The sequence below is a fragment of the Arvicanthis niloticus genome, chromosome 3, assembly GCF_011762505.2.
Source record: "Arvicanthis niloticus isolate mArvNil1 chromosome 3, mArvNil1.pat.X, whole genome shotgun sequence".
Lineage (NCBI taxonomy): Eukaryota > Metazoa > Chordata > Mammalia > Rodentia > Muridae > Arvicanthis > Arvicanthis niloticus.
The window spans coordinates 71,121,486-71,265,664 of NC_047660.1; the positions used below are offsets into that span (position 1 = coordinate 71,121,486).

General features: G+C 43.0%; 1 protein-coding gene and 2 long non-coding RNA genes across 12 annotated transcripts; 2 read left to right on the forward strand and 1 right to left on the reverse strand.

Annotated features, from left to right (window-relative positions):
* Window positions 1-13,810: 13,810 nt before the first annotated feature.
* Window positions 13,811-75,297, forward strand: LOC143441742 (uncharacterized). Of its 9 annotated transcripts, XR_013109396.1 has the most exons (8): window positions 26,525-27,845; window positions 29,809-30,006; window positions 33,155-33,286; window positions 34,869-36,751; window positions 50,262-50,461; window positions 51,503-51,595; window positions 73,754-73,877; window positions 74,001-75,291. It is a non-coding gene; the product is annotated as an uncharacterized LOC143441742 (long non-coding RNA). The 9 variants fall into 9 exon arrangements; XR_013109394.1 differs by lacking the exon at window positions 26,525-27,845 and adding exons at window positions 13,811-13,878; window positions 14,391-14,503 and having other exon boundaries at window positions 29,809-36,751; window positions 74,001-75,283; XR_013109395.1 differs by having other exon boundaries at window positions 26,460-27,845; window positions 33,155-36,751; window positions 74,001-75,297.
* On the reverse strand, window positions 28,065-32,125 carry LOC143441741 (uncharacterized). The gene is made up of 2 exons (XR_013109392.1): window positions 31,987-32,125; window positions 28,065-28,142 (listed from the first exon to the last, which is right to left on the reverse strand). It is a non-coding gene; the product is annotated as an uncharacterized LOC143441741 (long non-coding RNA).
* Window positions 75,298-91,613: 16,316 nt separating the features above from the next.
* Window positions 91,614-98,499, forward strand: Bmp4 (bone morphogenetic protein 4). 2 transcript variants are annotated; one of them, XM_034499302.2, is made up of 4 exons: window positions 91,614-91,906; window positions 94,866-94,990; window positions 96,054-96,433; window positions 97,463-98,499. In XM_034499302.2, the coding sequence occupies exons 3-4, from the start codon at window positions 96,061-96,063 to the stop codon at window positions 98,314-98,316; spliced, it is 1,227 nt and encodes a 408-aa protein (XP_034355193.1). In that variant the 5' UTR covers window positions 91,614-91,906; window positions 94,866-94,990; window positions 96,054-96,060; the 3' UTR covers window positions 98,317-98,499. The 2 variants fall into 2 exon arrangements, with proteins under 2 accessions (XP_034355193.1, XP_034355195.1); XM_034499304.2 differs by lacking the exon at window positions 91,614-91,906 and adding an exon at window positions 93,805-94,076.
* The last annotated feature ends 45,680 nt before the right edge of the window (window positions 98,500-144,179 follow it).

Genomic DNA, 144,179 nt, shown 5'->3' on the forward strand with positions numbered 1-144,179 from the left:
TTAATGGCAAGTGTTTTGCTGGCAAAACCATCTCGCCAGCCTAACTGGGTGATGTTTTACATGTGCTTTTTATCATTTCTATCTTGGCCCTAGATGGAACTGTGAGACCCATGAGCACCTCTGTGAGTTCACTTAGTGTTTTGTACATGTTTTATCTGCTATGTGGTCTCAAATGCTAAGTACATAGTAGCTGATCAATAAGGATCTGTCTTAGATAGGGCTTCATTGCTGTGAAGAGACACCATGACCAAAGCAACTCTTCTAGAACCAAACATTTAATTGGGGTTGGCTTACAGTTTCAGAGGTTCGGTCCATTATTGTCTTGGTAGGAAGCATGGCACTGTATAGGCAGACTTGGTGTTGAAAGAGCCAAGAGTTCTCCATCATGATCCAAAGGTAGCCAGGAAGAGACTATTTTCCACATTGGGCATAGGAGACCTCAAAGCCCACCTACAGAGTGACACACTTCCTCTAACAAGGCCACACCTACTCTAATAAGGCCACACCACCTAATAGTGTCACTCCCTATGGCCAAGTATTGAAACACAAGAGTCTATGGGGGCTAAACCTGTTCAAACCATCCTAGCATCATTAATATAAATATAGAACTAGGGACAGAAGGTGCACTGTAGAGCTGGATCAGAGGTTAAGAGAACTTGCTCCTCTTCCAGAAGACCTGGGTTCAGTTGTCAGCACTACATAGTAGCTTACAACCATTTCTAGCTCTAGGTGTAGGGTATTTAACACTGTGGTTTCAGTGGGCACCAGGAACATACATATGTATAGACAAATGCTCACAAATATAAAAATGTCTTCAAAACCCAACAAAAATTAATATAGACACGAATCAACCATAAATACAAAGACTTCTTAGGTTTAAAGCTATACGTTGTAGCCCAGATAGGCCTGATAAGACCTTACTATGTTAACCAACTGAAAAGATATTTTTCCCAATAAAACCTGGCACCCTCAGGACTCTGCAAAGCACTGTCCCCCCACTATTATTTGTCATCTGTCTAGGAATGCATTCAAGTGCATAGTTCTCTGATTATCCAAAAGTTACTGATGTGACGTCTCTGGGAACAGCTTATACAATATAGAGCAGTGGTTCTCAACCTTCCTGATGCTGTGACCCTTTAATACAGTTGCTCATGTTATGGTGACCCCAACCATAAAATTATTTTTATTGCTACTTAATAACTGCAATTTTGCTACTGCTATGAATCACAATGTAAATATCTGATATACAGGATATCTGATATGTTGCCCTTGCTAGGGTTGTGACCCACAGGTTGAGAACCACTGTTATACAGGCATGATTCCTTTGTAGTTAAAGGGAGGTCATCTCATCAGATATTTCTTGAGTAATTGTTATTCAGTCAGTGCCAAGTGGTGTGCTCTAGGGGATTGGAAATACTTGTTATAGGGACAGTGCTATATTTTGAGGTCTCTGAGATTGTTGCTTTGTACTAAAGAGATTTCAAGAAAGCAGACACAAAGTTTATTGAGATCAAGATTCAGTTAGGCATACAGGAGAGTTAGTACAAGGCCTGATACACCATGCTGCACCTGACACACCATCTCAGGATGGTATGCATCTGGCACACCATCCTGAGCCTGACACACAATCCTGAACCTGATATACCATATTGAACCTACACACCATCCTGACCCTGGCACACCATCCTGAGCCTGACACACCATCCTGTGCCTGACACACAATCCTGAACCTCACACACCATGACTGTTTGGGTTTGTGTTTCTTACTAATGAGAATAAAACCACTTTGTGTTAGCACTCCACCTACATTTCTATTGAGAATGGGAGAAAGAAAAAAAGATCCTTTTCTTACGCTACTATGTTCTCAGCTGGAGCTACTATAATGAAAAAAAATGTAACAATAGAAAATCATAAAATGTATTAATATGAAATTTGTACCACACAAGAGCCTTTCACAAGAAAATGAAGACCTAAGTAGTTAGGCCTTAGGCTTTTACACTAGGCTGGATGCCAAGTAGGAAGTCATGAGGACATGTTGGGTGGAGGAGGCATGAGCTGTAAGCAACAGACTGGGGAAGTCTTTGCAGCCCTGTTCACTCAGATTCATCTGAGAATCCCCCACCTTCAGAGATTAGGATGCTCCTTTCTCATGGGTATAAGGAGTATGTATATTCCTTGTAGAAGAGTCTCATGTGCTTCCTCAGGGGAAGGTCAGATTCATATACTTACAGTTTCTTCAATTCCTTCAGCCTAAAATCTTCAGTTTTCTATGATACTGCTTTTGAGATAGTATATACAGCCTCTGCAGCTCTCGGGGGGTGGTGATGGTCTGTTCAATGCTGGCTCCAGATGTTACCCTTGACTAGTAGGAGCTTCTGATGAGCTGAACTGTGCCTCATGTCTCTCTCCCCAAATTCATGATAAGAACCATAACCCTTAGTACCTCAAAAATGAATACAGAATTTAGCCACAGATCCTTTAAAGATGTAATTAAGTTTAAATGAGGTTGGTAGACCTTGCCTCAACATAGCCAGTGCCCTTATAGGAGGGATAGTTTGGGATACATAAAGACATGGGGGTATATCTGTAGAAGAACCCCTTTGTAAAGAGGCTACATTTTGGTGGCCATATGCAAGCCAAGAAGAAAGGCCCAACTGATTTCTTGATCTTTGACTTCTACACCTCAGAGCTCTGAGAAAATAAGTTGATGTTGTTTGGACCACTGAAATTGTAGTGTCTTGGGATGGCTGTCCTAGAAAATGATTACAGAGCTATGTCCTGAGGGCCAACCACTGTCTGGTGACTGGTCCAATGGAGATTCCAAGTCCTTAAACACCAACCTTTCTTCAGAACATCTCCAGTTTTAAAGAATCTTTGTCAACCTTGTCAAAGGCCTTAAGGTTCAACCTTTTTCTCTGCACAACACCTTATTCTCCTGAGTCACCAGAAGTGTTCTACATAATGTAGCCTAGTCAGGGAAGTGCTGGATTTGTAAAAGAAGGAAACAGCTGCGCAACTGAGCAACACAAATTGGCTGGATGCAGAACGATCAAGGGAAAAAAAGAGTGGAAATTTATAGTGTGGATCTCTCTGTGATGTGTGGTATAACACCTTAGTGGGGACTGCAAACATTGAAAGATAAAGGAAAATTTGGTCTCTGTCTCATGTTGTGTATGCAAATTAAGTTGAAATGAAATCATAGATCTAAACATAAAAGCTACAACTATAAAGATTGGAGAAGTGGCTAAGCAATTAAAGTACTTGTTGCTCTTCCAGAGGACCCAGGCTCAGTTCCTAGTACTCACATAGCAGCTCATAACCATACTTAAACTCTAGCTCTAGGAGTTCCAATCCCTCTTCTGACCTCAGTAGGCACCAGGCTCGAACGTGGAACACAGCCATGCACACATGCATGCAGAACATGTGTACAGATTTAATAAATAGATCTTAAAAAGTATGACATGAAACTATAAAACTGCTACAAACACACACATGCACACACACACACACACACACACACACACACAGCACAAAAGATTCCTTTTGACCTTGATTTGGGCAAAGATTTTTTTTTTCAGGTAGAATATAAAAAGTATCAATTTTAGTAGAAAAAATGATTATAAATTAGATGTTATCAAATTCAAAGTTCTTTTTTCTCAAAACAAAAATCTAGCAATACTGTATGGAAAGACGAAGAAAAACCAGACTGGGAGGAATCAGCTGTACAGCAGCTATCTGGTAAAGGATTTGTAGCCAATGGGGTCTGTAGAACACTGGGTCACAAGAGGACAAGCACTCGGTAAAAAGTGGACAGGAGGCTGGAACAGATTCTCCAGCAAAGACGATATTGGTATGGCAATGCCCACTTTTTGCCGTGATACTTTCCTTTACTATATGTCCAGAAACAACAGAACAAATGGACCACAGATTGAAACGTCAAAAATAGTGATCCAGAATAACCTCTTTCTTTTCCTGGTTGGTTTTCTTGAGTGTTTTGTCGTAACAACAGAAAACTGAAGACTATAAGAAGGAACTGACAGCTAAGGGTACAAAAAAACTTTTGGGGATGATAGAAGCAGTCTAAATCTTAGTGGTGTTTTCATGGTTGGACTTAGAAAAACATACTGTACATTAAGAAGTAAGTAAAGATCATTGTCTACGTTATATCACAATGTCAATTAAACTCTAAAATCCATAAAAATCTAAAATTTATGAAGCCAGTATACTGCTGAACTAAAATTCATAGCCAGAAGCCACAGCCAGGGCCTCAGGATGGAGAAGCATGTCCTTTACACACGCAACAAAGATGATTTTCTTCATAAGCTATTTCTTTATGGATGAAGAAGAAAAGCTCGTGAACATGGCAGGACTGTTAGACACCATATGTAGTAAATTGATAGCTAGCTGAGACCTGTGAAACCAGAGGCAGAACGTGAAGACCAGGTGATCCTAGAGCTGTGACCTCTGCTGCCTTCCTGACCTCACTGGGCTCAGTAGCCACTTGTCCAGTCCTAGAGTGGACACCTGGAGTAGAGTACATGGTATTTGGCTGAGCCCCATATTAAGTTCCAGGACCTCTCTGGTAAGAAGAATTGAACTGGCAACGACTCAGTAGAGACCTCTGAAACCCCTGCTCCTGACCAAGGCACCAAGGGAAACCAGAATTTTGGGTCAGGGAGAATGGTGGAGATTGGTATCTCTATCGTGGTAGGGCTCCAGGTCATGGTCTCCCATGATCCTCGTGTACTTTACATGCCCAATTCCTTCAAAGCAAGAATGTGTGGGTAAAACTATCAGCTTATCTGGTTTCTGCCAGACCTACCAAGTCTTAAGTCGGGACATGCTAACATTGAGGAAGGTCAGAGGGTACAAGTAAGCTGTAAACAACTCCCATGTCATCTATCATGACCCTAGTTTCCTTTCCTCACCTTGCACCTGTGGTCTCATACATAGTCTACTAGGACTAGTTACAACCAGTTGACACAACAAAAGCCAAGCTTGCTTGTGGATGACTTAGAATACAGGTCTGTGGGGGAGAGATCTTTCTGGTGAGCATGTTTTTGGATAGTGTCATGTAGCTTTCCCTTTGGGTGGTAAGTGAATTGTCAAAAGGAAGACTATATACTGACCCATGGCAGTTGCATGTGGGTTAAACAGTCAGGGGTCTGGAGAGGAAGGATTGGAATCATGGGACCAGCAGATACAGGGAAGGGGAACAGGAGTGAATGGTTGCAATGAGCAAGTGTGAAAGTGTTTGTACTGCATTCTAGTATTCCTGAACATTAACCATAAAAAAAATAAGGAAAAAAAACCTGAAATAACCAAATAAGTGGACTCTTTTGCCAGTGATGATTCCCCAGCTTCTGTTCCCCCATGGAAGGCACAGCGCATTCCTGAGCAGCAGTCCTCGGCATGGACTCTAGGACATGGTTTTCTACTCCTCAGGACTGGTTTAGCATTTACTGCTCCCTCTAGGTGCCAACAGATAAAGTACCTCAGGCTTGCCTCAAGGAAACCAGTCACATGATGCAAATTGGCTAGTCTCTTTTGAGATGGCTTTATCTTGATTCAAATGCCCAACAAACTCCATCTAAGTTTTAGTGGCTTACTGTTTGGCCTACAAATATGGGATCATTTCTAACACACTAGGAGTTAGGCTAAAGAACAAATTCACACTAAGGAAAGTGAGGGGCACTAAGGAAAGTGTGAGGGGCACTGGCCCCATCATATCTTGCAGCATCCAGTAGCCTCTATCTGGGCAGCTGGATAAAAGAACTTTTAGAAAGTATAATTCAGATGTCAACCCCGGGGTCATTTAACAAGGATGAGATGCTATCTTCCAGGATGTGGGACATACTTGTGTGCAGTGACCTACCACGTGGTGCTATGCTCCCAAGGTGAATAATACACAGGGCTCAGAAATAATGGGATGGCCCTAAACAGCATGATGCCTCTGGGAGAATCAATATCTCCAATCTCCACAATTCTAGATGTTGTAATCTAGAGGTTCTGATACTCAGAGAACAATGCTTCTACAAAAGGACACAGAAAAATATGTCACTATATTTAAGTTATTATTTCTGTCTGGTCACTATGGATTCTCACTACCAAGAAACAAGAAGACAAAGAATAGAATCACCAAGAGTAGGATTTATTGACCCTAGGAATCAGGTGGATTAGCTATAAAGAAAAGTACTTTGGATCTCCGGAGTCATCGGTTGGTACCCTCCTGTCCAGTATGGTTCATTGCAATGAAAGAAATGAAACAACCATGGACTAGAAAGTCATGACTGGAGCTGTTTGTCTTATCAATTTTTGCACTGTAAGTTTCCATATAAAAATAAAGGAGCTATTCCCATGTGGAGTGTATTGGTAGAGAAAGTGAGTTAGGATGCATTCTACAAGTTAAACCGTGCACTAACTACCTTCACCCTCTTGAAGAATACACATTCATTTCCTGGGCTGCTCTAACACCTCTTGCAAATAGGCCACAGGTGAGTTCTTCTCCTCCGCAGAATAGAGGTACATTTTAGGGTATACTCCCCCCCCCCCCAGGGTACCTCACATTCAGTGACTTGTCATTATAGGGGTACAAAGGCACAATTTCTACCTTAACTCAGAGAAGCACCCAAAGACTGTCCCAGGTCCAGAGTTCTTCATAAGAACTGTATTGATGTCCTGTCTGCTTGACTGTGCTCCACTCCAGCTGCCTAGAGGTGTTGTTTCTGAGAACAGTTCTTTATGAAAGTTGTTATGAGAGAATAAAAATGTCCAGGTGAGCCGGGTGGTGGCACACATCTTTAATCCCAGCACTTGGGAGGCAGAGGCAGGCGGATTTCTGGTCTATAGAGTGAGTTCCAGGACAGTCAAGGCTACACAGAGAAACCCTGTCTCGAAAAACAAAAACAAAAAAAAAAGGTGAGAAACAACCATAAGAAAAAGAAGAAATAGATAAATAACAACAAAAAAGTCTGTAATTTGTCATGGAGCTATTAATAACTTAGTATTTCCTTTCAATCTCCTTTTATGGATGTATGTGTACATACTATATAATTTTTGTTGTGTGCATCATTTTTATACCTTACTTTTAAATTTCATATATTGTAAATATTTTGCTCATTCCTCTTTACATTGCTGTACAATCCATAATATGCTAAACCAGTGTTCCATTGTGTGGTTTCCAACCTTTTTGGAACTGTAGGCAATGCCGTAATTGTTATTATATCATATTCACATGGCTATAACAAAATACTTGATGCAATTTACTTAGTAGTAGAAAAGATTTCTTTTGGTTTATGGTCTTGGGGTCTTGGAGATTCCAGTCCAATGACTGTGGGCCTCTGGTATGAATGGCACAGTAAATTGCCCATACCACAGGACGGGGCAAAAGACAAGAATGCACAGGACGGAGCCCCATAATCCCTTTTATCAAGCTCTTGAAGATCTGCCCTGGGTCCCTTTGAAAGGCCAACAACAATACTGTCATACTTGTGACCAAGACTTTTATGTATGGGTTTTTATAAATGTTTAATATCCAAAATACAGCAATTTGTTCATGCAGTTATTTCTTACCCTTTTGTGGTTTTTGCTTTGTTTTAGTGTGTGTGTCTCTCTGTGTGTGTTTTTGATTAAAACAACAGTACAAGTAGATAGTATGATTATATCTTTAAACTCTGCTCTAACTAGATTTCCCAGTGTGCATTACTGGCATCTAGTGAATTGACAAAGATGACTTCAACACATTTATCCATTTTAATCCTTCACAGGTTGTAGAGATTCCATTTACAAAGTTTATTTAATTGAGGAGATTCTATTACCAGTATTTCACTTAAGATGTCAATATACTATGGCTTTTAGATTTCTTCCAATTTTTACATTATTTCAATCAGGAAGAGACTTAAGACTCTTTCTATTTGAGATATGTATGTGTAATACATACACACACATATATACATATACAAACACACACATATATACACAAAACACACACACACACACACACACATATATATATATATATATATATATATATATATATATATATATATGTATAACTTCAAGTCCCCATTGATATCCTGTACCTCTGTATTTAAATAATTTAAAATCATTGCCTGGAACACTACTACTGTTCCCCAAAAAGGAGAACTGTGGGACATGAAAGAAGAAAGAAGACATACTGAGCCAGAGGCAGAGCCCTCATTCCAATTAACGGACATCTTGGAGGAGAGCATAGTAATTGGTTTTGAGGTTGCTCCCACTGCCTCTGAAGGACAGCTGAAGTGCTCATCAAGATGTGCCAAATGTTTATAGACTGCCTCTTTGGATGAATATCTGTTTCAAATAAGGGAATTTAAAGGGGCCTGTAACTCACTTAAATTACACCAAGATGGGAGGCTGGAGACAGGATATGGCTTCCAGTTGAAATTCCTTGATCTCTGGCTTAGTCTTAATTTTATAGATAACAAAAGCCATTGCTGGAAGAACTTTAACCACTTGTGCCCAAATGGTATTCAGATGGGATGCAGGCTTCAGGCTCCCCTTAAGCTTATTGGTTCAGATCCATTTTCATTTGAAGGCAAAGACTTGATGTTCACTTGCCCAATGAGTATTCACAAACTATGGCTTGCCAGGAGAAAAGAAGAATGTCCTACAGAACATTAGTCCTTGTCACCAAGCCCCTAAGCCCATCCTGCTGCTGGCCACTGAGTCCTGAGAGATCGTACTTCCCTGACTGGGTCCCTCTTTCTTCCTGCAGGATGAGTCCAGCTCACACTTCCTGTCTGGGTCTGGACCTGTCCTACTGCACCAACTGTAAGGCTTCACTGAACTTTATGCTTGGCTGAAGCACTGGGGAGATGCTGGCACTCACAGAGATAACAGAGATCTCGGTTACAGAAAGCAAGTAATGAAACTGGCTCTGAGTGAGGAGACTCAAAAGTAAGTACACTGAAGGAGGGAGAAACAACAGCCAAGAAGTGAGAAAAGAAACATCAAGGAAAGATGAAGTCTAGACATGGCTGCCACTGAGTAGGTGTGTAAATTTGGACAAATTATTTACTTTTCACCAGGGCCTTGATTTTCAGTGTTGATAAATGTTGGGCTAAGATAAGAGTCCAGAGAATCATTCCTACTTCAAGGTCCAAAGTTCCCTGATTTTATTTGAAAATAAATTTCAAACATAATTTTTAACATAAAGTTAAAATTATATCCTCTATGTGTGTGTGTGTGTGTGTGTGTGTGTGTGTGTGTGTGTGTGTGTGTGTGTGAGAGAGAGAGTGTTTCTTGCTCAAACTGTGAGCTGTATCTTCTGAGTTTTATTTTATTTTATTTTATTTTGGTTTTTCAAGACAGGGTTTCTCTGTGCAGTCCTGGCTGTCCTGGAACTCACTCTGTAGACCAGGCTGGCCTCGAACTCAGAAATCCGCCTGCCTCTGCCTCCCAAGTGCTGGGATTAAAGGCGTGCACCACCACTGCCCGGCCATAAACAACTTTTAAGCAGCATCTCCTTCTCCAAGGTGTTGTTCAGAGTCCACAGTTGGATGGCGGTCAATCGACTCTTCCATGGCCTTCCGATGGCCCAGGGGTTACACGGTACCTATTCACTTCCTCTTTGACCCATACCTTCACCCATGACTCCCTTCCTTCTTCTCATTTTTAAGAAGCCAAAGACCTTATCCCTTTAGTTGCCTTTCTACTACTTCCTCACTAAAACTTTCAAGGTCAGAAGGGTGCTAAGCCCTGATGTCATGGCCCATAATCCTACTGAAAGTCAAGTTCCTCTCTGGTTCTTCGGGAAGGTGGCATCTGTGCCCCTTCTCTGCTGGGGTATGAAGGACAGCCCTCAGAAGTGTGTCCCCAACTCACTGCTGTGTTGTGCTTGCTGAATCCACGCCAAAGATTTCCAGAAGCAGAACTGGAGAGTTGTGAACCCTGATTGCAGTGGGTCTGCCACTTAGTATGATGTTAGTAACTGTCCTGTGAAATGCTAATCACCTTTGTTCCCTCCATCTTTGCACTGTCACCCTACTGCGTTAACAGATCCTTCTCCTTCTCTAGTTTCTCCTTATCCCCCCTCTCAGAGTCTGGACCCCAAACTGTATTGGGGCACTGTCCTTGGACCACTAAAGCTACTTCCTCGATGACAGCATCCAGCTTCACAAACTTTATCTCATCTATACTCCAGTGATATCCAAGTCTATGTCTCCAACCAAGATGGTCCCCCTACCTCCAGACTCACTAAAGCAGCCACAGGTATCTTATCACCTCAACCTCTGTGCTCTATGCCTGAATTCCTCATTCCCACACCGGCCCCTCTCTTGGAGACATTTGTAGGAACTTTAAATTACATCTTCTGCTGTTGATGTCTTCACCTCAAGAATATATCCAGCATACACCACTTCTTTCCACCTCTGCTGCTGTGGTCATGACTTTCCTGGTGTCTTTGCTTCTCACCTTACCACGAGTGATACTGTCAACACAGCAGACAGCATGGTCTTTAAAAACGTAAGCCAAATTATAGGCCTCCTTTTCAACTACCCTCTAGAGCTTTCGAATTCTGGCTCAGAATAAAGTTCCAAGTTTTGGTGATGATGTGCACAAGTATTCTAAATATTCTCCAGCAAGTTTTGCTTTTAGTATTTCTTTCAATTCACCACACTGTTCCCCTTCCCTCATAGCAGCTAGGCTGGCCTTGGTGCTATTCTGGCATGTGAACCTTTGCGTATACTGCTCTCCTGGCTGGGCATGTTCTTCCTGCCTGGCTCACCACCTCACCGTGCCTGGTGTGCCTGTCTTTTACATTCTACTCAATCTTTCCCTATAGTATTTACTCTTACCTGTTGCATGCCTACTTTCATTTTTTCCACCATTTCTTTTTTTCCCACCAATGCCTTCCCAGTGGAGAAGCTTCCCAGAGGCAGAGATGAATGCAGGGAGCAAATGAAGGTCCTGAGTTAATATATGTTGTTGGCATGGGCACAGCCATGTCACAGACCCCAAAGCCTCAGATCATGGGAACAGCAAAACCTTCCCTTGGTCCAAGACAGATGTTGATAAACCATTGACCGTTAGCTAAAACTAGTACATGAAGAAAGCATCAAGCTCGGCTTCCTTGTCTAGGATGGCCGTAGCCTGAGACTGTTCCCCCACTGAGATTAGCTCAGCGGCTTCCTCCTTCACTCTGTATATAATAAATCCACTGAGCTTTCAGGTTGCTGCTGGGGTGTTTCTATCAGCCTGCTTGCCCTACCGGATCCTAGCTTCTTTATTTGTGTGTTTGTAGTTTCTTCATTTCCTGTTGCCCCAAGCCAATCCCAAAGTCATGCAGATCACAGAGACCTCCTCCTCCCCCAGGCCTGTTTCTGTGTTCTTCATTGCTACATTCCCAGTGTCTGCTCCTGGGTTTAATGTATAGTCTAGTGCCTACATGTATTTGTGAGACAAACAAGTGACAAATGAGGATGTTTAGGCCTGTGGGAATTGAATGATGCTGGTTTGGGTAAAACGGAAGAAAGAATCAAAGGTTTGGCCTAGCTAGGAGCCGTGTTCCCTGTGTTGTGAACATACTGAATCCCAGGGACAGCCCAGCTGTGATGGGAGACCAGACAGTGCTGTAACTCAGGGAAGCAAATTCTCACGTTGCTGTGGGGATGCACAGAGTCAGATGAAAGACTCTCCTACTCCAGTCAAACACTTTGCACACCCTTGTGAATAATTTACCTAGTGTGCACTTGCCTAAAGATGACTTCTGAGATGTACACATTCCCAATATCAGATGAGAGAAATCCAGAAACCACCATCCCGTTTGAAATCAGTGCTCTGATGATTATAATATTCTCTTAGCAATGGCAGCCCAGGGACAGGAGGACAATATAGATCTGGGCATTTGGTGGCACATTATCCTTTATAAGACTATAAGTCTGGTCAAACTAGCCTAAGAAAATAAGAAAAAAAAATCTGGGCTCTAAGAAATTGGGAGGCAAATGGACAGGGACAGCTGGGGGAACTCAGGTGAAATGACTTGGTATGTGTCACTCACATTTGTCTTTCCTGGGCTGGCTTTACTCTAAAACATAGTCTCTGCCAAAAACAGCAAAGATAGCTTCAGGTGGTTCTGAACTAAAGTGGGTTGTATCCCTATCAAAATTGCCTTAAGGTAGCAAGGGAAAAGTTACCAAAGGGAGCCAAGCCAAGAAATGCAAAATTAACATTGCTGCTCTTCTCCTGATGGCCATTTGGGAGGTTGACTTATTCAAAATTTTGAAATGTGTTTTTATTCCCTTGAAGCCAATGACATAGACTCGTCTTTGTAAACCCAGCTGGCTCCTATTACCACGTTTCTTAGAAGCCCATAATGTTTTATTTCCTCTGCGACGCTTTCATACTGTTATTGTTCCTAATAGCATTGATGAGGCTTTGGAAACTTTAGACCAAACACAATTGAAATGCTGGTTAGCCCCTTTGGTGGTTCTGTCATGAGCTGCTGAAAACTGCAGATGAGGGTCTGATGCAAGCAAGCAGTGTGGTCTTCCCTCCAAACAGGCCTCACACCATCCTTTGGCCAAAGGCAAAAATTAGTAAGATTCTACTCCAGAGTGTGACACAGCTTGAGAACAAACTCATAACTTGAGGTATCAAAAGGCTCCCCCTGCATTTCAGTAATGAGGTTTGAGTCCAGTTGGCATGAGTCCTTGGCATGAGCCCTGTACGTGGGTCTGAGGCATTGTCCCCTCAGTCTGTTGGATCCAGGGAGCAGGAAAGGAATCTTAACCTTATTCTTCGAGGAAAAAAATGAATCATTGTCAGTAGACACTCACTTTTCTGCTCTTCCCAGTGAGCTCTGGATGGAAACGCTAAAGAACTTAAGCAAGTAGAGACAATTCACAAGGGGTTACAGCCACCAGCAGAAAAATGAATTCTGCTGACTTAGGTAGTAAAAGGTTTGTGAGCAAAATAGTAGGTTGCTTATGAGACTGCTGAGGTGGGTGGCATTGCCTGGACACTCTCGGGGACATAGTATGTTATGGTTTGAACATGGAATGTTCCCAATTTGTGATGTTTCTCTGAAGGCTGTGAGCTCTTTGGTAGATAGATGTTGGGAGCCGACTTTTAGCAGAATGCGGCTAGATCATCTTTGCAGCCATCTGGAATCATATACCCTGATGAGAGACTTGTTTTTCAAAAGCCTACAACAGCTGAAGCACACTCTGATAAACATCTTGTTTATCCCACATAGCTTGTTTTGCTGTTTAGTGACCCCAGCTGCATGGTGCACGTGGTAAAATGTTTTCACCTGTGTTCCCCTGCTTGTGCTTATAACTACCCCAGATTTCCTTTCAATAAACGAGACGGGACAAGACTTAAGACTTGACTATACACCCTGTCTTGTCTCCATTCTTTGCGTCTCTTGCCCTTCCGGCCCCACTCTCTCTCTTGACCAGAGCACTTAGCCCCAAAGTGTTGAGGCAGAGTGTGGTCCTCAACAGATAGAGCCTGGCTGGAAGAAGTAAGTTACTACACAGGGTTTACTCTGTGTAGCCCCGGCTGTCCTGGACTCCCTTTGTAGTCCAGGCTGGCCTCAAACTCACAGAGCTCTGCCTGCCTCTGCCTCTGCGCTGGAATTAAAGGCCTGTGCCACCACACCTGCTTCCTGGAGCAGGCTTTTAAAGATGCTTACTCACTTCAGGTTCTAGTCAGTGGTGTTTGCTTCTCTATTGGCCAGCATGTGAGGAGTAGCAGCCTCATGGTCTGGCCACCACTAACCACTGACAGAGCCACTGGCCACTGATAGAACCCTTTCTGCCTTTCTTTTCCACAGGGGGCTAAAATCCTCTGAAACCACGGAACTAGACAAATCCTCCTTTATGCATCTTCTGCCAGGTATGTTTTATAGCTGAGAGGAGTGCAATGAACACATATAGGTTGGATTATCCCCTCCTCACCGACACTGAGTCTTCAGCCTGAACCTGTGAAGGTGGGGAGCCTGGGAAAAGTGAGCATTTGACTGTGTGCCCTAGTTAAAACGTGGCCACATGCTTCCTAACATAGTGGCTGGGTGTCCGTAAGGAAAAGCAATGGAGTCTTACAGTCATGAGCAGACAGAGGCAGAGATTGGCATTACCATGCACATACTGCTAGAAACCAGAAAGAGCAAAAGAGGCCTACAGCATAGAGCCTTCAGAGAGGACGTGGGCCTGCCAACTTAATTTCAGATGTTATTCTGGTGTCTAGAAGCAAGTCAACTTTTGTTCTTTGGCAATACAGTTTGTGGCACTCTGCTGAGGTAGCTCAAAGTACCACCTAGTCACCATGACTGCTCCCCTGTCCCCAGTACTGTCCTCGGGATGGCACCCCACCCCCGGCCCCATACTCACCTTACTTCTTGTTTTTAGACAGTAGTGTCTGCCTGACTGAAGTTGAGGTCACATGTCTAATCTAGACAAGAGGAGACCAAGCAGCCGTTTGGTCTTTGAAATGTATGTGACACAAAGGGCCTTTCTCAAAGGTAGGTAAGCAGCATCAGATCCTAGGCGATGAAAACAAATGCACAAACAAACATGAACAGGCAAACCTCGTCACAGCGTCATACGTATTAGTTGTGCTTCTTGTTGCTGCAACGAAACACGTGACAAAAGCAGCTTACACTATTAAGGTCTTGTTAGGGCTCACAGTTCTAGGGTCTGCAACTCCATCATGGTAGAAAAGTAGTGGCAGCAGGATGGGGGTTATTTGGTCACATTCCATCCCATCAGGAAGCCAAGAATGATGCCCATTTGCTCAGTGTGATTGCTCTGTTTTACTCCACTCTGGACGCCCAGCACATGGAATCTTCCTACCTCAGCCTAATCTACATCTCTCACAGCTGTGCCCAGAGACTTGCCTTTATGGTGATTCTAAATCCCAGCCAGTTGACGACAATCAGAATTAATCATCATGATATAAACATGCAAGAGGGGAGCAGTTTAAACATGGGATAGACTACAGATAGTAAAAGAGAGATTGAAGTTTGAAGATAATTTCCTTTTTGACACGCACTAGAGAGATCACAAGCTTTCTTTAAAAACAAAACAAAACACAACAAAAATCCTATTAGGTTCCTGCTAGAAGCCAGGGACTGTATAGGATTCCATTAGAGACCCAAGAAAGTCCTTGATTGCCAGACATCTCTGCAAAAGCTCGGCTGGTATGAGTTAATGCAGAGGTCATGCCTCCACAAGCCTGGGCGGACTCTGGAGAAGGCCCTGGGTGTAGAACTGCAGAAGGAGAAAGCCAGCTCTATAGAAGGCCCTGGGGCTGAGCCTCTGCTCCACCGTTACTAACTGGGGCTTGGCTACAGCTTTATCTTTTGAAGTCTCAGTTTCCCCTTTAGCAAAACGAGGCTAATAATACTGATATTACAGGGTTTCTGCAAGATTTAAATGACTTAAGCCACACGAAGCACTTAATCCAAGCCAGGCTTGCAGGAAGCATTCAGGTAGTATCACCGACATCCCTTTCTGAGTTCTGAGCTTTGGAGAGATTATCTTTATCTCTTTTGGAATATTAGTTCAAAGCACAAAACTCATTAAAACCCAAAAAAACCATAATGAGAGAACAGAGATTTTTAACATTTTTCTTTTACCCTGTGCTGGGATTGAATGTAGCTTTAAATATGTGTTCTCCCAAGAGTTTTTGTGTTGGAAACTTGGTTATTAGTACTGAACTGTTAATAGGTAGTAGGATTTAGTCTGAGGCCTTAGATCACAGAGGGCATACCCTCAAAAAGGATGCACAAAGTTTTTGTGGGGTCTTCACTAACCTCCTGATTGTGATCCCCTGGCTTCTCATCCGGTCACGAAATCTCTTCCTTTTGCACACGTCCTGACCCTGATGGTACCCATCACATTGTGGGTCCCCACAAGGACCAGTGCCATGATGCTTGAACTGTTAGCCTCCAAAGATGTAAGCTAAACACAAACCTCCTTTCTTTACAAGTTATCAAACCTTAACCATTTTGCTGTAGTTACAGAAAACAGACATACATGAGCTATACAAAGAAGAGAGCGCGTTGCATGCTTTGCTTTTCAGATATAGTACCAGGAAACACAGGTGGTCCTGAGCCTGCAGGGATGGGACTGCAGTAAAAGCTTCACATGTATAAGACATTCAGTAAATGTCTGCTACACGTACTGGGTAAATCAAATGAGCTGCCCTCTCTTAGGAGTGTCCTGTGCTCTTGTCTCTTTCTGGAAGTTGCTGATGCATGTATGATTTATACTATATTGCTAACCCAGTATGAATCAAATTCCAATCAAAGGAAACCAATTCATAAATTTACTCTGCTCTAGGGTAAACAGGTGGCTTTGTGTAAATATATAGTCTTACTGGGCATAGCCTATAGTGTACGATGACTTATTGAATTAATCAAATTCTCTTCTCGTATGTGTGGTGAGGGGCATGCATGCACATTCAGAGGCCAGAGGAGGATTGCTGGGAGTCCGGCTCCTTTCCTGTCTCTCTGATTCTTTTGAGACAGAGTCTCCTACTGAATCTGGTTAGGCTGGCAGCTAACAAGCCTTGGCAATCCTCCTGTCTCCACTCCTTACTGCCCTGGGGTCATAGGTATACATGAGAGCACAAATGGTTTTTCAGTTGAGCATTTGAACTCAGGCCAGTGTGCTTATGTAGCAGAGTTCTTACCCACTGAGCCATCTCACCAGCTCCAGTCAAATTCTGAAACTGCCATATCGCTGAATCCATACATAGGCAGATGCTTGAGGTAGAGGGAGGGTTAACAAGGTAATTCTATGCAGCCTGCAGGATAGAATAGACAAGCATTTACAACTGCCAGCTGCACGTCTTTACTAATAATGACTCAGAGAAATAAGTGGCAGCATCACACTCACTTGCTGCCCCTGAGGCCACCACTGACTAGCTGAAGGTCGGTATGTTAGACACTGCTGAACTGGGGTTCCCTTCCACTCTAACAACCATGTCGGAGCTGTCCTGGCTGAGGTCTTCTGTGACTTCACTGTCACTGACTGTGTATTATGGTAAAGGTGCCTCATTAAGAAAGGAAACCTTAATGACTCTTGTTCCCCCAGAGCCTCATTATTCATAGTGGGGTCCAGGAATAGCCAGTGCGGCGTATCCCTGGGACTCATCAGAGATGTGATATTCTGGGCACCCTATACAACCTCTTGAATGAGCATAGGATTGTCACGTAGCTGATGAGGGTTGGAATTTGAGGTCTACCCCTAGGGTTGCATGTGAATGCCAGTGGAGAAATTTTATGTGCGGCAGCTTGTGAATGTCTATGAAGCTTCCCTATGAGCTGTGGGTTCTAAAAAGCTCTGTGCTAACCAGAATAACAAGGCATTTCAAGGTTCCTAAATACAATGATAGCTAGCTTGTGTTTCTCTTAAAAGAAATAATTTTAAGATGTTTTGTATTTACAGAGAATGTTGAAGGTTTTATGTCAGTTATTCATAGTCAGGTTTCATCACGACCTTTACGTATGTGTGCACAGTGTATATCAGTCATATTCAGCCACCTGCTGTCTCTCTTGCCCCCTCCACTCCTACTGCTTCCCTTCCAGCTACCACTACTTCCATGTCTACCTCTGTGTTTATGTGCATTGTGTGTGTGTATGTGTATGAATGTTTGTGTGTATGTATGTATGAATATTTGTGTGTGAGAGTCTCTCTGTGTGTCTCTCTGTGTGTGCATCTCTCTATTTCTGTGTGTCTGTGTGTATTTCTCCCTGTGTGTATGTGTGTGGTGTGTGGGGGGTGAGGGGGGTGTCCCTGTGAGTTTCAGTAGGCCTACTAACAGGAATATGGGAGAGGATTTACTTTCTGAAGTACCAGCAGCTTACCAGTGGCTATGCTTCAGAAGAAAATGTTACTCTTCCTTTATTAGCCATTAGCTGCCTATACATACCCAGGAAGGGTGGGGTTCTTTGAGTCTTGAGTGACAGAATTTTGACAGGCCCAATCTTGTATAGATCTAGTGCTGGAAATCAAAGCTGTTGCAGGTTTAATAGTTCAACAGCCATGTCATAGCTGGAAGATAGAGTTCCTTTTTCACACCACTCAGGTCCCCACCCACCTCTGGCTCTTCCAGTCTTTCTGTCCCTTCTACCAAGGTATTTCATGAGCCTTGAGAGGGTGGGGGTGGTAGAGATTGTTGTCTGACCATTCAATAGTCACTTAATTCTCAGCTCTTTGAATAAGAGAAGTACGCAATATAGTAGGCAAGGCCATAATGCTTTAGAATGCAAAATACCGTCATGGGCCCATCAACCATCGTCGTTCCCATAAACACGTGCAGCTAATGAGAGTCTTCTGACACTGAGAGTCAGAAGAGGCCTGAGCTAATGCTGTAGTATGCAACATCTCATTTGCTACTTTGCAAACTTAACAGTATGAATGGGAAGGATGGGGCAACACTGTAACCCCAAGGTGCGATACTGTTAGCACTGGCATTGGAGACGACAAGGGAAAGTCAGGGATCAGAATTTGCAGCCCCACTCAGAAGCCCGCATGCCAAAAGAAGCCAAAGACATGGTGATCACCCAGAATTTGCACTGCTCTAGAGTCTGGCAGCTGCCTCCAGAGCTTTCAAATGGGGCTTGGAAGCCTAATGGGTGGGAAACCCAACTGTGTCCCTTGATCGGGGTTAACTGATCAAGCTCTACAGCCAATGCTTTTCTTTCCTTGCTAATGATTTATCCCAGGTACCTGTTTGCCTTGAAACTTGCAAACGTCACAGAAGCAAACATTTAACTTTCTCAAGCATTTGCTCCCCAGTCACTTTCTCTCAAGACAGTCCTTGTGATCATCAGTCTCCTGTGTCATGATCTATACGTATAGAAGTGTAGTCACATATGCAGCAAACATGGGGCACTAATTAATATCTTTTCACATAGGAAGGGCTTTGGGCACAGTTTGATCAGATATGGCTGAACTACACAAAGCTGCATTTACCTGACATTTTGCATAAATAAGAACATTACAATCATGCTACTGAAGACTAGCCCAAACAAAACTTATCAGCCCACACTGCCTCTACAGGAAGTTCTTGATGAGAATGAGGGTATCTGTGTCATCTTAAGGTATCTTCATCTTCCCATTGGACTGCTTTTGTGTTCCAAAAGTAAAAGGGGTACATGAAAACTATGTCATTGAGAATGTGGAACACCCCTCATCAAGTCATCCAAACAAACTACCAGTGCAGTCCAGGCACAACAGCCAGAGAAGCAGACAGTACTAATGGTCTATGCAGTTCTGGGACACAAGAAGCAGAACTTAGCTACAAGGACTGTCAGACATACCAAAACAAAACACTCAAAACCAAACAAACAACCCCCTCAACAAAAGCAAAACAGTATTTCACTACAATCAGTGGTGGGTGAGGAGTACGCGCCTCAATAATGTCAATGTCATAAACGAAGAGACTGTAGAATGTTCCAGATCAAAGGAGGCAAGAAAGGGAAAGGTTGACAATAACTAGAATGTGTAAATAAAATCAGACCCCAGACTTGACACTGTCATAGAGGAGAAAAAATATGCAAAGAATCAGGTCAACTAACAGATTAAATACAGTCAATTTGATAAACCCCAATTGCTGGGTGCCCTCAGCTGTGTTTGCCACACATCCGCCTGCAGCCCTGAATTGCCATACTCCTCAGAAGCAACCGAGATTCAGCCAGGAAGCTCCTCCTCTGCCTCGAGAATCAGGAGGTAGGAGCACTTTGATGTGAGGCAGCTCCTTTCTGAGACTAGAAGGAGCTACTTCCAGTATTGCTGCAGAGCCTGGAATTTCAGACAGTATCCATGACCAAGGACCCACTGACCAGCTTGGGCCAATCTCAGCAAAACCTTCAAAGTCTCCCTCACCAAGTTCTTTTTAGTTCATTTTCTTGGTTTGTTTGTTTGTTTGTTTGTTTTAAGACAGGATCTTGCTATATTGCTTAGGCCGGCCTAGATCTCAGAATAATGATCCTCCTGTCTCTGCCTCTCCCTAAAGTGATGGGATTACAGATGTGTGTGCCAACAAGCCAGCTCCCCTAAATTCATCATTTAATGCCCGTTAACTCCATTAGAGAAAAGAGTAGCACATGGCAAATAAAGGTATCCACGAAAAGAATAACTGGGTGAACACTGAATAATACTGATGATAGAGTCCTAGATAATTTTGAAAGGAGCTGCACAAATAGAACGTTCTTTTTCTCAGCTCTGTCTGAGCCACGCTTACACATACAGCTGTACCCTCTGTTTGCATTCAAACGTAAACAGCTTTCTATTTCAGTCAGTCTTACGTCTAGTTAATAATGCAAAACAGAATGAAAAGGAAGAATTTTTTTTAAGTAGCAGGTGACAATTCTATGTCTGGCTTCTCAGATAAAAATGGAAAATCAACTTAGTATGCAAGGAAAGCATCTCACTGACATACAGAACATGGAGAGAATTGCACATGTAAGGAGGAGCAGGTGGAAACCTGGTAATGTTTGGAAAAACAAAACAGGGGAAACAGAGTATCTAATTTAGCTCACCAGGGTAAAAGTGAAGTGACCCACAAATCAGCTGCATTTGGGGATCCCCCACCCCCACTACCTGGAAAGCCTGGGAAAGCCAGGGTGTGAACAGGCAGATGTGGGTGGAGTGGAACAGTGGACATTTACATTGGAGGATTTAATGCTCTGTCATCTTTGGATCTTGAGCACTTAGGGAAAAGCAAGAGGAAGCCCAATGGGAGGATGCTTTAAAAAAAAAAAAAGAAAGAAAGAAAGAAAAGTCTGTGCATTTAAGAGAAGTGCACCACAACCACCAATGCCATGATTCTAACAGATGTGGATTTTATGCTTAAAGAAGGGATTCTTTTGCCGTTGTGTGTTGTGCTGGAGTTATGTGCCAAACTCTGTGTTCAGGTGGTTTGACATGTACTGCTAGAGACCAAGTGAAAATCGAACAAAGAATGCATGGATGTGTCAGCCCATCTCTGTCAAAGACAGTGAGACAATGTTCTTCAGTCAGGGTTTCTGTTTGTTTCTGCTGCGTATAAATGTTGTGCCACAACAAACACGTGTCTCCTGGCTTGTTCCTACGGAGTCTGACAGCTTTTGTCCTCAGATAAAGCCCCAGTAACAAGATGACTAATGCAAACTTATGGATATAAGGACACCCAAAGGCAAGATCTTACTTAAGAAGTCAAAATAAGGGACTGGAGAGATGGCTCAGTGGTTAAGTGCACTGGCCACTCTCCCAGAAGTCCTAGATTCAATTCCCAGGAACCACTTGTTGGCTCACAACCATCTGTAGTGAGATCTGATGTCCTCTTCTGTGGTGCAGACATATATGCAAATGGGGCACTCATATAAATACATAAGTAAATCTTTACAATGAAGAAGTCAAAATAAATATCAGTTGTATGCATGCCTCTACAAAAACCCATTGCTATCTTATCTAAATTGCTTTGTTGTTCATAGATACCACTTATAAGTGCTCGTGCAGAGACCACTTGTTTTTAGGTTAATCTCATAGAAAGCAGAGCGTGAATGTCCAGTCTGCCAGTGGCCAAGGCCCCACCCCTGACACATCTCTCCTGATTTGCATGGCCAGTCATGAGTAGATTGAAATGGAGGTGGGGCTTTCACTTCTCCAGTGGCCACCAGCTTTGTGAAGAACATTCTAAACAAGTCCTAGCACCATCTCTTTTCAAAAATAGACCTGAAACACAAGGGTGTTTTTAGAAAACACCTTGGTTTTAGAGAAAGCCGTAAGACATGACTGCTGGAATATTGCCTTCAGCTGGAAATTTTTCAAACATTTCACATACATCGCAAGGCAGGCAAGATAGCTCATGCCTATGATCTCAGCTCTTGGAAGACTGAGGCAGGAAGACAGCCAGGAGTTCAAGGTCAGACAGGTCTAATCATTTTGGGTCATCCTGGGCTACAAAGTAAGCCACTACCTCCAAACAAAACCAACAAACCAAGCTGAACACACACATGCAGAGAGAGAGAGAGAGAGAGACTGAGACTGAGACTGAGACTGAGACTCAAGTTTTTGTCATGATTGGGTAATGGTGAAATTCATGAACAAAGACATAATTAGGAATGGTACATTGGTTTTGTATGTTCATTTGCAGAGTTTTTAGAGCTATCCAAGGCACACATCCCATGCAAATTAAACAATCTACCACAAGCTGTAACCCCAGACCATAATGCTTTTCCTTTAAGTTGTGGGGTAAATTGGGGTGAATCATTATTAAGACATTATTAAAGAGACTCTATTGTATAGATATGTTTAAGTTAAAGGACACAGCAATGGGCCATTTTTTGCTTCCACAAACTCCTACAGAAGTTTTAGTGTCCTGAAATTGTCTCATTTATGGCCTAGGATGTTCCATGGGATAAGCGTGGGTAGGATTTCTGATTGGAAGCTTCCCCTTTCTGGACACTTAACCCCTGTCCTTAGTGTCAGTCTGTAATACCAGACTTGATCTAAAACTACTTCCTTTCTTGACTCCTCCCTCATTTCCATCCTTTTTCTCTAGTTACCATGCAAATTTTTCTTGAATAACATTCCTATCTCATACTTCTCATTAGTCCAACTGAAAGCAGTAACATGCTGCTAGAAACACTGTGTAGCAATTCCTATAAATGTCATTGCCGATGAATTTAAGATGTTATCAAATATGTTGATGATCCCAAGGTGTGGGTCATCATTGTAGGAGAGTCAGCACAGAAAAAATGACAACTGTATTTGACAACTCATGTGCAGACAGACACTACCTGCCTTGAATACTTTTCGGAATCTTATGTGAGCTTAACTGTCTATACTTCCAAAATGAAAATGAAATAAGATATGTTTCTCTGTGTGTGTGTGTCTGTCTGTCTGTCTGTCTGTGTCTACCTACTTTGGGTGTTTTGTGTGTGGGTTTGGTTTGGTTTGGTTTTTCCCATCTTCCAGGAGAGCTCTGGAGATCCATTTGTCTTTACCTCCCCAGTGCTGGTAGACAGGTGCTCGACACCACCTAGGTCAGAATGCTTCTAAGACAAATACTCTTATCTAGTGAGCCGTCTCCCAGGTCCCCCAGGCTCAACATGTTGAATAACATGTTCAATGTCAGATAAACAGTTCGTGACTATTCTTGATTTCTTGAAAGGTATTACAGGTTGATTATATACGTCCTAAAATACCATAGAGGAAATGGTCTTGCCTTTCTCACTTCCTGTCCTTCAATACTTATGGGATAAAACAGGAGAGCTCACTTTAGAAATGATTGATGGGTTTTGAAAGCAGAATTCTAAAAAAGAAGAAGAAAAAGAAGAAGAAAAGAAAAAACAACCCAACCTAATCTGAGCCACATGACCCACCTTGTTAATTTACAAAAACCACCCACTTGACCTCCCTGTAGCCAAACTGAGGGAGCCAGATTTTTAAAATAGCATTTTGGCTTTAGGAAACTTTGAGAATTAGGGCAGGCAAACTGCAAGCAGCTGGCGCTCAAATAGAAACACCAAGAGGCTGTCAGAGAGCTGGTGTGCTGAGCATAAGCAGCTTCAGAGGCTGTCAGGTCTCAACAGTACCTTCTCCTTGGGAGCCCTGAAGTCTGCTAGCTTCAAGGTCATCTCAGCCTGTTCTAAGCCTGGTTTGTTGTTGTTGTTGTTTAACGTTGATATTGACCTAGCTCTTAGGAAAACCATGTTCGAAGTTCATTTCCCAACAAGAAAAGCTGTACTCCGCTATTGCAACTAAAAAAGGCATGGTGCTGTCTGAAGATAGACTATATTTTTAAAGGGCCATCTGTTGCAGGGTGGAGAGCAGCGTGTTATTTTATCAGAAATGCATGCGCTAAGAGAGCTAAGGCAGGTACAAAAGGACAAATCTTGGCCTTACTCAAGTGAAAAATCCAAATAATCAAAGTCATAGAAACAGAACTTTGGCTAATGATCGCCAAGGACAGTAGCAGATTGTTGTGTAATACCGAACCTTACAGAATTCTGTTTGGAGTGGAGACAAAAGTTCTGGGAATGGATAATGGTGGCATTAGCACAGCAGCAGGGATGTACTGAAGGCCCCTGGAGTGATTTTTTTTTTTTTTTTTTTAAGTTTGAAACTTAGCTGGAGAGATGGCTCTGAAATTAAAGAGCACCTGCTGCTCTGGGGCACTTGAGTTTGATTCCCAGCACCCACACGGGACAGCTTTTGACCGCTGGTAGCTCCAGCTTCTGGAGACCTCATGCTCTCTTCTGGACTCTGAGGACACTGCATCGTATGCACATATCCACACACAGATACATAGGTGCACACATAATTGAAAGTAAAAATAAATTTTTTTAAAGTAAACATAAACAAATAAATAACTTCTGTAGTTTGGAGCTTTGCGCTTTCCTTTGTCTGTTTGAGAATCCGGAACCTGTCAGCAGTCAGCCTGACAAATGAAGTGAAACTTTGTATCAGAGCTTGGCAGCATCTGTCTTGTAATGCAGACTGAGGTTTGCTGAGGCTCTGTAATCACTGGTGGTGAAACCAGGAAGATGCAAAGTGGGTGTGTACTGAGGTGCAGCTCAGCCAACCTTCTAGACCTTAAATTAGAGTGATGAGCGTAAACACGGCAGAGAGGGGTTTTTCCCCCCAACTAAATTGCAATTATATTTTAAATTACCTACAATTACCAGAAACCATCTCAAAGCTAGAAATTAACTTCTTGTCCCAGCAGATCAGCTGTTAAATGGAGCACCTTGTGCCCCAAAACCTCCTGCTTCAGCTGCACCCAGGAGAGCAGCGGGGAGGCGGAGCCTGAGGTTCCCTGTCACAGGAAGGAACAGCTGTCTTCAGAGGTGCAGGGCCATATTTTTACAGCTTTCCAAATTAATAGTTTCATTCCATTTGTTCACTGACATTTTCCTGAAATACAGTGCTTGTTTCCTTTAGGAGAACAAGTGAGTGTTTTATTTTCGATGTCAGTGGAACAATGTCTGTGCAACCATTTAGACAGTTAGTATTTAGGGAAGGGAATTGGGACCGGAAGCCACTGAGATTGGTCACCTTACTGGTGACCATGATCTCGATAAATGTTCCTATCTTCCAAGCTTCCTAGTGATTGTCAGACATAACTGTTGAAACGTTTGGGTGGGGTCCTCTCTCAGAGCTTTAGACACAGGGCTGGTTTCTGCCATTTTTGCCTGAGCTGTCATACCTGGTCTTCCTTGTCTTCTCTGTTTCTGTGAGAAGACGCAGTGTTCTAGATCAGCCTTTCTTATGCCACCTGGACTTGAAGTCAACACCATAGAGCACATTGCAATGTTAACATGTGTGCTTAATACTTTTAAACATCATGGCCTGCTATTTCTCTACAAACTCATGCTAGGTCTTTTTTCCTTAAATCCATCTCTCTTGTCTGGAATCTACCTTTTGAATAGCCTCTGATACGTATTCTTCTTCTTCTTTTTTTTAACTGACCAGCCATGATAGTTTCCTTACAATTCCTTAACATCTCTGCATTGCCAGTAGCCATGCAGATGAGTCTGGTTTCTCTAGTGGAATAGGATCCATAAAATGAATATATATTACAAAATATATATTTAATATTATGTTGGCTTACTGATAAGGAACAGGCAGTCAACAATGGCTGTGTGCATCCTGGAGAGACTAAAAACCTGGTTAGCTACTCAGTCCCTCAGTCCAGATGTCTACACAGTCCCAATCTGGCACTGAAGGCCTGGAGGATTGACAGCCAGAGAGACTGAATTGTGAGGTCACCAAAGGATGACTTTGGTGGCCACTCACTCACTCATTCACCCCTGAGATCTTTATCTCTGGGCTTTAGACAGAAGGGGCCACCCACTTTGCCACCAAATTCACATTCAATAGTAACAATCACACAATACACTGACTTCTACCCACTCTGTCTCTTTGTTCACCTAAGATACCTTGCTTCCGTGCTGTTGCTTGCATCTTGCCCTATTTCTTTTCTACCTAGTTAAGTCACCGTGACCACCAGGTAGATGAGAAACTTTCCTAGAAGCCGCTATATTACTTAAGGCATCCTTTTGCAATTCATTCCCTTTAATGAAAATACAGTGCACACTGATGGTGCACGTCACAGTATGACTCAAGGGGGTTCCTTTCATCCTGTTAAACCTTCTGCCCACCTATAAGTATGGGGAAAGGGTGGGAGGTCTGGCGAGGAGCTTTTAAGTGCAGAGAAGGACAGGGTGAATATGTAATTTTCACACTTCTCTCAACCATGGGCTTAGGAAATGCAGATGAAACCCAAGCCTCCGACAGGGGCTTGCTTGATGTATTTGGACTCTGTGCCTGCTACACTAACAGAAGACCTGGTCAATGGTGAACTCAGCTGCCTGTTTGTTAGACTCTTCAGGATGTAATTCTGAGTTAGATCAAAATAGTTCTGATTTGATGAGAATTGTTCTGATTAGTCTGTTCGATTTGATTATGTTTCTTTCAACAAACTTCTGGGAGATTTCTGAGAAATAGACAGACAGACTGGTATGAAATTAAAAGGCAACAGAAATGTCTGCCATTGTGGTGTGCCAACAGAAAGCCTTATTTATTAGTGTATGCCAATAGTGCAAAGTAGTGGGTTTCACTGTGATGTTTTCCTACAATAACAACGTACACACTGTACTTTGAATATATTCACCTCCTATTACTCTCATTTGTTATGGTTCCTTTCCCCTAATAGTTCCTCTGGGGAGATGTATGTGTGTACATGTGTATGTGTGTATGTGTGCATGTATGTGTGAGCATGTGTGGTGTTCTTCATACGTGCTCTTTTTCTAGATTTAATATGAAAGACAACATGCAACCCTTGCCTTTCTGGGTCTCTCTTATTTTGCTTACTATAATGGTATCTACTTCAATGTATTTTCATGCAAACAACATAATTTTGTTCTTTATGGCCAACTAAAACCCTGCTATGAATCTATGCTACTTTCCTTGATCCAGCTATCTGTCAACAGGAACCCGGTGGATCCTGTACCTTGACCATTGTGAATAAAGCTGTGATCAGCATATAGGGCAGCCATCTCTCTTGAATTCTGACTTTGATCCCATCTAGTTTGTGCCAAGAGTAATACAGCTGGATCACACAGTAGTTCTAATTTTAGATATTCAAGGAACTGAGTTAGATATTCCACACTGAGTTAGACTGTGGCAATAACTTATATAATGGAAGATATTTTTGATATCAATAGAAAACTTGACTCAGAGTTACTGTAGAAACTCAAATGACAAGTATGCCAGAGGCAAACATCTGTTGTAGTTGTCCAGAGCTCAGAAATCCCCATGGCAGATGTTTCTCCAACATCTTATTGTAGGATGACAACAACCATCACCCTAGAACAAATGCTGTAGCCAAGGTAGAAAGAAAAACAGCAGGAAGGCAAAAGCAGGGTGACATCCTTCAGGAAAGCTAAAGTCTGAGGGAAGTCTGCTAGAGATTTTCTCTTACGCCTCCCAGGTCAACTGCCTCAAGACCTACTACCTCGCTGCAATGCTTCAGCAAAGCAAATAGTTCAGATTTCTAGCTTTATTGGGGTGTCAAAGGAAGCATATTTGAGAACAAGAGCTGGATCACCCATGGCATCTGTGTGATCTAATTCTCAGAAGTACTCAGCCATTTATCAATGCAGTGCTCTTTAGAACTCCTTTAAGGTAAAAATCTGGCAAGAGGACAGCATTGCGCAGTGTTTATAAACTTCACTGGTTGCTACAGCAATGCGCTGTTTCCAACAGACACAGTGTGCCTGAGGACGAAGCTTCTGCTGCGGCGGCAGCAAGGACAGCTTCTGAACCTGCTGTTTGGATCACTTTGAACCAAGTGCAAACAGAAAGGTCTGTCTTGATTTAACTTTGCATTCTTGTTTATTCACGGGTGCTCCTAAGAGCTTTTCAAGTAAATCTTGCAAGTCGTGAGCAAAATGAAGTGGGCCAACGCTGTCTACACTTATGGATCACACACTGATCAGGAAGAGTGACAAGCTCTTAGTTCTAATGAGAGACCACTCATGAAAGGGAACATGGGATAAACAATGGGATTTTTGCACAATGAAAATCTTGAGACCATCTTGTCTTCTCTGTGTGCTATGCCTCTCAGCTTCAGGTGATAGGAGAGTTTTTTATACACTTGGCCTGAAAAATATAGAGAGTAAAGTTTAGGACATTAATGACACAGTTGGCCTGTCTGCTCCAAAGAGACATGTACACACAGCACATACATGTTCAAAGTACGTAAATGAATGAATCTGTGTAGTTATCCTTCAATACTACTGTTTAGCAGAAATTACACTGTAAACTCACTGAACCCACTTCTCTGGCCAAAGCAGAGTAAACCAGGTAGGCACAGGACTCAAGGCAAGCCAGCTGGACTTACTCTTTCAAGAACTTGACATTTAAATCTAGAAATGGTTCAGTAAGCATAATGTCATGCTGTGACCACATTGACAGATATGCACAAAATCAACAAAACGCCCATCATACCACATAAACTGGGAAAATACAGAATACCAGCCTGAAAAGGTGACTTGGAGGAGGTGGGACAAGCAGAAGAAGCAGTGGGTGGTTGGGCCATCACTGCCTGACTTTGTGGCTTTGAACTGCTTGCTTCTGTTCACTTTTGAAATTTATGCCCTTAGTGTCTATGGAAAACCCCGTATCCTTATAATAATTTATCCTGGTTTGGGTCTGGGGGTCGGGGGTCTGGGGGTCTGGGGGTCTGGGGGGTGTCATCTGGGTGTCTGGGGTCTGGGTGTCTGGGGTCTGGGTCTGGGTCGGGTCTGATTGGTTAAACCAGTTTAAGTTGGATTTGCTTTTTGTTACCTGCAACCAAAACTGCCAATGCCCACACTGTGGTCATTGGCAGCTCTGCTTTGGATTATCTGGAGATTTTGTTTACCATACCCTCTCTTTTCTCCTGTGAATCAGGAGTTGACCTAATCCAATGCTAAAGTTCAACTTAGTTACACTGATCCAAGTTTGAGAAAAATACCATTTTCCTTTGTCAACTTGCTAAATCTCCATGAGAGTTAAGAATACAGAACACTTTGTGTTAAGAGAAAATGCCTACAGCTGGTCTGGGTCTACAGAAAATATCTGGGTGCACTTTGTCCTTGATGAAGGCTTTTTCAGAAAATCTTGATTACCTTGCCTCTTTGATTGTGCTCAGCCCTGCCTGTGTTACCACTAAGCTGTCCAAATGGCATGGTTCCCTGGCCAAAAAGATATCCAGCAAAAGAGAAAAGTTCATGTTTTAGTCTCTGAATTGCAACTTTGTACAGATTCTTATGGCTAGAGACTCTGACTCAAGTAATCTATGTCAGGGGCAGCCTTGCTTATACACTGAAGGCCTAAAATCAGCAATAGGCCTAAGTCAGCCTGCTAACACAAAGTCCTGGGTCTCTGTGGAAAAACACCGAAACAGATAGCTATAAGATATTGTAATCAGGCAGCTTTGGTGGAAATTTGCCAGCCTGGATGAGAACAAGTAGTCATAGGTCTTGTGGATAGTCATAGACCTTGGGTTGCGTTGGTGGATAGTACCAACTTATATAAGGACAAGTGATTCACAGGCAGAGTCATAGTGACCTGTCCCCTGAACCTTCACCCAGCCGATAGATACTCTGTTCTGGAAGATATCTGTATCCCTGAACACCTACGCTCCTGCGTCATCCCCTTCCCCACACCCTGCCTCTATGTGCATATAACCCCTTGTGAAAAAAGTAAAATCAGCGGTTTGATCAGACTATAGAAAAGCCACTGTTCTTTGCGTTCTCCTGTCTCCCCACATTCTCTCTTTCAGGTGATCTCCCCGGACCCCTGTTTACTGCCCTGCTGGACGAGGCAAATCTAAGTAAGGTTTTCAAATTATCAACAGTCTCAAAGGTGCCCAGCTTCCAACACCAGTGATGGAATGACACATGTATTGATTCAGACAGATGTGGTCCTTGGAGCTGACAAGTCGTTTTAGGTATAGATCCTTCCTCTCAGAGCTGTGTTGGTAAGTAGAGAAACTCTTAGATTGTCCTGAAGATGGTAAAAGCTGGTGAACCCTATGCAAGTATGAGTATACCCATTACACATATGGGAAAGAGGCCAAGATAATTAAGTGACTAAAACAAATTGCAGAGCAGAGGTGGTATAATCAGGGCTTATGTGGAGCTCAAGTGATAGGGGACTTTTCTAACAGGTACAAGACCATGCATTACATCTAGGGGATCTTCCTAGCACAAGAGGAGAAGAAATATGTGCATTAAAAGAGATAAACATATGCTCTGGATTTGTGCCTTTCTACTTGTGTGTGTGTGTGTGTGTGTGTGTGTGTGTGTGTATGCACAGACAACTTCTGAGAGGACATGTGAGCTATTGGTAGGATCTAAGGAGAGTAAGGAAAGCAAATTAACTCAAAAGAACTTTAAGAAGTCTATGGTGCTGTTTTGGGAATCTATAACCAAAATAGTTTCAGAGAAGACAGCCTTGCTGGGATGGTGTAAACTTAGTGAAACAAGCATCACAGATCACCTTTGTAAAAATGAACATGGGACAGAGAGGTAGCTCGGGGCCTAAGAGCAGTGCTGCACTTTCAGAGGACCTGAGTTCATTTCCTAGCACCTACATGTTCATTCATAACCTGTAACTCCAGTCCAGAGGAATCTGGCACCCTCTCCTAACCTCCACAGACACTGCCCACACATAAAACAAACAGCAAACAAGTGAATAAATAGATCTGAAGAGGATTCCATTCCAATCTCAACTTTGTCTGAAGTAGTGACCACAAATACAATGTTGGCATACCTTCAGCTCCTATCCCAGGGTCCACTGCAGACATCTAATACACCCATGTATGTATTCTTTCCTAAAATGCTCTCTTGGGACAGTGGGCTGTGCCAGAAAACTTAGTAAGGTTAAACAGGCTCAGAGACCCTGGCACCCAGCCACCCACCTGAGACAGTAGGCGTCCCCCTCTCCCTACTAGATTCCTGGCCCAGAACATGTGACCACACTCCCTAGGTCAGTTACATTGCACAGAACAGAGTTCTCCATTCTAATGAAGTATATAGAGACCCTGAGGGTTTAGCCAATAAGCTTCCCTTCCTGGGCATCCTTCCTGTAAAAGGTATTTAATCTCTGGTCCACTCTAAGAAGGTGATATGCACCCATTTTCTGTGATGAACAGTCAATACAATTTTGGAAATAAGGACTGTCTCTTCCATCAAGAACCACAGTGGGAAGCATGAAGAAAGCCATCATCCATGAAGCCACAGCCTAAGTCTCCCACAGAAGGCCCCTCTGCACTCCTAGGCAACCACTAAGCTGGGGACAATCACAACTGCTCTAAGCCAGCGTTCTGATTGCCCCAGCCCTGGGCTCACCATTGCCCTCACCCCAAAGGCCCCCAACTCCATTCCCAACTCTCTTCGACCCAGTGGTGCTGGAAGTCCACTTGGGAGCCCCCACACCAGACTTCATCTCAGGCCCATGGACCCCCCAACACTTTGTTTCCCACTCCTCTGTGCAGTTTTCCAGCAGTGACTGCAGGCCCTGGAGCTTGGGAACTCCAGCTCTGGCCTCCCACATTCTAGGCTGCATTTTCCCACCCCTTAAGCAGTGTATTGGTTTTTCACTCAAGTCCAGTACCCGACAGCAGGGCAGGGTAAACATGGTCTAGTGCTCCTCCAGCCATGCAAAGCGAGAACCCACAGCTCTCCTGTAGTTCAGAATCATTTTGTCACAAGTCGTCATTCCAGGTAACTGTCATCTATACTTAGGCTGGCATGTCAAATCATATGGCCTTTTGTTTGTGGCCTTTTCTGGTGCCTTTCCCTTCCTTTTTTCATAGTACAAAATCCTTCTTTCCTATGAGTTATTGTGGCCATTTATCTTTATCCTTGACTTAGTTAAGGGGGTTTTACTGCTGTGAACAGATACCATGACCAAAACAACTCTTACAAAGAACAACATTTAATTGGGGCTAACTTACAGGTTCAGAGGTTCCATCCATTTTCAACAAGGCAGGCATGATGTGGGAGGAGCTAAGAGTTCTACATCTTGTTCCAAAGGCAAACAGGAGAAGACTGACTTTCAGGCAGCTAGGGTCTTAAAGCCCATACCCACAGTGACACACTTCCTCCAACAAGGCCATACCACAATCCTTAACCTGAGTTTTAAATCACCCAGGAGATACACCTCTGGAAGTGGCCATGAGAATATTTCCAGAGAAAACAAAATGAGAAGAAATCTACCCAGAATTAGCAACATTATCTCATGCACTGGCACCCTGGACAAAAGTTAAGAATAAAATGCAGAGAATGCAAGCTTAGTATTAGCGTTCATGTGTCCTTACTTCCTGACTATGATACTATCTGGCCGGTTGTTTTAAGCTCCCCTAACATGATGAACTTTGTCTCTCAAACCATGAGCCAAGAAAAATCTTTCCTTCCTCATGAACTGTCAAGTATTTTGTCATACCAAAAAAAAAAAAAAAAAAAAAAAAAAAAAAAAAAAAAAAAAAAAAAAAAGGAGGAACTAGTTGTCTTAGTCAGTATTCTCTTGCTGTGAAGAGACACCATGACCATAGCAATTCTTATAAAGGAAAGCATTTAATTGGGGCTGGCTCACAGTTTTAGAGGTTTAGTCCTCTGTCATCATGGTGGGGAGCATGGTGTCATATAGGCAGACCATGGTGGTGGAGAAGCAGCTGAGATTCCTACACCTGGAATGTCAGGCAGCAGAAAGAGAGAGAGAGACACTGGCCTGGTTTGAGCTTCTAAAACTTCAGAGCCCACCCAGAGTGACACACTTCCTCCAACAAGGCCACACCTCCTTAATCCTTTTAAATAATACCACTTCCTGGTGACCCTTCTAATCAGAGAGCCTATGAGGACCGTTCTTATCCAAGCCACTACACTAATACAGAACTCATTGCTCATGGTCTTTTAGTGACTGATCATACATTGGTGTCTAATTTCAAGAGTAGAGATGTCACCTAGGCTAACCTGATAAACTAGAAGACCCACCTAACAGGGTCCGTTGGTTAATGATGAGAGGGGTACATGATTCTATCAGACCACTGAACTAGACTTTGCTGGGACAAAGCAAAATGAGCCATATTTCTGAGTTTACATTGGCTTTGCCGCTTCCATTTCCAGTAGCCATCTTGGTGACCCAGGGGAACTTACTTAAGAACAAGGAAGTAAGACAAGGCCCCAATGCTGGCATTTGTTGTCTTTGACTCAGAGGCACCAGATGAAACTCATGGAAACCCTTGGAACTGTTTACTGGTGAGAGCTAATTCTTTTAGTTTGCCTATATTTGGGGGTGGTAAGTTCATGCCATACACAAGTAACTTTATTGATCCCTTCCATTTAGTTATAAAGTTCATATTTCGATTTCCTTTCAAATTATTTATCTTTTCTATTTGTGACCTTTTGCAATATGGAGTTTGATCCTTTATCTGAGAATGAGACAGTCAAAAGCCAAAAAGGAGTTTGGTGGTGGTGGTAATGATTATTTCCTGCTGCTGTTGTTACTTCGGGGTAAAAACAAAAAACAACGCCATTGCAAATTAATTTTCTTAGGATTATAATTACAATAGACAACATCAAAAACTGACAAATTGGCAGGATCATGTATGGAACCATGAATCTTAAAGGAAAAGCCTGAGTAAATTCACCATGTTTAATAAAATAGGAAACTGAGGCTCCGAGGCTCAGAGAGTCCAGCCTGTAATCAAGAAGTCTTTGGTCTCCTTTGGTTCTGTGCATCATGCTCAAACTGGACCTAAAACAGCCAGAGTAGCTCACAAAAGAGATCCATGTAATGTTTAAAGTGGGCTAGCATCACGAAGGGGGGGGGGAATCAACAAATAAGCAGCTTTATTAAAATTCAACCTTTAAAGTAGCATGTAGAATACTGAATTATATTTAAAAGGCAGAAGAAATGAAGTAGAACACAGCATCTGCCACCTCACACTTGGCCAAACTGGTTGACCCATGTGTGTTGGGTATGAATTTCTCTGGTGGGTCCAATTTGTTCTCCTCTGTATCTCAGCTAGGGAAACATTATGGTTCCCTCCCAGCCCCTGCCACACTAAAGACAAGCCACTAGAAACATGGCTCCCTCCTACACTGAAGCTCTTAAGGCAAGAACAGCACAAATTATCTCTGTGACATATTTTCAAGTAGTAGATTATTGGCAGTTCAGAAGAAGTCTATATTTATATCTTGAGATGTCTCTGTTAACTCCTTGCATTCCTCAGTGAGATATATAGCTCAAAGAGCAATAAATCATTTCATTCCAAATACACAGAATCATGGAATTTGGGGTGAGAGGGCTATTTAGAAACTGCTTAGTTCAACATTTATTGATGAGCCCAAGACCCGGGAAGATTAACTGTCCACATGTAACCCTGGGCAAGGAGCTACTATGAATCTTTCTGTGATGTCCCATGAAATTATTTTTTTCACCTAAGTCTGGATTTTCATATCCAAAGCCTGATAACAAATGAAGTATTCCAGTACTAATGAAGTATTCATATACTAATATTAATAAATATTTGAATAAAATAAAACTACTTCTTATTTGAGTGCTTAAACTGAAACATTTTCCTATCTTTTTACTTCCTTTCCCAATCATATTCCAAAAATCAACAACAATCATTACAGAACAGTTTTTTCCTATTTAGTCTTTTCTAATCTACTGTTTAGGGAATATCACTAAGATAGGCTGACATCAAATATGTTGTTTAATGTGTATTAAGCTTTAAAATGCCACGGATACAGAAGAAACATTTATTCTAACAGTCCCCTAAACTGACACATGTGGAATCCTAGCCAGACTTAACACTATCTCTGTATATCCCAGGTGAGTTGTGATCTGATTAATGAAATTAACACGTCCCATGCAAAGGGACCCTCAAGATGTGGCAAGCATGCTGGGCTAAGAACACTAAAAGACTGCCCTTGTTTTACCTTGAAGAGGAACACCAGTCTTCAATGGGACAAAAACAATCAGGAAATATGAAAAATTGCTGTTTCTATGCTGTTATACTTTCTAAGTTCTTTATGAAGAAGAGATGAGAGTCTTCAGGCTGCATCACAGGACGGCATAAGCTGTAAGGTTAGGAGTATACTTGAGGGGGTCACATGCCCCAAAGTAGGCCTGTTTGTTTTATAGAAGCTTGCTCTTCTGTGGGACAGCATTAATCCCTGCAAGTGTTTCCAAAGGTCAGTGTTTCCAAAACTATCACTGTGTTGCACTAGCCTCATCTCTTAAAGAAAGGGTCTACAACCTCAGCACCACAATACTGGGGACCAAGGTTCTAGTGTATGAAATGTTATTGTAAACACTAAGATCACATCTAAATCATAGCAGTATCTTAGTCAAACAGAGGAAACAGATGTCCCTTAACCTAATTCTATACATCCCATTCTCCCCAAGAGAAAACACCAGCCTTGTAGATGTACAACTATAAGCCTGTGTGTAAAAGGCAACGGTTCTTGATGAACAGTGCACACACATGTGCATATATATGTACAAAAGAGAACATGGCTAGCAAAAAGAGTATCCAATATCATATGTACTGAGAGCTCAAAACTGTAAGCAAATCTCTGATGCAGATATGGCTCCATGTCCACATCAATACCTGACAGCAGGGATGGAAGGCACAGTCTGCTGACTCTCGAGTGGCACCTTGGAGGAGAGTTAGGTAGAATGTTAGAGAAGAGCAGTGACCGACCTGATTCTGTAAGTAGCACACGTATTTTAGCTTTAGGCAAAATAATTAATGAAGCAAAACCCTACACTTGCCTTCGGTTTTCTCCTTCTTACCTTCATCAGGCAGAACAGGCAAGATGAGATTCTGAATTGCAGCCCCTGCTTAGGTGTGTTTGGTTTGTGGCTGCCGAGCTTCTGTTTGGATGCTCTTCCATTTGGAGTGGTAACATCTTACCCTCAGGGCTGCCTGCCCGTGAAAACCCAGGTAGGTCTGTTACCTCACAGATCCCTCAAGAAACAAAGACATGACTGACATGCACGTGTGTAGCTTCAGTTGGCCCACTAGCTGTGCAGCCCTCCATAATGAACTCTGAACTGCTGGATTCTAGAACTGTCTCTTCTCAGGCTGCTGCAAGGTGGGAGCTCCTGAGTGGATAAGTGACAGCATCACCTTAGACCTACCTCCCTGACCGTCTTCTCCTCATCCAGCTTATCCCATGCAGGAGGAAGGAGGACAAAGGGTCCGGTCCTACTTGAAGACCGCTGCTGTAGGTAGACATCGCCTCCTTTGGACCTGGTAAATTCTGCTGTAAACTATCCCCAGGCTCCCTCCAGGGCTCTCCGCAGTCAGCTCCCTCCTTACTGTGGGCAGAAGTCCTTCCTCGGCTGCCACTGTGAAGGCTGCTTGGTTTCCACATCAAGTGCCCCCTTCCCACCATCTTCTAGATAGCACAGGCAAAGTATCCAAACAATGAAGAACTGCCTTTTGATTACCCTGGGTCAGCACTGTTCTGTGGGTTTCATGTTTGCTCTGGGAGAGTAGCTGGCCTGTGGCTTCCAATCACCTTGTCTGTAGCAGGACTTGAGGACTCACCAATCAGCTTTCCCAGATCTTCTTTGGACCTTTGCTGGCTGGAGAACTGAGAAGTGGGAATTACAGGTGAAAGTGGACTTTGGACAATCCTCTTCCTCAAAGTTGCCATAAGTCAACCCAAATCCTCCTTGTGACAGCGTCCCTCCCTTCATTATTGGTGAGCATATTCTGAGTCAGGAAAATGAGCTCCCGAGATCTGGAGTCTCATTGCTGTTGTATGTTTGTACCTCACATCAAGCAGAAGCCTTGGCTTCCCATTTCCATTCCTTTCTTGTTTACAGGCTTTTTTGTTGTTTGTTTTGTTTTGTTTTGTTTGAGACAGGGTTTCTTCAAGTAGCCCTGACTGTCCTGGAACTTGCTTTATTAGACCAGGCTGGCCTTGAACTCAGAGATCCACCTGCCTCTGCCTCTGCAGTGCTGGGTTTAAAAGCATGGCCACCATCACCCAGCTTGTTTACTGATTTTTAAATAAATATTGAGAAGAACTATTTGAGAGCTCTAATCTCTATGATCAAAGACATGAAGAAAATGAAAAATTATGGGCTCCTCCTCTTAAAGGACTTGCTACTTCTCATTGTACATCCTATCCAAGCTCCTGGCAAGGAGACTCTTGTGGAATACACTCAAACCGTATCCAAACCTTGTTTCTGTCTGTGACTAGGAAGACAGGTTGAGAAAAATCACATTCTCTCCTTTCCCTTCACTGCGGTTTGTCCTGCTGGAAGAGAACCCCTGGGTGTTCTTAGATTGGTCTTGATCAGAACACAGACTTCAGAACAGAAGCCGAGGGTCTGACACAAGCTCAGAAGCAATTCCGGGAATAGGAAGCTTTGCTCGGAGATCAACATGAATTTGAAAGCTTGTTTCATTTTCGTTTCTTGATCTTCCTGAATCTTGTCACTAGATTGGTGAGTTGGTGAACAATGTGTGTCTGATACATACGGTCAGTACAGGAGCAGCTGGTCAAAATCATCCTGGGTGTGTTTGTATGTGACAATGTTTGTCAATGAGATTAACATTGGAATTAGAAAACCCTGTTAGCAGATGTCCTCCTTAGCGGACGTGGGCTGCATTCCATCAGTCACAGCCTGAACAGAACAAATGGCTGGCCTCCTCCAAGTGAGACAGACGTCTTCTGGCCTGCTACCCTTGAACTGAGTCGTCCTGACTTTCTCCCTTTATATGTGAACTAAAACACTGTCCTTTCCCGAGTCTCTCATGTGCCAGCTTTCATCCTGATGTATACTGTTGACTCTCTGGGGTTGCTAGTCTGATGGCTCATTTTGCATATCCTAAGCCTTCTCAGCCTCCACCATCTGCTGCTTCAACTCTTTATAACTGATCTTTATGTGTGCTTCATAGGTAGCTAGACATTCCCCAGTTCAGGGTGGGGTTATATCCTAGTAAACGCATCATACATGAAAATATCCTAAGTTAAAACTGGTGCAATCTGTCTAACCAACTGGACAGTCTCTCTTGGCAACCCAGCACACCACAGGAATATTTACTAACTCTGAAGGAAATCAACATGCACCAGCTGAAGTGTGGTTTCAATGGAATGCTTGTTGCTCTTGTGTCAGCCTAAAATTGAAAAATTCCAAGTAGAACAATTATATTCTGGTTTCCCTTCAGATAGTCTCAATCTTTTGCCTTTTACCAAGTAAAGCAATCTAAGTTGGAAATCTTTAGCATATATATGCATGTAAATATCCTATTAATTTTTCTGTTTCTCTGGAAAGCCTTGACATGGAGAAGTGGAGAATCTATTTTCTACCTTGTGATTTTTGTTATGATGGTTATATTAATTTTTTACTGTAATGAATTACCTAAATCTGAGAAAATTTATAAAGATATTAGTTTTAGATCACAGTTCTGGAAGTCTGAGGGTAGGGGCCTTGTATCTGGTGACAGTCTTCTGGCTTCAGAGTTCTAGGTGGTGAAAAGCCACAATGACAAGAGATAGGCTCTGTGTGTGTGTGTGTGTGTGTGTGTGTGTGTGTGTGCCTCTGCATGTGCTAATCTTCCTCTTATGAGTAATAGTTAATCATAGGGGTTCCACTCTGGAAAGTTTAACCATTATTGCCCCTCAAACTTACAAACATATAGTCAAACTGTTCCCCTTTTTCCAAACCTCGTAGTGAAAATTAAAATCCAACACATGAGTCTTGGGTGGTGAGGGGGACATTCAAGCCACATGGAAATTATGTCAATTATTAAACAAAAGACAAATAAAATAAGACAAAGCCATGTTTTAGCTTTTTTTGTTTGTTTTTTAGTTTTTAGTCAGAAAGAAGCTGAGCTAGCAATGACCCCTTCCCTCTTCTTCATTCAGTCATTGCTGCTTAGATGACCCAACGAAAATACACAATTCTTTGTCATCCATCATTTAATTATTTACTAATTGGTTAAATGTGGGATGAGAAAATTCAAAGAAACAAAGGATTTAATGAAGTCTGGATGTGTTAACCCTGATGCTTCTGTCAGAGCATGTGCAAGGAGAAGAAGCTAGAGAGAATCAGGGCTAGGCTTATTCTTTTAAATAACTCATTCTTATAGGTAGGACCTGGCTGGAGTCCTGAGAGGTCTGCATCCATCTCTCCTGACAAAGATTAAAGAGCCCAAGTACCTAATTTCATCCTACTAGCCATACCCCCAAAGGCTCCAGAGCATCTCATCTCAACATTAGGATTCAAGCTCCCAGAATGGAAACTTTAGGCAGAATGCTCCCAAACCATATCGAAACCTCAGGAAACACGCAACAGAATCTCCAGAAGGCTAACGTAGAACTCTGCCTCCTCAGTTTCTGATTAAGAAGTTGGAGCCTGGGAATTGGCATTTCTAGCTGGCTCTCAAGTGGTGCTGATGCTGCCTGCCCAGGCTTCCCACTCTTAAAATTCTAGGAGTTATCAACATAAAGAAGATAATGCTTAAATTATGGGACTAGGTGGGATTGCCTAAGCAGTCTGGGCAGAGAAACAAGAGAAAGAGACAACATAGGAAGTTCTGGGGAGGCTGGAGAGCACAGAGACAACTCACAGGAAGAGAGGAGGGAAACATCAAGAGCCTGTGGGCTTTCAGAGAAGCTGGGCGCTCAGATCCAGACTGATGCATCACAACGGAATTGTTAAGTAAGATGGTAGAGGAGACCAATGCCATGTCCATGGATTTATCCATTTTAGAAGCATGGTCAAGGGGAGGGAGGTATCATGTGTTACTCTGGAGGAGGAGGCCAGAGCCTCACATAGCATCTGCCACTGAGAGTTAGTCCTGAGGCATGGCGGATTCCAATTTCCTCATGTAACTTCCATTTGTTGCCACTGATTTATTCCTAGAAGGACAGAGTGGATCTCCTGGGAGCAATGATAAGATATGACCATCAATAGCCTGATAATATTATCTCAGAGTACCTAATGGGGAGAAGACCAAATGGGACCATGGGGGTCTCAGAGGGAGAGGAGTAAGGGACTGGGCCTGGAGCTTGGTGCTGCTGAGGATACCAGAGAAACCTCAGAGAAGAGAATTCTTTTCAATCTAAGGAGTTAGGAGATAGAGAAATCTGAGAAAGAGCTACAATTCATTGCTTATTTAGGGAGATATCATGCATTCTAGTCTTTTTTCTTTTTGGTTTTTCAACACAGATTTTCTCTACATTTAGCCTTGGCTGTCCTGGACCCAGCTCTGTAGACCAGGCCAGCTTTGAACTCATCTGCCTACCTCTGCTTCCAGAGTGCTGGGAGTGCCTACAGAGACTGTGCCACTGGAATCCAAGTCTTTTACCTTTCCTCCATGCTGGCAATTGAAGCTGGGGCCTCATGCATATGGTTCATGTGAGGTGTGCACTGTACAGTTGACCTGCATTCTTACCCCTAAAAAATTTTTTTAATTTAAAAAAAATTTGAGATAAGATTTCTACAAGTTACCCAGACTGACCTTGAATTCATTCTGTAGCCCACCAGGCTGTGAACTTACACTCTTTCTCATCTTCCTAAGCAGCTCAGGAATAGGTTGGGAATAGTTTCAGCTACAAGCATAGGGGACACTGGTCCAAGAGGCATCTGGAAAGGACTTAAGAGGTCTATGTTATAATAGGCCCAGATATGAAACTCTATGAGCTGCCTATTTGAAAGTTACCTACTTTCTTCCAGTGCTCTCAGGTGCAAATTTGCTCACACACGCAGGCATGCAAATGTGTCAGAATAACACTAATATTTATAATCATACTTTGCGATCCCACAGTGCCTTTCATCTGTAGATCTCAGGGTACTTTGCAAGCATTCATTACTTCTCCCAACATTCCTCTGAGGAAGGTAAACATCATTTTCCTCCCCTTTCCAGATGAAGCAATTGAGTCAGATAAGTGACTTGCCTAAGGCCAGTGAGGGAGTGTGGGTGGGGTTGAGATTCACAGCTCAGGGTTCATAGAGCCTTTGGAAGAAACCCAGTAGGTGGTAAAGCACAGAGGGCCTGTGGCACACAGCTCCTGGAGGATCACTTTCTCCTGTTAAATCCATCACCCTGACATAACCGACCCACTTATTAAATACCTCCTAGGTATAGGATGTGCTCTGGGTATGCATAATTTCTGCTCCTCATAGTAAATCCTCATGATACAGATAGGGAGCTGAGATTTACAGAGGTGAAGTATCACACAGCTCAGAAGTGCTTGGACAGGAAGTCAAATGTAGATTGGTTTGCTTCCCAAAGCTGGGGTTCCTTCTCCAGCACATAAATCACGCTTTTTTTGAAAATGGCAGGAAAGTATCTTTCCATCCCTTCATGCTTCTCCCTTTTTAAAAATAAAGATTTATTTATTTTATGTGTAGGAGTTGCCTACCTGCATGTATATTGCAGCACATGTATGTCTGTAGTTGACCGCGAAGGTCAGAAGAAGGTATCAGATGCTCTGGCACTGGAGTTACGGGAGGTGTTGTGAGCTGGGAATTAGACCCTGGTCCTCTGAAGGAGCAGCCAGTGCTCTTAACCACTGAGCCATTTCTCTAGCTTCCTGCCTTGTACCACACACCCTTTTCTTTAGTTTCTGAGCCATCATTCTTCCTAGATGTCTATTAAATTCTTTGACAAAATGTAGAGACTGTTCCTGACAGCACATCTGATCAGGACAGAGACATTCAGGAAAGGAAAGTATGGTCTGCTAAGTCTAGAAGTGTGTGTGGTCAGTCAGTCAGTCACAAGAGTATATATGTCACCTCAGAGGTATCACAGTGGTACCAAGGGAACACTCACAGAGGTGAATTCTCTCAGCATTGACACATTTTCTGCCTCGTGGTCAGAAGTCACAGGAAGAGCTAAAAGTGGGCAGATAACATGTGTGATCCCTCAGTCAACGTTACTCCTTTCAATAACTGAACTGAGACAATTCATATTCAAGTCAGATGGTGCACCTCTTGGGCTAAGCATATTTATGTGATCTGATAGAGCTGGAGAGATGTGTGGAATCTGCTGACATGGAAAGTACCTTGGGCAATGGCCCATCTCTGAGACCTGTAGTAGAGTAAGCTTACTTCAAAGCAGGAAATGCTCAACCTCTGCAGGAACTCCTGGAAGCTGGATTCACTAATACTTAGTGCTTCAATGGGAATAAAACCCAAGCTGGCTTTTCTGTTCTGCCAGGCTCTTTAGTGGGAATCCCACTGTCCTTTCTCAACTATCTCCTCTTCCTAGACAATCTGCAAGTAGGCAGTGCAAGACTGTTAAAAACAGAATGTAAAGATGTGAGCAAGTTAGGCTTGATGGTGTGTTCTGGCAGCCCAGGCACTGAAAAGGCTAAGACAAGAGGACCAGCTGAACTCAGAAGTTCAAGGCCACTTAATAGGCTCAGGCTCTCTCTCTCTCTCTCTCTCTCTCTCTCTCTCTCTCTCTCTCTCTCTCACACACACACACACACACACACACACACACACTGATCCAGCTATATTATACACAGATTCTCCTGGTTGAATTCAGATTCCATGTTTGCTTACACACTTTGAGAACCTGGGTGACTAAAAGCCCCACAGGGAGGGACAATACACCCCATGTTAGTAAACAGGCAATCTCACTGGCTTGCTCCCAGGGACCTAGCAGCCTCCAGGTGCATGCTGTGAATAAAAGGGACCCCAACCACACCTCACACCTCTCCCTCCCTCCCTCCCTCCCTCCCTCCCTCCCCCCCAACCCCTCCTCCTGTTCCCCCTGTCTCTTTTTCATGTCTACACTCCAAGACCTTTACTTTCCCCTTCCCCAATAAACTTCTTACACAGATCTGTTGTGCGGCATAATTTTTCAAGGGAACACCTTGGCATTGGCCTGCTAAAAGTACCCTACCCCTCCCTCACATTTTACTCTATCACCCTGTATGTGACATCATCACTGTTTAGGATGGGCTGGACACCATCTTGTTTGTAGAAGCTGAGAATATTCAGGAGCTTGTAGGGCATCTAGTGCTAAAAAACCAAAAAGCAGCCCAAAGCTGAGATAAGACATCACTGTGGCTCACAAGACTGTTAAACTGAAATGGACCCTACTCAAGCTGCTCAACCACACCAAACCATTGACAGACACGTCTCAAAATCAAATACAAGTTCATGTTAAGCTTCTCCATGAAATCAGTTAGCACAACACAACCTCAAGTAGCCACATAAACATAGGAGAGCCTTTAGCACAGCCAGCGTTAATGTTGCCATTCACAGATTAAGGCCTACATTGACTTATTTTTAAGATTTAGTGTGAAAGGGTGGGGGGGGGGGGGGGAGACAAAAAAAACCAAAAAAACAAAAAAACAAAAAACAAAACAGCTTTCAGGCCTGTTGTGCTTAGCTTGTGAACTCAGCAAGTGTCCTGGAGGGCAGTGCTGGTGGCACTCTGTAGCCAGCCACCCCCTTCTGGGGATGAAAGTGGCATCCTGGAAAGGCTGCAAGGCCTGCAGAACTGAAAACTGAGAAGCACTGCTTCCCAAACTTCCCTACATAATCCTTACCATGAAGAGCCCTCCTCTCCCAGCCCTCTTGCGGGACAGCAGTGAGTGTTAGCATTTTTGGGCTGCTTCGAATTCCTGCCTGCCTGCTTTTGAGCACATACTACATTTTAAAACTTGTTGGTTTCTTTCATGTTTTATTTGACCCTATGTAATTGCATTCCTGAAGGAATAACAGGCCCCCCTAGTGATTTACACCCTGTATTAAATGTCAGGTTTGAAGAGACACAGTTAACAGTTTGGTTTAACCTCCTGCCTTCCCTCTCTCTGTTACTCAGGGCTGAAATTTGTGTTCAAGCTCTGAGGAGTCTAAGGGTGGGAGGAAAAGATCAAAACCAGTTAGAGCAGGGGGCAAAGCTGAAAGGAGACTCGGAGCTTCCCCCAGGGAAGCCACCTAGCCCAGAACAGAAGGAGGCTCCCTTTCTCAAGGCATGCTTGCTGTCTACTTAGCCCTTTAGAGAAGATGAGAATCAGAACCACATTCTGGAATGAGTCTCAGCTGATAACTCAGCCTTGGAAAAAACTAAAGCAAGAGGAGAACTGTGAGTTCAAGGCCAGTTGGGGAAGCTGAGTGGAACCTTATCTTTAACGACAAGGAATTATCTTTAACGACAAGGAAAACGCGCACACACACACTGAAACCCCAACCAAGACTACCTGGAGTTCTGTTTCTATCCCACCCCTTCCCACTTGCTACACACACACACACACTTCAGACAACAGAGATAGCAACAATTGCCATAGACCATGAGTCTATTTGAACCATTGGGGACCCAGTAAGTAATGAACTGCTTTGATGAAATCCTGGGAGAAAATACAGTCTTAGTATTTTACATCATTTTATTTTATTTAACATTTTATTTTATTTTATTTTACAACTGCTGCTATGATGTTATGGTTAAAATATTTCACTTGCCTTGGTAGATTCACTTAAAATATATACAGTAGCTACTTAACCGCATAAGTGAGTTGATCTCTCAGGAACGTCTAAATAATTGGAGACGTAAGAGCATATTCCCTGTGATCCTCTGTGTGTGCACAGGCATGCTTGTATTGAAAAACTAGAAATATCCTGTGTGAGAACCTGACAGGCAACCAAAGCAGTCATTATTATTACTCAGAAATCCACATTAAAACTGTGAGACCAGAGATATTAGAACGCCTTTGCGAAGCACAAACTAAGTTTGTTTGCCACTTGGCTCAAGTCTTCCCATTCTACCAGCTTCCCCAATGGCCAGTGTATGAGGCTTGATTTAAAACAACTGCAACTTTATACCAAAGAAAAAAGGAAGTGGGAAGTCAAGAAAATTATTCAGTTTTCTGCCAGGGCAAAGGCGTGACCCAGTTTGATCATATCAGCTCCTGAGACCTTTAATCCCCAGCTCACACTCCCAGGCCACTTAGGAGCCATTAGCTAAAGCTGTTTAGCCTGGAACTGTGTATCTGAAAGGAGAAAAGTTCACAGGGACTCAGGAGATGAAGAAGTTTGGTCCTTGTGCATTTATGGATCTTGGTCTCTCTTCCTAAGTCATGTAAGGTGATTTATAAAATCAATAGAAGAGTTGGACAGTGGTTGCTCATACCTTCAATCCTGGCTTTTGGGAGGTTCAGCCTGGTCTACAGAGCAAGTTCCAGGACAGCCAGGGCTACACCGAGAAACCTGTCTTGAAAACAATAATAATAGGGCTGGAGAGATGGCTCAGTGGTTAAGAGCACTGACTGTTCTTCCAGAGGTCCTGAGTTCAATTCCCAGCAACCACTTGGTGGCTCACAACCATCTGTAATGGGATCTGATGCCCTCTTCTGGTGTGTCTGAAGACAGCTACAATGTACTTATATAAATAAAATAAATCTTTTTAAAAGGATAAGAATAATATTATAATATTATACAAGAGTGCGGCAGCTGGGGGCAAAGGGAAAAATAAAGACAAGAGAAGCAAGACTCTATCAGAGAGTGCTATCCCTGAGGGAGAGTAACCACCTGTAAAATGAAAGGCTCATCTGTCACCACTACTACAGCCATCATCAGTAGCTGATGTAAGATGGATAGACACATTCCTGCCGGCTGCTACTGTGGGAAGTCATTGGGATGGGCTACCACAACGAGGACCACATCTCACGTTCTCCTCCAGTTGCTAACTCCTGCAGGTAGATACTGTCTCCCAGAAACTATAAAAGAAAAGAACCTTAAAATTCATCTTCCATTCACAGTAAACACCCCCTTATTCCACATAGTGTATTACCATTCTTGTTATCATTGCAATTTTCACTATTATTTTATTGTCACAAGCCTCGTGACAATGTTGTGTCACTTGAACAGTAAAATGTCTGTGGGTCAAGTGCCTCACAATTCAGAAAGCCCAGGGTGGGAGCTTTTTGTGTGATTGTTTTTTTAATTCAATTTTTTTCTTTTCTCTTTCTCTTCCTTTCTTTCTTTCTTTCTTTTTTGTTTTTTTTTTTTGTTTTTTTTTGTTTTGTTTTGTTTTTTGTTTTATTTTTTGAGACAGGGTTTCTCTGTATAGCCTTGGCTGTCCTGGAACTCACTCTGTAGACCAGGCTGGCCTCAAACTCAGAAATCCGCCTCCAAGTGCTGGGATTAAAGGCATGCGCCACCACTGCCCAGCACTCTTCCTTTCTTTTTTACACTCACATTTTTATCAGAGAAAACAACTAGATCTAATCATATTGAAAGAGCATGCTCAGAGGGGTGTGGTGGCACACACCTTGAATTCCAGCACTCCTGAGGCAGAGCAGGCAAATTTCTGTGAGTTCATGGTCAGAGTGGTCTACATAGTTAGTTCCAGGACAGCCAGGGATATGTAGAGAGACCCTGTCTCAAAAATAAATAAATAAATAAATAAATAAATAAATAAATAAATAAATAAGAAAGAAAAGAAAGTAGGAAGGAAGGAAGGAAAGAAAGAAGGAAGGAAGGAAATCACTGTGTGAAAACTCAAGAGAATCTGTATCCACTGCCAATAATTCCCTGGCAAGACTTTGAAACCCTCTGATCTCAAAAACAACATTGTAATTAGCATCATGCTGAACTAATTGCCAGATTTCAATATGCACTCTCCAAGTGGCTGAGAGGTGAATTGCAGAGGTGTAAAATCTGGGCTCAGATCCTGTCTCTCATTTACCTGTCACCAGGAAGGAGACCTGGACTCTTGCAGCTTCCATTGTTTTACAGTAAAAATAATAATAATAATAATAATAATAATAATAATAATAATAATAATAAATGACTACAGTAGTTCTTCTCACAAAACTGTAGGAGTAAAATAAGATATTGTATGCTAAGAAATTAACATGTGTATGGGAGTGGGGGAGGTTAAAATGAGATATTGAGTGCTAAGAGATTAACTTATGAATGCGTATGGGGTGGGATGGTGAGTACTGAAAAGTGTCAGTAATTATATTTATAAATATCATTTCCCCAGCTAAAACATGTTTTTGTACTTTTAGGTGGTTTGTTCTGATGCTTTTGTGACATTGTTAGGCTAATCAATACCAGTGTTTCAATATCTTGGCTGACACAGAAATAAAGCCACATAATAACTGCAGGGGGCCAGCTTGCTGTTTGATAGTTGCTACTTAAATCAAACCTATTGCTTTGTAAGATGTGGACCTGCTTATTTGCATTAAGAACGTCCCTGTCATTTTAGGATGAATTTCTTTAAAGTGTCTCCACAGGTCAGGCTAGCAGCAAGCCCAAACTAGTAATTGTTACATTCTTACCTCCTTTGTTTCAATTTGCAGATGAGTGCGGAATTTTACAGGTTTGCCACTGACCTGGCCCACTCCATCACCTGCCTTTTATCCTTTCAATATTATCTAAGTATCTTGATTGGTTAATGTTGGTAATTAGTATTTTTATTTTGTGTATTTATAGTCTTATACGTACATAGTTATTTAAATATTTAATTATCAATAATTATTTGATATTATCTTATTAGTATTATTTGCAAGATCTATTATGTTCAATATTTATCTTTGTTATATAATCACATAAATAGGAGTATATTTTATTTAATATAAAAGTTCATCCTATAAAAAATTATGTTCCTTAAAGATAATACAGATAAACAAAAGAAAGACCATTTTACATATTTTACAATATTTTCCACAAGTGGGAACTTTTTTGTTACCTATTTTTAGTTTACTATAAATTAAATTATAAATTATACATTTATGCCGGGCGGTGGTGGTGCACGCCTTTAATCCCAGCACTTGGGAGGCAGAGGCAGGTGGATTTCTGAGTTCGAGGCCAGCCTGGTCTACCGAGTGAGTTCCAGGACAGCCAAGGCTACACAGAGAGACCCTGTCTCGAAAAACCAAAACCAATATATACATTTATATAATTTATTAGCACATGTTAATTGTACATGTTAGTGGAATGCTAACATTTCTATACACAGAGGTAGACTTGTCAAGCCCCACCTCTGCCCTGATTTTGGCTTTCTAACCAACATCAACAGTCACTATTCTTCTGCAAGTTGAACTTACAGTCTCTACTTCTAACAGAAGATGCAGTCCCTGTCTCTCTGTGTCTGGTATATATCATATAAAATAATAACCTTTCATTCTGTGTGTGCACCAGATTTACTTTATCCATTCATCCATTGATGGGCAACAAGATGGATGGTTACAGGTCCTAACTGGAAATAATAATGACTAACCGTTTTCATCCTTTCTCTATACAAGTATACATAGAGGATTTTTCCATAAAAATACTACATTATACTTTTCTCCTTGTCTATGTCTTTTTTGGGGGGGGGGGGGGGGTTCAAGACAGTGTTTCTCTGTGTAGCCCTGGCTGTCCTGGAGCTCACTCTGTAGACTAGATTGGCCTCGAACTCAGAGATCCACCTGCCTCTGCCTCCCAAGTGCTGGGATTAAAGGCGTGTGCCACCACTGCCCAGCTCCTTGTCTGTCTTAAGCATCTCTCTCTGTCACTAAATGCTCATCCGTGCTATAATTTCAGTTTCCAAATAGGTATGGCTGTACTGTCATTTTTTGATAATGTCCTTTTAGATTGTTTGGTTGATTCTTTTATCAAAATTGCCTAATACAAGTGTAATGACTGAAAGTGGGTATCTGATACCCACTTTCCTGCTTCATACATGGCTTTTATAGATCTCTGTTCAGAATGCCAATCATAGCAAGGGATGCAGAGAAACTCCACCAATCTTTATCTATGTTCATCTATGTGTCCAGCACGCATGTGCAAACACACACACACACAGGGGTTTAGACAGGGGGCTGTCTAAACAAAATTCTCTGGTGATTTCTTGACTATTCTTTTTCTTGGAAAGGAAATCCTGAACTATACAGTGAATTTCTTTCTGATCCACAGTGAGCTTTTCCTCTCAGTTCAAACCATGGCCTGAAAGTCAGGGTTTCAGGAAAGAGCAGCATGGTCATGTTAAATCTTTGTGTGCACCAAGAATGACTGCTCCCATGACACAGTTCCAACATCCAGGAGGGCTTTTGAGTGAAGCAGTGTGGACTTAAATGTCAGCTCTGCTGTGCATACTGACTGGTGACCACAGGCTTCTTGACATTTCTGGCCCTGATTTTCCCACCTGTCAAATTGAGGACAATAGTAGGGCTCAATCCATGGGATTGTTAGAGAAGTTAATTGAGTTATTTAAAAATGTTTAAAGGTATGGTGATGTAACCTTGTAATCACGGCACTTGGGAGGCCTGGATAGAGGCAAAAAGTTCAAGGCCAGCCTGTGCTACATAATGAGTTCTAGGCTAACCTAGGCTACAGAATGAGACTCTTAATCTAAAACAACAATCACAAGATAATAATAATATTACATTTTAAAACCACTTAAAGCAGCCCCTGCCATATAGAAAATGTATTTTTATTAAATGAGTATAATGGAATTTTCTAGAAATCAAACAGCTTGTCAAAGAGTATATAAAGACATGAGACTTCCAAAATATATTATATAATATATTAGTAAATAACCACTCTTCCTAATTTCTCATCCATTGCAAAAATTTGAGCCTCCATATATATGCATATATATACACATATGTATATATATGCATATATATATATATATATATATATACATATATATTTTTTTTTCTCAATAGGAGCAGAAACAGAGTCCTGCAGTTCTGGATACCCTCTTTCTTTAGCTAGAGTATGTGGGTTGGTGAAGCTTTTTCAAGTAATGAGGAAAGACACAGTCTATTTGTTTGAGGAAAGAAATATGTAACAAGGCTCTGCTTAGCAGAATTCTCCCACAGGGAAGGAGAAACACAGGGGTGCTCCATGCAGCACTTAGGAGGAGGTCCTAGCAGGGAGGGGGCTGTGAGGTGGGAAGAGTCCTGGACAAGGCCTTTCTCTGCACATCTCTCTCAGCTCCACCCTCATAATGCTGCCACCGAATCTAGATCTAAAATCCCGCCTCACAGTAGCAATTTCCTCAACTTTCTAATAGTCTGTGCTGGGCATGTTTGCCATTGGATGAGTGGTTTTGTAAAAACCAAGTGTTACCTAAAACACACACACACACACAGACATACACATGACTGTTTTACCATTTAGGGAAATGCGTATGCAAGCCAAGCTCCACCTTGTCTACCAAGATGACTCTGACCCCTCCTACCCAGGAGGACCTCTCCTGGTAGCAACACAGAGTCTAATCCTTAATTGTGTGGTGTCTGGTTCTAGAATCATCGTGGGTGTTCTCTCAAGCCAACCATCACATCTTGTGCTACCAGTGCGGCAAGTGTACATCTGTAGTGGATGGCTGCAGAAGAGTGAATTGATTGCACTGTTGCCTGCATGGAATCTGTGCTAGAACCAAGCAACATAATGAAGTAAAATTTCTATATCTTAGACTGCCACAAACTAAATTCAGAAGAGGACAGGTACCAAAATCCCTAAAAATAAATGGTGAAACTTGCCAAATGAAATATGGGTGGATGGACTCATAGCGTCTATGCTAGTGAATTGAGCCTGGCATTCCCCAGTGGGAGACAAACACAGAGGCCATGAGGCAGGGGCTCCGGAGTTGGGGAGTTGGGGGAGGGAGGGGTAAGTAAATTGGTAAAGGTGAGTAAAATTTCAAATGTCTCTATAAAACAGACCTTTTATACTTCTGAACTTATAGGAGTGTAGATGAACCACACCCGTCCCTTGACCCAAATCACAAGGTAGTTTAAAAATTGCTGAATTTTTTCCTGTAGGACTCAACCAAGGTTCATCACCTTGATTCCCTTTGAAGTCTGTCACCTGTCAGCATCTTCCTCCTTTTCTGGCTTCTCTCTGTGGTCCATTACACTGCTAGTATGAGATATGCAAAAAGTAACCAACTTTGTGGTAATGGTTTAAGAATGGCTTCCTTTGAGCTTGCGGCAAGCCGCTGTTGGTGGGTCAGCATGCAGAACTGTATTTTTAATTTTTTGAATGCCTACTTTTAATGATACTTCTTAAATACTTTAACCTCCCTTGTAGCCCACCACCCACCAGAGGTAGTGGAAAAGAAAGGATGGGGGGGGTGGGGGGGGGAAGTGGACCTGTTTAGAAAAGTTCTTTGGAGCAACTCCCATCTGGGTTGTCTGGAAATCTGCAGTTCAGTTCACAGGTTAGCAGTGGCAGCTCGAACCACTCACAAACACTTCAGGGATAGATCAGCAGTCCAATTCGGTAGAGTCAGGAGAGCAAACATGAATCAGCAGGAGGCAGTATCTAGCAGAGACAGCCAGGCCTCAGCCTTGGCTCTGCTTGAGTTGGCAGGAAGGACCAAGAGGAACACCAGGAGAAATTCTCAGGCTGTGCCTCTCTCAGTGAAGCAAAGATCAGTGAAGGCACAAACCAACAAGCGGTTAACTATGCAAGCAAGCCAAACTTAGCCTCCATCAGTGTCTGTTCCTCCAAATGTCACATGTTCTCCATGGGTCTCTCTTCAGCACGTGAGTCTGCCTCAGCTGACATCACTCTGCCAATCAGCCCAAGTCCATGGAAGCAGCAAAAAACTGCAGCACGGGACCAGAAGTTTTTTGGTGAGTCCTAACAAATGCAGCTCAACTACGCAATAGGAGGTGAACCAATACATGTGTGTTGTTAGTAAAGAGTCTTTCATCATGTGTCCTTTCACTTGTTTGCTTTAGTGGAACATCTTTTCTCCTGTGTCTGCTTCAGCTGAACATTCCTTCCTGCGTCTGCCTTAGCCTTTCATCTGTATCCACTTCAGGAAAACACTCCTTCACCTGTTTGCTCCAGCAAAACACCAGCCAACACAACTGACTTTCCAAAGAACCCTTAAGTTTCCTCTTCAGAGAATATCACATAGTTGTGTTAAACACTTTGTATCCTAGAAAGTATACAAGATAATCCATCAGAAAGGGGAAAGTTTTGGGCTTTGGAGGTTTCAGCTCACAGTCAAGTTGTCCTCAGTTCTCAGGCCTATAGAAAGATAGTTCATTAGCAACAACTCGGCACCTTTTGGCTGGGATGCAAACAAGAGAGATCTGTAGACAAGAATCCCAAAGTCGTTCTCAAGGGCATATCCCGAGAAACACAGCTCCCCCCAGAGCTAGTCTCTTTAAGTTTCCTATCAACTCCCAAGAGCACCATCAAGGTTCAAGTCGTGACACATGAGTTCTTGGAAGACATTCTTGGTCCAATCTATTGCAGGTGTCCATGGTTAATATGGACACAGTCCTGCATGTCTGAGCTTTGACCAAAGGCTGCCTTTCTCCCTTGAGGAAGGATTCTACCAGAATGTTGCAGCCTGTAAATGCTGGAAACATTAGACCATGAGAATTTGACAACATGCTTTATTTTAAGGATGAAAACTTAAAGTATGTGGAAGGGGGGAACCAGATGTCTTAAATGCTCCTTTACATATATTTATTTATTTATTTATTTATTTATATGTTTTTAGAACAACAGAATCAAACCTCAGGGTTTTACCCCCCTCCTCCCATCCTTATCACAGAGAGAAAATGGTCTTCGTCATGTTGGCCAGCAACTGAAAAGGGCTATTGTCTCTGGAGAAGACGCTGGTATGGGGGAGGGGTGGATAACTACAGGAACACTGTTGGATGGTATCCTTGAGGTAGGGAACTTTGTGTATAAATAGGATTGAAATGGATCTAAGTTGATTTTTGTTTCTTTGGGAGTATGTTAAGAAGTATCATTGCTATCAAGAGGAAAGAATGGCTGATAGAGGGCTTATCTTTATAGAGTATAAACTATTACAGAGAAATGAGAACCATTCCCCAGAGCACCTGAGACCGGCCCCCTGGGAGTGCCAAGGCCCAGGCAGTCTGCTTATTCCAAAGAATACTGAAAAGAATTGAGTGTAGAAGGGACCATGTGCGTGTGCACGGGGCTTGGGGGTTGTTTTCCTTTGGGACTTGATACTTTTCTGAAAAATGGAAGTCTTATACATCAAAAATCTCACTCATATCCATGCATCTGTAAGCAAGATGACACGTAATATTTATGTAATGATCTTTGTTTAAGGATGTAGAGGCTTTACCAATAGTAAAATTCAAAGTTGCCACCAAAGGAGGCAGATACTTCAGAGAAACCCTGACCTTGCTGAACTGCAGGCTGCTTCTCAAGCGGCCAAGCCCCTGGGCCACACACAGGCTAGCCATTTCCAAACCGATGGTTTCACAGCGGTCATTCAGCTGGCCTAGTATAAACACCCCACTACTTTTGCCTTTACTACTTTACTTTAGCAAATGAACACACAAAGATGGGAATTTTTAAATCTCCATTTTAAGATACTTCAGCATGGCGGTCTGTCTACTGGGAGGGATGTTGGATTCCAGAAATCAGTTCTGCACATCCAGCTGAGTAAGTGAGAACACATAAGAGCATGGAAGCCAGAGGACAAGTGTGATCTAGCAGGACTTATTCTTACTGTTGAGAGGATTTGGACTTGGGAGGAATGAGATGACTCTCTTGGAGACACACAACCAACTGTGGTATTGAAGGGGGTGAGTGTGAAAATGAGTTCGTCAAGTAGAAACTCAAAGGTTTGCTTATGGATGGGAATTTTACTGACCCAGGAGGGTGTCCTTGGTAGAGGGAGATCTTGAACCTGGAAGAATAAGGGAGGACTGGATGGTAAATCCTTTCTGTTAATCGCTTTGTCTCTTTTTAAAACCACAGATGAGAGACTTGTCTTAAAAATCATTTAAAAATGCTTGAACCTCTTTCTGTTCTCAGGATAGTTCATATTAGTGTCAAAGTTCCCCCACCAACAGATTTGTCTGGTATTTATGATCTCAATTTGAGCATTGTTTGTGTTGCGTGTGGAAAAATCTGTCTTAAATGGGGGAGGGGGGTGTTTTTAAACACATTCCAGGCATTGTGGTCATTAAACCAGCCAGCTGGCTCTCAGCATCTCAGCTTCCGTTGGCCAGTGAAGAGCCTACAGCTTTGTCACACTAAGGCACAGGAGTTGGGGCAGGTAACAAGACTCAAAACTGGCCCCAGGTGTGACAAAGATCTGGGGCTGCTTAAACAGTAAGTGGAAGACAAGAGTTTTGATTGTCCTATGTAGGCAGACTAGGGCAGGCAGGGATTTTGCTGAGGGATCTGAACACTCTTAAAGGAGTCAGCAAGTCCTCTGAAGTTAGAAGCACATTTTAATGTGTAGGAGAACATCCATGTTGTTCTAGAGTACAGTTCCAAAGTTTATCAAAATCTTGTGACCCCCAGACACAAATGCATTTTTCTAGAAGGGAAACTTCCTAGAATTTTTCCAAAAGGCAAAATTCCATAGTTTTTGACTACTACTTTTTTAGGATAATAAAGCTGAATAATTTATTACTTCATCAAATCTTTCTTTATGCAGAAATTTTATTCCTTAAAAATACATACAGACCATGGAGGGACTGAAAAAATGGCTCAATGGTTAAAAGCACTGACCACTCTCCCAGAGGACTCAGGTTTAATTCCCAGCACCCATATGGCAGCTTACAACTGTCTGCAACTCCTCTCCCAGGGGATCTACTGCCCTCTTCTGTTTCTTTTGAGCACAGCATGCATGAGCAGTACACAGACCGACATTTTGGCATACACATACTCCTAAAATAAAAATAAATGATAAAAGCAGAACACAGATTAATAAGATGGGTCAGTGGGTAAAAGCACTTGTCACCAAGTTCAAACCCTAGGTCCCAGGTGGCAGAGGAGAGAATTGACTTCCCACAGCTGCTCTCTGACCACCACCTCCCCCCCAACACACACAGTAAGAACATGTAATACAAGTTATAGGACAGTATTTTAACTCACCCAGATTTAATACTTAATATTTTATGCAAACTAGTCTTCTGGTTACAAATGAAAATCTCTGCATAAATAAAGATGTCATGTTCTATTTCATTAAATTAGAACTCAAGATATTTTAAACAAAGCATCTCAAAGATTTCTTTGAAGGAAGCAACATCTCAGCCTCTTCCAGACAATGCTTCAGGAATACAGTGGGCCAAGCTTTTACTCAGTGGAACGTAGGTGGGTAAGAATTCTACTCACTCGCCTGGGGCAGCAAGTAGTTAAGAGCCCTGGCTGCTCTTCATTCCCAGCACCCACATGGTGGCTCACAAATGTCTGTAACTCCAGTTCCAGGGGATCTGGCACCTTCACACAGACATCTGTGTAGGCAAAACACCAATGCACATAAAAATAAATCTTTAAAAAAATTTTCTAGTCAGTTACTTAGGTCTACTTTTAAAATAAGATATACAGTCGATGGAACAGATAGAATGCATATAAAAATGTTCACTTAAACCCAGGAAGAGCCAGATCGGGGAGGGGTGGGAAGCAACAGCAAGCACGGGGAATAGGACGAGTGCTAGCAAGACAGTAGAATTTAAGCTAATAATATCCATAATCTAAATGTAAGTAATATCCAAACACGCCATTTAAAGACTTAGTTTTCTGAATGGTGTGTGTCTGTGTGAGTGTGTGTGTCTGTGTGAGTGTATGGCACATGTGTGCAGGTGACTGCAGAGACCGGAAGAGAGCATCCTATACCCTGGGATTAGAATTATAGATGCTTGTGAGCCACTGAAATGGGTGTGAGGAAGGGTCCTCTGGAACAGCAGCTAGTGTTCTTCACCGCTGAGCCGTCTCTGCAGCCCTTACCCCCAACTCCCAAATACATCAAAAAAAAAAAAAAAAAAAAAAAAAAAAAACCAGAGATTGCAGGGCAGTGGTGGCACACGCCTTTAATCCCAGCACTTGGGAGTCAGAGGCAGGTGGATCTGTGAGTTTGAGGCCAACATGGTCTACAGAGTGAGTTCTAGGACAGCCAGGGCTACACAGAGAAACCCTATCTCCCAAAACCAAAACAAACAAACAAACAAACAGATTACCTAATTGAATTAAAACAAGGCCCAGTTACATGCCATCTAGAATAAATCCACTTTAAATCAGATGGCTGGAAAGCAGAAGGATGGAACAAGATCTAATGTGAACACAGAGTGGAAGCTTGGGAGGTTGGTTATACTCCTTCAGACCAGTGGACCCCAGAGTACTACTGATCACAGGGATGGCTGGCCACAGTGAAACACCACTGCAATCCCAGCATTCAAGAGGCAGAGGCAAGAGGATCAAAAGTTCAAAGCCAGCCTGGGCTACACAGTAAGGGCTTGCCTCAACCAATCGATACATGTAAATGTAAAGAAACTGTTTCTTGAGTCAGGGTCTCACTATGTAGCTCTGGCTGCCCTGGAACTCTGGTGAAAACTAGGCTGGCCTGCCTTTTTCTCCCTAGTGCTGGTATTAAAGGCATGTGCCACTGTTCCCCCTTAGAGAGACTTTCTGCAGTGACAAAGAAGTCAGTTATCCAAGAACACATAACAACACCAAACTGTACACTCCTAACAACAGACCTTAAAAACAAGCAAGACAAAGACTGACAGAAATAGACTGGGCAGTGGTGGCACACAACTTTAATCCCAGCACTTGGGAGGCAGAGGCAGACAGATTTCTGAGTTCAAGGCCAGCCTAGTCTATAGAGTGAGTTCCAGGACAGCCAGGGCTACACAGAGAAACCCTGTCTTGAAAAACAAAAACAAAACAAAACAAAAAAGACTGACAGAAAGTACACAAGGGCTGGAGAAATGGCTCAGTCAGTAAAGCGCTGGTCCTATAGGAGAGAAGGCCTGAGGTGTGAGCTCCCGCGGCACCACTATAAAAACTTAGGTGCAGAACCTAGACTTGGTTGGGTGGGTAAAGGCACTGGCCAACAAGCCTGATGACATGAGTTCAATCCATGCAGGGGAAGGAAAGAATTCACAGGTTCACAGTGACATGTGCACACCCTTTCCATGCAAAACAAATAAAGGATTGTAATTTGGGCTTGGGGGAATTGGGGTTGGGGGAGGCTGTTGGGACGGGGTGGGGGAGAGAAAAAGCTGGGGGCGGGGGCACACACCGTCATCTCAGCACTTTGGAGGGGAGAGCAGAGTATGCCCAGCCTTGGTTGCTCATCTGGTCTAGCCTGGAGAGCTATGTATGCCTGGGCTGAATTGATCATCTGGTCTAGAGACCTGGCTAGCATAAACCGTGCTCTGAGCTGTAAAACAAATCTCATCAACATGAATGGAAGAGAAATCACATAAAATCTGTCCTTAGAGAATCATGGAATTAATGTAAATGAAGAAGAGAAAGCTATCTGGAAAATTCTAAGATACTTGGAAATTAGAAGACACATTCTCAAATACCATGTGGGCCAAAGGGGAAGGCCTACCTAGAGGGAGACCAGGACAGGGTGTGGCTCAGAGCTGCCATGGCTTGCCCGTAAAATAAAAACAGGAGCCACGTCCTCAGGACCTCCAGGGAGGGACACACACTTAAGAAATGGGATGAGGCTTAGGTAAGAGACGAGCTGGCTGAGGGCTGGGGCACAGAGTTTGGGATCGAGGACCCTGTGACAGATCTCAACTCCTCGGCTTTCCACAGCTGCCCACAGCTGCCCACAGCTGCCCAGCTTCTCCTCTTCTACGTGATCTCTTTACAGAACATAGCACGTGTGCCATAGTGTGTTGGTTCTGATGGAAAAAATAAAAAAAGCCAAAGGACAGGGCCCAATTTTCAGGACTCAATTCTGAGGTTTTTGTCTTTGATCTCTTCCTTCCAGCCCTTAAAGTATCCTCTGCTTTTCCCACTAAAGTTAAATCTCAAAATGAAAACTATGGCTTGCTTCCTATGAGGCAGACATTACACAAAGCATTTTGTAAATGTCATTTTATTTAATAGACATACTCACATATATTTTTGTCATGGAGGGATAAATTAATATGCAAGAAGATTAAATAAGCAAACAGCCTATGGATAGTAAAGCTGGTACTTTGTTCCTGTTTTGTTCCATAGAAGTGGAGAGTGGTGGAAGAGGACATTTGATGTCACCTTCAGGCCACACACACACATAAATGCGTATACATACACTTTCAGATACATTCATACCCCACATATATGGAAACAAACACACACAGGTACCACACCACACACACACACACACCAACAACAACAAAAACAGCAACAACAAAACCATGTATGAAATAGTTCAAGGCCCAAGAAAATTCGAGACAAAATGGTTCGTTTTCAAAACCCTGATTAAGTGTACTTTCCCCATGAATCCAAAGAATGAACTCCACTCTCACTGAAGGCGGAGTAATGACTGCTTAGCGTTCACTGCATTTTAGGTAGAGCACAGAGAGTTGTTTATATGGAAACATTTCAGGGCTGGGCAGTGGTGGTGCATGCCTTTAATCCCAGCACTTGGGAGGCAGAGGCAGACAAATTTCTGAGTTTGAGGCCAGCCTGGTCTACAGAGTGAATTTCAGGACAGCCAGGGCTACACAGAGAAACCCTCTCTTGAAAAACCAAAAAAAAAAAAAAAAAAAAAAAAAAAAGGAAAGAAAGAAAGAAGAAAAAAAAAAGAAGGAAAAAAGAAAAAAAAGAAAGAAAGAAAAAAGAAAACATCTCAGGATCTCCTAGACAGACAGCAGGGATAGGTCTAGTTCACCTTTCTCTTTGGCCCTTCCCTGGTACTCCCTGACTGGCAAAGGAGTTCAGAGGCAGTTGGGTAGCACTGGGAACTTGTCTGGCACTAAAGCAATGTTTGTTAAGTTGGGCCAAACTGAACTGATATGAGAAGACTGGGCTTACCCAGGAGAAAGAAGAAGCTGCCCTGAGGTACTGCCACGTATCTAAGTGGAAACCAGCCCTGTGGCTCTGTTTGAGAGGTAACAAAAGCTTACTGAGTCTATTGGGGTACAAATAATTCTTTAGGGAATGTATCCAGCCAGCCTTCATATCCTAGGCCACAGCCGTAGTCTGTGTCAAGTGCAAAGATTGCTAAGAAACTTCTATGAAGCTGCACCTTGTGTTGCTTGACTTGTATAAGTTTGTGTGAGTTAAAGCCATTTTAAAAAAAAATCAGAATGGCCTGTGTTTCACTTGCTCATTCAATCTAAGTTAAAATTGACATGCGTATGCCCAGTTCTGTTATGTGCCAGACCAAGCAAAGCTGAGAAATCAGATGCAATCTGTAGGATAGCCATAAATCTTAAAGGTCAGACCCAAGAAGCTTATCTCCAATGTAAATAGGCACATGGACACACACATACACTTAAGCATACAGGAATTCCCAACATATGTATAGCCTCAGACCATCTTTTTCAGAAATCATGTTCTCTGATATACACATGGTTCTGCACACTGTCACACATACTCTGCCAGACACAGTGCCTTACATGTTCACACACACAGACATTTTATATATATATATACATACATACATACACATACATATACATATATATGTATATATATATACACACACACACAGATACAGACACACAGACATAGACACATATACACACAGACACACATACACACATACACAGATACAGACACACAGACATAGACACATATACACACAGACACACATACACGCATACACAGATACAGACACACAGACATAGACACATATACACACAGACACACACACAGACTCACATACAGACCATATACATATACACACATACACAGATACACACATACACAAATACACATATACACACAGTCACACAGACACACTCACATACACTCACACACAGAGAGACACACACACTTATATACAGACACACTCAGACACAGTCACACATAGAGACACACAGACACAGACACACACACACACTCACTCATGAACACTTCTAGTGATTCCTCCATCAACTGTGCTGATATCTGGGGACAGTGACTGAAAGGGGTGGACACCATCATTATAAGTGAGTGGCTTTCAGTATTTGACCCCTAAACCTGATGTTCTCATCTTTAGGTTAGTCTGTTAAAATCTCCCACAGTGTTTGAAATGCTCTGCATGGAAATTCAGAAACTCTGACATGTCTGGACAAAGCCTTGAGTTCTTAAATCTTTATTTGACAGCCAAATCAATAAGAGGAGACCTTTGGCTCTAAAGACATGACTGCTTTTTTTAAGGTCAAATAGATCTACCTATATTTTAGCACTGAAGTAAAGAGAACTTAGTGGATTTTGTAGCTTAGACACAGGTGGCTGTAGCCTGGTTGTCTTCATCTGGAGGCTCTGGTGTGGCTCCCATGTTTCCATCATAGGGGCTAAATTGAGGATGCCCTTACATATTTGTACCTGAGATGAGTAAGTGTACCATCTGCTTGACATAGATGTTCACACATAATATAGGTCAAGTGTTCTTCTTCTGAAATGTTTGGGACAAGAATCACTCTGGCTTTTCGATATTTTGATTTGGAGATATTTACATTTATACAATGAGATATCCTGCTACTGAGATCCAGACCTAAACATAAAATGTGTGAATGTTTCTTATTTGCCATGTATACATAGACTAATGGCAAGTTTACACAGTGTTTTCAGTGGATCTGGCTCTGTATATGTATGTGTTTGTATACATGTTTGTGTGTCTGTATGGGTATATGTGTTTGTGTTATGTGTAAGTGCACGTGTGTATTTATGTGTACACACATGTATATGTTGTGTGTGTGCACATGCACACCCGATTGTGTAGGCCAAATGATTACATTAAATGTCTTCTTTAATCTCCACTTTACTTTTTTGAGATAGGGTTTCTCATGGAAACTGAAACTCACAGATTTACCTAGTCTGGCTGGCCAGTGGGCCCTGGGACTCCTCTTAGTCTCACCTCCTTAGAATTGGGATTACAGGTATATCCCTAAATTGTAGCTTGCTTTTTTTTTTTTTTTTTCTTTTTTGATTTTTTGAAATAGGGTTTCTCTGTGTAGCCCTGGCTGTCCTGGAACTCACTCTGTAGACCAGGCTGGCCTCGAACTTAGAAATCCGCCTGCCTCTGCCTCCCAAGTGCTGGGATTAAAGGCGTGCGCCACCACTGCCAGACGGTAGCTTGCTTTTTAAGTGCTGCTGGGGGTCCAAGTTTAGATCCTTGTGCTTGAAAGGCAAGTCTTTACAAATTGAACTATCTTCTGCCCCTGAAACTGGGCTCTGATTGGGGCACATCACATGATGTGCCTAAGACATTTTCCTTATTGACATTGTATCGAACCTTAAGAACATCTTAGGCTTTCAAGTTTACAAGTCCTTAATTTGCATGTTGACACAATGAGCATTTGAACACAAACATTTTTTTTTTAAAGACAAGATCTCATCATGTAACTCTAGTTGGCCTGGAACTCATAGCAGTCCTCTCACTTCAGCCTCCAGAGTGCTAGCATTATAGGCATGTGCCACTACACCTAGCTGAACCCAAATCTTTTGATAATGCCAAACCTAATGTATGTGTCTCACTGAGCCACAGAAGCCTCATAAAGTGAAGTCTTCTTAGCAGATGACATTAAAACACTTAGCAGCCAGTAGAGCAGGTGTAGGCCCTGCTGGAACTGATATGGATGAAAAAGCTGGCCTGTTGCAGAAGCAGGTGCAGGCCTCGGAGCCCCACCCACTGATGATGGCAGAGCATCCCAGAAGATACTATCATGGGGGATTCAGACTCCTAATTAGGGATAAGAAAGAAAAAAGCAAATCACTTCCATCCAATTTCCAGGAAATGAGAACAGACAGAAGATGGTACAAATAAATATAACGAACACATATAACTGTATGTGTAGCTCATTCCTTGAGTCCAGATGGGTGTGGCTGAATTACAAAATTGCTTCTCAGGATGGGGCTTCAGCTCCACAGTAGAGCAGTTGTCTAGCCTTCACAAGACATGGATTTGATTTCCCAGTATAGACAGACAGGCCGGCCGGCAGGCAGGCAGGCAGGCAGACAGGCAGGCAGGAATACTGCACCCCCGCCCCCTGCCCGGAGAGAAAGGAATGGAGAAGGGAGTGGGGGGGGGGGGTTCTTAAATGAATGTAAAAATGGTGATTCTTTTTCCCTCCTAAATGTTTCAGATTCACAGTCTAGAGAGATAGTCTTGATGTCTTAACTTATGACTATCCCCAAAAGAATCTAGCTAGCACTTATTTACTCCGCTTTTTAATTTTCTTACTATGGTGTTCCTCTCCTCCCTGGGCTAGGACACAAACACCTGATGAGACCAGCTGAGAATGCTGGGAATGCCTGCAAGGGTAACTCATTACGTTTGAACTAAGCTCATAGTTTTGCCTGGATTCAGCCCAGGTCAGCTGTCCTTGACCCGTGTCAGGAGCCTGCAAAAGTCCCACGTGAGTCCCACGTTCTTTCCAGCTTGCTGTGTAGACAAAGCTCCAGGCCTCCACCGGCCCCCACAGCCTCATCTCTACCTTTTCCACCTGATCTATTCCCCCCCCCCATCCCCTCCCCCGGGTTTATCGGGACTGTTTAATGCTTAATCCTTTAAAGTTCTGCAATCCGGCAAGGTTCTGTCTTTTGTGCTAAAGCGAACTTGTTTTGTTTTGTTAATGGCAGTTTCCAGGCCCCTTCCTTTCTTTGTATAACTGTTGTTCTAAGTACTCTATCCCAGAGCACTTAAAATGATTTCTAATTTCAAATCATGTCATTCTGATTTAAAATCCCACACTTAATTCAGCCATGCTTAATAACCATGCCCCCAAGGTATTTAATGTAATTGGAAAATATTTTGTTATGGCCTCACTTCCCTAAAACCAATTCCAACACCACTCATTCAAGAAGCTAAAATAGAAGCTTGATCTTGGAATTAATTAGGGATTAACACGGAATCTTAATTTTAAATGTACCAAAGGAAGGAAAACAATTTAGACCCCAGTGTACATCAAAGCAGAATTCCATCTGGCAAGGTACAATGGCCTTCGCCGCTGCCTAATCTCTCACCACACCCTAATGCTTCCATGACTACCGCTCCACGGAAGCCCGGACATCGCTAGTCCTGCTTCTTCACCCACGGAGTTCTTGGAAGCGAGGTAGCTGGGATTTCGATAATTACGACTGTTTACAAACTCGCGGATGCTGGTGGGGCCCTAACAGAATAATCTCTACTCTCTCGTCCAGTGGTGCCTTTGGCGGCCATTGATGAACGAAAGGCCTCTGATAATGAGAGGGGAAAACGGATGGAACTGCCATGAATTTGGCTTAGGCTTTCCCGGCTTGCCGTTTCTGCGGTAGGAGAGGCTGGGGCACTGGGCCAGAGGCGGAAGAGAGAGCCAGTCTGAACAGGGTGGGAGAGAACACAGAGGCCAGCAACCAGCTGCCTTCAGGGTTCAGAGCGGTGTCAAATGTCAGCACTCTGCAGCCCTGCAGCCGGGAGATTCTTGTGCACAGCCCTCCGGTAGGCAGGAGTTTACGTGCACTTTTCTGTTGCGCCTCAGAGAAAGGGATTACACACCGGGAGTGTTTCATTTTCAAATGTTTTTGCAGAGGGCTTTTGCCTCCCACCAACACAGCGATCCCACTGCGAGAGCTTCCTCATGGGGGGGAGGGTGTCATTTAAAAATTGAGCAAGTACCATGAAGTCAAAAGAGTGTTGGATGCCAGTATTTCTGCAAAAGAGGCTGCTGAACAGAAAGAGGCACCCACCCATTTTATTTAGGGATCAAGTTCCTCCAAAAAAATCACTCTATCAACCTTGAGTCAACCTTCTTATAATTTGAACCTTCAATAAAGACACTGGAGAGCCAAATTTTTATTTAATCAGAATGCAGACATTTTAGGTGCATCTTGCTGTCTGACCACAGCTCCTAAAAAACAATGAACTTTATCTATTTTTCTCCACCTCCCTCCTTCTCCGTGTTCTCCTCTTTCTTTTCTAATAAATAACCAAAGATTTAAGGTTGTCCCCAGTGCAACTAGGTGGTATTACCTCCTCTCTTGCTTTGTGAACACCAGCTTCCAGTGAAGTACAGGAATCAGCTGCTCCTAGAGCAGGATGAACACGAGGACCCCTTTGTTCTCCCCCCTCTCATCCAGAGGTCTTTCTCTTTGAGATAACGGGTCCCTTGCCAGAGCTAAGGTAGTTACTGGTGCTGTAAACAAGACTTGCCATCTTCATGGACACAGGCAAAGGGATGTTTCCATCCCTAGGAGGAGTTTTCAGTTTGAACTGATAAACTAAAAATATGCTGTTTTATTCTCCGGCAGTATAGTATATCACCCAAAGCATTTTTTCCTAAGAAGGAAATGGTAAGCTCTTGATAAACGAAATTAAACTCTACTCTCAAAGATAAAGGATTACAATGAGGACTCTCACCTACTGGAAGATCCTGGTGCTGATCTTCGCCTCCCCACGGTAGAACTCCTCAAACTGCTGAATGCATTCCATGCTTCTTAGGCCTTGTTTTGGAAAAGGACATGGGTTCATCTCCAGAGGGTGAGTGGTTTACCTTATCAACCCTTCTGTGGGGCCTCAGAAATCTTTAACTCTTTAAGCAATGTCATTTAAGTCTTGAGAACACCCAGAAGCATGTCCTGAGTGTCAGCATTCTCAGGAGGGGAAAAACCAACAAAACAAAATAACAACAACAGCAGGAAGCCAGTTTTCATATTAACAAAGCAGAGAAAGATGGGGCAGTAGTTCAGTTCTGATGAGATTGGAGATCTGAAAGGTAAACTGAACTGCAAACAAGTTGCCTGTGTTGCTGGAGGTCTGGCTTCCCTACCCCTCTCCCAGGATGCTCAGTGGCCAGAAGAGGTCCTGACAGCCTCTTCCTAAGCTTTAGCAAACAATGCAGTTATTCTTTCATATTTACAGATATTTTAAAATCACATCTTATCCTTCCTTTGTACATAAAAAAAAGTGGTTACCTAAACTCTGTCTCTAGGCTGTTGGCAAGGAAACCGTAAGACCATCAACTTTAAGGGAACTTTCTTTCCAACCCTTTATTGCTCTGGCAATAAAGTTATACAAAACAGTTATACAATGAAAGAATGCAGAAAGAATACACTATCTCTGAAATGATCCTTCAACCACTCCCAAAAGAAAGTCTTTTCTTTGGAAATGAAAGGAAGTGGGGAAAAGGGAGAAAGGGAAGGAGGGAAGGAGAGAAGGAGGGAAGGAAAAAATGCACACTACTAATTTTTTAAAATATGTAATGCAATTTTATTTAAAATGTAAAAATATTCTGATGTATTTCTCTCGCTCTTGGGCATGTTAAATCCAAACTTTAAAACTCACTTTTGTTTTTCATCCCTCTGCTTGTCTCTGGGTGGGTTCTTGAGAGTGGTTTTTTTCTCCTCCCACTTTCCTTCATCTGGGTTCCTTGTTAGTCTTCAGTCAGGATGCCCCTCCTCCAAGCCTTAGTACTTATGAAACCCTGGACTGCTTTCGTCAAAACATAACCAAACCAAACCAACCAAAACCCCAAAACCCCAAACCAGAGAATGGGAGAATACTACTAGGAGTGGTACAGCATTAGAGTAGAGGCAGCATCTTCGGGTGAGAAGCAAGGCTTTGAAGTCTGAAGTATCCTTTTACAGATGCAGGAGAGAAGCCCCAATGGTGCAGTGCGTAGCACCATTGTGGGATGAAGTGGGGATTAGAATCCATTGAAGGAGCAATGGATGCTGGGATGCAGAACATCATCACATCAGCAGACACAGATGTGCTCCAGGGACCAGAGAGAATATTGTGCCTGAGACTGGCTGCATTTTATTCCAGAAACTCCGGTCATCTGCTTTTTGTTGCTTTATTTTCACTCTCCTGCCTCAGACAAAGCAATGGACATAGAGACATGTTCTCCAACTGTAAAGAAATACAACAGCCAATGTACAGCCAATGTACAGCCAATGACTTCAGTGTCCTGGGGAGGTGGAGGGCACCTAAGAAGGGAGAGCCACCACATCTCAAGGGACTGCCATACTAGTCATTATTGCCATCTAAAGCATTCCACCCCAACATTGCCAGACCTAATGACTTCACAAGAGAAGAAATGAAGATTTAGATTGTGTGAAATATCCAATTTTAAAATGTTTGTGCAAAGTTACCAGTGTACTTGTCAAACTAATAAATAAATAAATAAATAAATAGCCTCTTGGGATCCAGGAAGTTGTCACTCTTAAGAGAGGGTGTAGAGCCAGCCAAGTACCCTGAGAATTGTACAAGAAAAGAACATGCTGTAGAGACCTTGGTACCAGAGGGAAGAGATGCTGTCCCCATGGTTCATGTTGCTATCAGAACCCAGTGGTACTTGGCAGTTATGGATGCACAGGGGGTACTAAGTATGCTGGACATCTACTCTCTGACTTCCATATTCTGTCAGGCTTTCTGTCTCCTCTTTTCCAAAGAAATGTGATTCCAATGGTTGCATCTTTAGCTTATAACCAACATGCAAACTGGGGCAGAACTGTAGGCTTAGATTTTTCAAAACCTACTTTAATAAAGGTTCTTAAATGCTTCAACCACTCTTCTAGCCCCCTGAACAAAGGTAGGGAGAAGGAAGGTTGATAGGAAATGGGGTGTGAACCTGTTTAGAAGTAGCACTTTGGGGTGATTCCAAATACAAATCAACAGCAGCGTGGCTCGATCCAGAAGAAATTGCGAGGCTCTGCCAAATTGGCTTGAGTCTGTGGAAGTGGCAACCAGAATACCACAAGAAGATCAGTGAAGACCAGCAAAGTGTTGCAAGGTGAACCAATGCAAGAACACCATTCAATGTCCCTGTTGAGTTTACTCTCTTTCCAAACATCACACATCCTCTCACATATCTGCCTCAGCAAAACATCCTCTCATAAGACAGCTTCCAGAAAAAACATCGCAGGACACAACTGAGTGTACAAAGAAACCAAAAATGTCCATGTCACAGTAGGCAGGAATCTATGTGTTGAAATGTGCATGTAACATATATGAGTGGCTAAGATGTGTGACCTGTGTTGTCATGTACAAGAGTCTTCTCAAATATGTCACCATCCACCTGTCATTCTCATTTAAGAAAAAGAAAAATGTTGGCCTTACAAAAGATCTTATTTATTTATTGTGCCTAAAATTTGTGTGTGTGTGGGGGGGGGGGGGGAAGCAACCCCTTTCTATCATTTTACTTCCTGCTATTGATTAATTTGTATGTGTATATGGAGTATGTCTATGAGTGCATGTGTATAAGTGTACACACACGAAGGCCTCGAGGTTGACATCAAATGCCATCCTCTGTTGTTTGCCACCATTTTATTTTGTTTTATTTTCCATATTTGAGTTCCAGATGTATGTGCAGATGTGTGTGAGTGCTGGGGATTTGAACTGAGGACCTAATGCTTGCATGACCATGACGGGCACTTTTTACCATTAAACCATCTCCCAAGCCTCGAATTCCTTTCCCAGTTCAACTCATAAGATAGGGCAATGCCTTTGAAATGAGTACACGGAGATTTCATTTTAGCATCCTAATCTGGATCAAAGTAACCAGCATAAGGCTTCTTTATGTTTCTATTTTGTCTGAATTTTCTGCAGGGAGTGGTAATCATCTCTATATACACAGAGGGAAATCAAACTGTCTACCTGAAGTGCTCAGGGTAGCCATCAGGTGACTTAAGAAGCCACCCAGGAAGAGCCTGAGCTACAGGTTCAGCACCCAGAGTTCAAGGTCAACTTTAACCTTGAACCTAACTTCTGAGCACAGTTAACCTCTCATGTTAAAAATGGATGTGGTGATGCATATGTATCAGGGTTCTTGTCTAGCTTCCCGGTATACAACAGCACAAAATAGGTTGTGAATAAAAGGAAGCTATAGCATCTGTAAGCTGTCTTGTTTAATGTGTCTTCTAGGCTCTGTGGAAACTGTGGAAAATTCTGATAAACATTTGAAATCACATGTACTCACGAGATCCAAGCATCCTGTGAGCACCAGGTAGCTGACAGCTTCATCTCGTCTCTCCCAGTGACCTAGAAGACCTTCATGCGTGCCTTCAGAATTCAGCTTTGTGTTTGGTTCTGTTTGAGGTGTTCTGTCATTTTCAAAAGGATCAAGGGGTTAAGGTGTCAGAATTGCTTGTGAATTCAATTGCTTTTATGTCTTCAGATTTAAGAATTGGGCATCCTTGAGTTCCTCAGGGCTCTTTAGCACAAAAACAAACTTTCATAACAAACTTGAACCTTAGGCTAAAATGTATGCCTCTTTTCACCAGTGTTCTGCAGTGTAAATATCCAGACAACACTTGTTACACATAACTACAGGCTTTCTCCCCTTCTGAAAAATGGCCACCGTTTGATAGAATCCAAAGGGAAGCTTGAAACATTGCTCTAGGTGAAATACCTCGGTTGCCGGACTGGGCTAATTCTACAAACCCTGGGTAGTTAACTAAAGTCTGTTGACGTGACTGATGGGTAGGATTTGCATTTTCCTTTGTTATCTTTTCTTAAGAAATGTTTGGGGACTAAAGACTCTGCCCACTCTCATGAGTGCTCAGCATATCACTGCCCACTTGGGGCTTGGGTTTCTAGCCTGACCTGTTATGGTTTGCTCAGACTGGACTCGCTGCCTCATACAGTCTTGTCCACCCACACCACTCTCTGATCCTGGCTTGACACTAACTAGATAAGGAGCACTGATGTTTATTGAGCACTTACTCTGCTTGTCACTGAGTTAAGGACTCATTCTGTCACCCAACACTTGTAAATCCCTATGAAATTGTTCCCACTTAACAGAGCAGCAAAGGGAGGCTCAGAGAGGTTAATTCAATTGTGCATCGTGTTTTGGGGACTTCATTCATCTACTGAGTCACACACACATTCTTCCTGTTCACGGAGATGGGAGAATAGACTCTATCATCTGCCACATGCTTTCTTTTATTCAAGGTGCCCTTCTCAGAAGATTCTTTTAAGGCACACTTTTCCCGGACCTCCCTCCAGCTTTCCGCTTAGTCCAAAGTTTCTGCAGCGTCTCTACTGTGATCAGTTCACCTTTGTCACCTTAACTATCTCTCTCTCTGATCAAGTGCCTTCAGGGCTGGGAGTCTACCCCATTGCATTTGAATGTCCACAACGCCCAGTTAGCAGTACACAATCAGCAAGTATTTACAAGTGAATGAACTGGGCAGTCCTCAAGTTTATCTCCCTTATCTTTACAGCCTCCAATCCAAGCAGTAGTGGTAGGAGGTCTTCTTGGAAGTATTCTACAGGATGTGCTGAAGTGGACTTGTGTGTGTGTGTGTGTGTGTGTGTGTGTGTGTGTGTGTGTGTGTGTTACTAGTAAGTGCGTGTGGTTGGGGATGCCAGAGGTCTACACACAATGTCTTCCACTGTTGCTTTTCCCTTGATCTATTTATTTTGTGGCAGAAGCTCTCCTTAAATCTGCTGCCCACTGACTGGGCTAGGTTGGGTGCCTAGTGTGCACAGAGGATCCAGGATCTGTCTGCCTTCACCTACCTGACATCCCAGCTCTGAGATTCAGACGTGTGCACCTTTGCCTGGCTTTTATGTGGGCGCTGGGAATCTGGACTCAGCTCCTCATGCATCTGCAGCACACACCATTGAGCCACCTCTCCAGGTCTTAATGTTGTCAAATCCTAATGCTTCGGCTCTGACAGTCAATGCTGTGAGGAGTCTTCTGCCACTCAGCACCCAAACCTACCCCTTCCTCATGCTTTTTATTCTCTTCCCAAAACTTCCACTGACATAAGCTTTGTCTTAGGGTTCTCTCTCGCCACAGCTTCCTCTTGTTCCCTCCATGATTAAATTCACCTGCCTCCTCCCTCGCTGTTCATTGCTATTTTCCCTGGTGGCAGCTCTCCAGGTTTTAAAGAAGAAAAAATTCAGGGAGAAGGAATCACAGTCTGGATGCAAAAGCTTTTAAGGTACTGGTTTTGAAGCAAAGAAAAATATTACTTGATTAAATTTTTATATTACACGTGAGCAGTGCAGGCATTTTTTTATGCATGCCTCTGAGATAACTGAGAAAGTGTTGTATATATCAAATTATCCATGCACATGTATGCATTAGAGGATGATATTACAGCAGGAGACCAGACTTCACAGAGCAGTCATCAAAATTGTTCCCCAGTCTCTTTGACTCCAAGCACGTTCTCTTCTGTTGCTCAATACATCTCGCTAAATTCATTTTTTCCATATTAACAGTATTCACAGATCATCACCATTTCCTAATAAGAAGTAGGTTTGGGGTTCATTTTTGGTGGTGTTGGGTACCAAGGCCTAATGCATACTAAGCAGGTATTCTATACCTGAGCCTACTACAGAAGAAAAGGTCTTTCTTGTTTATCTTGTTTTCTTCCTTTTCTTTTTTGTTTTCAAGATAGAGTCTCTCTATGTAGCTCTGGCTGTCATAGTGTCTGGAACTCACTATGTAGTCCAGGCTGGCCTCAGACTCACAGAGATCCACCAGCTTCTGCCTCCCAAGTGCTGGGACTAAAGCCCTGTGCTACTACACCTGGCATTTGTGTTTTCCTTTTTGAGTTAAGGTCTCACTCTAACCTAAGCTAGCTGGGAACTCAAGGTGATTCTAGTCACCTAGTCAGGGAAATCCAGGGCTCACTTAGTACCTGTGGCTCTTCCCAGCACTTCTCCACCCTGTTAGTTCCATAAGTACCCTAAACCTCTCCAGTCTGGGTCTCAGATCTAGGCTTCACTTCCCTTCTTCCAGTTTCTCTTTTCTGGATAAACCAACCATTTTGGCCACTCGCTCTCTGGACCCCGCCCTTGGTGTCTATTAACACATTAAAGCAGATGCTGGCCAGCTCTCCCAGAATAATTCAGAAATCTGTGACTCCTCCCGGCACTTCTCACCCAGCACCCCCCCTCCCCTTAGCCTCTCCTTCCCGCTTCCCTTTTCCTTCTCCACCCCAACCCCCAGGCTGATCCCTATATAACTCAGCCATTTTGGCTATATCACCCTCTTGGCCTCTTGGTCTCTAGGCCTTGGCAGCTCATCTTGGTCTGCCACTTCTCTCTTTCTCCTCCCTCCCTCCCTCCCTCCCTCCCTCCCTCCCTCCCTCCCTTCCTTCCTTCTTCTCTCCCTTCCTTTCTTTTATTCAATGGCTAGGTATATTCTGCTGGCCCAATTCAGCCTAGATTCTTCCAGATGCCTCTAGCTATTCTCTCATATCTATAATACCCTTTCCACAAACTTGACCCAGGAGTCCTCATTTTCATTCAGTCCTCCCGTTTCAGCACTCCTCTGCCCACCCCCATCCCCATCCCTCCCCCATGCTATTACACCCCTTCACAGCAGACTAGGAGCAGGTCCTCAATACTACAGTCCTTCCCTCCCACCCCATATTCCAAGAGTTACCACCGCTACTAATTTCGCTAATTCGAAATGCTTTTGGCACAGTGGTTTAAGCACAGAGCTATGTTTCTTACATAGTAAGTACTTATAAGAGTTCTGAAGACCCTGCAGGGCTGGAGCTGCTACTCAAGAAAGGGACCAAGCTACTCTTAGTTTTCTGTGGCTTTATTCTTCTTACCACCTCATGACCTTGAGATTCACTTCTAAGAATCCAATCCACAGTCTCAGAAGAAAAGACAGGTAAAAACCATTGGAGGAACGTGCATTCTGAGAGAGCATTCTGAATGCGAGCATTCTGTCATGTTTGTGTGGGTGAAGGCTTTCCGGCGTCCTCACCTAGCAATCTACTGCTTATGACTCAGACACTTAAAGAAGGTGTCACAAGTAGCCAGTGACTGGGCCAGGTGAAGCTGTGGGGGGTGGGGGCGTGGACGGAAGCCTCCTGGTCTACTCACCTCACACCCTCCACCTTGAATGAAATGAGATGACCTTTGCCTCTCATCTCTGCTCATTAAAGTCCTTTCATTATTTACCACCCTGAGAAGACTCTGTATGTCCCTCGTCCCTCATCTTCCTCCAAAGCTCCCCGACAGAAATATCTCCTGAGATCAACCACTGTTTCTGCCACACACAGAACTCCTCAGTCTGCCACGGTTAATTATGTGTGTTGTCTCCTTGTGTGTACTGCAGTGTCCGAGGGGACAAGGAATGTGACCTATTCATCTTTGTATTTAGAAAGCAACTCAGCACAGAGTAGGTATTCAATAAATGTTGGATGGAGCCATGCATATTCTGTAATATTCCGTCTGGAACACAAAACGTCTGCAGAGCCCACACTGTCCATAATGGCCCCTCTGATCCATGGTCAAGGGAAACATCTGCAATCCGCTGTGAATATTGGCTGCTGTCTTCTGTCCTCAGCCAAGGCAGGGACATCTGTGGTGGCGGCGTGACTATCTGCCATGCTTTTTATGTCTCTGCTCAAAAATGCAGCTGTTCCTTGGGTGGGAAAGAAAGAACACTGGAAATCAGACAAAACAGCAACGGGTTCAGCAGGGGATTTGGGGCTTAAGAACCTCAAAATTGTGTTACAGTATAAAACACGGTAGTATCAATGCCAGTGAATAGCTTGTATCAACAGCTCCGTGTGCCAGACACTGCACTTTCTATGCATTGCCGTCTGCCAACTTCTCATGAAAACACACTGTATTTATCTATGACATAGGAAAATAAGTCTCAGAATGCAAGTCCTGCAAGGTTCCATAGCTTATAAATGGCCTATGAGGGAAAGGTATGAGCTCATATTTCCAGATAAGAAAACTAACCGGAAGTCATGCACTTTGTGCAAAGTAGAACATTTGGCCATTAGGAGGATGGGATCTGGGTTGTATTGTGAGTGCCTGAGTCCCCAGGCTGTCATTTGTCTACATGCTGGTAGAAGTTGTTTAGTTTCTACACTTGTCTCTTTGTCTGTAATATAGAGGCAACAGTTGCTTTAGAGTTCATGAAAACAACAGGTTTAAGTACAATGACAGAGTCCTGCCTAGCAACAGGTCCAGAATAAACATTCAATAGCTCTGAGTCAGGGTTGCTACTTGCCCCTCTGACAAGGCAGCCATAGCATAGGCCAGCACACCCTTGGTGTTCAACAGAATCTAGTGGATAAACAGATGTAGTTTGGTCATTCTGGGGACAAATTTAAAACAAATAAACAAACAAACTGCGTTCTCAGTCCCAGTGACAAAAAAGAACCCCTGGGTTTTACAACCCCGGCCATGGGAGAGAATACTTTGGGAATACAAGGAGCCTAACCGCATGCATTTCTTCCGACCTTAACAGGACTGTAACTTTGGAACCAATTTGAAAAGGTCCTTTCATCCTGAGCTCTGTGGATGGCTGTTGATATTTCAAATTCATTTTGTCTCAGACACATTTTGTCCCATTGTGGTACCATCTTCAGTTGGGAAACCTAACACAGGCTCCTTGGTACTCACAACCCCTTAAAGAGTCCTGCTACACTAGGTCTAACGGGTCTCTGTACAACTCAGGAAACACAGCGCAAGCAACATCACGTGATTTCTGAGGAAAGGTCAGAAGTAGATCAGTAGCCTCTACCCTGTATCTTTAGAAAGTTCTCTTTGTGGGCCAGCAATGGTGGCCAGACCCCACAGGGAGTAGGGGAAAGAGCCCTGGAGGACTCTCTGCCCTCCATCTCATTGCTGTTCCCCCAGGGTCTCCAGCCCTCCTATTCTGTCTCTGCGCAGTCACCATGTGACCTGGCATATTCTGTCTCTGCGCAGTCACCATGTGACCTGGCAAAGGCTGGCTCTGTGGTGTCACTCTGAATACAGCCCAGTGTATACCTTTAATTTTAGCAGGCTGAGATGAATCTCTAAGTTCAAGGCCAACCTGGTCTACAAATCAGGAGTTCCAAAACAGCCAGGGCTATACAGAGAAACCCTGACTCAAAGCAAAGCAAAACAAAAAACAAACAGAAGTTCTCTTTGTGTGTGCCCACTCCTGTACCAACAGTTAGCTGCTACCAGGCTGTGGGAAATCCCAAGCTACCAAAATTGAGAAAGGAGATACCTGGCCACTTCTGGAATTCAACTAGCTAGGGGACCTAAACACAGGAAGAAGAAGACATTCAATTCAGGTGAGTATTCAAATGTCTGTCCCCACAGTCACTACTGGAGTACAACTACCCAGCTGTATCCATTCTACCTGTGGAACCATGAGAGATGATAACAAATTGTTATTCTACTCTGCTTTATTTAAGGATTACCTACTATGAAGCAGCAGAGGATAGAAGCATTGTTAGGTCCCGAAGCCGTTGCTGCAGCTACAGCAGAATCAATCCAACTTATGTGAGGATGGGAAGCTGTTTCACTCCATGAAATGTGGAGATAAATATGCAAACCAAACTCTGTAGGAGACAGTTTGCAAAATTTTTGTAATTCTGATTTTTTTTTCCTTCCTTTCTTTTTTTCTTTTTTATTGTTGATCTTTTTTTCAAGACAAGGGTTCTTTGTGTAGCCCTCACTGTCCTAGAACACCCTCTGTAGACCAGGCTGGCCTGGAACTCAGAGGACCACCTGCCTCTGGAGTGCTGGGATTGAAGGTGTGCACTGTCTCAGCCAGCTCTGCTTTTTTCTCTTTTCTATCCCCAGTGCTTAAAGCTGTGCTTACTGTAAGTTTGTGATCAAGTTCTTGTTGAATTCATGAAGAAGAAGAAGAAGAGGAAGAGGAAGAGGAGGAGGAGGAGGAGGAGGAGGAAGAGGAGGAAGAGGAAGAAGAAGAAGAAGAAGAAGAAGAAGAAGAAGAAGAAGAAGAAGAAGAAGAAGAAGAAGAAGAAGAAGAAGAAGAAAGAAGAAGAAGAGGGAGGAGGGGGAAGGTGATTATAAGTAAAAATAATCTGACATGATGACACTCATGATATATTAATTTTTAAAAACCAGTTTAAAAAACAAAACAGACTGTAGTCAGACTTATAAACATGTATAAGAATTTGTGACCATAAAGACATTTGGTTTCATTTCTGGGATGGGTTGCTGTGGCCATGGAATGGAAAGTTTCTTTCTACATAATTACAAACATAAACTTTTCTGGTGTTTTTGGAAAACTAAGCTCAAAGCAAGAGGAGCTTTCTATCTCACAAGTGTCCATTACTCTCTCAGTAATCAGCCCCTTTGATTTCCAGGAGTGGCTATCACAAGTTACCTGGGGATGACTGAGTGATTCCTACGTTCTTCTCCAGTCCTATAGACAGAAGTGCAATGTAGTAGCTCTACTGTGAGGTAGAAAAGCTATATAGTGCAATAGCCATCACAAGTTTACTTGAGAAGAAGTCAAGGGCTTTCATTTTGTAGGTTTTTGATGATACATTTATAAAAAAAAATTCAATGTATCAATGTTTCGATTCTGAGATTTATTAAAGACTGTTTTTTCCAGATTATAATACTAACACTAATTTTTCTTCTTTTTCAATTTAGAGGACATGGAAGGGGGGAAGCACTCTTGTAAACCTTTCATGTAGAAATAACTACCTCTTGATAAAATGTTGTTGACCACATTATTTGCAAATATACAAAATTTTAAATGGCAGCTGGAAAGGCGGCTCTGTGGTTAAGAACACTTTGCTATTTCAGAAGAGCCATTTTTGGTTCCCAGCACCCATATGGCAGCTCACAATCGTCTATAACCCCAGTTGTAGGGTATCTGATACCCATTTTCTGACCCTAAGGGTATGTATGTGATATATAGACACACATATATACACATACTTACAAGCACAGCCACTCATACATATAAAATAAATAAATCTAAAATGTGTTTAACAAGAACAATCCAGTACTTAATAGTTTATAGTCTGATTTGGGGGGGAGGTGTTTCAAGACAGAATTTCTCTGTGTAGCTTTGGCTCTCCTGGAACTCACTCTGTAGACCAGGCTGGCCTCAAACTTTGTCACCACTGATCTGAATGTCACTGCTCTGAAACTCACCAGGCAATGGGAAAAATCATTACCTCTTCCACAAAGGAAGCTTTATACCTAAGGCATCAGAGTAGCATCCCCATTCTGAATGCCTTCTTAGCACAGGAGGACATTGCTTCTTGCACCTTCTCCTCTGTACTACTCAGCTCTCTCTAGAGGACCAGAACTGATAGAATAAATACACAAAAAAGGGAGGGTTCTTCAGACTGTTCTACATGATATAGTGGCTAATCAGAAAATGGCTGGAGAGGCTGAGAACCCAGTCCCTACTCAGCTCATGAGGCTGAACAGGGCTGGCACTGAAGGCCTGAAGCATTTCAAGAGAGGCTAAAGAACCCAGTCTCTGATTTCAGCCAAGAACAGAAGCAGTAGCAGCCATGGTGGTGGTGGCAGTGGCAGCAGAAGGGTAGATAGATTAGACAGCAAAATACAAACAGGGTAAATGAACTTGGCCAGAAAGATAGAAGACAATATGAAGGCAAGCAAGCAGGCAGGCAGGCAGGCAGGCAGGCAGGCAGGCAGGCAGGCAGGCAGGCAGACATCAGGCAGGCAGGCAGACATCAGGCAGGCAGGCAGGCAGGCAGGCAGGCAGGCAGGCAGGCAGGCAGGCAGGCAGGCAGGCAAGGAGTCTCTTCCTCTGCACTCCTTAAAGATGCTACCCCCTCTTAGGGTAAGTCTTCCACTCTATGTCATCCAATCAGAAAAATCCTTCATAGGCTTTACCCAGTGGCATATCTTTTAGTTGATTCCTGATCAGTCAAATTGAACCGAGATTAGCCATCACATCCTCCATGACTCACTGTGGTGAGTGGAGGCTGCCAACTTATGTGATACTGTGCTGGCCATGATAAACGAGACTGCCGAGTGGAGATGCTCACGGGAATAAGTGTTAGGAGCACCACTGTCTTAGAGTGTGTTAGTCTTGTCACTGTGACTAAACACCTTATGAAATCAACTTAGAAAGTTAACGTAGTACCATCAGTTCAGTAGTTTCAGGCCACTGTTGGCTGGGTCTGTTGTTTTAGTAGATGTGGCAACACAGACCATTATGGATGGAAGCATGGCATGTAGCAGAGCAAAGCAGCACTTCCTGGCACAGAGAAGCAAAAGGAGAGCAAAGAATACCAAGGGGCATCCTAAAAGCATCCTTGAAGAGGCTGCCCTCAATATCCCTTCTTCCACTAGGCCCTACCTCTTAAAGATTCCACCATCTTCCTGTTGTGGTAAATCTCCAACCCAAATAAGACTGGTCAAAGAAAACACAACTCAATAATTATGACTATAATTATTAAACTGCACACCTAGATTGGGCAGATCTGTTACACTACTCTGTTCCCCAGCTATGAGATCCCTTATAACTTGCGGTTTCCCAGGCCACGTGCTTCTCCTCCATTGTCCTTCCACCTCCTCCTTGACCCCTCCCCCTCTCTTCCACCACACCCTTTTTCTCCACCTCTCCTACTGCTCAATCACTGGCTCTAGCCTTTATTTTACAAATTAAGATGGGCAGAAGGTTCACAAGAAGTCACCTGTGTACTGATTCACTCCTCCTCTGCAGCCCCTCCCTGGAAAGTGGAATTAGCCTCAAAATATAAGGCCAGGGCTACCCACAACATCTTCCAACAGACTGAGGGCCAAACCTTTAACACAGGTCTTTAGAGACATTTATGGGTCACTCTGCTATGTCTTTATCATTACCCAAGCTTTGAGCATAGCATAGTAAAGGTACTTGTATTTCTTTTGTAGTATATAGGGTCTCAGGTAGATAGGCTTGAAAGCCAGCGTGTTGACTGACTGGTCTTGTGTCAGCTTGACACCCAAACTAGAGTTATCTGAAAGGAGGGGAACTTAACTGAGAAAATACTTCCATAAGATTCAGTTTTAAGACATTTTCTAAATAATTGATGGGGGAAAGATCTCAGCCACTATGCCATCCCTGGGCTGGTGGTCCTGGGTTCTATAAGAAGCTAGTAAACACCACCCTCCACGGCCTCTGCAACAGCTTCTGCCTTCAGGATTCTGCCCTGGTTGAGTTCTGTCCTGACTTTCTTTGGTGCTGAATAGTAATGTGGTGGTGGTTGTAAGTGGAATAGACCCTTTCCTCCACAACTTGCTTTTTGGTCATAGTGTTTTGTTGAAGTAATAGAAACCCTAACTAAGACAACTGGGGTTAAGTGACAGCTATGTTCACTCAAATGAGTGGTTTTATCTTCTGAGGCCACTTGGCTGCTGGCCAGGACATATGGACACATGGCTTCTCGAGGGAGACTTTATTCTTGGGTTGTATTGGGACTCCTGATAGCTTGGAAAGGCCACTGGGCTCTAAAAGCAAGTAACCTAAACTAACCAGTTGTAAGTGATCACATCATGAGCTAGCCTTGGGTACTATACACCATCGATTCTTTTGTACTCAGATGTTTTCTCTGAATGCCAGGCAGAAGAAATGGTCCCCTACAAAGTACACATCATAATCCCCAAGCCTGTAAATATGCTACCTCTCCTGGGAGAAGGGATTTCATAGATGTGATTAAATTTAGGACCAAGCCATGGGGAGATTCTCCTGGATCATCTAGGTAGACACAACATAATCCCATCAGTCCTTACAACAGGCATCCAAAGGGGTCAGAACCTGAAAAGGAGACAGTGAAACAGAAGCCAGTGTGGTGTTGGCCATGAGCCCAGGAATGTATGCAGCCCCTCAAAGCTGGAAACATTGAGGAAACAGACCAAAAAAGATCGCTCTGTCAACACCCTGATTTTGCCCTGCTAAGATCTATTTTGGAACTTTGACCTTCAAACTATAAGAAAATAGATCTGTGTCATTTCAAAACATGTTGGTTATTTGGTACAGCAGCTATGAAAAACTAATGTACTCAGATTCAGGCAGAAGAACATAGCCCCCCTGTCTCTGGGGTGCAAAAGTACCAAAGTTGTGTTTAAGAACATGTGAGAAACCAGGATCTGAGGCTCACACCTGTAATTCCAGCATTTGGGAAGCTGAGGCAGGAAGGAGGCTGCAGTGAGTTTGGGGCCAGTCTGGGGTATTCAATGAGACTCTCTTAATCAACATATGAACTTGGGTGATATGTTAAAAATGCTGTACCAAAGATGGCCAATAAGCCAGTGGTAGCCAAGAGCAAGGCACCTACATCTCAGACTCATAGCTTTCAAACAGACACAATATATTGTATTGTTTAAGCCATCTTTGTGGTACTTTGTCATGGTAACCTTAGAAAGTGAATCCAAATGGTCTGTCTATGTATCTGAAAGCAACTGTAGAGGAAGAAATCAATGGAGGAAAGAGGAAGAAGTGATGAAGAGGATGGCTTGTGCCTCTCAGAGCATAAACCAGTGGTTCTCAACCTGTGGGTCATGTTCTTTAGGGGGGATGAATGGCCCTTTCACAGGGATCACCTAAGACCACTAGAAAACACAGATATTTACATTATGATTCATACCACTAGCAAAGTTATAGTTATGAAGTAGCAATAAAAATAATTTCATGTTTGGGGTCACCACAACTGTATTAAGGGGGCATGGCATTAGGAGATTGAGAACTACTGGCTGGAGCATTCAGTACCTAACCCTTTCTAGCAAACGCTTGCCAACTCTTGAAGTTCAGGACTTATATAGCCCATGGAACCCATAAAGAAATGAGTCTCCAAAACTACAGTCACATGTAGCAGAACTACAGTTGGAATGTATTCCTGCAAACCATGTATGGGAAGCTTGACTCCCAATGGAGTAGTGTTGGGTTCGAGGCCTGTGTGCTCATGAGAGAGTAAATGGCATTATAGAGGGAGGAAAAAACCCAGGAGTGGTGGCGTCCTCATAAAGGATAAGGGCAGTCTCCCTCCGTCTCGCGTTTCCTCCACACAACACTGTGTTCCATGCTACAGTGTGGTGAAAGGACCTCACCAGACATAGTCCCTCCATCTTGGATTCACCGGTTTCCAAAATGGAGAATCCAGGGAACTTTTATGGTTTCTCACTTACCCAGCTGTCTTAGGGTTTTACTGCTGTGAACAGACACCATGACCAAGGCAACTCTTATAAGGTCAACATTTAATTGGAGCTGGCTTACAGGTTCAGAGGTTCAGTCCATTGTCATCAAGGTGGAAGCATGGCAGCACCCAGGCAAGCATGGTGCAAGAGGAGCTAGAGCTTTACATCTTGATCCAAAGGCAGATAGGAGAAGACTGGTTTCCAGGCAGCTAGAATGAGGGTCTTAAATCCTACACCCACAGTGACACATTTCCTCCAACAAGGCCACACCTACTAATAGTGCTACTCCCTGGATCAAGTATATTCAAACCACTCTATCAGCCTATGGTATCCTAATAAGCAACACAAAACACATATGAACTGGTTTCAGCTAAACCCCAAACCTAAACTATCTGACTTCAAGTCTGTTTTCCCTAAAGAAATCAAGCATACTATAAAAAGCATACTATAAAAGCTCATTTCACCAGTCTGTTCGTGTGAAGGTTCCAAAATACGACAAAGGAACACACTCTTCTTGGTTTTGAGGAATTTTTCTCTGTCATTGTTTGGCTTCTTGCCTTTGCACTCCAGTAGCCCATTTCTTGTGATGCTCATTCTCCAGACAAAACTACAGCATAATGAAAGGTCAAGAGCAAAGGTCTGCTTCCTCTCTGAAGCTTCCACAAGCTATTATATAGTGAGTTTGCTATTGTGCATCTTAGATCAGTGAGACAAAACTGGAGAACTGCCCATTGAATGAGCCCACATTTCAACACTGAAGTCACGAAAGTTTAAAGCGAAGTAGACAGGGCTTTATTGGTTCCTTCAAAGAACCCGCCTTGGTTTTCTCCATTCAGTGTAGACAAATGGCTCTCAACCTGTGCGTTTGACCCCCTGTATGTGTGTGTGTGTGTGTGTGTGTGTGTGTGTGTGTGTGTGTGTGTATGTGTGTGTGTGTGTGTTGGGGGGTCAAATGACCTTTTCACAAGGGTCACATATCAGATATCCTGCATATCAAATATTAACATGACTCATAACAGTAGCAAAACTACCATTATGAAGTAGTAACAAAGTAATTTTATGGTTGGGGTGGGTTATCACAACACAAGGGACCGTATTAAAAGGTGGTAGGTAGCCTTAGGAAGGTTGGGAACCGTTGCTCTAGACCAGAAGGGAGTGTCTTGTTAACCTTGACAGGGATGACTGTGGAGCGGTTTCTGTTTGAGCTTTCATTCCTTTCTGGAAATGGAGGTTCCTGGAAGGGTTTGCAGGAATGGAGGACACAGGCTTAGAAGTCAGTTTTTAAAAGACCTCATCAGTTTAGTTAGATGTTAGTTTAAAAAAGCTAATAGCTACTAGTAAGAAACTATGTGTATAAATTTCAGTTAAGATGCTAGTAACCTGAACCACAGAGGAAATGAAAAGAAAGTGAGCAGGTTAAAGATAACTTCCTGGGGCTGGAGAGATGGGTCAGCAGTTAAGAGTCCTGACTGCTCTTCCGGAGGTCCTGAGTTCAATTCCCAGCAACCACATGGTGGCTCACAACCATCTGTAAAGGGATCTGATGCCCTCTTCTGATGTGTCTGAAGACAGCAGCAATGTGTGTGTGTGCGTATGATAAATATCTCTATATATGATAATATATTATATATGATAATATATCTGATAAATCTTTAAAAAAACTTTCTGGCAAAGAATTATGGGAATATTGGATGGCCCCAGGCAGGTACTCTACTCTAAACTGTACTTTGAACAAAATACACAGGGAATCAAATCTACCTAAATCTGAACAGAATTTCCTCCTTTCCTAATATCCTCCCTTCAAAGAAAAGATGCTATCTAAAATGAAAACCCGGTGTTTGTTAGCTGGGTGACCTTAGACGTTTGAATCTCTCTCTGTTTCTTTCCTCAAAAAATCAAAAAGGTGCTTGTTGGGAGTGGTGCTTGGAGGTGGTGGTAACCATAGCATTAAATATAAAGCCATACCTTATTTCAGGGATTAAGTGAGATAATGAAACACAAAAATGCCTGATAATTGTCAGGGATCCAAAGTATGTTGATTTTTTCCTTGTAAGTACATGGTTGGAGAAAACATGCAAATGCTCATGTAATTATAATTATTTCCATAATTGTTCATTTAATTATAACTAGCTCATGGAAACCTATCCACATTTCTTTTCATAGGTGCCACTAGCCATGTATTTTGTGATCCGTAAATTGGTTACACACATTCTAGTATTTGATTCCCCCCTCTCCCCGCCCCCAGCAGTCATAAGTGTAGGTGGATTAGTGGCTGATCCAGTTAACATAGGAGTTGAGCTGAGTGATCCTGGGCTCCTTTCTCCTGCTGGTGCTGACTCTGTTGCTTCCCAGTAGGTCAGGGACATTGTACTCTTGAGTGTGAAAGCTGTGTACCACTGAATCAAAGATGTGTGCTGGACTTGGAGGCATAGCCCTTCAGGAAAGAGCACATGGGCTGCATTCCAGAGTAAACTGGGTCGGTTTGCTTGTTTGTTTGCTTGCTTGCTTGCTTGCTTGTTTTTGCATTTTCTAGTTCCCAATTCGCAAATGAAAAGATTTTTACAAACTTTTATACTTGCAATAAAAATGATAGGCATCATTATGAATGTTATCACAGATCCTCTCTAAATCCCTTTAAATTATTAACGAGAACATAGCAGGACAATAGTAAACATTATCTATTAATAATTAATAAGTTATTGGGGGGGTGGGCAGACAGGATGGCCTCAAAATCACTTCTGGGATTACCGGCATGCTCTACCATGCCTGGCTTTATGTAAGACCTGGGAATCGCTCTATCAAGTGAACATAACTCAACCAGACTTAAGAATCTCTAATGTAAAGAGATTGACATTTAATTTAAATGTAACAAAGGAAGCCAACACCCATTATTATTTCACCTTAAAACTAATTTTTCAGGTCCCAGGGTGTGGTAGTACATGCTTTTTATCCTAGCAGAGGCAGGCAGATCTCAATGAGTTCAAAGCCAGCCTGGTCTACATAATGAGTGAATAGTTCTGGAATAGCCAGGTCTTTTTAGAGAGACTTTGTCTTAAAAACAAAAAAAAAAACATTCACAAAACTAAGCAAAATTAAATGAAATATAAAGTCTTAATTTATATAATTTATATAGATATAAAACTTTAATTTTATAAAATATAAAATTAAATTTTTATTTAAATTTAATTTAATTTTAAAAGGCTAGTCCTTCAGCTATGCGGTATGACACAATATTCTAACTATAAAGCTGGAGACAGTGGAGCTTGTTCTATTGGTCCCTGTAAAACTAGTGAGAGCCAGGACAGCAAGGCTCTTTGGAGTGTTGAAGTTTGAAGCGCTGCTCACTTATCACTCTGGTAGACACCCTCATATTCAGGAAAGGAGAAAGTATAAAATTCGGATTTTCAGACTGAAGTTAGAATTCTGAGGCACAGGCTTCAAACCTTAGCTCGTGGTCCTTTTATGCAGCTGTCTTGTTAGGTTTCATTAACTAGATCGAAGGAAGGCTCAGGTCCCTAAGGACCGGCTAGAGCCTGTCTGAAGCAACCTCTCAACCTCTCTGCTCCTCTTCTTGTTCAACTCAGATCCCTCCCCAAACTTCTCTCAGGCCTTACAAATCCCACTTTCTAGGAAGGCATTGAGGTAGGGGCAGCTGCTGAGCTTGGCAAACGGAGAGTTCTCGGGAGCAGAAGGAGGAGCACTTTTTCTTGACTGGTGGGGAAAACCACACTCTGGGACTACCTGCCGCATGATGGAATTAGCAGAGGAGGGCGGGTAATCATCCTGGTCCCTGTACCCTACAGTCCAACCTCCTAGGAGATCATCCCTCCCTCGCAGGGGGCAAAATCATTCCAGGAGCAGCTCTATCTAGGACGGAGGAGTCTCATCTTAGGTCTTTCTTTCCACTTTATTTATTTATGACTCTGGGAGACCGGTCTGAGTTTCCAAGAGGCGGCAGACTTCAAGGAGGTGGGAACGCCCAGTTGTGTCGGTAGTCTCTCCTGCTGTGGATGCAGTTCGGTGTGGATGGTTCAGCGGGATCGCCCCGCAGCTTGCTGTTTATTCAAGTGTGGGTCAGGTTAGCCTCCTGGGGCACAAATCCTGCAAAACAAGTCTGCGAGCGGGGCGAGCTCTTGCAGGTAGGAGGGTGCAGCCGTAGAGCTAAAAATAACAAGGGCAGAGAGGTGGGCGTGCCGCGGTCGTTAGGGCCGCTTGCTGGAGGTGTTGGGGAATTGGGAAGAGCCCTAGAGGGTGGTGTGGAGTCGTCGGGGTGACCCTGCACCCGTCCTCCCGGGTGCGAAAATTCAGTTCACTTGGTGTCTTGGTAGAGACTTCCCAGGAGTGGGGGCGGCAGCCTCTCCCCAGTGGCACCCCTGAGGTTTGGGGAGCAGACAGATTTCTTCTTTATGTTACTAAAGTTCAGCGGAGAGTCTGACCAGGGGAGGTCACGAAGATAGAGAACGAGAAAAATGGCCAGGTCAATTAGCCTAGGCAGGACTGGGGAGGCTGCGGACCTGGTGTGCCCGGTGATGTTCTGTTCTTTCCTGCCCACCTGTCATTTGAGAGGAATGCCGACCTTTTTTGGCCATCTGTCTGGAGGGTGAGCACGGGGAGACGGGATGTTTGGGCTGCTCCCCAAGAGCAGAGCTATTTGCCTGCCTTCATCCGCCCCTCACTTTTTCTTTACTGGCAGTTCAGGCTCTAGCATCGCTTTCCTTCGATTATTTTCAGAACTCCATGAAGTAAAAGTTACTCTAGGGTCATAGACCCTTAAGGAAACCAAGGCACTGGGAGGTGAGCTACAGGACTGTGGGCTAACTTGTAAACGGAATGTCCGTATATTTTCAGGGCCTGAGAAACCCTAAAAGAATCCGTCCCCTCAGAGGTAGTTCTATCTTTGTTAAGATCACAACCTTTTCCCTGGGGAGGTCACAGAAAGTCTTGCTTAGGAAAAGGATCAAGAGAACAATTTCTTCACAGCGCTATTTTCTGTATGGCTGTCCTCCACCTCTACCCCTAACCATTTCCCCAAACCCAGGGAGTCCAGGATCTGGAGAGGGGGTTCGTTTCCAACTCTTCAGTTGTTACCTGCCCCTTTAGGCTCTGTACATTCCTGTCCTAAGATTTGCAAACCCGGCTGTGTTGCAAAGCCCTGTTAGTTAGAACCTTTGAGCCAAGAGGAGTCATGGAGGGAAAGAGTCAAGCATGAGCGGATGCTTGCACCAGCTCTTTTCTGGCCCAGCTGGTACCCTGTCCTCCAGAATCTGAGAAAAGAATCTGGGATGCTGCTGGTCGTGGGCCATCTACCATGGAATGTTCTAGTGCCTAGAAGCCAGGTGTTAGTTGGTTTAGCCATTCTTTTTTCCACAGACTAGACTCCCTGAAGCCTCAAGAAGGTGGCTTAGGTGAGTTTCTCAGAAGTTCAGGCTCCAGCTAGCTTGGACCTGTATAAACATTGCCTGATTTGGTGGTACATATTGTCCCTTGTCCCTTGCTGGAGGATTTCAAAGGATGGTCAAGGATACTTTTGAAAAAAAGAAGTCATTGCAAGGGCTGGAGATACATTCAGTCAGTAGAGTGCTTGCCTCACATGGACCAAGCTCTGGGTTCTGTCTCCAGCACCTCATAAAAATGGCATGGTGACACACACCTGTTACCCCAGCACTTGGAAGTGAAGACAACAACTGGGTCAGAAGTTTGAGGCCAGCCTCATGTAGCAGCCTGGGCTACAGAAGACCTTATCTTAAAACAAACAAACAAACAAACAAACAAGCAAACCCAACCTAAATAAACACATATATGAAAAAAAGTATAAAATTATAGAATTATATTTTAATTAAATAGAAAGTAAAATAGAGAGAATTTTACAAATCTCAGATATTCAGTTTGACAAACTGTCATAAAGCAAACATTAACAACTATTTTTGAGTTACTACTGCTGTGCATAATCTCTGAGGGGGTTATAAACATTACCTAAAGATCCTTGAACAGAACACCAAGGAAAGCTCCCCTCCCCACACTAAAATTCTTGCCCTTTGAGGAAAAGTCTCCAACTTTTTATTTACATGATAAAAACATTCTCATATCACATATCTCTTTAGACAAAGCTTTCCTTGTGAAATCTTAGGAAGCTTTTAGAACACACTTAGGGGAGAATGTTAGTTAGTTTGACCCAGTTGATATGTAATTGAGAAACCGCAGGAGTTCACTTGGTCGGCAGGCATCAGTATAGGACTAAGCATGTCCTGCTTCTAAAACATATCCTTTAGTGATGCTACATTCTTGTCCAGGTCTCTCTGTTCATGCACACCAAGCAGAGAAGGAGAACGAAAAGGACCTGTGGGCTGAGAACAAAGACATTCCAGAGTTTTAAACATTTTCAGACACTTGATGGCAAGAATTTATTTCTCCACAGGGTGTCTGCTATAAAGTTAGGTAGGGACAGCTGATCATGTTTGAAAAGAAGCAGCCTCAGAATCCATTATGTGAGGAGCAGTTTTGGAAAGTAAAGAGCTCCTAACTTTTGACACCTAGGCATTATACGTTAGCATAGTGTCTTGTTTTATGCTTGAAATCACTAGGGCTCCAATTAGAATTTGTTAATCTTTTTGGATGTTATAGTTTGAAATATTTTTTTGTTTTGTTTCACTTTGTTTTGAGATAGGGTTTCTCTTCGTAGCCTTGGATGTCCTAAAACTCAGGTCTGTAAACATGATTAGCTTTGAACTCAGAGATCTACCTGTCTCTGCCCTCGAGTGCTGAGACTAAAGGTGTGAGCTACCATCACCCAGCTAAGATTCTTTGTTTAAAGGAAGAATCATATTCCTTTAAAAACAAAAAAGACAACACACTATAAAGCACAGGACTGAACTACTATTGCCTTTTCTTTTCTTTCTTTTGGTATGGGGATCAAACCCAGAGCATAGAAGATTCCAGACAAGTCCCCTAAGTTATATGCTCAGCCCCTATTATTTAATTTGACTAAGGTAAGTCAAGGGTTGATAATAATCTTAAATGGTGAAAGGAAAAAAAATGTACAACTGGGTTTAAATTTCTTCTTGGGGCCAGAAATGAAGTTCAGTAGTAGAGTGCTCACCAAGTGTAAGAGTCTGGTCTTAATTCCTAGCACTTACACAAATACTTTCAGACCCAGAAAAAGGGAGAGACACGTTTCTTAAGTGAGAGGTTGTAAAAATCAGAAATATCAGAAGCAGATATTTTGGACACCAAGGAGCCTATCACTTTGTGCTTCTTGGTAGATGGTTATGGGTTATCTTGGCAGAGATATTTTCATGGATCTAATCTACATATGAGTAGCAACTTAAGGAATGTTAGTCACACAAACAGCAGCTTTTATTCAGTAAATACCCAAGATGTCTTCAGTACCCGAAAGAACAAAGTATTCGTGAGACACAATCCCTTCCTTCAGAAGCTTCTCAACAGCTTCTTCTTAATCAAAATTGTTGTCATATTAATTGTACAAACGAATGTGTTTCCATGGCAGTATTTGCATATGTGCATATCTCCTTAAGTAAATTTCTTCAATACCTTTTTAAAACTTTAAATAAATCTCTGTAGCAGGATGTCTCTGTGCTTTGCTCAGTTCATCATTAGCCCTGTAAACAATAATAGTAGCTAATAGTTACTGAACCAGGTTGTACCTGCCATTTTCTTTTATTAATTCACTTAATGCTTATAAGAACATTAGGAGATAAAAAATATTTGCAGACTATGAAGGAGGAAACTGAGGTACTGGGGATGAAGCAACTTGACTGTGGTGTAACTATGATGAATCCTGGTCCCTGAGGAATTTGTATGGAACCTGCTGGTCCCTACATTTTTATGAGGAAACCTTGACACACAAAGAAGATTGGCTTCTTTCTTAACACCACAGCCCGTTTTTAGGGAAGGCCACAGGAAAGTCTTGTCCTGAGATGGGCTGGTTATATGAGAAGAAAAATCCAGCTTTCTCAGGCTTCATTTTCTTCTGCCATCTAATAGCTTGGGAGCCAGGCAAGGTGGCTGACTCCTACAGTCCCAGCACTAGGGCAGGGTGGCTGACTCCTACAATCCCAGCACCAGGGAAGCTGGGTCGAAGGAACACGGCAGGTCTGAGATCATCAGTGGCAGAGTAGCAACTGATTTCTTGGCCTGAGAAAACCTTCAAGATATGTCTTCTTCTTTTTTTGATCCTGTGTCATGATGTTGTCATCTTCAGAGTTCTTGATGGAGAATCTTACAATCACAGTAGGAAAAATAAATTCAAAGGGGAAAAAAATCTCATCATGTTTTAAGGAAGTTTATGGGTTTTTGTTTGGCTGCACTCATAGTTACCCTGGGTACACGCAGCCCACAGGCTGAAAGTTGGATGCACCTGCTGGGACAAGTCTTGTTTAGCTGGAAGTTGTGACCACAGGCATCCACATTCCCACTGGTCCTGTTCAAGACTTGTGGAGGAAGAGACAGATTGACATGGTCTGAATTTGGGGTCCATTACTTATGAGCTCTGTGAACTTGGAGGATCTATACAATCTTGGTAAGTTTCAGAATCTCATCTGCAGAAGAAGGGTTTGAAGTGGACTGTTGTGAGGGTTCAAGATCACAGGAGAAATTATAGTAGTATTCATGTGAGGAAGCTAAGAGTCTAGGTTATTACAAAGATGTCTTGTAATTTCGTTTTAAATTGACCTGTCTTATTACAATAGTTAGCAATGTTGCTGGAAAGTCCTTCAAAGTATTCCCTTATAGTTTCCATAGACATCTAAATGACAGCGTTTAAAGACCCCATGCCATTCTTAATTTGGGACCTAGAATTAAGGTACTGTGCCTGAAGAATCAGACATGTTCTTTACTGAGCTGGGGAGTGTAAATCTTTAACCCTAGCACCCAGGAGGCAGAGACAAATGGCTCACTGTGAGTTCCAGGCCAGTCTAGTCTACAGATCAAGTTCTAGGACAGCCAGGGCTACATGAAGAAACCCTGTTTCAAAAAACAAACAACAAAACAAAACAAAACAAAACAAAGCAGAAATCTCTTCACTGCTATGGACCTATTTGATGGGTTCTGGGCATACTATATCTGTTCATAAAGCTTAACCCAAAAATATTTCTTACCCATTTAAGAATGCCTTTGTTTCTATTTTTAATGGTACTTATTAGCTCTGAAACTATACGTAAAATAACTTTTAAAACAGGAGTATTCATTGACCAGGCATGGTGGTATATACCTAAAATCACTGTCCAGTGAGACCTTGCTTCCAAATCAACCACCCAAACCAAAGCAAACGTAATTTGTTGCTTGTTATAACTAAGACTGAGGGAAGGGGGAGGAAAAGACAAGGAGGATTGGGTTTGCTTGGGTCAACAAAAATGCTGATGAGTAGGGTTTTTTTGTTTTGTTTTGTTTTGGTTGGGTATCTCTCTACATTGTCCTGGTTGTCCTGAACTCACTAGGTAGACCAGGTTGGCCCTGAACACCTAGAGATCATGTGGCTGTCTCTTGAGTGCTGGGACTAAAGCACCACTAGACCTGACAGCTAATGGGTCGTTTATAACCCTCTAAAATGGGGAAGAAAGAAGTATAGCTGTCCCCAGAGATAGCAGCTGAGTTTCCCCATCAAACAACTAGAAATCTATATTAGGTTCTAAATAAAGTTTCTAAGGTAGCTTAATTAGAAACTCCCAAACTGGGTTTCACAGACTGGTTGGATCAATGGCCACTTTATTGTCTGGTTTCAGGAAAATAAGGCACTAGCTGTCATTCAAACAACATTTGGGTAAGAAGAAAAATGAACAAATGAAAAAAAAACCCATAAAATTCATCAAAGCAAAAGCCACGCCTCCAAGGACAACGAATGGCTGCTGTTTGTGAGTTTAAATATTAAGAAACACATTGTGTTAATGATTGAAGCAACAGTGATTGATGTAGTGGCCTCGGTGAGCACTGAATCTGTCCTTCAGCTTGCTATGGAAGCACAGAGCCTGATGCCCCAGGAGTAATGTAATAGAGTAATGTAATGTAATGTAATGTAATGGAGTTTTAATTCTGTGTTGTTGTTTTAAATAATTAATTGTAATTTTGGCTGTGTTAGAAGCTGTGGGTACGTTTCTCAGTCATCTCTTCTGGCTGGTGTTACTGCTGAACTATGATTAATCAGAGATTAAAAGAGAAGATGTACTTAGGAATGATTTCAAATGAAAGAAGGTAGATTTCAAATGTAACTTCACTAAAGTTACAGTAGAACAGTGTAATTGTCTTCTAATCGAAAGGGATCATGGGAGACCTGACCGGATCTTTCTGTTCTGGATGAGAGAGGTGGTACCCACTGGAATGAAAGGACTTGGCCAGGGGCATACATTGTGCTCCAGGCTGGGGAAGGTCAGGATGTTGTTCTCAGCGCTCAGAGGCCTTCCAACCTGACATTCTTTCTTACCTTTTGTTTCTGGCTAGTAGAATACAGGAACTGGTTCCTGGGTTTTTTTTGTTTTGTTTTGTTTTTTGTTTTTTTAATTCTGAAGGTGTGTAAGTGCAAAGGTCAGATGAGCTGCACTAGGTCAAGATCTGCTTTGTGGTGACATGGGAATATAACACCCACCTCAGAGAACAGAAACCAAGAACCGGAAATTGCTATCTTCCAGCCCTTTGGGAGCTACCTGGAGCTCAGGGCTGCTGGCCTCACCCCTACCCTGCAGCTGTAGCTTTAGCAGAAGCTGTGATTTCCTTCAGTGCTTTGGGCAAGTGCTCTTCTCCTGGCTTTCCTTCCCCATCCTTGTTTGTAAAAACAAAGATGAAGCTGATAGTTCCTTCACAGCCCCATCAGAGGCAGTGTGTGAAATTAGCTCCTGTTTGAGAAGGTTTGAAATCCGGCCACATTCTACCTCCCAGCTAGTATGATTACCAACAGTTGTTCTTACTGTTGTTATTATTATGAAAGGATCAATTTCTCATCTCCCTTCTTTTAAAAAGGGACCAAAGGGCATTGTTTTGTTTTGGTTTTTTTGTTTGTTTGTTTCTACTTGGCCTAAAAAGGCACTTGCTTCTCTGTGTTACCTATCTGGAAGGTCCCAGACAAACAAACAAACAAACATAACCATCTGGCAGTGAAGAAGGCTTCAGAGTTATAAATATGCTTTTCTAATTGTCTTACACGGCCTAGGCCTGTTTGCCTGCCAAGTGCCTGCAAACCACCTCTGTGCTCTTGAAAGGTTAGACCTGGGGAACTGATGGAGGGCACCCAGTTTAAGTGGGGCGCGACTCTCAGTGTCAGCACCAAGAGTTTTCACAAGAAATATCTTAAAAAAAAAAAAACAAACGTTTTTTTGGGGAAAGTCACCTCCTAATGGTTGAAGAGGTATCTCCTTCGGGCACATGGCCCTGTTCACAGCCTGTTTCTCAACGTTTGGGAATCCTTTAACAGTTTACGGAAGGCCACCCTTTAAACCAATCCAACAGCTCCCTTCTCCATAACCTGATTTTAGAGGTGTTTCATTATCTCTAATTACTCGGGGTAAATGGTGATTACTCAGTGTTTTAATCATCAGTTTGGGCAGCAGTTACTCTAAACTCAGGGAAGCCCAGACTCCCATGGGTATTTTTGGAAGGTACAGAGACTAGTTGGTGCATGCTTTCTAGTACCTCTTGCACGTGGTCCCCAGGTGAGCCCCGGCGGCTTCCCGGGCTAGAGGCATTGGTGTCCCAGCCAAGGTGGCAACTGAGGGCTGGGGCGCTGAGCAGGCTTCCGGACCCGGGCCTGCCAGGCAAGGCGAGGCCCCGTGGCTGGATGGGAGGATGTGGGCGGGGCTCCCATCCCCAGAAGGGGAGGCGATTAAGGGAGGAGGGAAGAAGGGAGGGGCCGCTGGGGAAAGACTAGGGAGGAAGGGAAGAAAGAGAGGGAGGGAAAAGAGAAGGAAGGAGTAGACGTGAGAGGGTGGTGCTGGAGGGTGAGAAGGCAGGAGCGCGAGGCCTGGCCCGGAAGCTAGGTGAGTTCGGCATCCGAGCTGAGGGACCCTAGCCCAAGAAGCCGCTGCTACCCAGCCTGAGTATCTGGTCTCCGTCCCTGATGGGATTCTCGTCCAAACCGTCTGGAGCCTGCAGCGATCCAGTCTCTGGCTCTCGACCAGGTTCTCTGCAGCTGTCTAGAGGTCCCCAGGAGCAGCTGCTGGCGAGCCCGCTTCTGCAGGAACCTATGGTGAGCAGGGCAACCTGGCGAGGGGCTCTAGTCTGAGGGTTCGAGGTGCACCTACGGGTGCTGGAGATGGGGCTAAGGCTGTAACTGAGGTAAAAGTTGGCCTATTCCTCCTTCCTTTTTCTAACAGTGGTGTTGGAGGTGCGATGATGGGGCTGAAAGGCACCTCCATATATGTTACTGCGTCTATCCAACCCACTTTAGGGAGGTGCAAGCCAGGAGAGGCGGGAAGGGGAGAAGGCCTTGGAAGGAGGTCATTGGGAAGGACTGTGGGGTTTGGTGAGTTTGATTCCCCCTAAACCAAAAGAATGGGAGAGGAGGGAGTCAACTCTAATTTTCAACACCAGTGGGGGACTGAGGGACTGCTACACCAGGAGGGAAAACGCAGCCAGAGCTAGCTTTGCAAAAGAGACTGTAGTCCTGTTTTCGTTCTAAAGCGCAACCCGGGATAGAGGGGCTTCGTCGAGCGGGGTGTCACCTAATCTCGGCCCCAACGCCCCCTTTCAATCCACCCCCCCCCCGCTCCCGAGAGCTAGCGAACTGTAGCTAAAGAACTCGCTCCCATCTCCACGAAATATTTTCTTAGACACGGGCACCCATACATTCTGCCTTCTGTCTCCCCCCTTCCCCGGGAGGGGGTGTAAGGTTCGACGGACCGTGGTCCAGATGCCGAAAGGCCACCTCGCGGGTCTTCAGCTATGTTGTGTCTGTGGGACGAGCCGACCGGGCTAATGAGCTTCTTGGCTCACGATGCCCCAAAGGGTTCGGGGATTGCGAGGTCCTTACACACACGCAGAGGAGTTGGACCCCCGGAACTGGGAAAGTTTCCCGCCACGGCTTTGGTTGAGTATCTCGGTTTATGAGCTGAAGGTTTTGTGAGATGTTGAATCACTTAGCAGGGTCGTATTTGGTAAACTGAGGCTACTATTGAATTTTGGCTTTGGAAGAAGATTCTGGGAAGAAAGTGAAGGGTCTCCACAAGCTGTACAAACCCTGCTAAGAAAAAAATACCAGGAGATGAAAATTAACTCTGGTCTGTATTTTTTTAGTTAAAAAGTCAGGGAAGAAAAGAGTTATTAGAGAGGGATTCTTGTGAACTTGAAATTGAAACAACTCCTCCTATTTACTGGGTTTTAACATCGAGAGCGCTCCCCACCGCCAAAGACTCCTAAGGGCACAGGATTGTCCGCGGATCCCGAGAGTCGGCGGCGGCACCAGCATATCGCCATCTCCTTTCCCCTTAAAAACAAATAAATAAATCAACAATAAGCCCTTTGCCCTTTCCAGCGCTTTCCCAGTTATTCCCAGCGGCGACGCTGGTTGGGGAAAGGAGAAATCGTCTCAGAAAGCTGCGCGGCCCTTGGTGAGAGAGGACTGTCGCTCAGGGGCGCCCGCGGTCTCTGCACCCAGGCCAGAGGTGTGGGATGGCGCTGGGCAGCCACCACCGCCAGGAAGTTTCTCTCCATCCTTTACCCTTCTTTCTCAAATGTTTCCCGAAAGTGACCCCGATCCCGAAAACTGGTGGGGGCGGGGGTGGGGGCGGTTGGAAACCAGCCGGACACGTCGAGTTCCTAAGTAAGGCAAAGAGGCCGGGTGGAGCGGGCTCTGGAGCAGGAGTCCTGGGACTGGGGTCCTCAGATGGACCCCCTCGCAACGACCTGCATGAACAGAAGAGTTGCGCTTCCTGAGGTTAGAACAGGCCCACATGTGTGGCATCTTAGGATAGTCAGGTCACCCGCGTTATTGCCTGAATTGTGTGTTGGTGAATTTCTTGGAGGAATCTTTGCTGCGATTCTGTAGCTGGTGCAAAGGAGGAAAGGGGTGGGGGAAGGAAGTGGCCCGCGCGGGGGTGGGGTGGGGTGGGGGGTGGGGTTGGTTTAAAAAGTAAGCCAAGCCGGAGGGAGAGGTCGAGTGCAGGCCGAAAGCTGTTCTCGGGTTTGTAGACGCTTGGGATCGCGCTGGGGTTTCCTTTCCGCGCCGGGTCGGAGTTGTAAAGCCTTTGCAACTCTGAGATCTGAAAAAATGTGATGCGCTCTTTCTTCGGCGACGCCTGTTTTGGAATCTGTCTGGAGCTAGGAACCCAGACGTCCATCCCCTCCGCCTTGAATGGCACCGCCGACCGGTTTCTGAAGGATCTTTCTGGCTGGAGCGGACGCTGCGGTTGGCAGACACGGTGCGGGGACTCTGGCGGGGCTACTAGACAGTACTTCAGAAGCCGCTCCTTCTAACTTTCCCACACGGCTCACACCCTGACACCCCCGCGGCGGACTGAGTTGGCGACGGGGTCAGAGTCTTCTGGCTGGGAGTTAGATCCGCTAGGGGTCGGCTGCCTGTCGCTAGAAGCATTATTTGATCTCTCGGAGACCCTGTGGAGGAAGTGCCGAAGTGTGCAAGTGTGTTTGCGTGTGTGTGTGTGTGTGTGTGTGTGTGTGTGCGCGCGCGCGCGCTCTTGGAGGGTCCCTATGCGCTTTCCTTTTCACGTAACTCTCTGTCGTGAGGCTTTGGGAAACTGCCTTTTTGGTCCCCCTCTCGGCGGCACTTTAAGCTGTGTCGGCGCTGTAAAGAGAAGCGTCTTCAAGTGCACCCTGATCCTCAGGCTTCAGATAACCGGTCCCCGAATCTGGTCAGATGCACTGCACTGCGCGCCGCAGGTAGAGACGTGCCCCACGTCCCCTGCGTGCAGCGACTACGACCGAGAACCCCGCCAGCGGCTGGTGTCCCGCCGAGAGCTCCTCAGAGCAGGCGGGGACAACTCCCAGACGGCTGGGGCTCCAGCTACGGGCGCGGAGGTTGGCCTCGCTTGCAAGGGCTGGACCCAGCCGGGGTGGGAGGATGGAGGAGGGGCGGGCGGGCTCTTCGGTGAGTGGGGCGGGGCCTCTGGGTCCACGTGACTTCTAGGGGCTGGAAGAAAAACAGAGCCTGTCTGCTCCAGAGTCTCATTATATTCAAATATTCATTTTAGGAGCCATTCCGTAGTGCCATTCCGAGCGACGCACTGCCGCAGCTTCTCTGAGCCTTTCCAGCAAGTTTGTTCAAGATTGGCTCCCAAGAATCATGGACTGTTATTATATGCCTTGTTTTCTGTCAGTGAGTAGACACCTCTTCTTTCCCCTTCTTGGGATTTCACTCTGTCCTCCCATCCCTGATCGCTGCCTGTCCCTCCCGTCGGACTTCCATTCCAGTGTCCGCGCCCCACTCTCAGCGCTGTCGCTATCTTTCTGGCCGCTGCAGGCCAGACACTCGGAAGCGTACGGGTTCCTTTTAAAGCGCTCCCACTGTCTTCTGTGATCCGCTGCGTTGCAAGAAAGGGGGAGCGCCAGGGGCCAAAGAGATGAAAGGTCCGCAGGTCGGGGCTGTCCCTTGAGAGCTAACCACTCCCTTCCCTGTCCGCCAGTCCCCTAACCTGGGAAGGCCAGTTCCTTGCCTCATATCAAAAAAAAAAAAAAACAAAAACAAAAAAAAAAACAAAAAAACAACCAGTGTTCGCTTCGGAAACACCCCTACCCTTCCCTGGGAACAAGACTTTTTACTGAACATTTCCAACGCAGCGACCACAATGAAATAAATCAGTCACTGGGGCAGCCCCCCGACTCCTTTTCCCAGCCACTGGACCTTGCTACCCGGTCCAAGCTCGGTCGGCCCTGCTCTGTTCTCTCCTCCTCCTGTTCTTAAACCAGCTGGAAGTTGTGGAAATTGGGCTGGAGGGCGGAGGAAGGGCGGGGGGTGGTGGTGGAGGAAGAGGGGGAGGTTGAAGGTCCGAAGTGAAGAGCGATGGCATTTTAATTCTCCCTCCCCCACCCCCTTTTACCCCCTCAATGTTAACTGTTTATCCTTGAAGAAGCCACGCTGAGATCATGGCTCAGATAGCCGTTGGGACAGGATGGAGGCTATCTGATTTGGGGTTATTTGAGTGTAAACAAGTTAGACCAAGTAATTACAGGGCGATTCTTACTTTCGGGCAGTGCATGGCTGCAGCTGGTGTGTGTGTGTGGAGGGTGTGAGGGAGAAAACACAAACTTGATCTTTCGGACCTGTTTTGCATCTTGACCGTCGGTTGCTACCCCTATATGCATATGCAGAGGCATCTCTATTTCTCGCTATTGATCGGTGTTTATTTATTCTTTAACCTTCCACCCCTCCCCCTCCCCAGAGACACCATGATTCCTGGTAACCGAATGCTGATGGTCGTTTTATTATGCCAAGTCCTGCTAGGAGGCGCGAGCCATGCTAGTTTGATACCTGAGACCGGGAAGAAAAAAGTCGCCGAGATTCAGGGCCACGCGGGAGGACGCCGCTCAGGGCAGAGCCATGAGCTCCTGCGGGACTTCGAGGCGACACTTCTGCAGATGTTTGGGCTGCGCCGCCGTCCGCAGCCTAGCAAGAGCGCCGTCATTCCGGATTACATGAGGGATCTTTACCGGCTCCAGTCTGGGGAGGAGGAGGAGGAAGAGCAGAGCCAGGGAACCCGGCTTGAATACCCCGAGCGTCCCGCCAGCCGAGCCAACACTGTGAGGAGTTTCCATCACGAAGGTCAGTTTCTGCTCCTAGTCCTGGCGGCCTATGGTGGGGTGGAGCGCCGGGGCGGCGGGGCGGGGGCGGGGGGGGGTAGTTGTAGCTGGCAGGGCAAGCTGAAGGGGCTGTGGAAGCCCCCGGGGAAGAAGAGTTCAGGTTACATCAAAGCTCAGAGTCCTGGAGGCTGTGGAACAGGGCCGCTTACCTTCAAGTTTCCAGAGCTGCCTCTGAAGGTACTTTCTGGAGACCTAGTAGTGGTGGTGGTGATGGGGGAGGGGGGGCGTTGGGGAGAAGCGGAATGATACCACTCAGACATGGGCTAGCCCCAGCGGTGTGCTTTAGCTATATCAAAGCCGGGGTTTCTGCCCGGTTTGTTCAAAGCACCTACTGAATTTAATATTACAGCTGTGTGTTTGTCAGGTTTATTCAATAGGGGCCTTGTAATACGATCTGAATGTTTCCTAGCGGATGTTTCTTTTCCAAAGTAAATCTGAGTTATTAATCCTCCAGCATCATTACTGTGTTGGAATTTATTTTCCCTTCTGTAACATGATCAACAAGGCATGCTCTGTGTTTCCAGGATCGCTGGGGAAATGTTTGGTAACATACTCGAAAGTGGAGAGGGAGAAAGGGTGGCCCCCTTTTTTCTTTACAACCACTTGTAAAGAAAACTGTACACAAAGCCAAGAGGGGGTTTTAAAAGGGGAGTCTGAGGGTGGTGGAGTAAAAGAGTTGACACATGGAAATTATTAGGCATATAAAGGAGGTTGGGAGATACTTTCTGTCTTTGGTGTTTGACAAATGCAAGCTAAGTTTTGCTGGTTTGCTAGCTGCTCCACTCCTCTGCTCCTTCAAATTAAAAGGCACAGGAATTTCCTCCCCTTAGGTTTCCACTATATAAGCAGAATTCAACCAATTCTGCAAGTTTTGTTTTTTGCTTTTGTTTTTTTGTTTTTTTTTTTTTGTTTTTTTTTTTTGTTTTTTTTTTTTTTTTTTGTCTCAGAAAAGCTCATGGGCCTTTTCTTTTCCCTTTTCAACTGTGCCTAGAACATCTGGAGAACATCCCAGGGACCAGTGAGAGCTCTGCTTTTCGTTTCCTCTTCAACCTGAGCAGCATCCCAGAGAATGAGGTGATCTCCTCTGCGGAGCTCCGGCTATTTCGGGAGCAGGTGGACCAGGGCCCTGACTGGGAACAGGGCTTCCACCGTATAAACATTTATGAGGTTATGAAGCCCCCAGCAGAAATGGTGCCTGGACACCTCATCACACGACTACTGGACACCAGACTGGTTCATCACAATGTGACACGGTGGGAAACTTTCGATGTGAGCCCTGCAGTCCTTCGCTGGACCCGGGAAAAGCAACCCAACTATGGGCTGGCCATTGAGGTGACTCACCTCCACCAGACTCGGACCCACCAGGGCCAGCATGTCAGGATTAGCCGATCGTTACCTCAAGGGAGTGGAGATTGGGCCCAACTCCGGCCCCTCCTGGTCACTTTTGGCCATGATGGCCGGGGGCATACTTTGACCCGCCGGAGGGCCAAACGGAGTCCCAAGCATCATCCACAACGTTCCAGGAAGAAGAATAAGAACTGCCGTCGCCATTCACTCTATGTGGACTTCAGTGATGTGGGCTGGAATGATTGGATTGTGGCCCCACCTGGCTACCAGGCCTTCTATTGCCATGGGGACTGTCCCTTTCCACTGGCGGATCACCTCAACTCAACCAACCACGCCATTGTGCAGACCCTGGTCAACTCTGTTAATTCTAGCATCCCTAAGGCCTGTTGTGTCCCCACTGAACTGAGCGCCATTTCCATGTTGTATCTGGATGAGTATGACAAGGTGGTGTTGAAAAATTATCAGGAGATGGTGGTAGAGGGGTGCGGATGCCGCTGAGATCAGGCAGTCCTGAGGACACACACACACACACACACACACACACACACACACGCTCCCATCCAACCACCCACACATACCACACAAACTGCTTTCCTATAGCTGGACTTTTATCTTAAAAAAAGAAAAAAGAAAAAAAAAAGAAAGACAGAAAAGAAAAGGAAAAAAAAAAAAAAAAGAAAACCCCTAAACACTCACCTTGACCTTATTTATGACTTTACGTGCAAATGTTTTGACCATATTGATCATATATTTTGACAAATATATTTATAACTACGTATTAAAAGAAAATAAAATGAGTCATTATTTTAAAGATAAACTACGGCCTTTCTATCTTATTTCCTGTTCCATCCTTTTTTACGTGGGGGTAGACTGAAAGTCAGAGGTGGCGACTGGAGGTGTATAAATTGTGGGGCAGGAGCCAAGTGATGGCAGAGAGATGGTAATTGCCAGGATGGATTGTTTTCCATTTTTATTTAATGTTAACAAGGAAGCAGCAGCACCCTCTCCCATCTGGATGGCACATGCCCTGCAGAAACAGGGGATGAAAGGAGTAGATTAGAGGAAAGAATTTGGTTTGGGACTTCTGGCTCATCTCAGCTTTGCTCACCTGTTGTGGAGTGTGCCAAAGCCTCAGCCATGTGGAGAAAGAGGTCTCAGCTCTAGGAGACTCATTCCTACCTTTTGCTTCATGATACTCCAGAGTGTCTTCAGTCCTGGCAGGCATCCTTCTCTTTTTGAACCAAATCCAATTCATACACACACACATGGTCTCCTTTCAAGCAGGGCTTTGTTTTTACTGGTTTTTTCCCCCTCCCTTCTAGACAGGGTCTGACTGTGTAGCCCTGGCTGTCTTAGAGTTCACTATGTAGACCAGGCTGGCCTCAAACTCAAACTCACAGAGATCTGCCTGCTTCTGCCTCTCGAGTGTTGGGATTAAAGGTCTCTCTCTCTCTCTCTCTCTCTCTCTCTCTCTCTCTCTCTCTCTCTCTCTCTCTAGATCTGCCTGCTTCTGTCTCAAGTGTTGGGATTAAAGGTCTCTCTCTCTGTCTGTCTCTGCCTCGCTCTCTCTTTTAAAAGCTGGATTTTATCCAATAAAACAAACAATAGGCCCTACTCTGAAAAAGTTTAGTGAGCACTCTGTACATATAATGTGTGGTAGGAGTCTCCACTATTAGAGAACTGCTAACCTTTATCTTTCATTCTCCACATGAAGGATTTCTTTCACGTTCAGAATCCCAGGATTGTGTTAGGGAAGAGGAGTTGGCGAAAGACAGCTACTGAAGGGTCTGAGTGTTTAAATGGGCCCTGAGAAAGTGTTCTGATATTTTTTTGGCATTTACTGAGTCATGGATCTCTTGTCTTCTGTCTCTCTGATACCTCCTCCACCATCCTCCAGAACCAGACAGAACATGATCCATCCTGTAGAAATGAAATTTGCAGCAGGGGTTCTTCAAGGAGAAAGACTAATTTGGTGGCTCAGTGAAAAGAATGGCCTTAGCTGGAGATGTGCTTCAGTTGGCAGGGAGCTTGCCCGCAGTGCAGGAAACCTTGGGTGTGATTCCCTGCTTGAGTCGGTGTGGTGGGAGAGGTGATGCACACACCAGTGATCCTAGCTCTCTAGTAGAGGCTAAAGAGACACAAGTTCAAGGTCATTCTCAGCACGTTTCTGACTGGCCTGGGACAAATGAGACTTTGTCTTAAAAAAAAAATAGAGAAACAAAAGGAAGAAACAGTGGAAAGAAGACATCACTGGGCTTAGAGGTGGGAGACCCCTTCAGTTAAGGACAGGAAGAGCTTTCTAAAAGATTTGTAGGAGTTTAGTGAAACAAAAGAGATGCCTTTGATTTTTCTCATTACCAGCAGTTAAATTAAGTCCTAGTCAGCTCAGGCCCATTCCTTATGTGTCTCCCTGCTCTGGGAAGGTTGAATGGGTTTAAGATAGGAAGAGTGGAGATTCTGCTCCTCTGGAAAGGGCCAGGAGAAGAGCATTCATTCCTCTGTGTCTGCATCTCTCTCTCTGAAGGTAAGGTATGTCAGACAAGAAGCACAGGGATAGCTTAGCCTTCTCTGTGTATGGTGTGCACCTCCCTGCATTCTTTTACACGCAGTGTTGCATACGCCTTTGGAAGTCTGATGGATGAAGCAGGACTCGTTTTTGTTTTTAATTACTGAAGTCCTACAGTCCTGCAAAAGGAGCAGCTTAGTGGAAACCAATAAAAATAGAAGTGGGGTGCTTGCCAAAGCCTCAGCTCCCTGGAGAGCACAGGTGGAGAGAGGAGATCAGAGCCCTGGGCAAAGGCAGCGAGACTCCACAGCTCCTCCAAACTCCTTGCAAAAGAGGGATCTTTCCCACCGCTCCAGCTCCACAGGTCGTTGCCCCTTGTGGTAAAGGTATGGAGCCTGAATCAAACATTTGGGGGGCAGCCCATCGTGGATTCTCCTTTGGGAGGCCTCATTTTGCTTTGCCTGGTCTCCAGCAAATCTCCGAGAAGCCTGTGTCATTGAAAGAGAGCCCCAGATCTCCAGCACTTGAACCAAAGGTCCTAGCTTTGTGGCTTGTCAGCTCAGGTCATTTTCTAGCAAGCACTTCCCCACCCCCAAACTCCTTCTACTGGCTTATTTTCAGGAATGGATAATGTTGTTTATTTGTTCAGCCAAATATTTGGTCTGGGGAATTTACCGTGAAATTCTGTGAATTGCATATACCTAGTTAACAAAATAGTCCAAGTGCCACAAATGTCAGCATGGAAAACAAGGCGCCATGATCTGCTTTAACCCTTTGGACTCTTGTTGAAGCACAGAGGGAGGCCTAGGGGGAGATGAACTTGAATGTGAGGTTACCTAAGTTAGGTTTTGCCTTAGACTGGGCCCCAGACCCTCAGGAGAGCTTGCATCTCACCCGTTTATAGTCTCTTCCCCTATCCCGCCCCTCACGATGATTCCATTACTTAGAGAAGGGGAGGGGAGACTAGCCCTAGAAGGAGTTCAGCAAAGTCTTAACCACATTAGAAGAGTTGCTGACTTGATCCCAGCCCACCCTTAAACTGGAATCGGCTTCCTTGGAACTTAAGACAAAAAAAAAAAAAAAAGCGCGTTTGTGTGGGGGCTTTCGTTTCGTAATTCGCTTAGAACCTGCCAGGTGACCTGCTGACTTTGTTTTCTGTCTTGACGGTGCTTCATTCCACCGCCCTTCTTGCCGCAGGCCAGCGCCACACTGCGAGGGCCCCGCGCAGCCGCGGAGCTGGCAGACCCCCATTCGTCACCCCAGGCTTTGGACGGACTTCAAGATCCGGCCCTAGCTGCCGCCTCCCTCCGGCCCCCGCTGCTGGCAGGCGGCGGCGGGGGCACCAGGGGGCGTCCTTCCCGCCCCGCCCAGCTCCACCCCGCGCGAGCGTGCACCTGGTGGCACCACCCCTGCCCTCGACTGTAGTTTCAGGTCCCCCAACTTCAGCCCACCGCGAGTCTGGCTCTTCCACCCTCAGCGGCGCAGCCTAGGTGAAGCCTGCGGAGACAGGCGGTTCTGATTAGAGCATGCTGGTCCTTAGGGCTGTTGCTCGCGGCGTATTTAAGTATTTAATGTGAAATGGGGTCACTTGGACGCGTAGAGGAGCGGAGACTGGGGTCCGGAGTCGGGGAGAAGGCTCAACGTGTGAAGGGGTGGAAAGGTTTCGAGATCTTTAAGGGATCTCAGTGGAGGCAGAGAGCAGGGATTAGAGAGTGAACTCTTGACATTGAGCTCACAGTGGGTCAACACGCTACAGCGACTTAATGCGGACCTGCATGGCCTTGGGAACAAACCTACTGACTGGGGATCCTATGAAGCCGGCCACTGAAGCCCCAGCTGGCATCAGCTTCTTGGGGCAAACAGAACTTAAGGTCCTGGCTTAACTTTTGAGAGCCTGGCTTTACTTTCCCCAAATGTAGCAGGAGAAAGGGAACAGGTGGTGGCCTCGGGTGTGTAAGAGCACAGTGAGCTAATTTCTTTCATAGACGACATGCCAAGTCCATAATGCGCGATACCAGCGCCCCACTTGACCCGATTAGAAGCCACAGCTTTCTCCTCCAAAGGTGAGCTCAGGAAGGAAGAAAGCTCACCATGAGGCCCAGGTGTGCAAACTATCAGTGTTTTTTCTTAATGATACCTCTGCTTTCACCCAGCACAAATTTTACACTCCTCACACAGTCTCTTTCAGAATGAAAGCAAGCCAAAGCAACATGACTGAGGCAGCCTTCTCCCAGCATCAGAAGACCACTGGTACTTATTCCCAGAGGAATTCAGGATGGCTTGCTGCAGTGCCTAACCATGATATACAGTATGAGGGTTGCCATGTGATCCAAATTACCACAGTTAGGAAAACTACAACTAGAAATAAACTCTAGGAAGGGCCCATGTCCAAGTGGGAGGATCCCTTCACCTATGTACCCAGCACTTAGGGACCAGCCGGCGAGTAAGCCAGAGTTCCTCAATGTGACACTCATCGGAGGGGGGAGTATCAGGTTTTAGAAAAGATGTTTGAGTGGCTCAAATGTGACAACACAGCAGCTCAACACACATGGACAGAACATTTGAGAAGTCAGAAGTTCAAGGTGTGTAATGTTTAATCAATTCTTGAAAAAAAGAAATTAACGGTTCCTTAAAGCACTAACAGAAGTTTCCAGTCACCTTTGCTTTTTCTTCCTTTGGGATAGCTCCTGAAAATGCTCACTGCACATCCAAATATTGCTCAGATCAAAGTACTCAGAAAATATAAGGTTATAAAATCCAGAAATGTTTACTTTTTAAATCTAAACAACAACATGTTCAGTGAGAAAGGGTGACAAGACGGGAGAGTAATTTGTTGTGATGTCACTAATGACAGTCTCTCCGGCCTAGCTTTCAGTGAGTCTTGCTATTTCTCTGAAGAAACCGTGATTTCTCTTTTCACATAACTTGATTTCTACCTAAAATATCTAAAACAATGAAGCTTCTCTGTCCCAATCCCTTTAACTCCTAAGTCAAGGTACCTTAATAACATTAGTGGCATATTTTTATTATAACGTTAGTGTATCTACATCTCCCCTCCCAGTTCTAGTAACTGATGCTTTGGCCAACACATAGTTTTTCTAAAGGGTGTAAGCCATCCTAACTAAATTGCTGGACTTGATTGCTTGCTTTTTCCTGGAACTATTTCTTTCCCCTTAAGATAGCAGCAACTGACATAGCTGCTCACAGCTTCCCAGGGTCAATGGAGAGCATACACTGTTCAACTCAAGCTTCGTGATGATTTAATTTTTTAATCTTTGTCACTGGGTTTTTAAAGCAGTTTGTTTCAAGGAAAAGGCCTGAGGGGAGAGCCCAATGACAGAGAGGGAAAGAGAGAGAGAGAAAGAGAGAGACAGAGAGACAGACAGAGAGTCAGACAGAGACAGACAGAGCAGACACAGGGAGAAAGACAGAGAAAAACAGAGAGAGGGAAAAAGAGAGACAGAGAGAACAAAGGAGGAGAATGAAGAGGAGGAAGAGGAGGAGAAAGAGGATGGGGAGAGACTTTCCAAGACTACTTATTACAGTATTATATCACTTGTTATATGGAATGCCCTTTTTAAGGACTAACAGCAGGTATGGTCAATGTTATACCCAGTACCCTTGAATTTCACTAGAATCCAGAAGTAGAAAACCATGTTTCCTTCTGAAAGCCTGTATAATGTCATTTAATTTGTCAGTGAAAGTTATGAAGTCCCAAGTATTCACCCCCCAGAAAGCTCAGACTGAAGGAAGCTTGTAATGGGTCAGTGTGCACTCTTTCAATCAGGTTGTTCGATTGCAAATATCTCTTTCTGTCTTTTTCATTTCTTGTCCTTACTTAAACTAATATTTAAAAAACTTTATGAACTTGGGAAGCAGAGGCAGGCGGATTTCTGAGTTCGAGGCCAGCCTGGTCTACAGAGTAAGTTCCAGGACAGCCAGGGCTAACAGAGAAACCCTGTTTCGAAAAACCAAAACCAAAACCAAACAAAACAAAACAAAAACAAACCAAAAAAAACAACAAAAAAAAAAACAAAAAACAAACAAACAAACAAAAACAAAAAAACTTTATGAGATGGATAGTTTACTTGAAGCCACATCATCTTAAAGCAATTATTTAGGCTTTTTGGTCTCCTTTTTGTCTGTATATTCACATGGTTTGGGTGTACTGTTTTTTTGTTTTTGTACTGTTGTTTTTTCTTAATTTCTGATCAGAGTTATAACCTTTACATACTTTAAACCCCAACTTTGCAATTGGTACCTGTGTCAATGCAGATAATCTCTGCTCCTTTGTGAGTAGGAGGCTGAGTGTAGAATTTAAGTTTCTAACCCTTGACATTTTTAAAGCATCCTCAAGATCTTAATGGGGCTCTAGACATTATCGCCAAATCTTAATAAAGTTCTTACTGACTCCTCAAGGCTTAGCTTGTGCGCTATGGGTCCAGTAATAGGCAGAATGCTCTTTTGTGTGTTTTAAGCATCCTGAAAAGTAGACATCCTATGTTAGGTGTTTGCAGGCAGATTTCGTTGGAGAATTTGAATTCATATAACTTGATCTTCATAACGCACTTTCTCTGGACAAAGTCCACTGTAACTGACCTGAGAGAAAGAAACACAGTAAGGGGGTGGGTCTCAAGCCCTCAGTAGTCACTATGTCATCTTCATCCTCATGTTCCTGTCTTGACTTCTTATATTCGTCTTCTTGGAAGTTGAGCATGGTAAGAAAGGGAGCCAGATTTACAGAAATGCAGTAATTACCAAACAACTACTTACTCAGACAGGTAGGTTCTTAGACTCAGAGTGACCTTGTACACTGTTAACGTTCACATTCCAGTTGGTTAGGGTCAGACACCAATGTTCAGTTGCTGAAGGGTTTTCACAAGTTTCTTTTGTGCGCCTTTGTAGAGGCAGACAAAAAGATGTTTTCCCAATGGGACTCCCGCTTTATGAAGCCTGACCCTCAAAGAAGCAAGCTAATCTCAGGTGATTTTGAGGTTTTCAGGCCACCAAGAGGATGTTCCCAGCAAGGTAAAGTCATTTGTTCAATGGTTCCTTGGAAGAGTCCATTTACCTTCAAAAGGCAAGCTCTTTTCATTAAAGTCCTCCACAAGGCCTAAGCCCAGACCTGTTTGCAAAGTGAAGCACTCCCTTCAGCAGGACCACAGGGAGTGGGGCTGTTGGCAAGGAAAGTCTTCTTTTCCCCCCCAAAACTAGCAGTGTGGTAAGGGAGCTTCATCAAACTTCCTGTCCCCCCAACCCCAGGATCTTTTGCTCGCTATCTTGAGGCCAACAAGCTTTTCAGGTTGCAAGAGCTGTCGAATTTAGCATCTAGCTGCCAAGAGGACAGTTTTGCTAACATTGTTTATTTTGGCAAGTCCATGTAGACTTGCAGGTGAGAAGTGGGGAAACCATACACCAAATTCCACCAGCACCCCTCTTCCCTCTTATTTTTTTTTTCCTACATAATTCAAATAGATCAGGATCAGGAAGGAGCTTTTTCCTTCATTGGCCACTTTGCATGGGAAGGAGTCAGGTTTATCTTGAAAGTCTGCTTGCCATTTGGCTACCCTGCTTAATCTGGCAGAACTCATCGACCCATGTCAGTCCTGGTGTCTGGGGCCTACACTTATGTGTAGGCTATTGTTTATTTGCTTGCCACTTAGCGAGTCTCTAGAAATAGCTCATAACTTATTTTCACCAAATAGGTCCCACCTTAGAGACCCCAAAATACAAATAAAGGGTGCTTTACAACATTCTAGAAGACTGACCACTCCTGGAGTCTAATTAGTGTGGGGTCTTTGAACATCTGTTCTTTCCAAACTGGGAGATTAGTCACAGGAAGAAACCAAACCTTTAATAAGCTCTGTAGGCAAAAAGGAGCAACTGTGAAAGTGGAACACTGTTGACCTCTTGAGCATCTGTGGAAGAATCTGCTTCTAGCAATATCATCCTAAAATCTTAGTGACACGAAGAAAAGGAAACTGAAGAACTGCTGGGGGGAGGGGATGCCAAGCAGGATAAAGTGGCCAGTGGCCTGCCATGCAGAGTTCTGTCTAGGAGACAGGACCTGACAGGGTGGGGCAGGCAGAGTCTGCAGGAGCTGCTGCTTTCCTGAGAGGACTTCACAGTGAAAACGCCTTCTGGGTGGGTGTTTGAACCAAATGGAAACTTCAACAGATAGATAATGTACTTATAAAAAAAGTGGTTGAATCTTTTGGTGTAAAGTTGGAATCTCCTTCCCTCCCCCCTTTCTTCCTCCCTTCCTTCCTTTCTTCCATCCCTCTCTTTCTTCCTCCCTTCCTTCCTTCTTTCCTTCCTTCCTCTTTTCCTTCCAAGTAGATTTAAGATAAATAGAAATGTCACTATTGGGGCTGGAGAGATGGCTCAGTGGTTAAGAGCACTGACTGTTCTTCCAGAGGTCCTGAGTTCAATTCTCAGCAACCACATGGTGGCTCACATCTGTAATGGGAACTGATGCCTTCTCCTGGTGTGTCTGAAGACAACGACAGTATATTTACATATATGAAATAAATAAATCTTAAAAAAAAAAGAAATGTTACTATTGATAGGAAAAATATAGCTTTCATAAATGATTGATTTAATGAGACACTAATTAAAATCTTAAAATATATTATGGAATATGCAAGATGCTCAGATAGGCCAATAGAAGGGAAGAATAGACTGGCCAGGGATGATATAAAGTAACAATTCAAAAGTATCTCTCTTGTTAAATGTTGAGAGACAGATTGACAAGTGAAGGAGCAGATAGCTGAGAGGTACAAAACCTTTTAGAGTTTCACTAGGCAAACTAGAGGAAATGCACATCAGACCTTGCTACTCCGTCTAAGTGTTGCGTATGGATCTGCATGTTACACTAAACCTAAAGGAATGTCTAAACAGGGCCTGTCAGTGGTGATGCAGAAGCAGGCAGAGTTTGAGTCTGGCCTGGTCTACAGAGTGAGTTCCAGGACAGTCAGGGCTACACAGAGAAACTCTGTCTTAGAAAACAAACAAACAAACAAACAGAACTGTCTAACCAAATTAAAGAGAAGTCATAGGAAAGCGAATGCCTATTATCGGTGCATTGAGTGTCTTTAGAGATGTCAAGAACTGGTATCATATGTAAATACTTAAAATGCATTATAAAATACAATGAGAGTTGTACACAAAGGCATAATACATAGTCCAAAATGTGATAAAATGGATAAATATTGACTATGAAATAAGTAAATTATGGCTATAGTTAGGAAGGTTTATAGTAAAAGCAAGTGAAGAGACACTTCAGAACAGAGGTTGGCAAAGGTTTCCACAAAGCCCAGGTGCTGACGACACCTTTCAGTGTTGTGGGTTGAAGGTCTTGGTTAGAGACAACTGTTTGCCTACTGTTAAAAGTGGAACGGCAGCGAGAGGACAGTGAACAGGTACCCATGGCTGCATCTCATTAGTTATAAATCATGGACATTTGAATTTCATACACTATTGCATTTTGTGAAATGGGCTTCTTGATTTTTAAAAACTATTTAAACTTCTTGAATAGTGGTAGTTTACCAGCACCATAAAACAAAGGATAAAGCAACCAACCAAGCAACAAATATGATGGGGCTAGATTTGACAACAACTTGTTCCTTGAGATAATAGTCTCAAGAACTCCTTTATGGGAAAAGGGATTCAAAGCATATGCTTGGAAAACCCTGAGTTCTGCATTAACACTTACAGTTAACATCCACAGTTTCAAAGCTCCGAGAAGGTCTATAGTGAGAACCCAGTTTAAACTGCTCAGTCCAAGGACACCTTAACCCATTTACCCCAGGACTCCTTTTGACTTCAGATTTTCAACTCTTTAAGGTCAATGAAGTCTAGCTAATAGCTGTCTCTCTGTGGAGACTTGATGTCACTTTTCTCTTGTCCAGCTACGCACCAGCCATACTGGCATTTGATTTGTTCTGTGCCCACCATATAGGCTTTTTTTCTGTCTTAGACGTCTGCTGTTCCCTTGGGTTAAAAGGTCTTCACAAAGATCTACCCCTCCTTGTTAATCAGTTTTCGACTCAACTGTACATTCCTAAAAGTTTTCTCTGATGCTTTGTTCTAAAACAGTCCCCACCCTGTACCATCAGGCTCAGCCGTGTGATTTATAGTCCTGTTCACTGAATGTTAGGATGGAGAGAGGGTGCAGTTGGTAAAGTGCTTGCTGTACAAACATCTGTGTCTGGTCCCATGTACTTACATGGAAAGGGTGCATGCTTGTAATCCCAGTGCTGAGGAGGCAGAGACAGGAGGATACCTGGATCTTGCTGACAGCCAGTTAGAAAAAGTGATGATATCCAGGGTTAGCAAAAGACTCTGTCTCAAAACATAAGGTGGAGGACAATACTTGATGTCAGCCTCTGGCCTATGCACACATATACTCACAAGCACACCCACATACACACAAACACACACATACACACAAACACATACACACACACAAATACACACATACACACAAACACACATATGTACAAACTCGCATACACAAACACACACAGTTATACACACACAAACCCACACATACACACACATTCACACTCACGAATGTTACAGTACTTTCTATTTCCGTATGTAATTGAATATGAACACATTTCATCTCTTCTTTGTAATGAGTTTGACAACATCCTCACCTTCACTAGAAAAGCCTATCTTTCAAAGTACCTGCCACAGAAAACAAATACAATTTTATTCAGAGAGAGGGAGAGACAGAGGGAGAGACACAGAGAGAGACACAGAGAGAGACAAAGGGGGGAGGGGGAAAGACAAAGGAGAGAAAGGGAGAGAAAGGGAGGTGGGAGAAGAAGAGAGAAGAAGAAAGAGAGAATGAGAAAGTATATTACAGATGTTATAGACCAATTTCACATTTTGAGAAATACTGTGTTAAACCAAAGAAAAGCGCAAGTGTTAAATTATCTAATTATCTCCCGGAAAAAAACAAAAAACCCTACATGGTGTCATCAGTAGTTTAGTAGTCACATGTGAATTAGCACTTCAAGTCTACAGGGCAACTAAAGCACAGGTTACGCTAACCACTCACATAATTACACCATCGGTTGCTGGTGTTTCAGTAAATGGTTTCATCTATTTGTTTTCTGGGACATAGGCAACTGGGCATAAGAACTATAAAATTGCTTATGTGTTTGACATCTGAAGAGTAAAAGATTGTTTTTCTCCTCAAGAAATTGATGTCATAGCACAAGATTGGAAAAACTTTCTCTGGGCTATTCAAGATGGCCAGAATGGACATGGTGCCAACACCTGGACTTGTGTTTATCAAGCAGTGTTAACTGAAAAGAGCAGAACAGCAAAGTACATGCCCTCTGATTCTCTCTGTAAAAGCACACACTTGACCACTAAATAAGAAATGACATTAGTGCAAATTGAACCCCATCTGCCTCAGCCTTGCCTGAGCAATGTAAAAAAAAAAAAAAAAATTGACAAAAAGAGACGAGGATCGGAGCTTGTTGGCACCGAGGCGAGAAAACCGGTTTTGGACATGCTTTAATTTGTCTGAGGTCAAAGAGAGGAGACTTAACTATCCTGAATTAAAGGTAGTAAAGCTTGCCTCATTTGGCCTCAAGATCAATCTGTGCTTGGGGTCCCAAAGACTTTCCTATTTCTCAGCTATATCCACTTTGTTGTTCTCAAGGTCTTTCTCAAGGCTGAAGTGCCTACACATGACAAAGTATTTGTGTTAATTAAGCTGTGTTAGGGAAGAGTATATGGAAGACATTAGTTCATTAGTTCCTAGACCTTGAATTTGTTATCATTGTTTTGTTAGTTATATAAAAAGCTAACAAACATGTGCTTTTAGAAAGATTGACTGAAGGGCAAGAGATTGGCCTCGTGTTTACAGATGCTCTGTGGTCCTGTTGCAGTCAGGCACAGATGGTGAGCTGCCTGTCTTATTACCTGCAGACAGGGCTGTTTGATCTGCAGTGTGAGCATCCATTGGCATGTACATGAGCTCTGCGGAGGAGCCCTGGTAAAAGGAGGACTGTTATGTAATTATAGCATCCATAGCGTCCGACGCGCCTCCCAGCCCAGCCTAATAGTTTGTACTGTGAAGTGGGCGTCATAAGGATAGTGAGAATTAATTAATGTTTATGAAGACTTGTCCAGATTCATGGGAGGAAAGTACTTTATAGGCAAAGTGGTTCAGTGTTTGGGAAAAGATGTCTTCTTTTTTCCCAAACCGCAGGTTGAGGCTGGTTGACTAGAGGTCCTGTCATTTCAGAGTTGGCATTTGTTTTCATTTTTATTTTTTTGAAAATTTTGAGTAAATTACTTTACGAGTCAGATTTATCAGGAGTGTCTTGCCCTCATAAAATGTGAAGAATTGATGTTTGATAGGGCTTACTGTATGTCAGGTACTGTCATTCTCATCAATGACACATACAGCTGATTACCCAGCATGTAGGCCATCACACCACTGCTTTATTGTGTGTATAGTAAACAAATATACCTATAAAATACAATGATTTGTAGTTCAGGAATAACTTATACCTGATCACAAAGCAGTACAGTCAGTAAAAATTCACATTTGAATTAGTCAAGTTTAATTTTTTATCGTGTCTTTGGGCCCTCAAGATGGCTCAGCTGGTAAAGGTACCGCTGACCTGGGTTTCATCCCTGGGGCCCACATAAAGGTGGAAGGAGAGACCAACTCCAAGAAGTCATTCTGTGACCTTCACACCTTCGTTGTGGCCGAGGTGCCTTCCTCTCCTCCCACAGGAACACAGATACAAATCGCAACGTTTTATATATTAAAGACTATCACTGTACTTATGCATAACTTTGATAGGAAAACAATCCTTGTCTACTGTGTTATAAGACTCTTTGGACCCTGAAGGCAGAAAACACATACGATTAAAGTCACAAAGTAAAAAATGTTCATGACATCCTTGACTTGCCTACACGATGTTACACGCAGAACTCCCCCCCCCCCTTTTTAACTAAATTTTCAATGTAACTTATCCCCCAAAAAGTCAGGAGGGTTGCTCACCCTGTATTCTATGTGGAGTATTGAACACAGGGAGCACCACTCTCTGCCTTTTGTTTGCTAGTGTCTTAAACATTGTTAGGTAGACATGAAAGCACTATCCTGTTTAATTTAGAATATTTTTATTTATTTATTTGAGAATGACCTTTCTTTGTAACTAAGAGAGATGCTTAGAGTATCATTAATATTATGCTGTCATTTTCTTGTAAAAGATGCTTACCTTCACAGTTTATTGTTCCCAAGTGTTTCATTGGGTTGAGCACCTTTAATAGTGGGCCTGCAGAACAGAAGGTTCTCACTGTAGGGCTGATGCCCGTGGCATCAAACATGTTCCTGCCAATCTTCAATTCTGCTGACATTTTGTTTAAATTATTTGATAGCTCCTTACATGTCTTTTTAAAATGATGCCAATTATTTCCCTTTTAAAAATCTCACATTCAGTATAAAAACTCTGGCTAGCCTGTTAAACTAGAGAAATAGAAAATCGCCACAGTGAGTCTTGTGCCATCTACTTACAAAGTAATTGACTAACGGAGGCACAGGGTCCTTGGAGATGGGTTTGGTTGCAGCACTCGTTAGTTAAGTGTGTTGCTGTCGATTATACCTAGGGATTTACGTATTTTATACTAGTCCTTTACAACTGAGCTAAACTCTCAGCCCTATCCTATTACTTTCCATCAATTAGAAGATTAACCTACAGTATTTACATGTTTCAAAATTAACACTTCTGAACACTGTCTTTGGAATGCCTCATAATGGGAGACTAGGCCAAATTAAGAGGAGACTCATGAAAACCACGATTCTTCTAGGTGGGAAGTTCGAATATTCCTAGGGGAGAGAAGAACTAACTAAAAGACAATCCAGATGTTCTATCCAGATGTTCCCATTGATGGGATCGATTAAGTCATAACAAATTACTAGGGTTTTTTTTTTTTTTTTTTTACACTTGGTCACTATCATTTAGAAACTATAAAAGATAATAATAAATATGGTATGGGAGAAAAGCAAACAGACATAAATAAGGATTTGTGTATAATCGATACGACAGATCCAAATTTGCAGGGGTTGATGAAGAGCAGCCTAGGGTCAAAGTGTTGGGTGATATCATCCCAAGTGTGAAGCAAACATTCTGAGAAATTCAGAGTTGACTGATGGGATATTTAAATGAAATAATAAATGCATCTTTAAGCGGGAAATTCATGAGCCTGACAGTTCAGCTTGAGTATGCAAAAATTCTCAAGTTTATCATAAGTTGTCTTCAATCTAAGCTTCTGTGGGACAAGTGAAATTTGAGTCTGTCTTTAAAGGTTTCCTATTAGGTCCTGCGTTGGCTGCAAGTTTGCCATTCATTCACTCATTCATTCATTCATAAATTTTGAGTCCTAACCCACGATGGTCGACCTTAAACCCACAATGGCAAATGTTAAGAGGTTTAGTTAGAGTTACTGTGGGGCTTCCACAATAAGAAAGAGATGAGCAACACTTTAAAAAGAGGGAGAGATTAGAGGCCTTTGTCCTATTCTCCTCTCTTTCCTCCCTACCAATCCCCTCTCTTCCCCCTTCCCCGTCACATGAGGATTCAATAAAAAATGTTGTTGGAAAACCTGGGAGATGGTCTTCTCTAGATAGCAGATCTGTTGGTGTCTTGAGCTTTATCTTTCTAGCTTGCAGAGCTGTCAACCAGCCTGCCATTCTCACACACATGTACGGCAGTTTGTCATAGCAGCCCAAGCTCACTAAGGTTGACCCTCTCAGAAGCTTTCAATCTATGAAACCAGGCATAAACTCAAGAGGAACATGTCTTCCAGCAACCTTGGCTTACATTGTCTGTTCCAGGTGGATTTGTTCCCCAGGTTCCTCCTGAGATGCAAATAATATTGAACTCTTAGGGCAGTAGTCTGTGACTGTGCCACAGAAGGTGAGGAACAGATTTGGTAAATTGACACCTTGACCTTGCCCCTGAGCGGACAATGCTAAAACCAACTTAACTAACTGGTCACAGACCTAAGCAGATGAGCTTGGTTGACGGAAAGGAAGCAATAAATTATGTTTGTATTGACCTTAGTAAACCTTTTAATTCTTTCCCACATGATATAGTTCTCAACAAATTGGGAAAATATGGCATAGAGTCTAGGTAATTGCGCTGCGGCAGATCAATGGCTGAGGCCTGCGGCATGCACATCACGTCTTGGCGTACTTGAACAGTTTTTTTCACCTGTAGGTAATGGGCGGGGGGCTTTGATTCCAAAGAAGATTCTGGCTTTTTCTCCCCCACTTTTGTGAGGGAGACATAGCTGCTTCCAATGTGACTTGAGGAGACTTGAAGTCCAGTGTAGCATTCTCCTAAAATCTACTCTCTGAATGAAATATTGAGCACACTTTCCCCTTTGCACAGTTTGTACGGCTCATGCTTGCAGACAGCTCAATGCAAATCTTCTGAATGGCTCTGCCTTTTGTCTCCACCGTGAGCCTTTTAGTCAAACATGTAGTTATAAAGGGGAATGCCTTAAAATGTACTGGCTGCCAAGTCAGAACATCTAAACAACGGTAGAAAGCTCTTTCACTCATTCATCTAACATGTTGTTGGGTGGCTACCTACCTCCACACACTAGCACTGCATGAGCCAGTGAGCACACTGCCTGAATTTAGTCTCTACTCCAGAGGTGCTTGGTTTATCTGAGGGCACTGACATATTCGACCATACCAACGATATTAGTTTCCTAGGGTTTCCACAACAACACATCCCAGAGGGGTTGTTTAAATAACAGAAATTAATTTCCTTGCATTTCTGGAGGCCATAGTCTAAGAGCAAGATGTTATCAGGAATGATTCTCTAAAGGCAGATTCACAGATGGCCTCCCTTATGCTCTCACAGGATTGATCTGTATTCTGTGGATGAGTCTCCTGCATCCTGTGTGGGTTCAAATTTCCTTTTCTTAAAGGGATACACATTAGATAAGTGCCTACCATAAAGGTTTTGTCTTTGCCTCCTGCTCCTTCCTCCTGCTTTTCCTTCTGCTCCTCTCCCTCCTCCTACTCCTCCTACCCCTCCTGCCCTTCCTCCTCCTGCTCCTCCTTATCTACCTTCTACTCTTCCCGATCATCCTCTTCCTCCCCTCCTTCCCTTCCCCCTCTCTCCTTTCTTTCTTTCTTTCTTTCTTTCTTTCTTTCTTTCTTTCTTCCTTCCTTCCTTCCTTCCTTCCTTCCTTCCTTCCTTCCTTCCTTTATTTTTTATTTATTTATTTATTTTTTGGTACAGCTGTGGACCAAGCCCTGGGACTTGCAAATGCTAAGCAGGTGCTTTGTTCCTAAACTTCCTTCTCAACCTCTAAAAAGGTCACTTCTTTTTCTTTCTTTCTTTCTTTCTTTCCTTTTCTTTCTTTCTTTTTTTTTTTTTTTTTTTTTTTTTTTTTTTTTTTTTTTTTTTTTTTTTTTTTTTGTGGTTTTTGAGACAGGGTTTCTCTATGTAGCCTTGGCTGTCCTGGAACTCACTCTGTAGACCTCATGCTGGCCTCGAACTCAGAAACCCACCTGCCTCTGCCTCCCAAGTGCTGGGATTAAAGGCGTGCGCCACCACTGCCCAGATTAAAAAGGTCACTTTAACTTAATTGCCTCCCGTGTCCAAATGGAGTCCTATTCTGAGGTGCTGGGGCTTAGGGTTTCAACACATGAATTTTGGGAGGGTCACAATCCCAGCCACTGGAATGACACAGTGGTGGAAATAAGTGTTAACTTATGGAATGTCCTATGTGCATTTTATGTGCATTCAGACATTATCTTGGTACCAGGACAAACATCAATTCTTAGTATCACCAGAGTGGTAAAGCTGGTGTAACTCTGGCAAGGCAGAGATAGAACTGGATCTTAAAGACATGATCTATTTGAAGCAAATGTTAACTCTGAAGAGTTTTAAGGTGGGCGCTCATTTGCCTCTTCTCCAGACTTAATGGTACCTGTTTGGACCTTAAAGGAATCCATGTTTGCAAGTCCTAGCTCAATCCATCATCAGGAAAAGAAACACTTTTAAAAGTACCCCATCATTTTCCAGGCCTCTCAGCACACAGAGTCAGTAAACTACATCATGCATGCTGCATCTAAATATTATAGTCCAAACATTATTTATTCATATCTTTCTCCTGGTTTTATTTAGCCGCTCTCAAACTCAACCAAAAGTAAGTGAGCTCACACTTGGCTTAAGCTGGTCCTTTTGCTACTCTAAGACTTAGCCAGCTTTGAAACCTGCCCTCTGTGTCTCTCTTTTCTTGTTTCTTTTCTTTTCTTTTCTTTTCTGTCTTTCTTTCTTTCTTTCTTTCTTTCCTTCCTTTTTTTTTTTTTTTTTTTTTTTTTGACAGGGTGTCTCTGTATAGCCTTGGCTGTCCCGGAGCTTGCTTTGTAGGCCACACTGATCTCCAACTCAGAGAGATCCATCTGCCTCTGCATCCTGAGTGCTGGGATTAAAAGCATGCACCACCACACCCCAGCTTTCCTTTTCTTTTTAAAATTAGCCTTATATATTTTATTTTATTTGAGAGTGTTTTGTCTATATGCATTTGTGTATTGCATGTGTGTGCTTAGTTCCCATACAGGTCAGGAGCGGACATCGGATCCCCTCGACTTACATATAGATCATTGTGAATTATCATACTGGTGCTGGAGATTGAACTAGACTCTTCTGCAAGAGCAACAAGTGCTCTGAGCAACTGAGCCACCTCTCCAGCACCCTGCCCACCCCCATTCCACCCCCTTTTCTTAAATAAGGCTTTCCCTTCCTTGCTAATGTAAACTTGTATCTGTGTCTTCTTATATCTTTTAACATGTATGATGATGTCAGTGCTGGAGACTGAGCTGACCTCAGGCATGCTAAGCATAGTTTTTCAGTCTTTCCACTGAAAATTTCCCTGCCCCCTCTTTTCCCGTTTTAAATTGTTCATGACGATGACTGTTGATAAGAAGACCAACCTCTGGTGATCTCCTAACATTCATCTCCAAAGCCAATTGGCAACTTCTCTGGGGATAGCTAACTTAAACTAGCAGGAGGCTAGATTCTGGTTGGCTTATTTATTTTGTGGCCAGGTCATAGGCTATCATCATTTCAATATGGATGAGGTTAGGGAGTTTTACTGTAAAGAAAGAGTGGATGGGTAGGTTCTATTTAGATTTCTGAAGTACTTTATAATCTTTTGACTGCTCATTTTCCTGAATGGTTTAGAAATAACATCTTCTTGCAGTGAAAATTTAAAAAAAAAATGTTATTTAAAGTATAAACAAGGTGGAGAATGTCAGTAGAAAACACAAGTAGAAATGCAGGTAATGAGAAGATGAGTTGTTGAAACGGAACTTGGCTTAGCGAAGTTTAAAGACTGGTGATCTGTTTGCAGGAGTGTGGACAGGTGGACGCTTCCCCCATGATGCGGTGTAAACTGATGAAGTGTCTGGAGGGCGGCCGTGAGTCATCACAATTCACAATTCTACTTCTAGCGATTTACCTCAGATGCACATATACGGTCACGCATACATTACTGTGTATTAGCATGACATCACCGATGACTGAAGACAAGAAATAAGTGAAGAGTCACAGACTGGTTCAGAGTCAGCATTGTGCATTCATACAACAGAACTGTGTGTTGCCATTATAAAAATGGGTTGAGCCATGACTATACATTGGCATGGAAAAATATTTCAATACATGCATTGTCTAGTGGATAGGCCACTGAAAACTGCTATGTACAATAATTCTATTCATATTAAATTGTGTGGGTCTGCATGGACGTGTGTGAATGGTGTGTGTGTGTGTGTGTGTGTGCATTCATCTGTATGATGTTTATACATATGTGCACAGAGAGATGATATGGCTGACTGTTCAGATATTCACAATAATAAAGACAGAAAGAAGGGACTGGGGGGGTAATTTTTACTATTTTAGAAAAACTTGGTGTTTTAATGTAGAGACTAAATATTTTCAATGTGATATCTTTATTACTAGAAAAAGTAATCTTATAAAGTTTGGGTAAAAAGTGCTTCTGAGATATTTACTGAAAATCCCATTTAATACCCGACTTTATGAGAACTGTGGCTTATTTAAATATTTTGACTTTGTATATAGAATGATTCTTGTATTTAGTATATTAGTATATTGTAAATTTCCTCTTAACAAGTATTAAACATTCCAATAGTGGTAAATATTTCAACAAATTAGGAATATGTCACAAATTTATCAAAGACAAGTATTTTAGGCTGAATTCTAGCTTCCCAAATTCATATATGTAGGTACTAAACCTCAATACCCCAAATAAAGCTCTCTTTAGACAATGCCTTTAAATAAATTAATTAAAATAATGTCTTGAGCCTGTGTCCACAGGTCATGGATATAGTGCTAGCCTAGCATATAGAAGGACCTGAGTTTAATCCCCAGCTCCCTTCCAAATCAATCAATTGATTAATTAAGATAACAATGTCCTCTGATTGACAAATACAAATAACTGACATTTTTATAACATAAAAAAGTTTGAATAAAGACCCATACATGGAGGATGGAGGAGAAGACCATCCACAGGCAAAGAGAAATGCCTCAGAAAACCAGCCCTATTGACATGTAGATCTTAGACTCTGGGCTTGTAGGAGTGTGAGAGAGTAAAGTACTATTGCTTAACAACTTTGTGGTACTTTGTTATCAAAGCCCTAGCAAACTATACAGCAAACAGACTTAGCTCACAGCCAGGTGTGATGGCCCAGGCCTTTGTTCTCAACACCGGAAAGGCAGAGGTAGACAGATCTTTGTGAGTTCAAGGCCAGCCTGGTCTCTGTGGCCAGCCTGGTCTTTGTAGTCAGTCTTAAGCCAACCAGGAATACATACTGAGATGAATCTCAAGCCAAACAAAACCAAACAAACAATTCTCCCAGCAAAAATAGAAACAAATTTCATCTACAATCTCCATTGGCATTCTTGTATTGACTTAGTAATATTTTAAAGTTACTTATGTATATTTTATATGAACAACCTTGAAAACATTTTATTAAGCTACTCAAATTAGCAATATGGTGTGCACATATAGAAGTGTGTGAATGTGTGAGTGTGTATGAGTGAATGTGTATATGCATATGGTTACGTGTATAAGTATGTGTGTGTGTGTGTGTGTGTGTAGCAAGTATAACTTCATAATGCTGTACTTGTAGATGATAATCAAGGGTAGGAACCTAAAATTAACCCTGAAGAAACGTCCTAAGGCCACCTGTAGAGTGGGCTGGATCGACAAGGCAGGGTCCATGGCAGCCAAGCAGCTCCACAACACTAATTAGATGAAAATATTTGGAATAGAAACACAGCTTCATCACAGTTGGTCTCACAAACTGAAGAACTGCTGTTTTGTTCCATGTATTTCCATAAACGTACATGACTTACTAAAAGAAAAGCTCACAATGCAGAGAATTTAAAAACCGAGAAGAAAGGGACCAGCCCTTAAGTTGGAGACTTTGAAGACTGGGAGTGGATAACGAAGTTCACATAATATTTTTTATTTAACAATATCAGAAAGTTTTAGACAAAGCTTTTTAGGGTTTGGATTCTAAAGGCATGTTAGGGGTTGAAGGGTTGACTAAAGGTATCGTTAGCTACTTGATAGGTATAAAGTATGAAATCCTTTAAGGAGAGGAAAGTTACTTTTAGTTAACTGGGTTGGATCTTATGTATTTATAGGAAATGTTTCCATTTAAGACCATTGATACATTAATAGTTTCCAGGCCCATTTTATGGCAGAGCCTAAGTTTGTTCTCTTTTGAACATCTAGGAAAGGATGTTTTTAAAGTAAGCACTTAGATTTGCCTGGATTTCATTTATGGAGCAAGAGTCTTAGCTCTAAATGCCTCTGGAATCAGACTATGCCCGGGAGTAGTGAATTCCCCAGAGATGACCTACGCATCTTCCACTCAGTTTCTTTCTAAATCTCTGTACTTTGCTGGTGTTTGTCCTTTTGAAATGCAGGAATGGGTGCAGCTCCTGGTTACCTCTCACATTCTCAGGATTTGCTCCTCAGGCCAGTGATTTTCCTCCGGCAGTTCCTTGGAGATGTTGCTCATCATAATTCTTTATGGTAACGCTGCTGTACCGCTCCATGCTAACTTCAAAGCTGAAGCTTGACTGCCATCTTTAGCAGGCGAGACAAGACCTTCAAAATCTGGGCGGATTCCATTAGGTGGAGAAGAGAATTATGTTTTTAAGAGCAGGCGAGCATGTCACCTGGTTCTTTTGTCTTTCAGTGTGTCGCTAAAGCCCCCTAGTGGCCAGGTGACCCCAGTCAGGTGCGGAGGGCCCCCTCCTCTGGAAGAATATCCTACCTAAAGTCCTTTCCTTCTCTTCAAACCTTTCTGAATTATGGGAGAAAAACCCTTCGGTCTCCAAGCTAATGTGATCCTGTGGTTTCAGGAAGTCTCCAGGAGTACTATATATCCACTTCCGGTGCTTCCAGGCGGAGGAAAGGCCAGAACTTTCACCCAGACGAGTGCAAGCTGGGTCTCTGAAGCCTCAGACTGATTGTACAGAGAGGCATTGGGAACTGTCCTGCATACTGGCCAGGCTGTTAAGTCCTTAAAGTAGCTCCCTGTTTTGGGTGTCTTATCCTGTCTGTGTGGCTTCAGAAGAAGACACACCCACATCTCTAGACAGGAACCAAGAGGAAGCTCAAAACATCCTTGAACAATTATACCCACACATCTTGAGTTAAAACAAATGACCCGTAGGCTTAGGCTCTACAGTGTAGACCCTTGAGAAATTCCACTTCTACCAAGAACCTGCTATGTCCCTAGGGCCCATGTTGGTCATAGCCATTTAATAAATAGGTGACAAAGATACCATGTCCTGTCTGTATGCGCAGCGATGAGCAGGTGTCTGGCATACTGTAAGGGCATACTTGGAGTTTTGGGGATTAATGAAAGTAACCAAATCAAGGCGATGTCTCTGTGTTTTGCAGATTATTTTGTAATTATGAAAGACACATTTTTTTAGTGCTTAAGATGCTATTTGCTGTGAGCGAGGCAACAGGCTGACCATTATGCAGATTTCTAGATACAATCAACTCTCGCATTCAGGAAGGAAGCTTGGGCCCCGGAGACTACAAGCCCTCTTAACCCCGCCCCTTCTATCCCTGCTTCAATCGTCTACCTTCTCCAACCTGTTTTCTTTTGCGTTTGGACCGTAACTTGACGGAGTCTGCTCTTGCTGAGAGCATCATGGAGTGAATTCAGCCTTTAGTTCCGGGCATTTTAGTGGCCCCCTGAGTCACTTGGTGTGAGCAGCCGCTTCTTGACGGCTCCCTTCTCCCTTGCTTATGGCAGCGTTTAGAAATCTGTATTGATACTTTCTCTGTGATCCATCTTTGAGCTCTTTGCTCAAGTTTTTTTTTTTTTTCTCTGATTATTTTAATCATGGATATACATTGGAGCACCTGGTAGGATGTACTTTTTTAAGGCACATATATGCAAACTATAAAAATTTATTGGGCTACTGGTTTGTATTTTGAAAAAGAAAAACTCATAGGTGAAAATTTTAAAATGTTTGTTTGTTTGTTTGTTTATGAATCGTGTATGTGTGTGTGGTATAGTGTGTATGCCAAGCCATGCATGTATGGTGGGTCAGACCCACACCAGTCACTTCCTCCTACCACCATGTGTGTTCTGGGGATGGAACTCAGGCCGTCAAGTGTAGCAGCAATTAGCATTATCCACTGAACGGAACCTTTTCTTCTAAAAGATTTTATGTGGACGAATGTTTCTCTTGCTTGTATACATGAAGACCACATGTGTGCCTGGTATTCCAAGAGGACAAAAGAGAGTGCCTGATCTCCTGGAACTGGAGTCATGGTCAGTTCTGAGCTGCCAGGTGGGACCGAAGCTGGTCCTCCGCATGATCAGCAAGTGCTCTATGCCATGGAGCCATCTTGGCACCCCCCCCCGCCCCCTTTTTCTACTCCTCCTCCACCTCCTATGGCTTTTAACTGTGCTAATTTCTAAGTAGAAAGGTCTATCCTTGAACTTGCTTTGAATTCCGGATGGGACTCAGAGGCTGCAGGTGAATTTGGCCCATTTTAAACAGAAGTCCTGCGTCTTTCTACAGTTTTGCTTCTCTTCCATCTTTTCTATTCTAGTAAGTGGCATAAGCATTTGTACACGCAGACAATGGACTGTCCCCTTACCATGTTCCAAGAGGAGTGTCTCATCTCAATTACTATTACTGACAAGTCATTCTGTTTTATTATATATTTACTGTAAAAGTCCATGTTAAATGATTAACACCAACAGTTATCAACACCCCCCCCCAACCCCCATAGGCAGTCTATTGGTCTAAGCATCGGCTCTTTTCTCCTGGCCTTACTATATTTTTCTGTCTGCTCTTTTGCTGTGTTCAGGATGAGTTTTAAAGAGACATATCCAAGTACATCATACCTTCACATATAACCTTTGAAAGGCTTTCAGTGTACTTGGAATAAATGTTCCAAGCCCCTGTGATGCCTGGTTCCCTTTCCTCTGTAACCTTCCCTCTTCTGTTCTTGTCTATGACCTGTTCTTGTCTATGGCCTGTTCTTGTCTATGGTCTGTTCTTGTCTATGGTCTGTTCTGTCTTAGTAACTTTCCCCCTTTTGTTCTTGTCTATGGTCAGATCTCACTGGGCCCCTTAAGTAAGGCTCCTTTGGTTTCAAAGTCTTTTTACACATAATTTTCTTGGCCTTACATGTAATTATATTCTGCCTTTTTAAACTTTTAAAAAAGATGTATGTATTTATTTTAATGAGAACACTGTAGCTGTCTTCAGACACACCAGAAGAGGGCATTGGATCCCATTATAGATGGTTGTGAGCCACCATGTGGTTGCTGGGAATTGAACTCTGGACCTCTGGAAGAGCAGTCAGTGCTCTGAACCTCTGAACCATTTCTCCAGTCCCTTAAGCTGCTTCTTCTTCTTCTTCTTCTTCTTCTTCTTCTTCTTCTTCTTCTTCTTCTTCTTCTTCTTCTTCTTCTTCTTCTTCTTCTTCTTCTTCTTCTTCTTTTTGTCTTTTATCTCCCTTCTGTTCTTTCTCCCTTCTTTTTGCTAGTGCTGGGGATTGAACCCCAAACTTTGCACATCTTAGGTAGGTGCTCAACAACTGCCTAACACTTCCAATCCTTCATCTGGGTTTGCTTTGGGTAGCACCTGCAAATCTTTCTCTTACCCTGAATATTATCTCTTCTGGGAAGGTTTGCCTGGTGTTCCCCACTAGGCTGAGGGCCCTGATGAGGTAGCCTGAAACTACAGTATTAATCGCCACTATTATTCATCATAGAATTATTTCTACAACTATTTTCCCAATAAACAATCCACTAGTCTCCCTGTGAGACAAGCGCTCCATGACCATTGCATTTCCCCTGTATCTTGAGCTTTGATCAGAGTGCCTTAACTTTGATAAGTGCTCCATGTGTAATGCATTGAATGTATGAGTAAGATGGGATTTCAGACACAGGACAGAGATAGACCAGTTACAGAGGACTTCAATCCCAGCCCCCAGCACAGTGGGGTGTGCTGTAATCCCAGGGCTGGGGAAGCAGAGAGAAATGGACCTCTCCAGTTTGCTGGCCACCAAGTCCAGCTTAATTGCTGAAAACCAGGTCTCAGCAAAAGACTGTATTTCAACAAAACAAAACAAATCACAAAACCAAGGAGATCTTTCTTATGGTATTACAACCAAGTTCTGCTTGTAGACCCATGCTGTACTCCCAGCCGTAGGACATGAGTGTAAACCCAAATACTTTTGAATCATCATAGCTAGAAGATGAACAGTGCCTGGTGGATGTTTGAAGAAGAAAGAGAATATTCTGGATTTCTTTTTCATGGAAAATTTCACATAGAGACAATTGCTGTGGTTTTTAGATACGACATGCTTCCACCCCTAAGGCTAGTGTGTTAAAAGATGCCCCCATTAAACAAACCTCATGTACTGTAGCGCCCCCCCCCCCACTCCCCAAGACTTATGTACTGAAGGCTTGGCTTAGTGCTCTTGACAGGTGACCTGATTCTGAGAGCACTAGCCTCATCAAATGGCTGACTCCATCCATGGATTCATAACTTGGTTAACATCATTGGGATATACTGAAAGGCAGGAAGTGGGGCTAGTGGATGAAAACAGGCTGTGGTCTGTGGTACCCAGGCCATGGACAAGAGCATGTCATCCCAGCCTTTTTGCTCCACCACATCCTGTGCTGTTCCACTGCATCAGACACAGAGTCAGGGAACTGAGTAGCCATGGACTGAGACCTTTAAGACCATGAGCCAAGGTGAATCTTCTCTTTCTTGTGATGGTTTAAATATACTTGGTCCAGTGAGTGGCACTATTAGGAAGTGTGGCCTTATTCGAGTAGGTGTGGCCTTGCTGGAGGAAGTGTGTCACTGTTGGGGTGGGCAGTGAGACCTTCCTCCTAACCATGTGGGAGTCAGTCTTCTCCTAGCTTATAGGTAGGAAAAGATAAGGTCAGTTTGAGGACTAACTAGTAATGCTTTTATCTCTTGGGGTAGATTCTGGGAAGGAGAAAGCTAGAAAAGAGGTAGGTAGGTAGGCACGCTACAGAGACATTTAGGATTTTAAAGATGTGATGTTGGGTGGTATTCTGAGGGAATTCATGTGGGTGCAGTATGTAGGGAAAGCGCTGACATCCCCACACCAGCTAGAAAGGGTGTGTACACTGTACCAGTGATCAGAAAAGCCAGAAAGCCAGTCATAGTAGTGTGAAAAGGAGAGAGGTTAGACACAGGGCTTAGATGACCAGAGCAGCAATTGCTGGGAGTTTGGTGACCAATTCCATGCAATGGTTACAGAAAGAGACCAGGCCCAGGTGACCTTCACATCCAGGTATCACAAGAAAGGCAAGACTACAGTGTCATAGCAAGCAGTTTCAGAGTGGTCCGAGTTCTGAGATCACACTGCACTGTGTCCTTTCTGCAAAAGCTACAGGAGTTCATCCCCACTAGTGGGGGGCTGTTAGGAGAGTTTCTAAGCCGATTTTTAGATGGAAAAAATTAAATACAAGTTTTCTTTTTCATTAATTTTTTTTTTCTTTTCTTCTTTTCTCAGATGGCTGTTACGGTTCAGCCTACTTCACAGGTATGCCCCAGGACTGCAAATGACTGTTTCACATTTTGCTATGTAAACTAGTGACTCAGTATGTTGCTTCAGAACTAGATACGTGTGGTTTTGCTTCACTTGAGGAATTCAGTAAAGAACATATTTCATGTCAGCAGAAAGCCTCGTAAATCCATGTGAAGGACATGACCAGACTCCCCTGCTAATCATACAGCTGCATGGACTTGGTTTCTCTTTCCCGACGGGGAACTTCTCAAGTCTTCCCGACGGTCCTAGAAAGACAAGGAACAACATTGGTGTTCTTTTTTTTTTTTTTTTTTCTTGAGTCTACTCTTCAAAGTTAAAAAACAGCTGAAAGAGCATGTAAAATTGAACAGAGTGGTTTTTTGCTCTGTACGTAAAAACTATGCATGTGTTCCCCTCCAGATGGGTCCTCCAGGGATGCTTGCCAGAAAAAACAAACAAGGTGACAAGACCCTAGACAACTTCTCTTACATAATGGAGAGCTTCTGTACTGGCCCCGTGTCTACAAACTGTGAGTCCTGTGATAGAAAGCTTCCCAGAAGCACACAGCACAGACAGGAAGACAGGAGAGGTAGGAAACAGACATCATTCGTTTTCAGTTACAAAAGAGGATTTGAATCATCACTGTTTTAGCCTGGACAGAGATGCAGCTTCAAAGAGCTTGTATGAATAGCATCTTCCACTTGTGTTTGGCAATGAGACATTGGGATTAGTAGAATGAAATGAAAACAGATAAAGGCTTCAAGTGTGGGAGCATTATTCAGAGCACACAGACTCAGCAGGGCATGCTGGGTAAGAGGCTGGGCAGAAGCTTTATTTGAATGTGTGGATTGGGTTGATGACCTTTCATGGCCTTTGTGGCACAATGTAATTTCTTTCTTTCTTTTTTTTTTTTTTTTTTTTTTTCCCCAAGTAGCAGACTAGATGTCTCTTTAGATTTCTTGAGATTCTATTATCTTCCCCATTATCTTTATCCACAGACTTGGGAGATTCTTGGACATGCATGAGGCCTGATGCCAACTTAATTTTTAATATTTAGTTTTTCAGGCCTTTTTTTTTTTGTAACAAATTTTCCCTAGGAAGTTGATATATTACTTATCAAAATTTACACACACACACACACACACACACACACACACACACACACACACACCCAACACTGGCACTTGTTTATTTTGTATGGTGTGGTGTTAGAGAGTTTTTGAGACTTGATACTATTCAGCACACTGTGATCTGTGCAGGAGCCACAGGCCTTGGTTTACAGTGGCCTGAGCATTCCCCATGGCAGGCAATACTTTCCTGGATGAGTAGACTAATAAACACTGCTCCTTTAATTTATAGGTGACAGTGTCTTGGAAGGCAAAGGTGAGAGTGTACATTTGAGGTCAGAATTAGAAGCTGAGGAATTAGCAAGGGCCAAACTTTACCCCACAGCAAATACATTCTCAGGGTCACAGTGCCATCTCTTTATCTTCAGATTTAAATCAAAGCTGGCCGCTCCCCAGTATTCCTTTTGCCAGGGTGGAGGTGGGGGTGGTCCCCAGTGCAGGGGGCCTGTTCAGGCTCCTGTCCATTCCACCCTGTCACTCTGTCTTCTCTTACCCTTTCTGACTGCTCTTCTCACTTTTCATAGTCACTGGTGGCTTTGTCATGGAGTTTCTTCACCGTCCCTTTCTCTTGTTCCCTATTGTGATTGAGAGGATGTTCTGCCTACCTAAGTTTGAGCTTGACTTCTAGACTCTGAGTCCTGTACCCCTCGTTTTCTTTCAGCCCAAGGATTCTTTTCTACTTATATTGCTTGAAGTTTGGAGTTGGGGGGGGAGTCTGTTTCCACCACTCTATCTTAACTCTAGACAACATACTGATTTCCAGTCCTCTGTCCTTTCAGGCATTTCCTTGCACAAAGCAAGGCTGCAAATGGATTATCCAGAATGTAAGTGGGCAGGTTTGTCTACGTTCCTCTCCCTTCCACCCTGGGTTCACGGCTGCTGTTAGATAAGGCACAAGCTCCCCTGCACAGCACTGATGGCCTCTGTTTAGCCTTGGGAGAAGATAAAAAGCCAGTGTTGGATGAGGTCGGCAGTGATGCAGATTCATGATGCTAATATTAGTCAATTAGTCAATGGATCAATTAGTTGTTGTGGTGTACTTTTCTCGGTGTGTTCTCAAATGCCATGGCATGAGTGTGAAGGTCAGACAACTTTTGGGGGATGGTTCTTTCCTCTTATTATGGGTTCTAGGAATGGGACTCAGGTCACCAGACTTGCAGGGTGCTTCCATGTCCCGAGTCATCTCACTGTCCCTGGAGTATTATTTTTTTTTTAAAGGAATTTTTAAAAGCATATAATTAGCCTAACTAGAAGGGACTTTTGAAGCTTATAGAAGTTTGTCTTTACAGGCTAAAGTTGTTTCTGAAAGTGAAGTCTCTAAAAGTCATGCTTCCCTCCACTTTTCAGATAGCCATGGATACATGTTTGGACAGTCTCTTTTATGTGTATGTCATGATGATTCTTAGGAGAGATTTTGGGGGAATTTAGAAATCACAACTTCTGTCTGTTCAGTCTTTGCCTATTTCCTAAGGATCGTGACAAAACAGATAGATCACCTCTGGGACATAACTAGTAGAAATAACAGCATTTTTTATTAGGAAATTAATATGCCTTGGAAATAATGACCTCTTTTCCTGAATAAACTCTAGTGATTTATGAGCCCCTTGCAACTGTTTTTAATCTCTGTTGTTAACTTTTATGTATGTAATTTAAGGAAGAATAATTAGAGACATGTTAGTGACATTCTCTGCTCAATGTGTGTAATATGATATAAGATGCCAAAAGAAACCCATGGCATTAAGAAGAAAGTTAGCAACTATTTAGTATTTCCAGATAACATTTTGCTTTTGTGACTTGTCCCACATTTCAGTTGATTAATCTATAAATGTCTTCAGTGGAAGGCAGGATGATCTGTTTTTCAAATGCAAGATACTGAAGTTGATCAGTCTTATGGTTTGAATATAAAATACCCCCTCCCTCCCCAGGTTTGTGTTTGAGCACCGGGTTCCCAGACATTAGCACTGTTTGGAGAGACTGGGAAAGCTTGAAGAGTCAAGGCCTAGCTAGAGGAAATGGATCATGGTAGTGGTGAGCTTTATAAAGCATTGTACTGTTGATCCCTGCTCTGGCCAGATGTCTCAGCTTCATGTTTTACCAAGATTGTGAGGAGTCCTAGCTAACAGCTCCTGATACCACAAACTCCGCCATGCCCACCTACTGTGATGGTCTGCATTTTGTTCAACCATGAGCTAAAATGTGTCTTGCTCCCCTAGAGTTGCTTCTTGTCAGATATTTGGTGATAGTAACAAGAAAAGCAAACAGCAGTCATTGAACAGCTTGCCCAGTGCTGTTGAGGAGGGTCTAGTATGTGCCTAACACAGCCCTGGGAACATCTGTCATGAGCTATTTGAATATGCTTTCCTCTGTGCCTCTCAGTAGTTGAGACATTGTGACTGTTAAGGGAACAGACCTTTGTATTCATTTTTTCTTTGGCTAAAAAGCTGAATCTAACATGGTCTATGATTCAGGTAGAACTTCATGCTACCCTCTATACTCAGTTGATAAAACCTTATTCTTGCCAGGAAGTGGGGCACACCTTTAAACCGAGCACATGGGAGGCAGAGGCAGGTGGATCTCTGAGTTCAAGGCCAGCCTGGTCTACAGAGTGAGTTCCAGGACAGCCAGGGCTACAAGAGAAACCCCATCTAGAGGAGTTGGGTGGGAAAGAGAGAGAGAGAGAGAGAGAGAGAGAGAGAGAGAGAGAGAGAGAGAGAGAGAGAGAGAATAAAACCTTAAAACCTTATTCTTTCTGGAGACTTGGAGACTTAGAGGGTTAAAGGAATCAGTTAAAACACAATCCACTAGGGAATTCTTGTGCTTTGGCATGCGGTGATAACTGACAGCCTGTGTGGCTTCCAGTGATGAAATTTAAGCATCTGGTGTTAACTGGGAGGGCACCTGCCCTACCTAGTGTGAGGTGATGATTTGGGAACTTCTAGAGAGCAGGGATGAGATGTAATTCCTTTGTTCTTGCAAATTGAGGATGACAGGCTAGACAGGTTGTTCACCACACTCTTTGGGAAGGGAATGCCGGGTCTCTGTGGTTCACATTCCTTGATTTACATAACAGATACATTCCCCTAAAGTTTATGTAAGTGGTATCATATTGTTAGGGAACCAGAGAATCCCATCCTTTAAAATACCATTATTCTGAATCCATTTGACGTGGAAAGGAAATACTGCAGCACAGAGAACTCTGGGTTAATCTGGGTTTTCAAATGAGAGTCTTGTTAGACATAGAGTCTTCCTGCGAATGTGTCACAAAATATTCAGCAACTCTGCTAAATCCCAGTGGGAGGCAGTAACCTTGAAGGATCTCTGTGGGTACAGAGAGGGTCTTTGAGTTGTAAGATTACTGTGTGCCCTTTGATGAGTGTCCTTTGGTTGGTTCAACAAAAATAAAATAAAATAAAATAAAATAAAATAAAATAAAATAAAACAAAATAAAATAAAACAAAACAAAATAAATCACTTTGGTATATTTAAATTTATTTTATTTTTTATTGGATATTTTATTTACATTTCAGATGCCATCCCCTTTTCCCATTCCCCCCACTAGAAAACCCCTATCCCATGCCCCCTTTTCCTTTTTGCTTTTATACACTTTTTAAAAATGTTAATCAAAGGCTTTATAAGTTTGGTAATGCTCAATCAGAAGTGTAACCCAATACCCAACCTAGATATATCAACTATCTTTGATTGGTGGAGATACGTGAACAACTGCCTCCATATCCCCCCTCTTTCTCTCTCTTTGTCTATCTTTCTCTCTCTCATCACCTAGCTTCTTCTCACCTTCTTCTCCTTCTCTCCTTACTCCTTCTCTTCCTCTCAGTACTCCTCCCACCTTAGCTCCTTCTACATATCACCCTTCCTGTTAAAATAAAACTTTTCTCTCAAAATACAATTAGAGCATAATTATGCCAATTTGTACCAGTGAGATACAAGATAGTCTTCATACCCAGTCCATCATTTTGTTGACTAACCAGAACCTCTGTCATCTCTCCTAACTAAAACACTTAGTTCTGAACCTGGCTTTTTCCTTGGCTTTAGAATGAATGTCAGCTGAAAACCATCCACTCAAATCTTTTCTCTCAAGGTAAATAGCCAGGATTGGCTATGAGACTATAAGTTTTCAACCCCGTCAGAGATACAGAATGGCTGAGTTAGCTAAAATTATGGGAAGCACAAAGCATAGCTTCTAAAACTTCGCCAATTTATAGAGACCGCTGAATACCTGGACACTCCTTATACTACAAAACGTTGGAGCATCTGATCTTCAGCCTTCTGGCCCAGGATCATCTGACAGACCTTAGTGCTGCAGAATTATTAAGGGCTGATTACTCTGTCTAGGCAGATATAATCAGTCGACTATTCTGCAAGTGTGTCCTTTTCTGGACAGTAATTTGTCTGTAGATGACAAGAGGCAATTCTTGCCTAGTGGCTGTCTCACTACAACTGGAGTAACTCCAAACATGCTCAATTTCTTCTTAGAATCCATGACAGGAAACTGTTAGGAGCAGACAGGTCTCTAATCAAAATGAACATTACTACAAAAATGTTTGTAATGTCAATTCTGTGGACTTATGATGTTTTGAAAACCAACTATCCATGTAAGGTAATCTGGACTGTTGTTTGTTAACTCCACTCAGTTACTTCTAAATAAAACATAGAAAACACCCTAACAATAAACTCCAAGCCATGAATTTGCTATAGTCCCTTAACTCACAGGCTAACCATCTCAAATCTGTTAAAAAAGTTAAAGAAGGACTGGGTCTAAGCCTTGTATTCCTAAATGTGTTATACAGGCACAATGCCCATGAGAGTATCAATATTCATCTCATTTTTATATCAATAAGAAGCTTGTACCAATGAAAACCTTAAGTTTGAAATCAAAGTAAATTTGTGCCATTTAAGAAATTATAACTTTGCCAGGCGGTGGTGGCGCATGCCTTTAATCCCAGCACTTGGGAGGCAGAGGCAGGCGGATTTCTGAGTTCGAGGCCAGCCTGGTCTACAGAGTGAGTTCCAGGTTAGCCAAGGCTATACAGAGAAACCCTGTCTCGAAAAAACCAAAAAAAAAAAAAAAAAAAAAAAAAAAAGGAAATTGTAACTTCATCTTGATAATAATTGTACAGATTTCTACTAATAGGTTATGGCTATGCAATAAATCCTAGCTAATCCTCCCTATTCCCACAAACCCACTACTTTTCCCTAGAAAGACAGCCCAATATTTACCACCTTAGTCCCCAAGCCCAGGGAATAGGAGCGCTGACTCTTCATTAACTTCTTCAAGCTGATTATGGGTATTGAGATATTAGAAGAGGGGTGGGGGGAAGAGTGAATTGATAAGCCTCTGACGCTGTTCTCAGCTAAGCTATGAACTTTCTTAGTACATAGTGACTTCAAGGCAAATGATGCCAGCTAGCTTTCCTTTGACTAAGCCAATTTTCCTATTTCCCTTTGGGCCCCCAGATGGGAATTTTTTGCCCCAATTCAGCAGGAAACAGACAAAAGGAGATCATCGTCCCAGTTCCTTATGTTGGGGTGGATGGTTCTGTTTACTTTAGAAATCTTTATGATTGTCACAAGGTTGAATATCTGAGAGAAAAGAGTCTTTTAATTGGACAAAAAGGGGGAAATGTAAGAGAAAAGAGTTTTTTAATTGGACAAAAAGGGGGAAATGTTGTAGATAGCCCTAGCCTCTTGTTGTCATGGTAATTCTACTCCTGGGAGGGGCTGCGAAGGAGGAGTGAATCTTGTGAACCTTCTGTCCAATCAAATTTGTTAAATAAAGGCTAGAGCCAGTGATTGGGCAGTAGAAGTGGAGTGGGAGGAGCCAGAGGCAGGGGAAGAGGATAAGAGCGAGAAGAGCCGTGGAGAGTGGGCAGTTGGTGGAAAGAGAGAAGATGGAGAAGATCATGACCTAGGAAACTGCAAGTTGTAAGAGCTCTCTTAGCTGGGGAATAGAGTAGTTCAATGGTAAATCTGCCCAATCTAGGCTTGCAGCATACATTTGTAATTAATTGAGTTGTGTCTTCCTTGACTGGACTTCAATGGGCTAGAGATTTACCGCAACAGATGGTGAAATTTCAGATATTCCATTTCTGCAGCCTGGAAAACCAGGAAGTCCCAAAAGAGGCTTGCAAAGCGTTGCACCAGGAGAACTCCAAACCATGGCTGAAAACAGGGGATTTAGAGACAGCTAAGGGAGAGAGGTGTGAGGCAGATGCTCAGTCAGTCCTTAGATAGATCTGTGTCAGCAATGTAAGCGCTACATTGCAACAGGACTCTCAGTCTCACGTCTTGAAATTGACACATTGGCTATAAAAATTGATATCTAAAGGTAGAGGCCTTTGAATAGCCAAGCCAGATTGAAAGAGAAAAATATTTTTTATACTGTAAATATTTGTGACTAAGTGGCTGTTTCATTTAATGGTTTAAGTTCAGGGTGAAAGAAAGTTATGACCAGGAGATGTTTGTTTGCTTGCTTGCTTAATTAATTCCTTTACTTGGAGTTACAGGGCTTCCTGCATGTTCCTAGATACTCTGCTGACTAAGCTACATCTCCAACCCTTGTTTTTCTTTGTGTCTCTTACTGTCATTGATTCTGGAAGCTATGCTGGTATAATGTATTTTTGGTTAGTCTCTTTCTTTCTTTCTTTTTCTGTTTGTTTGTTTTTCAAGACAGGGTTTCCCTGTGTAGCCCTGGCTGTCCTGGAACTCACTCTGTAGACCAGGCTGGCCTTGAACTCAGAAATCCACCTGCCTCTGCCTCCCAAGTGCAAAAACAAAGATCCGAAGATTTCTTTTCTTTTCGCTTTGTTTTTCAAGACAGGGTTTCTCTGTGTAAGCCTGGCTTTCCTGGAACTCACTCTGTAGACCAGGCTGGCCTTGAACTCAGAAATCCACCTGCCTCTGTCTCCCAAGTGCTGGGATTAAAGGCATGCACCACCACTGCCCGGGTTAGCCTCTTTCAAATTTAAAAATTTAGACTGAGGAGAAGTATCCAAAAATTGGGTCATTTCCCTGCATGCTTCTGTTAGTGTCTACGTACCCAGACAGAAATTTAGTCCGAGCATACACAAGTCTCTGAATTTACTAACAGGATCTTGTTGTAAATCCTGAAAGGTGGTTTATGTTTATAAGTGCCTCCTAATATTTCTGCCTCTTTGGGCTTCTCTTTTATACATGTTAACCAGAGGGTTTAGAAAACTGGGGATGCTTGGGAAAAATATTAGAAAATATTGGAGTTAAGCCAGTTTGTATTCAGCTTTGAAATGTAAATATGTCCTTGCAGGTCACGGTGAAGGTGAAGGGGAGAACAACTAGCATGTTTCTATTTGCCGTGGGTTCCCATAGATTCACATTATCTGGCTTGCAGAGTTCATCTGGATACCAACACTGAATGGTGCACCTTTCCTTCCTACAGTCTGTGAGTGGATGTGAGAGTTGATGACAGCTCCCAGGATAACAAAATTGAGGAAAGGGGAAAGAGATAGCGCTGCTCTCATCCTGAGCTCAGTTGTAGCGAACTGGAAGACCTCATTTCTAGGCAGTTTCCTCTGGGCTCGAATGGCAGACAGATGCCTGGAGCTCTTGGGCTCAGGTATCTCATCATTGTGCACTGAATCAAGGACAGATTTGATTTGTAGCCCACATTTTGACCTCTCTCTGGTGGGAGAGATTGGAACTTGTTCCTAACTTGCCCCTTTCACTCAGACTGTTTCCATCTTGGTCCTCTGCTCCCAATTGCACGTCAATTTCAGGAACACCCTCCGAATTTTTACAAACAGTCCTCTAGAGATTGAGTTCCAGATGGAGGGATGGGAAAGAAACTGGACCAGAGATGGGAGGCTGGGATCACTGGAAAGGCCTCTGGGAGGCTGACCTTTTGACAATTTGGGGGCACAAAAATGACAAACCTTGACTTGAGAGATTTATAGTCCTAGGAAGACCACACGTGTCTCTCTAGGGCAAATCTTTACGTGGGTGAGGGCAAGTTAAAATGAATAAAGAAAGCAAATTTGAAGGGGTCAAGGGTCATGAGAGCAGGATTTTGCTATTCTGCCTATCCAGGGAGCTGGGGTTTGGTGACAGTCAGATGATTTAAAACCAATTGTGTTTTATGAAGTCACAATCTTTTATATGCCAGATGTTGTGGCCCATGTTGGATAACCAGCAGCCATCTGTCTGTAAAGGCCATCTCCAGCATGGGTACTCATGATAAAGCAGTGACCCATGTTGACAGGCTTGGGGAGATACTTTCCAAAAAGCTATCTTCCAAGCCCTGCAGAGCTCTCACAATTCCTTGGCACAGAAACATTTTAACCAATCAGTGACCACCACTAGGCATTACCCAAGAGTCTTCCTTATCTAGGCCAGAACTTCTTGACTCCAGGCGTTGGATCTTTCTGGTTAAACTTGATTTTTAAACTTAGTTTATTTTCTTAAAGAATTCTTTGTAAAATGTCAAGAAATAACATGTCAAAGTTCATATAAAATTTCAGCTTGGGAGACACTGTATTAAGTAGGTGATCTTAAACCTAACTCTAGGTTTTTTAATTTGATCTCTTCACTATAGCTACCAGAATTTTAAAATTATGTATATGGTTCATATTATATTTCTAGAGTAACAATTACTTCTCTGACTTCTTTTTCTTCTTTGGTGCTAGGTGCTTAACTTAGGGGCTTTTGCATTCCAGGTAATCCCTCTGCTTACACATCTACATCTCCAGCCTAAACATTTGATACAATAGATAAATAAAAAGGAATCATGAGGGGAGACAGGCGGCTCGGTGGAGAAGTACTTACTGTGCACGTTACAATCCTTAGGCTCCACATAAGGAGTGGGTTTGCAAACATGGAAGGGGGAGGGGCATAGATGGGAGGTGGGAGGATGCTGGGGTCTTGTTGGCTAGCACTCTAGTTGAAATGGAAAGCTCCAGGTTCAGAAAGAGGTGGTATCTCAAAAAGTAAGATGAAGAGTGGGCTATACATATACTTGCCATTGACCTTGACTTCCACATATGCCTACACAGGCATGTTGTGCATCTTCACATGTATGTTCATGTGTGTGCACCTTTACATGTATGTTCATGTGTGTGCACCTTCACATGTATGTTCATGTGTGTGCACCTTCACATGCATGCACACACAAAGAAATACTATCAGGCAAAGGATTAACTTAAAGATATTCACTGGTTCAGGATATTTTGATTATTTGATTATTTAAATAATGAAATATTTGGAATATTTAAGGAATATAGCTATAGTTAATACTTTGCTACTGTGAAGGAATTTATAATCTCACCAAGGAGATAGGCATGCTAACCAGATTCATTAATAACTAGTTTTACACACCACAACTTCATATGCACACATATATGCATAATGTGCCTTAATTATATTCCCTCCCACATATCCTGTCTTATTTTTCTCCTCCCACAAACCCTTTCTTCCCAAGTGCCTTTCCAAGTTTCCATGTCTCATTCTAGTTGTTTGTAAATCTTAGACTAGAAATGAACGGCCAACCTCACACCTACATGACGAGTGATCATTGGCCCATATCCATAACATAAAAGTTAGGGCTGTGTCGAGCCACAGCCTCATGAAATATTGAGTAAGAAACAGTCTCGATATTTGTCTATTTGAAAAGGGGAAGGCACATCTTGATATCTGGTTAAGAGAAAGTGTCTTGAACAGAATTAGGATAATCTTAAGGCCTTATCCAAGTCACAAAACTGCACCAACCTAAACCTATTGTCCCACCTTCAAACAAGTGAGCAAGGGAACTGGCCAAGCCCAGCCTTCTCCATGAATCTGGCTTACTTCTTGTTTTGGAGAGACTCACTCCTACCTTCAGGCTCCAGCTGTTGGAGTCCTGCTAGTCAGGCTTTTTCCAGTTACATTTCTGTAATGTTTTAATCTCTTGTTGATCAAGTTTTCTAATGGTTATATTGAGTAACGCCTCTTCCCACATGCATTTTCTGGTGTCTGTTCTTAACAGGCATGTGACCTTCCCTACCTTTCTAAATCCTTGCATGATGCCAGGGACCAACCTAACCAAGGCATCAAGGGAGGGACAAAAGGGCAGACAGATACACAAACACAGAAAAGCTGGGATTGGGTGGTTTGGGCTTTCAGATGGCAAAGCCACAGGACCCTGGAAACTCAGTGTGTTTATTATATAGGGTCAAATGGGGAATCAGGGTTATTGGATGCAGCTGAATGAGGAAGTAGGGTTATTACAAACAGGTAAACAGGAGGCAGGTTTAGGTCAATAGAAACAGTCTCTGTAGGGGAGTGGTCTTCAGGCTGTGAACATGGTGGTAGTTGAGGAAGCAAAGCACAATGGACATCTCCCATTTTCTGCACATACTCTGTCAATATTCACACTCAGACCTGAGGGTGGATTTGCTTATGTCAACCACACACATTCACCCAAGGCTTCACTGGCCCCCTATGCTGCTTGATCACTAGGAAGAATTACTTCACTGTCTCACAACACATACTTTGATATTAAATGTCATCTTAAAGCTATTTGGGAAAGCCTTTTCTGTTTTCTTGCTTCAAATATCATTAATTTAAGTTTTTCGTTTGTTTGCTTGCTTCTTTGCTGTGATAAAACACCCTGCCAAATCACAAATGCACCACAAGGGAAGAATAAGGGGTTTATTTTTGTCTCCAGTTATAGCTGGGAAAGTCAAAGCAGCAGGAGATCCCAACCCAGGCACCAGTGCCACCAACATGGGCCAGTCTTCTACCTGCATCAACCTAATCAAGATAATGCCGGCCAGGCTTTCCCAGAGGCCTGTCCTCCAAACACTCTCATCTGATTGACAGCTGAGATTAACTGGTACAATCACGATTTCTAAAGTGTTGAGGGATAAAAGAAAACGAATACTGAATGCCAGATTTAATATCCAGGTAGATTTTTCTCTTTTCTCTTTTTGTCTTACAACTTTTAGAGACCTGGCGCTTGCATGAATAAGTAACACATTTCCATGGAGTTTGACTGTGTTGGATTAATATTAGAAGTAACCAGAGTGCTGTCAAACAGGGTTGCCAGTGCTTAGGGTGTCTACAGGTTCTCGGCCTCTTATCCAAAGAACTGGAAATAAAGTAGATTTATGGAAGAAGCAGGATAGAGGTATTTAGAGTGAAGTGATCATGCATAGTAGAGGAATACACTGTGGAGACAGACAGAGGGCCATGGAGAACAGTTTACACAGGCACTGACTATTGTTCAGGGCTTCCTTTGATGGGGGCTCAAGAGGAGGACTTTGCTTACTAACCAGAGTACTGTGGGCTAGCCTTTATTTTGACTGATAGATTAGGTTACATAATCATCTTGTTTACTGTGTAATTCCCTTTCCACAGTGGGTCTGATTTTTACCATACACATGCCCAATTATAAATAAGCCTAGGATGATAAATAGGGAGTTCTCCCTAAAAGGTTACCAGACAACAAAGTTTTTTGCATTACTGTGCATGTGCCTAGTACCAGTTCAGGACAGATTAGCCTTTTGATCCTTTATACCCAGATATATTGGGAATATAGTTGCACATAAACTGCCTAAATATGACTGCTATGGGGGTGGCGAAACTTGTGTCATTGTTCAAAGATGGGAGGGAGTGTTGTCTGTTGTAGGTCGGGAGAAGGGCTGAGGAGGGTCTGAGATTGTTAGGTGTGGTGTTTGAAGACAGATATATGTACCCAGTATGTGCAGGTGAAGGAACTACACTTCCAAGTACATTGTTAAAAGATAGGTGTAAGTTTATAACCCAAACTAAACGGGGTCCCAAGCTAAGCTTACCTTTTGTTGTTGTTGTTGTTGTTGTTTTTGTCCAAATTGTCGTCAAACTTGCAATCTTTTTGCCTTGGCCTCCCATACTACGCCTGGCCCTGATGTGACTCTTTTATAGAATTTTGATAAATGTATATTAATGTCTTATCGTTTCTTGTATAAGTCACTGGATTCTATGATTTTTGAAATGGCTAGTCTTTCTTATTTATGGCTTTGGTACAATACTTCTCAAAATATTGCTTTTTTATGCAGAAATATGATTGCTGATTTGTTAAAGTGATTATTTAAATCGGTGTCACTCAATCTTGCTTGTTGTTACAGGCTGCCCCCCATCCCCAGCCAGGTTCCTGACTCTCAGGCTGCCGGCTCAGGCGGGGCAGAATACCGGCCCTCGCACTTACGTGATGCCAGCGTGGGAGATGGCTCTGCCAATCCTGCTATCCACACGGTACCTAGTAGAAATGAGACTCTAATATTTAAAGACTATCCAAAGGCTTTATATACTTGGTAATGCTCAATTAATAAGATGTTCACATAATTAGAGGTGTTAACCAATTAACTAACCTAGATATAAGTTGTTACCCAGGACTGCTCTCGATACATGCGTGGCTCTCCATTGGCTCTTACATCTCTGCCTCTTTTCTTAGCTCCTCCTCTTTCTTCTCCTTTTTTTCTTCGCTTCTCCCAAGCCCTCCCACATTACCGAGTTTATTGCAAAATACCCAGCTATACTGATTTATTATTTTTTCTACTCATATTGGTTTTTAATTATGAAACTCTCCTCACACTATTCTCATTTCTGTGACATCAACCAGGCCATGTGCAGTGCAACATTTACTCATGCCTGGCTATTTATTGTTGATTGAGGGTATCTGGGTCAGTGAGAAATGCCTAACAGGTCCATCAGGTCTGCAAGTGCTCAGTCATTAGCTTGAAATGGAGTTTATTCATTGAGTTCAGACTTTACTATCTGTTGTAATATCTTTCTTTACTCCTTCTTCTTCATCATATTAACAGTCAATTCAGCCTATACTGTGACATTTGATGCAGCACGTTCTGCTTTAAATAACCTTCATATAGCATAACATACATTCAGAATTACAGTGGGAACTGCTATGTATGCTGGGCCTTTATCCCAGCACTTGGAAGGCAGAGGCAGGAAGAGCTCTGAGTTTGAGCCTGTCTACATATCAAATTCCAGGACACCTAGGACTACATAGAGAAATATTCTCCCTCTCCCTCCACCAAAAGAAATAGTTACATGTGTGTGTAACAAGAGAAGAGCACTGGGTATTGAATATTGTCATTTGATCCGATTCCATTCATCTGCTAGTGTGTGAGGTTTCAGCCCCTTCTCCCATGGAGAATGAACCTAGCCAGTTAGGGCTGGCTACATCACAGCAGTTGGAAATAGAATTTCCTACTAGGGATTTGAATCTGAATAGAACAAAAGAGTGAGAAGTAATATAGAAGTCATTTTACTGGTATCAGGAATGCCTTGAGTCCAGTGTTGGCTAGTGGAAGTATTGGATCTGAAGTCCAGGATGGAAGTTAGATTACCCTTTTATTTCTGTGGCCTGATCTTGGAGATTAATAGCTGAATCTCTGTGTCTGTCTTGTTTTGTTTTGTTTTTGAGACAGTGTTTCTCTGTGTAATAGTCTTGGCTGTCCTGAAACTCTCTTTGTAGACCAGGCTGACCTTGAACTCGAAAAGACCTGCCTGCCTCTGCTTCCTGAGTGTTGGGACTAAAGGCCCGCTGCCACACCCTGCTATGTTGTCTTTTATGAGTCAGATTCTTCACTTTTCCTCTGGGTCCCAGGAAATCTCTACAATGACATTTATCTTTTCCTTTGTGACTCAGAATTTGCATGGTTTGCAGATAAGATTTGCTCACAAGTGCCCAGACCACGTTTATCCCATAGTTTACCAATCTTCTCCTCTGATAACGAGAAAAATCAAGTGGCAAGTATTTTGTGGGGAAGCACTTTTAGGGGATGCAAATGCTGCAGTCAGAATTCATGGTCCTGGAGGTTTTGATTGAGTCTTTCTGGAGTTTGTTGTATTTCTTCGAATGGTGTTGCATTTTGTTCTAGCCCATAGTTGAGTTCGGTTGGAACATAGTATCAAGGATGTTACTACTAGAACTGGTCACATTGTGAAGAAATACAATATACAGGTCAAGTCAGTGATGACTATTCTTTAATTGTAAGATAAAGAGATGGATTGTTTTCATCCTCTGAATCCTAAACCTGGTGAACCATGTAATTGCAAAATGCATCTTGATAAAATCTTTTTGATGATTTTTAAAAAAATCAACTTTATTACCTATAAGAAAATATAGCATACCTTCATGTATCCTTTATTACATGACTTTCAACATTTTTGCCAACCTTATTTTATCTATAATCACCTCCTCCTTCTAAAATGTTTTGTGAAAGTCCAAACACCTTGTCCATTTACTCATGAACATTTACTCATGTTGATTGTTTGTTGATTGACAATAAGCTCTGGCCACGGCTTTGTGTCAGGGCTTCACCTAGTTCTCACTATTATATGAAAATTGTCTTCCAAGTGATTCTGAAATTAAAATGGATCTAGAAAGACAATTTTAAAAATCTGATTTATTTATTCTATGTGTACGAGTGTTTTGTTTACATGTATATATGTGTACCACGTGTGTGCCCTTGTATGCCAGAAGAAGACATTTGATCTCCTGGAACTGGAGTTAATAGATGGTTGTGAGCTACCATGGGTTCTGCAAACCAAAGCTGGTCCTCTACAAAAGTAACAAGTGTTCTTAACCACTGAGCCATCTCTTCTGCCTGTGGAAAGGCAATTTAAGAGATTATTTATATGATGAAGGCATGTTCGTTTAGGTGGCAGGACCTTTGGTACAGATCAGTTGTCCTTGGCGTGGGAATGGCTTCCAGAGATTTCTCCACTGTCCTTACATGGACTTATTTGACAAGTAGTTTCTGGGATAGACATCACCTGTTGATTAAAGCTACCCTGGATTCCTGATCACAGGGTGTGCATGGAGAGAAGTAAGGAATGAAGAAAGTGGAGCCAGACAGAGTTTGGAAAGATAGGTTTTCCAAGAATCATAGTTTCTACATGAAAAGATATTTGGTAAGTTTTTCCTTTACTTGGCAGCAGTCTTAATCATATCATAAGCACTGGCTGCTCTTCTAAAGGAAGTATCAATTCTAGGATCAATCCCAGCACCTACATAGCTGCTCGAAACCATTTGAAACTACAGTCCCAAGAAATCTAATACTCTCTTATGGTCTCTGAAGGAACTGGACACATACAGTGTATATACATACACATGAAGGCAAAACACCCACACATAAAATAAAAATAAAGACAAAAGTTTTAAACTATGTTTTTATTGCTGTCTATTCTTCTTTGAAATGAATTGTCCTGGTTAAAACTGGACAGTTTTATCACTTCTTCTTCTTGAAGATACACAAGGCCATTGCTGAGTATAAGTATCCAGTAATCTCTATGTCATTTCACTCCCCAAGGGATCTCACTAATCATTTGGAAATGGAGGGGTTTTCTTTCCCCTTTGCATATAAATTTTTTTTTGTTTTAAAATATTTTTTATTGGATATCTTATTTACATTTCAGATGCCATCTCCTTTCCCCATTTCCCCTCCCTAGAAAACTCCTATCCCATCCAACTTCTCCTTTTTGCTTTTATACAATTTTTTAAATGTTAATCAAAGGCTTTATAAGTTTAGTAATGCTCAATTACAAGATGCCCATACAATCAGAAGTGTAACCCAATACCCAGCCTAGATGTATCAAGTATCTTTGACTGGCAGAGACACGTCCTCCACCCTCTCCTGTCACCTAGCTCCTCCTCTCCTTACTCCTCCTACCTTAGCTCCTCCTACATATCACCCTTCCTGTTAAAATAAAACTTTTCTCTTAATATACAATTAGAGCATAACTATACCAATTTGTGTCAGTCAGGTACAAGATAGACCCAATACCCGGTCCATCATTTTGTTAACTAACCAGAACCTCTGTCATCCCTCCTAACTAAAAGACTTAGTTCTAAACCTGGCTTTTTCCTTGGCTTTAGAATGAATGTCAGCTGAAAACCATCCTCTCAAATCTTTTCTCTCACAGTAAATAGCCAGGATTGGCTATGAGACTATAAGTCTTCAACCCCATCAGAGATCAAGAATGACTGTTAACTGAAATTATGGGAAGCACAAAGCATAGCTTCTGAAACTTAGCCAATTTATAGAGACCGCTGAACACCTGGACAGTCCCTATACTACAAAATATTGGAGCATCCGATCTTCAGCCTTCTGGCCCAGGATCATCTGATAGACCTAGTGCTGCATAATTATTAAGGGCTGATTACTCTGTCTTGGCAGATATAATCAGTCGACTATTCTGCATGTGTGTCCTTTTCTGGACAGTAATTTGTCTGTAGATGGAGAGAGGCAATTCTTGCCTAGTGGCTGTCACCGCACAACTGGAGTATCTCCAAGGATGCTCAATTTCTTCTTAGAATCCACGACAGGAAGCTGTCAGGAGCAGACAGGTCTCTAATCAAAATGAATATTACTACAGAAATGTTTGTAATGTCAATTCTGCAGACTTCTGAAGTTTTGAAAACCAACTATCCATGTAAGACAATCTTATCCTTATCTTCGAGGCTCGATTCCTCTGGGTTCTGTGAGATTGGAGGGCAGAGCTGCTGCCCGGGATCTGCTCCTGCATATAACTTTCTAATTCCAAGTCTTGTGTATCATTTCTATAAATAGGGTCTTGAAAACTACTTCTTGATGCAGATTAATTTAGAAAATGGCCACTGATTTTAGAAAGCTTTCTTAGTTACTTGAAGACCACTGACCTACCTCATTACTGGAATAGAGTCTATTTCTCTGCTTTCTGTATATTACTGATTGAAAAATATTTGTCATTATGAAACTGCAATATCTATAGCCAATTTTAGCTTATGGACTTCAGACATCTAGAAAGACAATTTTTGTTTTGTTTTGTTTTTTGAGACAAGGTTTCTCTGTATAGCTTGGGCTGTCCTGGAACTCACTCTGCAGACAAGGCTGGCCTCAAACTCAGAAATCCACCTGCCTCTGCCTCCCAAGTGCTGGGATTAAAGGCGTGCGCCACCACTGCCTGGCTAAAGACAGTTCATTTTTTAAAAATCATATAACTGTTTGATGAATATTTATCAAATGGTCCTTAACTAGTATTAATATTTCAAAAATAGTTTAGGTGACACAAGGCAATAATATTACAGATAGGCTTGATATGGATATAATACTCTTGGACCCAGATTTCCTAACATCTTTTTGCAAATCAGATTTGTTAACTTGCACACTTCCGATACAGTAAGTCTCATTTTGACATTATTTAGATTAGCTAGAATATCCCATTTCCAACCCCAAACACTAGAAACAATAACAGCAGAACTCATGTTAGGATTATTAACATGTTTTCTTCCATTTAACATTTAATAGGCAAGTTGAGGTTTTCTTTTCTAAAAGTTGTACTGTAGAGTTTGCAGGCACAGCTCTGTGTGGAGCCCTTTGTCCAGCACGCACAGGCCCTGCGTTTGGCCCCACACACTGCAAACCAAGTCTGTTCTTTCCATTACAGATTTTTGACTCTGCCTGGTTTCAGTTCTCTCTGTTTGTATCAGCAGTCTAAAGCGACCCACTGATGTAATAATACTATTAGAGATAATGTTGGTGCCTACTCCATAATAAAGTAAATAAAACTCCATGTAACTCCATTAAGGCCACCCCAAATTACATGTTGATAGTGTCTGCTGCCTCAGCCAGACTACAAGCCTGGGCTGGGCTGCAAGGTTGCTATGTTCATTTCACTTTATATTTTCCTGCTTCATCTAGTCCAGGGCATTGCATGTGGTGAGCACTCCAAAATGTTTATGGGTTGGAAATAAACAAACACATTTAAAATAGGCTTTGGAAAGCACTTCCTTCACAGATGCAGCGTTGGGGTTCAGTTGGCTCCAGCTCGGCCTCCCAGAGCTTCCTGCTGCACACAGTCTTGCATTCAACAGAACTTCAGAGAAACAGACCAAGGGCAGGGGGCCTGGGTTTGCTTAGGCCTCAAGAAGGACAGGCAGGCATGGTTCCTCTAAATGAGAGCAGGATGGGGCAGAGCACGAGGAGAACCATGGCTTTCCGGTCAGGACCTATTGTTTCTGGGTGGGATGCTCCTCTACTCTGGACCCTCATTGTCATAACTGTACATACAGGTACATGTTATGTTCTGTGCCTAGGGCAACGCCAGTGTTTCTCAAGTGTCATTGGGTTTCTGAATGTGTTGGGGGCCTTAATAGCACACAGGCTTGAGTTTGGCAGGTTTCTGGTGGGACACAAGCCACTTTCTCTCCAGTAAGTTTGCTGATGATGAGAAGACAGAACTTGTTTAGGTTATCTCTGTGTATCATATACTTGCTGTGTCATCTCTGTGTTTCTAAATGCTATAAATTAAAGAGATCAAATACTTGCTGTTTGCTGTAAAGAACTTAATAGCCCCATGTTTTATATCCACATTATACAGATTCCAGTGCAGAATAAGAAACATTTTACTTCTTCTTCCTCCTCTTCCTCCTCTTCCTCCTCTTCCTCCTCTTCTTCTCCCTCTTCCTCCTCCTCTTCCTCCCCCTCTTTCTCTCCTCTTCCTCCTCCTCCTCCTCCTCCTTCCTCTTCCTTCCTCCTCCTCCTTCTCCTCCTCTTCTTCTTCTTCCTCCTCCTCCTCCTCCTCCT

What these genes read in the sequence shown, in the direction of transcription:
- Bmp4 (XM_034499302.2), top strand. Translation starts at nt 96,061, where the DNA reads ATGATTCCTGGTAACCGAATGCTGATGGTCGTTTTATTATGCCAAGTC. An exon ending in GAGGAGTTTCCATCACGAAG is followed by an intron (nt 96,434 to 97,462) that starts GTCAGTTTCTGC and finishes AACTGTGCCTAG; the next exon opens with AACATCTGGAGAACATCCCA.